Here is a 144179-nt window from a genome sequence, read left to right as displayed (position 1 = left end):
GCTTAGTCTTGAAGCCAGATATGTCTTTTGCCCCCAGTACTCCCCTTGGAAGGCTGTTCCAGAACTTCACTCCTCTTATGGATAGAAACCTTAATCTAATTTCAAGTCTAAACTTCCTGATAGCCAGTTTATTATCCATTTGTTCTTGTGTCCACATTGGTACGGAGCTTAAATAATTCCTCTCCCTCCCTGATATTTATTCCTCAGATATATTTATAGAGAGCAATCATATCTCCCTTCAGCCTTCTTTTGGTTAGGCTAAACAAGCCAAGCTCTTTGAGTCGCCTTTCATATGACAGGTTTTCCATTCCTTGGATCATCCTACTAGCCCTTCTCTGTACCTGTTCCGGTTTGAATTCAACCTTCTTAAGCATGGGAGACCAGAAGTGCACTGGGATAATGAGATGGCATGTGACCCATACATTGACATATCAGAACTATCAAATTCAGATCCCTGATGCTCAGATTCAGTGTAGTAAATCTGAACAGTACTGGGGTGTATTTTCCCCCCCCTCTGAGCCATTCACCCCAACTAGATTAACACGAGTTATATGTAACAAACAGTATCTGATGAATTTCACCTTTTCCTGTCCACCAGAAGGGCATGAAATTCTCATATTTATTTGTATAGCTGGCTGGGAAATTTCAATCAAATTGAAATTTTGATGAAAATTTTTTACCTTCTTGCTATTTGAAATTACACACTCATTTCTTCAGCTAGTAATTCTTGGGCTGTAGATTGTTTGCAAACAGTTCATTGTGAATATTCTAGAATCACAGTTCTTACTGTGTTGGTTAGCTATATAAGACACATGGTTTTCTTTCTATTCCCCAGTTGGATAAATTGTGTAACTATCAGAATCAACAATGGTGCAAAATTGGAAATCCAAGTACAAAAATTCACAACTCACAATTCACTCCAGGTAAATGGACAAGGCTTCAAATCCACTTTCCATGAGCATTCGCGCTAATAATGCTCAGTGTCATTCATGGAAAAACAAACAAAACAGGGGCCATGAACACAGCCTACATGAGTTAACTAAAGATGAGAATAAAGACTGGTGGGAATTTTATGCAGCGGTCACCCAGCTTTTCACCCAACTGTCTCTGCCTTAGCCTCACCTGCCTATTACTTGTTTCTCTCTCCTTTGGCCTCTCAGAGGCCCTAACTACCTACATAGGTAGTGCAATTTATGTTGAGTGACAAAGTTAATAGAGTGACTTTGTAGTATATGTCTCTACCTTACCTCTTTCTGCTACCTTCACTCCTCTTTATCAGTATACAATAGAAACCTTCTCATAAAAGCTATAAAACCCTAGCATGTTGTATATTGTGCTTGAGTTGCTATTATACTGGAGAGAAAGAGGAGGACGGATAGACTACCTTGGCCTTTATTTTTCTGTTGTGTGCAAAGGAAGCCCTTAGTGAGCTTGCTCATGGAAGAGGTGTTGCTGGAGAGAGGCATCTGAGTGCTCTTTTCTTTCCCTTCCAGTAACCGAACTTGTCAGCTCACAAGCCGCTCCTGAAATCCTCCCCTGGGTCCCCAGGGTGTTTTAACATCCTTCACACAACCAGGCCATCCTGTGAGCACATTCAGTCTTCATATTCACAGGACATTTAAAAAAAAAGAGGGTTTGAGGCACTTTGAAGGCTGATTCTATAGGGTGAACACTCTCCTCTTCATTTCAAAAGGGCAGCTTTGCTGGAAGCGGTTCCCTGGTCACCATGTGGGGTGGCCTTCTGTGCCAGGCCGTCTCTTGAAAAGAATACAGGAAATATCATTTCCCAGTTCTTTTCAGTAACAATGTAGAGTCAAACTTCCTTAAGGCTGGATAATAGAATGTGTCCAGGTTCAGGTGACATCCCCTGCACTCTTCCCTCCCACCACTTTGCCTGTGGCCACCCCAAACGGGGGATATTCCCTCACCTCATCCTTGTGTCCAGAGCATCAAGTGGTGTTTCCTAACCCCCATCTTTGTCTCACCCCCCTGATGTAAGGGTGGTCTCCTCCCACCATGAAGATGTTTGCTCATCCCACCCCAGTGATCAAAGTGGTCTCCAGATCCTATTTGACTCTTCACTGGACCTAGACACTCAGAGAGTAGCAATGGGTGGGCGGGAGATATCTTCTGCTACCTTTGGGGAAATGATTATGCCCATTCCATGCCAGTACAGGCACAGTGACAACAATTCACTGCCTCCAGACTGGGCTACTGCATCTCAGCCGGCTTACCCAGTGCAGATAGAAAATGGTACAGCAAGTGCTGCGTGAGGTTCTAAGTATAGCTAAGCCACATGATCACATCCCAGAAGCTCTCTGTTCTGTGTCCCAGTGAAATTCCTTGTCTGGTTCGGGTTCCTCATCTACATGTCAAAGCCCCAAATGGTGACAGCTTCTCTCTCCACTCCCCACTGTACCTGCATTCTGAGCCAGGAAGTACTAGCTGGTGAAGTGCAGCTCTCATCTCAGGACAGTCAAGTGCTGAGTGGTCTCAGGGAAGGGCCCAGAGCTCTGGCTAAAACTGCAGGAGATCGCACTGAGCCCAGATGCTGCAAGATGCACCTGCATACGCTAGTAGTTCCTCAAACAACTGTCATAAAGCATCTTGGGCAGATAGAATAAGCCTCTCTCAATCTAAGAAGCTGGGCTAGAGAGTGAATGGAGGCAAGCTCAGACTTCTAGGGGTCACTCCAATTCTGTAGGACACCAATACTCTAGTGAGGAATGTTACAGAAATGCCTATTCACTCATAAAATAAAGTTCCTCCCCCAATTTCTGGGTTGATTCTCCCCAGATGACATTGCATCACCTGATTTCTGTATCCATTCACCCTAAGTGACAACTGATCCTCGTCCAGTCCCCATATTGACAAGTGCTCTGTACGTCCAGTCTCTCTCGCTGACCATCTCCTGAATTGGGTCCATTCCCTATGCAGCATAGGCACTCCTCATGCAGGCACATGTGGTAGTCAACGTATGTACTCAGCAGAAACTTCCACCTAGCCATAATCCTTAGCCACCTGTTTACCTCTGAGAGAGAACATTGGCTGAGACACCCAGCTTGTATCAAACTCCTTTTGTGAAGCGCCATGTGCACCCTCCACCAGAAGGGAGCAAGGCAGAAAACCCTCAAAAGCATGCATCAACCTTAATTGGGCATTGCAGTGTCACCTCTGGGTTTGGCCTAAAGTGCTGCAGATCTTCTGGCCCACAGCTGAGACAGCTCCCCACTGACATGTGACAATGAAGACAGCAATAACGTGCAATTTAGAGGCAGTTCATTGCTGTTCATCTACTCTCCATATGCTGTGATGTGCAGAAAGCACACCGTGCCAAGGCATGGCACATCCAGCTCTGGCTCCCAGCACACGTCCAGAGACAGGCGCACCTTGTTGTGACCAATGGGACCTTAGACAGAAACCCTGTTGTCACTCTCTCTAGTCTCCTTCAGATCACAGTGCATTCTGACAAAGTGGGTATTCACCCACGAAAGCTCATGCTCCAAAACGTCTGTTAGTCTATAAGGTGCCACAGGATTCTTTGCTGCTAGTGCATTCTGAGTGCCTGCCTCCAGAATTTCTAGTGTGGGAACTGAATGCAACTTTGAATAGTTAAGCCCACTGAGGGATATGTCTCAATTTTCAGTGCTAGGTCTAAGCCCTAAATTAATCTCTCCCAAACCTCCCATCTCTCCTCCACCCCTCTGGTACTATTTGTAGCCAGATAATAGATGAGACTTAAGGACTGTCCTTTACTTCAGAAGTGACGGTCTTCAGACCATTGCAGTGATGAGTTGGTGAATGAATATTCCCAGCGGGGTATGTCCCCATCTCCCCGAGGTCCCTGAATTAAGAGCAGGCCTTTGGGATTCTCAATGCTGAAATTACCTGTGGGACATGTCTACAGCAGTTCCTCTATTTGAGGGATTGGAGAGGGAATGCGACCCTATGGCTGCCATCTCGTTAGCATTTTGTATTTAAATAGTAGGCAATTAATTAATTAAACAATCACTACCTAGCACTTCACATTTTAAAAGAACTGCTCAGGCACCTAATTAAAAAAACTGTAATTAACTAACAAAACTTGATGGTACTCCCATTTTATCCTCATCTTTGCCTGTATTCAGTGTGTATGAATCGTAGCATTTAGGTGCAGGGACCTGGGTACACAGAGTCATCTCACTTAAAGGCACCAAGGTAAACTTGGATTTGGGTCTTTTCTCCCTAACGTGTACTGACACATAGCAGTGGTGCTTTGTGTCTGTAGATCTGAACGTAGATTCCCCTGCACTTAGTGTGTCCTTGGTGCTGGCTACTGCTAATTTGGAAATTGTCTCTTCAGACCCTATTTTGTTTGATCATTTCACTGCAGATAGCTGTATCTTGGCCTTTTTCACGTCATCCCCAAGCATCTGATCACTCCTGCCTATACTGGCTCAGGAGACATACCAGTCCCCTATGACTCCAGTGTCAAAGTCACACAGTCTGGCTGCTTGGTTGCTATGGTGACAGCACATTTTGGGCAGGCATCCTCATTGAGGTCGGTGGTTGTCATTTCACTGAGTGAGCTGGATAGCTGGAGAAGCACGTCCATGCCTCTGCCCTACCTGGGTGGGGCAGGCTGGCTGCCCGTGATGGGAGCATGTTCCCAGGAGGAACACACCTATGGGATCACCGAGATACAGGGCCACTGTTATGGACCGGGATGTAGGTGGTCTTGTCTAGTGGTCAGAGCAGGAGTCAGGTCTAGAGGGCACAGCAGGCATCCAGGTTGGGGAACGAAGCTAAGGATCGGCTGCCAGTTACCAGAGCCAGGGGGCAAGCCAGAGTCAGAACCAGGAAATCAGAGCTGAGGGTCAGAGCCTGAGGTGAGATGCCAAATACCAGACCAAGGGTCGAGCCGGAGTCAGAGTCAGAAGTCAGGGTCAGAGCCAGGACTGGTCACTGGGGCTGGAGGCAAGGTGGAAGGGCAGAAACTGGAGGAGAGGCAAGGATCAAGCATGGAGCATGGTGGGAACAGGAGCAAAGGCAGGGGTAAGGCAGGAGCCAGGAGCAGAGCAGGAATCAGAACAGGGTTAGGTGCAGGAGGCAGACACAAGCAGGTCCAGTGCAGCCGCAACAGGAAACCACCTTGTTGCTCAGACAAACTTCCTGTCCCTCCTTCTGGCTTAAATAGCTTAGCTGGACCAATCAGTGGAGCCAGGTGATCAGGGCTCCCGTGGGTGGTGCCTTGGCTGGGGCTATAGTCCTGGTAGCTTCTCGCCCACCAGTGGTATGTCTACACAGCAAAGACAAACCCATGGCTGGCCCGTTCCAGCTGACTTGGGCTGTGGGGCTGTTTCATTGCTGTGTAGACTTCCAGGACCGTCCCACTCCACCAGATCCTAGAGCCCGGGCCCTAGCCCAAGCCCAGAAGTCTACACAGCAATGAAACAGCCCTGCAGCCTGAGTCCAAGTCGGCTGGCATGGGCCAGCTGCAGGTTTGTCTTTGCTGTGTAGACATAATCTAGGTTTCAATACACATTGGGTAGCGGTCAGGATGCAGTGGCTCTCTGGGGACTCCCAGGCCTGGATTCAAGACCTGGCACGTCACCGCCATGTGCAAAATCCAGCTTTGACCATACCCACAGGCTGGTATGGTTCAGGCTCATCTATGGCTGCCGATTTGTACTTAAGATGGGGGAACTGATCTGCTTCTTCCTTTATCCCAAAGCCCCTCTCAGTCCAAGCCCTACCAATTCCTGCTACTGTTCCTGTGCTGGCCAAGCCCAGGTGAGAGTGACAGTAACCTGCTGACGGGTGACTACAATGCCTGCCCTGACTGCAGGAGGGTTTCTGATGGAAACCAGCTCTTAGGAGGTTCACGTAGCTCCTGGCCATTCCCCAATGCAGGCTATGTGTGCTCCATTACCCTTAGCCTGTGGGATGCCCCAGCTGGTGTGTTTTGCTTCTTTCCATCCAGGAGGCTTTCTGCTTCCATTTCTTTCACATTATTTTCCCCTTCGCTACCTCTCCCTGTTTGTGAAGGAAGCTGTTTGAGCTGCAGAATATTCGCCCCAAATCCAGGGCCAGCCTTTACCTAGCCGGGCTGTTCATGCAGAGACGGCAGGGTAGGTGGACTTGCATTGATGCGGCCCTAACCACGTCAGGATTGACAGCATCCATGTCTCCATTTCTGGGAGCAAGAGGATGATTGTAAAAGGCTACAGGTAGCTCAGGGTGTGTGTGTTGCATTTGAAAGAGCATGAGCAGTGGTGGGATGTGGATACAGATCAAATAGCAGCAGGACAATTCTGGAGCTAAACAACCCCCCTCACCGCACTCCACCACCATGCTGCCAGGATGGTTAAAGCCTGGGCTTGCAGAGTATTCTTCCACTGCAGAAAGCTACCTGTCAAATGAGGGGGAAAGATAAGTGTCATAGCACCCTCCTGGGGCTGGCTCTGACACAACAGGTGCACCTGCCTCAATTTCTCCTTGGTCTAGCTATAAAAGGAGCCCAGTCTCTCTCAATGTCTGATACGAAGTCCCACGTCTGGGCATAATTTGTTGACAGACATGTGCAATAGTCCATAGAGCCTCATGGCAAAATGGTTCTCCCATCTCCCACGGTAAAAAACAGAAAGGGTCACTCAGTTCCCAGTTCCTTTCTGCTCCGGTGCCAGGGTCCCATTCTCCAGGCCATGCACCTGACAGCAGCCAGTCTCATGACTCTTCTACCCAACACAGTCCATGGGCTCAGCCCTTGTTAGCTTCCTGCCACTGGCTCTCTAGCTAAGGGAAGTTGGTGGGCTAGCCCCTCTGCTGGTCTGTTAATTCCTCCCTATCCCCAGGTCGGGCTTGCAGAGCTTTCCTCTCTCTGCAGCTTCCCTGTCTCTCCCAGGCAGCTCTCACCTGCTGATCTCTCCATCTAAGGCCCGGGTGCCCTCTTTTAAGTGCAACTGGGGTCAGCTGACCAGTCACAGATGCACTAGCCTCTTCCCTCTTAAAGGGCCAGTGTCAACGAGACTTTGAATTCAAATTCATCTGGACTCCATGGATGGACTACATGGGGAGTGGGGGGGAAACTACTGTACTCAGCCCTTCCACCTTATTGTATGTATTGCGGTAGTGCATGGAGGCCTCATTCAAGATAAGGCCTCATCATGCTAGGCACTATACAAACACACAAGATGACACAGTTGCTGCTCTGAAGAGCCTATGACCTCACCTGAACCGTAACATCCTTTGACTGTTTTCTACACATTCATTATTCAAGATAGCTTCCAAGTTCTCTCATTCGGGCAACTCCAGCATAGGCTAGTGATGTGTGGAATGAATGGCAAAGGGTGAAAGCAATCTGCATCAATCTACAGTAGCATGTAAAGATCTCACACACAGTATCTGCTGCTCTGCCTTGAGCATCCACTGGACAACCAGCCTCAAATAGACAGTATTGATAACTAGATTACAGAGTTTGGCTTTTATGGAATGACTGCTTACTCTAGCTCTGAGTGGGGTGTCCTAGTGAAGTATCTTAGTATTATTTTTGTATTACCAGGACCCCGTTGTGCCAGGTGCTGTACAAACACAGATCAAGAAGCTGGTACCTGCCCCCAAAAAGCTTACAAATTCTACCCTATGTTATCTACTGTAACTTGGGTTTAGTAATTTTCCCCAGTACAACACAAGCAAGAGCACTTCAGTGGCCTACAGTTTTCTATTCCTGGTTGTAATAATAAAACAAATGTAAGCAGAGTCAAGATGAGCTCTTAATAATAAAATTAATATTAATAATGATATACTCCAAACAGCGTTGTACCCAGCATAGATTGTATACACAGAAGTCTAGTGTCTTAACCAAAATCCTATTTTATCTGCATTAATTTCTTTCTCCCCCGCCCCCCCATCCAGTTTCATCCAGATAAACAAGATGTCAGAGTCCTTTGCATTTCCATCCCAGGCTCCATCTCAAAGCCCTTCACAGGCTGCATGAATGGAGCCTGAGGCCCATACAGTACTGTCCCCACTATACAAATGAGCAAATGGAGGGACAAAAAGATTAGATGACTCAGCCAAGAGGCCAGTGACAGAGCTGGGAACAGATCCTAGACTTTCTGATAGCCAGTCCAAAGCACAAACCTCTAGACCATCCTCAAACCCACTGCTCTTAGGATATGTAGCCATCCAGTGGGGGGGTGGGGGGGAAATGGCTGAGAATCCAGTTGAGGACCCATCTGGCAAGAATATTTCTCTGGTGTTCCCTGTCTTTCACTAGTGCTTTTTGTTTGTTTGTTTCTCCTCTGCCACTTTCTAGTGACTTGAAGCTCTTAAAACACGGGGCTTAAGCCATCATGGGGGTGGGGGGGGTGGCACTAATGGTCCAAGTAAATAGAGTGAGGAGCATAATTGGTTTAAGCCCCATGTGGCCAACATGTGGAACTGTCAAATCCCAGCTGGGAGCTGTCACTGTCTGGACCCTGCCAAACGCAGCTCACTTCAAGGCACTCTTCTCTCTCTGGAGGTTAAAACAGTGGGCGTATCAAACCAGCTGAACTTGCTGGAGAGCTACTCAGACGAAGCTGAAGGTAAAGCGAAGGGCCCAGAGGTTAAGGTCCTGCTGCCTAGAGAAGTGATAAGCCAAAGACGTTATTAAAAAGGCAATTGTGCAGCAGGCTGACTCCTGGAATACCTGTGAAATCAAATCAGAGACAAGAACGGCTGAGTCCGAGGTGCGTGTGATAAGGAAACAGCCTCATCTTTCAATGGAGGACTGGAGAGAGTGTTAATTCTGAAGCTAGTGATTAAGATTCAAAGCTAACCATTTGCATCGAGAAGGCTTATAGCATTCCGAGGAGAAGACCAAACACGGCAAATGCTCTCCTGCTCCCTTGAGTCTGAACATCTCACAAGCAGACAGATCTTTTACTTTCTTTGTTTTGCCCATGCATTCAGGGCCAGTGAATGGTGTCGGACTGAGCACACAGACTCCTTTCCCCACAGAACAGATACATCCTAGGTAGCAGCAATATCCACCAGTCCCAGGAAGCAGCTTCCCCCATGACCCCTCACCAACATGGCCCAACCTTGCCCAGGACATGGAGGTAAGAGGGAGCTCGAGGCCAGTTCCCAGTGAGAACACTGGAGAATCCCTGCCCCAGTGAGAACAATGCTGAGTGCTGTACATCTAGCCACTTCATTGCAGTGCCTTCCTGGGAGCCGAGCTCTCCTGGAAATCTGACCATCAGCATCCATGGCCCCTCCAGCTCTTTGACTCTGCTGAAGCTACCAAGAGGGTGCTGATTATGGCGCTGGATTTTGTCATAGGTTCAATTAAATGGTGATGGTTTTAGTTACAGTGCTCGATTTCTGATTTCTGCCACCATTTTACAGTTGGCTAGTGCTGGCTGTGACCCTCCTGTGCCTGGGTCCTATTATGATAGTTTATGTAGCTCATGGCAGCAGCACACCCCCAGATAGTGTAATTATCAGTTTTCCTCCCTAGCAAAGTGCATTGGCTGGCCTTAATACAATTAATTAGAGCTTAATCAAGTTCTGCTAGCTGGGCACAGAACACAACGATTTCAGCCTATGCAGCAAGATTTATTAAGAGGTTAAAATAAATGAGGAATAGAAAGGAAGAGAAACAGTCCATCAGTAATAACACAGGAGCACGTCTGAAATCGAAGATGAGCTTCAGCCGTGAAATGCAAATTTCTCCCAGGGGGCTGGATCCAGTGTTGTTCTTTTGATGCAGAAGGCCTTGAGCTGCTAAGACTGGATCTGAATCCCAATATCCTAAAGTCTGAGGGCCTTTGGGTCTGGTGTACTGGTTAAGGTTTATCTCTGTTTAAAATACAGCTGTTTCCCTGATTGATTAGCTCTTACTGCTGTTTAGATGGGTCATATCTGTATATGACGCATTACGAGCCATGGGATAGACAACACCCAAACAATCTCCCTACCCCAAGCAGCTTACCGTCTAAAACAGCAGGAAGGGAGGGCATCATGAGCAGGCACTGCTGCTGGCAGGCTGCGTGGAGGGGTAGCCCTGTTTTAAGTGGGAGGGGGATGGCAGGCACTTGGTCTCCGTCAGTGGGGTAGCATGGAAGATGGCCTGGAATCAGAAGTGTGAGAAGGAGCCAAATGGAACAAGTGGGGGAAAGCTCGGGAAGGGGTGCAGGAGAGGAGGGTCAGGGTATAGGGACCAGCCCAGTTAAGAAGGAGTGTGAGCGTGAGAAGTTTGCGGTCAGTGCAGAAGACGTGTGGAGAGATCACAGCGGGGCACATGCTTAACAACCTACATTAAGGACTAGTTCCACTCTGGCAGGGAGACAGAGCAGAGGACCCAAAGGGTCTCCCAATCTCCCTGTCTTATGATCCAGGCATCTGTGCTAGAAGCTGGCAATTCCCCACTCCGAGGCTGACATCTTTTACTCCTTATCTGCACAATAAACAAAAGATAAGTCTCTCTCTTGCCAGATTCTCACTTAAATCTGTCGCTGGCAGAGAGGTTTCACTGCTATTACACATGTAGCTTTAACAAGAATCTAATCTCTTATGGCTATGACCATCAATAATATCCAAACTTTAGCCACTAACACACACATGTCCAAGAGGATTATGGCAACGGGGCTAGACTCCTAAGCTAGTTAGATACAAATATTTAGGACCAAATTTTACCCACCCATGGAGAAACCTGGGCAGGGGAAGATGAGGGAAGGCGGCTAACAAGCAGTCCAGAGGACTTAATGAGAGCCAATCAGATCCTGGGGGCAGAAGAGGGGGGCTAAGCAGGTGGTCTCCCAACCCTATATTCTGTGGGGAAGGGACTGTTCTTCTGTGCTGCTACCCTGTCCCACCACTGCCCCCCTCCAATCACAGGATACCAGTAGGAACCATGCTGTCAGTGCTGATGGGGATCGAGGCCTGGAGCAGTAATGAACATGAGGCTCTTCACTTGGATCCTCACTCAGCAGGGGAGTGGGAATCCACTCCTGCACTTCCCACCCCAGCCCTGCACCCCCAACCTTTGCAAGACTTCCCTGGGGTCTGAGAAAGGAGGGTTGATGCTGTGGAGCTGGCAGTCCACCTAGTAAAGTCCTTGCAGATGCAAAAGGGACACTCGGGGACATAGGCCCTGTCCACATGGAGGACACTCTTCCCAGTGTAACTTCATTGGCACCAGCCCCTAACATAGACTGGCTACCCTGGCACAAAGCAGGGCTTACCCCATTCTGGATCCGGGGTGTGTTGCTGGATTAAGGTGCACTACAGCAAGCCCCAATTTACAGCATGCTGCTGTCTACATTAGCGGATTGCACCAGTGTGAATTTCTTCCAAACAGACATGGCCTGAGTCTTTTCCTTGCCCCTAGTTAACACCTCCCATCCCTGAGCAGGGCCCGTGGTCTCTCCCCACGGTCTGTGCTGCCATCTCTCAGTTGCCCTCCTGTTCATTTGGCTCGCTGCCTTGCGATGGCTCCGACTGGATACTTCAGGTTTCATGGCTGGAACCTTTCCAGCTTCCTTCACCTGAAGTTTTAAAGCACAAATGGTTCAGTAACCTTTTCTGCCCGAGATAGGCACCTCATCTCTGCCTTCTGCGACCGCACAGCAAGGAATGGAACTGAGCCAAGTGGGGTGAGCAGGGCCAGAGGAGAGTGGAATGGATTTAAGAGGGTAAGATCTAAATGATGGAAGCATTAAAGAAAGAGAGAAAACAGACCCACCAGGTCATCCCACACAGTGCTACAAGAATGATTCTGGCTTCCCACACTTCCCAGGGAGATTATTCCACTGTATCTTACCATTGGAAAGTTTTCCTTGCTACTGAGTCTTAATTTCACCCCATTACTCCTAGTAATAACCTTCTGCACCATACTAACATCACCTCCCTCCTTGGCTTTTCTATCCTTCAGATAGTTGTATTCTCCCTCTCACTTGAGTCATCACTTAGTCACGCTTTACCTATTTAGCCCTTTGATTCTTCCCCAGTAAATCAGCCTCTTCAGCTGTCTGATCACCTGCATTGCTCTTCTCTGAACTCTCAAGATCTTTCTGGTAATGCGATGCCTAAAACTGAGTTTCACATTGCAGCTGTGGATGAAACAGAGAGGGTCTGGTACATCCTTCCTCAGTCATATCGTGGATTAGTCCAAAATGGTATTGGTAGTTTGGGCAGCTACCTCACCCTGCAAATTCCTGCCTCAGTCACTGTCCTCTCTCATTCCTAAGTCATTATTGCTTCCCAGGGCTGTCTCTGGAATGGGAGTAGGTGCGTTTCAGATTATTCTTCCACAGCTGTAATGGGAACATAGGGTTTGTCAGGGCCATGGCCCATGTGATTCTAGCAGTGGCCCGTACCTGTTGATTCAGATCAAGAACCCCCTGGTGGACAGTTATAGAATAACCTTCCCATACAGGAAGTTTCTTGCTAACCTCCATCAGTTAGAGATTGGCTTATGCCTCCTGAAGTGCGACCGTTGATAACCCTTCTTTAAAAAAATAAAGAGTTCTCCCTCCTCCTGTACTGGTGGATCCTCTCTTCCATATAAATGGCTAAACTTTATTTGAATCTTGCTACGCTCTTGGCCTCAGTGATTACTTGTAGCAATGTTAGCATGTTTTCCCAAGCTGAAGCTCAGTTGGGTATTTTCTCACTATGTTTCGAATCTCGCCTGGCTCCTGTGTCTTATTTTTCTATCCTCACTGGTGTTTGCAACTCCTCCCAAATTAGCATCATCTGGGAATTTCATTAGCAGGCTGCTTAATCCCTCTTCCAGATCATTAATGAAGATGTTAAATAAGACCAGCCCCTCCTGCCAATCCCTGTGGTCCCCCCACTAGACGCTTCTCCACTAAATAGAAGCTGCCGTTTATCATTAGCCTGTGTTTACGGTCTTCTAACTGGTTTTCAATCCACATGGCAGTGTTCAGATCCAAGCCAATTTGAATTAATTTTTCCAGTTAAGGTTTTGTGAGACATCTTCCGTCAGATCTGCGGTTGATTAGAAGCAGGAGGATGGGGATTAGCAGGAGGTATGCGATACCAGAACAAGAGTTTATGAGTGTTGTTGCAGGAGACCCATTAGCATGTCATAGTAACAGGGCTCATAGTCACGAGCAGCAGCATTGCTCAGGGACCCTGAGTGTCTAATGAGCTTCAGCTCTGCAGCAGACCAAAGCTAGATACAGTCAAGTTCAGATCACTGAATGCATGTTTCTCACAACAAGGTGCCTTCTGGGGGAAGGAGGAGGTGTTAATGGCTTTCTCTGAGTCAAGGCAATTTAACACACACCCCACCAAACTAAAAGGACTTTGTCATATCAAGAACTCTCCACTAGGAACTGGCCTGAAACCAACTCATTTCACACCAGTCATTATCTGGTGATAACTTCCGGTTCCTACTTCACCTCATTTGGATTTGATCCAGTGAGCTTCGGAAGCCCATACTGTTAAAGGCGTCACACACAAGCCATGCAAGTTATGGCTCTCTCCATCTCACGTAAGCCGGCAAGGGGAATGGCCAGTGCTTAATTTGTAATGAAAGAGGTGCCGGGCTCATGCAATTAGGGGCCAGGACTCTAGGAATTTTTTTACATTCATAACTGAAGCAGCAAGCCCAGTGGTGCTGGGGCTATGAACTGCTAAGCCTAGAGATGCTGGGGCTCAGCCCTGGCCAGCCCTGGCACAAATTAACCACTGAGAACAATGCAACGAAGGAGCAGAGGACTTTTATCCTTTCCAGCTCCACGCAGGGGAGGGAGCAGCTGTATCTGAGGGAACTGAATTGGCAGGTTCTCTCTCGGGCTTGATATGAGTGGCTAGTCAATGGAAGGCCTCTGGGTTTGAACACTGACTGCAGATTTCTTGAGGCAGGGACATGTGGCGTGGAAAGTTCTTGGGGAGGGGAAGTCTGGTCCTAAGAACTGAAGGATGAGCTGGGCCATATGGCTTATATGCTTGTGCTTCACACTAGGTTTGGCAGGTTTAGCTACTGCTGCCGGGCTCATCATGTAGAATAGAACATGCTGCAGACTTTGCAGCACAATAGGTGGTTCAGCAGGTGGCAGAAATATATACGCCTACTCCTCAAGCCCCTAGGTAAAAAGCAGGATTATTATATTCTGTCTTTGGCTGCCCTTCCAATGAGTGCCATCTGTGGCTAGGGAAACATTTCTCTCCTCATCTGCTGCAGCTTTTGCTATAGGACACACATCTTGTAATCTTCTGTGCAGTTAATTTACTGACTGAGGGATGTGTGAAGCAGAACAGGCAGCAGAAAGGGCTGAATAGCGATGGTTATTCACCGGAGAAGGAGGAGCATGGTGGAGGGGTAGGAAGGAGAAGGGGACTAGATGTCAGAACTGTTAGATCCATATGAGCTGGTGGAGTCAACCACTTGGCCAAGGAGCAACAGCAAGAAGTCTTCAAACAGGCCTATTTTCTCCCCACACCTCTGAAGTCTAAGGTGCTGAGGTTATGACACAAGCACAGGGGTTTCATGCAAATAGAAGAAGCCCAGGGTTGCCAGCCACTGCTCCTTCACAGATGGCTGAGGAGCTGCTAGGGTCACCTCTAACTCGGGGGACACTGCTTTTAGAGCGGGGCCTGTCTCACTGCTCTGGAGCTGACCGGGCCTCCAGTCTCCCATACGGCTTTATTTTTCCCACTCTATGCACCTGTCAGAGAGCCAAGCAGGGAATTAACCCCCTGGTATCCAGGTGGGGCCTAACCACTCTGCAAAAGGGTTTATTCCTGCTCTCTCAGGACCCTGCTACTGTCAAAGTAACAAGAAAACACTCATTAACTTCAAGGTTGTTGGATTGGGCCCTAGGTGACATTGGCCATGTCACCACTGTGTGCCTCAGTTTCCCTATCTGTAATATGGAAAAACAATACCTACCCCATAGGGGTGTCCTGCAACTACACCAGAGTTTCTCAGATCCTTGGGTAGAAAGGGCTGCAGGAGCTCAAGTGACTGTTATTCTTTAAAGAATGAAAAGGAAATGAAGAAAAAGAAAGCTGACACGAAGGAGCCATGGGAAAAACGTTAATCACAGGCCAGCTCCTCAGCTGGTGCAAATCAGTGGCACTCCACTGAAATTAGTGAAGCGATGCTAATCTACCCCACCGGCAGAGGACCTTGCCGGTACGGTAAGTGTGTTCCATCAGGCTGGGGAAGCGGAGAGAGTCCTGTTGTTCTGGAATATTTAATCTACCCCTGAACAAAGCACTGGAGAACACACTGCTGGCTGGTGAGCTGGGTTAATAAGACTTAGCCATCTAGGATTCTATTTCCATTGTGTCTGAAAGCATCAGCACACCGTTCTGCTCTCTATGGACTGGGGGTGGGAATTGGAGCTTGGCCTCTCAGTTCCAGGCGTGTGGAGCTGGGTTGCCACCAGTATTCTCTCCAGCCATACAAAGGGAAGGTTTTTGAGAACAGGCAAGTGCCCCACAAGGACCCATTAGCCCCAAGCCCAGCTTTCTGGCTGGTAGGACTGAGAAGCAGCAACGGGGGGGGGCGGGGGGGGGTTGAATACATTTGGCATTGGAGTGCCTGTTTGTTGCATGGCTCTGCTGCTGTGGTTGGCACAAAGAAAGGGACTGGGCAAAATGAGCTTTGGTGCTTCTACTTGTATGAAGTGGCTAGTGGTGGTTTGCAGCTACCCTCTGCTGGGTGGAATCTGAATGACTCCTTCCCAGGCACAGAGCCAAAAGCCCCCTTTGCCACCCGAGCTCGAAGAGACTCGCTGGTAGCAGTATTGGCCCTAACACACACTTGAGCAGTTCTGTTTCTGACCAGTAGGGGGCAACCGGGTACAAACCCACCAGCCAGTTGGATGAGAAGAGATGCCTGGAGCAAGCTGGCTTGGAACCAGCTGCTATGCTGCTACACACCATGGTGGCACCACTCTGGAGCTAGTAACTTAGTCAGCTTTTATCTAACAGCTAGAGTAATTTTTTTTTAGGAGCACAGAACATCAGAAGTGTGAACCAAGTTTACCAGGTGCATAGGATGTCTGACTGAGCCTGGACCAATAGCTCAGAGTGGTGTGAACTTCCCCATCAAGCTCAGTGAGGGGTTAGCTCAGGCACCCAGTGATGATCAGTGACACATCAGTCTATTATTTATTACAGAGAGCTCCATGTAAGCTTGGAAGCTTGTCTCTCTCGCCAGCAGATGTTGGTCCGATACAAGATATTACCTCCCACACCTTGTCTCTCGAATATCTTGGGACCGACCCGGCTACACCTCCCCAGCATATTTCATTCATGTCAGAAAGGAGAGGGCGGGTCCCAGATCTGCAGAGTTTCCTGCGAGGGGCAGGGCCGGCTCTAGTCATTTCGCCGCCCCAAGCACGGCGGCACGCTGCGGGGGCCTCTCTGCCGCTCGCCGATCCCGCGGCTCCGGTGGACCTCCCACAGGCGTCCCTGCGGAGGGTCCGCTGGTCCCGCAGCTCCGGTGGAGCATCCGCAGGCATGCCTGCGGGAGGTCCACCGGAGTCGCCTGCCGCCCTCTGGGTAACCGGCAGAGCACCCCCCGCGGCATGCCACCCCAAGCACATGCTTGGCGCGCTGGAGCCGGCCCTTGTGAGAGGTGTCTTCATGTGGTACCAAAAGTGGGCGGAATTTGGGAAATGCGCCAGTACTTCTCCACCCAGGGCACATTCAGAGCCCTCTGAGTGGGACCCAAGAGCCCAAGGAGCCAGGGGAGCTCAGGGAGCTGCATGATTTACTGCGGGCAGTATCACTTTAGCAATGCCACATGGGTGGGGATTATTTTATGGGTGGAACTCAGAAGAGTATCTCCTCCCTTTTTGCCCTGTCTCCAGTCTGACCCAAGGACAGGAGTTATGGGCGAAACAGGATCAAATGACTGTGCATATGTCTACGCTGCAATCAAAGACTCGTGGCACCAATTCTCAGAGCCTGGGTTGATTGACTTGGGCTCAGGCCACGAGGCTATAAATAGCAGCATAGACATTTCCACACAGGCTGGTGCTCGGGCTCAGAGATCCCCCCTGGCTTGATACATTTCAGACCCTGAACCTCTACGATGCTATTTTTAGCTCTGCAGCCCAAATCAATTGATCCAGGCTCTGAGTCTAGGTGTTGCAGGTCTTTTATTGCAATGTAACCACACCCTGTGTCCACACCACTGATGAGCTAGTAATCAGTAAGGGCAAATGAGGCATGGAGGTAGCTCTTGCTGACTGGATGGGCACAGTGGCCACTGGTAGTGTCTACGGTAGCTGGCAATATGGAATCCTGCTTCTTTATTAGACAAGATCATGAGCGGGGCATATATCGTGGACACTGGTGAGCAGCATGTCTGATAAAGAAAGGATCCCTGCAGCCAGCAGCAGCTGCCTTGCTTTACTCTAGGCCCCCAAATACCACATAAATATCAAGGACAGTAGATCTGCTGAGCTGGTTCTTCCCACGCTGGCTGGGTGCAAAGGATCAAGTTGCTGGTTAAAGGCTGCTCCAAGTCCCCCTACAAAGCTGATGCACACAGCCACTCAGAGCAAATCTCTTCAGCATCTCCCCATTCAGTGGGGCCACTGCTTCAAAAGCAGCCAGCCAGTTATCCAGCCAGAGATCCATACTGCCCTGCCCTGTCTCGCCCTACCCTGGAAGGATCTGCATCTAACACACAGCAGCAAGTACATACAATCTTGGCTGCTGTCTTAGTGCCTAGAAAAACTCCTCCCTGCCCAGGGCAGAAAAGGATTAAAACTGGTACAATTAGGGACCTCCGTGCCATAGCCGGCAATGGAAAGATGGGCTTGTGGTTCAAGTAATAGCACAGGCAGGGAGGTCTCTGGGCTTCTATTCTCATTTCAGTTACTGACTCTTTGTACCAGTGTGGGCAAGTCATTTAATCTTTGTTGCCTGCTCTGTGAAGTGGTGATTGTGACATGGACCATCTCCCAGGGGGCATGGGACTTAATTCCAGGGGTCATAGCATGCTTTGACATCCTGGTGTTGAAGGAGACAGGAGAGGACAACATGATGTTATTACATCTCTATACACGATGGTGTCATATTGAAGCCAGTGCCCTAGGACAGGATCACAAAACTCTGCACCATGGGACATTTTCCTTATTTTGGCCTTCTACCTACTGAAAAGACAGCCTGGATTCACCAACAGATCCAAGCAACTTACAAGGAAATCTGGAGACAAGTTTTTGCTGACATGGTTCCATTTGGGGTTTTACATTGAAAAGAGAGGTAGGCGGGGGAGGGCTTGGATTGCACCGTAACTGGGCTAGGCAGAGTTTCTGTTTTTTAAATAAGTGTTTTCCATTGAAAGATGGCCAGTTCTGAAAGTGATTTATGTTGTGCAACATCGATTTTTGCAAGACTAACAATGGTGTCAACATTTTTCATGAAGAATTTTGTACCCCCCCCCAATATTTTTAAATACTTTTTGTTTAATGATAACCAGGTTTTCAGGGTATGAAAAGTTTTGTAACCATTTTCCATCACATTTTGGATTTGAAAATGAATGAAAAAAAATCTTTGAAAAGCAGGTTGGTTTTGAACATTTAGAACTGAAAACGTCTTTGAAATTGCAAGAGAAAATTGGGTTTTCATCAGCTCTATTGACAAGTCAAGTTCTGTAGAACCCAAGCCAGGGCTGGTTCAGATCTTGGATATGTAGTTATCTGATCCACAAAGGTCCAGTACATGTCTCATGGGGGCGCAACAGATAAAAAGCTCTACCGCTGGCCCAATCTACCTCTCTAATGTCCTTATATCACCCGCATTCTAGTATCAGCACTTAAAACAGTGAGGGTCTATATTATCTCCATTTTACAGATGGGGAAACAAAGGCAGCAAGACTTGCCCAAGGACACACATGGAGTCTTTGGCAGACAGGAGACACCTGCGTTTAATTCCCAAGTTCCAGGCTAACACCCTGACCAGTGGGGAGTGACCACCAGATCATTTCCCCCCTCTCTGCGGGTTCTGGTGATGCAGACAGCAAATGGTTTTGCAGCACCACTCCCAAATCTCTCTCTTCTCCCTCCACCTCCACTTCACCATCCTCAGGGCATTTGTACAACTGCAGGCACAGAAGAGCACAGCCTGCAAAGGGATGAGAAGGGAGCAGAGCAAGAAGGGCCCAAGAGAGGAAGCAGGGAGGAGTCTGGAGGGGAGAAGGAGAAGAGAAAGAAGGGGGCATGAAAAGGCACAAGCAGACAGGAGAAGATCTTTCTTTCCCCTTCTCCTTGGCACCCATATTTCCTTTCAAACAGCAAATGTCCAGCCACCGATCCAAGATGCCCTGCTCCAGTTCTTGGCTTGGATCTCTTGGCAAGTAATCATCCCCCTTCCTCATTCTTCCCCATCTCCAATCCCCCCACCTCAGGCTGCATGAGAGGCACGCCTCAGCAGCCCCGCTCTCTGACCAGGTGTTTAAGCAGAGCAATAGCCAAGGGTCAGATCCATCAAGGATTGAGGGCTAGGGATCTTTCCCTTGACTTCAAAGGGCTTTGGATCAGAGCCCTTGATCAATAGGATTGTCCCATCTCCTCCCCCGTGCCCACACTTGAGCTTTCTGCACGGTACTCTGAGCAGAACAGCCACCCGAGGGGAGGGGTATTCAGATCTCTGAGCCCCAGTGCTGACGGCAACCCACACTCTGCCAAAGAAACAAGAAAAAGGCTCCCTGAACTGAGGACCACAGCAGCTCCTGCTCTCCTTTCAGGACAGCACAGCAGGCCTGGGACACGAAGATGATTAACTTTTCCTAATGAGTTTTCTCCATTAGCATTTTCGATTCCGAGAGCCAGTGAGAGAGGTTTGCCAGATTTCATCTCCCCAGCAAAGGGGAGGCGGGCAGATGGTGTGGAGAACAAAGACTCCAATGCCATAGGAGGGAGAAATAGCTCTTCACCACCTGGTTCTTTCTAAGGGTGCATCTAGACTGCAACAAAACACCCGCAGCTGGCCCAGGTCAGCTGCCTGAGCCCCGTAGCTCAAGCCCTATGAGCCCATAAACTGGCAGTGTAGACCTTTGGGCTATGGCTGGAACCCAGGCTCTGAGATCCTGCAAGGGGGGAGGGCCCAGAGCCCAGGCTCTAGCCCGAATGTCTACACTGTCATTTTACAGCCCTGCAGCCGAAGATCCACCAGCCCGAGTCAACTGACCTGGTCCAGCCACACGTGTCTTACTGCAGTATAGACATACCTATGGCACCCATTACTGTGGGATCACAAATCTTAGCAATGACGCACGGAGGTTGCACATGGCTATGTTGCTGGTATTACATTAGCACTTAGAGGTGCCCCGGTGCTCGGTGCTATAAGAGAGGGTAAGAAGCCCCTGTCCCAAAAAGATGACAGTCTAAGCAGACAAGGCAGAATTATCATCCCCATTTTACAGAAGGGGACCAGGGGGGCTGAGAGATTAAATCAGTCTGTGATCAAGCTGGAATTGAAGCCAGAACCCAGGTGCACAAGACCTTCCTTCCTCGCTCTCTATGGCATAGCACCTTTCATCCCACTGCTGGCCCAGTTCTGCCCCCCTCCTCACAAGCATGCCCATTGGCCTCAATGGGATTATTTGCCTCAATAGGGGTAAGAGAACCAGACCCCGTACGATCCTAACACCACTGAAATACAGCTGCTTCTCGGCTAGGAGGTGGCAGCTAGAGACAGGGGGCCCTACCATTGGGAGAGGGGGCCATTTTGTCTCAAGGCACAAAGACAGGCCCCTGCGGTGGCTCTTTAGCAGGACCTTGTCCTAGGAGCCTGCATGGTGCTCAGTAACAAGCGGCTGCATTTGTATGCAGCACGAGAGAGGCAAGGAGCCAGCCAGAGAGAGCAGAGGGGTGCCATGCACTGGTCATGGGGATGCTGCTGGCATGTCTCAGATGCCTTAGCAAAGAACTGAGCACAGGTGTCTCAGATTCAGAGCACTGCTCAGCCAGCCCTGGTTTCATTCAGAGAGGTTCTTTTAGCTAGCGCCCTGGAGCTCTCAGGCAACACTGACACATTCGAAAGACAAATAGTCTTTAATTAAAGGAAGGCATCAGCAGCTTGGTTCTACCTATGGAGCCTCTGTGCTCAGCTCTTGTTCCTTTGTCAGCGGGCTTGGGGGGGCAGGGGGGAGATTGCTGCAGGAAACAAAAGCTCAGATCAGGAAGGGGGCTACAAAAGGCTTTAAGTTTGGGAGAGTGATATTCTGAGACTACCCCAGTTCTGTTCATCCCCTCTGGGGCACCTGGCATTGGCCACTGTCAGAAGCCAGGATACTGGGCTAGATGGACCCAATATGGCCGTTCCTATGTGCCCCTTGGATGTTTCAGCACTGAGCTCTCATTAGTTGTAATCTGATTGGCCAATTCACTTTACCAGGAAAAGAACCAGCTATATTGCACTATTAAATACAGACCCTCCCTCTTGCACCCAAGGAAAAAAAAAATCCTTGTTTTGTATGAAGGCTGCATGGTTAATTTCACACAATACCAGGAAATTGCAAAAGTTAAGGCTCTGACGACAGTGCTAAATTTGGCCACATTGCACATCGGGGATGTTCTGTGGTATCCCTTTAACAGCATAGTCAATAAGATACTAAGCTAGACACGTAACCAGGAAAAACAGAATAGACAATAGCACCCATGTGTATCACTGCAGAGTTAACCGCACTGTTGGAACCTTAATGTTTGCATTTCTTGGGCCAGATTCTCAGCTGGTGTAGGTCAGCATAGTGGGGACTATCTGCAACCTCAGTGGAGTCTCACAAATGTACACCAAGTAAGGATCTGGCCTCTTAGCTTGTTGTGATCTTAACAGTCTCCAAGCAATCTGTTGGCATTTTATTACCTTGTTCCTCAAAAGGAAAAAAATTGGGGCAAGAACTGTATTGTATGGGTGTACTGCACCTAGTGCAACAGAGGGCTTTTCCCCTGGTGGTGACACCTAGATACTACTGCAGTACAAAGAAGGTAAGTGTTATTTGGCTTGCAACACTTAAAACTCTTTGCTCCAGAGCCAGAGCTGTGAGGCTTATAGGCTCTGGCCTAATACATAGTGGATGTGCATGTTACATAGACACACAGTGCATCTGTGTCCCCTAATTAAGCGTGCACAATACATCTAGGCTTCTGGCCTGATTTGCAGAAGTCCTGAGAACTAGCACATCCCATTTAAGTCAATGGCAGCTACTGAGCAACTTTCATGTAATCTATCCGTCCATCCACCCCCATTTACCTGACCAAGGAGGATGGCTCAGTGGTTGGGGCGCTGGCTGCATCTCAGGAGACCCCTAGCTCCATTCCCTGCTGTGGCACACACTTCCTGTGTAACCACAAGCACAGCACATAAGTCCCACAGCTTCAAGAGGTATTTGGGCAACTGACTCCTATCAATTTCAGTGGGAGTTAGTCACTTAAATACCTTTGAGGATCTGGTCCTTATAGTGGGACTATTTGGAGTGAGCCTGCCAGCTCAGGTTAACAGACTCCGGCTAACAGGGTTTATGCTAGTGCTCTAAAAGAATCACTGTCTATACAGCTCTTTGAAGTCATGGCTTGGGCTGGAGCTTGGGCTCTGAAGTCCAGGAAGGGGGGTGGATTTCAGAGCCCAAGCCATGACTTCAGAGCGCTGTCTGTACAGCTGTTCTTTTAGAGCACTGATGTGAGCCCATCTAACCCAAGTCAGTAGCAGGCTGAGAAGCTCTCTCCGAAACGCTATGTAGACGGTGCTTAATTTGTGCCAGGGCTGAGCCCCGGCACCTCTAGGCTTGACAATTCATAGCCCTGGCACCTCTGGGCAGAGCCACCTCCAGGCACCAGTGCAGCAAGCGGGTGCTTGGGGCAGCCAACGGAAAGGGGTGGCACATCCGGCTCTTCGTGCGCAATTCGGCAGCAAGTCCCTCACACCCTCTCAGAGAAAAAGACCTGCTGCTGAATTGCCGCCGAAGAATGAAGCGGTGGCAGTAGAGCTGCCGCCGAAGTGCCGCCTATCGCAGCTTTTTCCCCCCCCCCCGACGCTTGGGGTGGCAAAAATGCTGGAGCCAGCCCTGCCTCTGGGGCTTGCTGCATCAGTTATGAAGGTAAAATATTGCCTAAGCCCCAGCACCTCTTTCACTGCAAATTAAGCTGTGTGTGTAGACATACCCCAAATCTCTCTGCACATCAGTTTCCCAACTGTGAAACAGCACTGCCCTACCTCCAAAAGGACTATGAGGAGAAATATGTTAAGGATTTTGAGGTGCTCTAGTAAAGGAAGTTAAATATGTACCTAAAAAGAGAAATATTTATCATGAAATTGGAAAAAAAAAAACCACCAAAAAACCCTCCGATCCTGAGCATTTTACCTTTACTTTCCATTTTGTAAAAAAACCTCAAAACCAGCCTGCAAACTGTTGTGAAGTTTTAACTCACAATTGGACCCAGGGTCTAACTGAAGATTGGTCTTTTCTTTTTAAAGCAAAATCTGATATTTTTAAATTTGAAACTTCCTTTCAGCGATCGACTTTCAAGTCCAAACATGAGCACATTTTTAAATTTTGCAGGTTTTTCTCAGGAAAACCACTTTTCATGGAATTGTCACAAAATGGTGACATGTTAGGGCTAAGACATGGCAAGTGAGTTTGAAAAACGCGGGTGAAAAAAAGAAATCTGAGTTTCCCTGCAAACCCTAACAACTGTTGTATTTTCATTAGCTAAACATACACTGGTGCCATGACTCAGGAGTTAAGTAACTGCTATAAATACAGCTAGCATGGCCACATGCTAAAGGGAGATAGGGAGTAGAGGAAGATGGGCAAAATGTCCCCAACCTGTCTCCAAAGTGATGCCAAGGCAGCTGCGCCAGTCTGACAGACCCACAATTGTAGCTGGATTATCTGATTTCACACAGAGAAAAGCTCCAGGATTTTGAGGTCATTATCAGACTTGCTTCCCTGACTCCTCATTTACACACACATACAAAGATGAGCAGCATGTAATTTAATTTTAAATTTGATTAATTTAAGGGCTTCTGAGAAAGAGACCATCTAAAGGCAGACGTAGCGTAGGCAGGTGTTACAGAAACTTCCCACACATAGCTATGCTAATGCGCCTTGTTCCTGAGGCTCCAGCACCTCCTGCTGAGCAAAGCAACTGCAAGTCAGGCCAGATTCTGTTGTGGGTTTGTAATGCAGATAATCATCCACTGAGATTCAGTGTGAGACCTCATAACTCATTCTGCTTCTGTCCTAGAACTGATTTCACCTCAAGTCTATAGAGCTAAGTTCCATCCACAGTGCCACCAAACACCTACATGGAATTACTTTTAAACCTATTGCCGTCATGTACGTGTGAGGGGCTCCGGAGGGCAGAGATCGCAATGCTACTTCAAGAAGAGTCATAGACCTCTGACCAGGGGAGTAACCACAATCCATGGTCAGGGTGGGTATTTCCCTAGACATGCCTTTGCTTCACTCTGAGGGCCACACAAATGGTTATGTTTCCCAGCATCAGCGACGGTTCCAGGCACCAGAGCTCCAAGCATGTGCCTGGGGCGGAAAGCCGCGGGGGGTGTCCTGCTGATCCCGTGGACTCGGCAGCAATTCGGTGTCGGGTATGCCAAAATCACAGGGCCAGCGGACCTCCCGCAGGCAAGCTGCCGAATCCATGGGACCAGGGACCTCCCCCAGGCATGCTGCCAAAGGCAGCTTGGGGCAGCAAACAAGCTAGAGCCGCCCCTGCACAGCATCATTCCTAGGGGAGCTGTCTGCAGACAAAGTCTCTCTAAAGGGATGATAACTGACTCACCTTTGGATGCACTTTTGCTCCCAGAGGCACCATCTCCAAAGATGGACATCTGTTGGGACAGAATCCACAGGTCAGCACAAAAGCAAGTCTCTTCTTGACATGCTCCATGAGTATCCATAGCCTGTTATATCCCAGCCATTAAGTGCTGTCGACAGAGGACACATAGTCACAGTGATTTGCACCAGCTCTGGATCTGGCCCATTCAGTTCCTTCCATGCATGCTAGTTAGAAACTTGGAGCTAACCCAGGGAAGGATTAGAACAGCAAGTGTGAAAGCATGCAATCTCCATTGGGAATACAGAAGAAATACAAGCTACTGGGTCCTCTACATTGGTTATAAAATAGGAGCAAGATCCTGTTAGCCAGCTTTCCAGGGCTGAATCCTCCAAGGTTGAGCTCATCAGGTTGGGGTGGAAATCCTTGCTTAGGATTCATGGAGACCTGAGTGAAGATCTCTAGAAAACCTGATGAAAGTCCTGTTGAAGGAAACTGATAGTTGGGTTCTATCTTTCCCACAATGCTGCACACCATGTCATAACATTTCTTCCCAGATATGGACCTTAGCGTCCAAAATATGGGTGTTAGCATGAAAACCTCCAAGCTTAGTTACCAGCTTGGACCTGGTATCGCTGCCACCAGCTAGGAATTATACAGTGCCTGGCTCACTGTGGTCTCCCCAAAACCTTCCCTGGGGGATCCCAAGACTCAGATTCCTTGAGTCTCACAACAAAGGGGAATAAACCATTTCCCTTCCCCCTCCTCCCCTCCAGGTGTTCCCTCCCTGGGTTCCTAGAGAGATATACAGAAACAAGCTCCGTGAATCTAAACAGAGGGATTCCACCCTCCTTGTTTCAAGTCCTTGAAACACAAGCACCAAGAGAGCTAACCTCTCTCCCCCCTCACCCAGAGGGTATGCAAAGTCAGGAGTAGTAAATCTAACACAAAGAGATTTTCCCCCTGACTTCTTCCTCCCACCAATTTCCTGGTGAGCTGCAGACTCAATTCCCTGGAGTCCCCACTAAAGAAAACTCCAACAGGTCTTAAAAAGAAAGCTTTATATAAAAAGAATGAAAAAACGACATAAAAGGATTTTTGTATTAAGGTGACAATATACAGGGTCAATTGCTTAAAAGAAAAATGAATAAACAGCCTTATCCAAAAAGAATACAATTTAACACATTTCAGCAACTACACACATGTAAATACAAAAGAAAACAATATAAACCTATTGTCTTACTATCCTTGTACTTACAACTTGGAAACAGAAGATTAGAAAGCCAGGAGATAGAAAAATCAATCTCAGAGCCGAGAGGGTCAGACCCAAGACAAAGAGCAAAGAAACTCACACCCAAAACTTCCCTCCACCCAGATTTGAAAAAGTTTTGTTTCCTGATTGGTCCTCTGGTCAGGTGTTTTTTGTTATCCCTTTCCAGGTGAAAGAGACATTAACCCTTAGCTATCTGTTTATGACATGGCCAGTCTTGGGGTCTGATAGTACCTTTGAAAAAAGAAAGGGTGTCCTATGAAGCTTTTAGGAACGTTGGAGCACTGCCAGTTTTTCCAAAGGCTCATATCGCCAAAGTGCTGTCTGTTTGTAACCTTCCTGCTAAGAATAAGAAATGTCTCAGACCAACAGAACGGCTGGTCAAACAGGGTAACTGAGATAATCACTGCAGTTCTTGTTATAAACTATTGTTATGCACCTCTACACAAAGCTCTGTTTGCTTGGAAAAGCTGCGACATAGATGAGAATGACTAGGATAATTAAAGAGGATATGAACAAAGAGGTTTAAGGTGGCGGATGGTCTAGTGGTTAGGGCACTAACTCTGGGTCTACCTCAGTCTCCCTGTGTTGACTTGGGCAAGTTACTTAGGGTACATCCATAGCACCAAAGACGGTGTACTCTTGAGTTAGTCAACTTGCATTAGCTAACATGAGTTAAAATAGCAGTGGAGACCCACCAACTCAAATTCAACCACAGGCTCCAACTGGAGCTACAAAGCCAAGTTGCTGTGCCTTCACTGCTATTTTAACCCAAGTTAAGAACCTACCTTTTTTGCCATGTAGACACACCATATTCTCTCTCACCCTGATTCTCACTACCACAGAAGTCTAATACCTCTAACTACCTTTGAGAATCTTGGCTTGTAAGATGGAGAGGATCCCACTTCCCTGCCTCATGGAGGTGTCCTGAGGCTAAATACATTGCAAGTCATGAGGCACTCAGATACCATGGTAGAGGCCATCTAAGTACCTGAGGCATAACAGAATGACATGGAAAAGGTTGGCTCACTCTCAGAGGAAATTCCCCAGTGATTAAATGTATTAGGTCTTGTCTACATGGGGGAAGTCGACCAGTGTAGCTATAGCAGAGTACATTTTCTAGTATAATTCTTCCTTGTGGGCACTTGATTCTGGAGTCTTGTCACTTCAGACTAGAGAGTCCCCATGGGGAGTTGGAACATCTATAGCAGAATAGTTATGTTGCTATAGCTATGCTAGTCATTTTCCCTACCTAGACACGCCCTTAGACTGTGGAGTAATCATTCAGGGAAACAGGCAGATGCTCCCATCACTAGCTGGACAATGCACATCCTGATGGAACCATCCTGTATTGCCCATGGGAATAGGCAACGTGACCTAATAGGTCATCTCTTTGAATTCTCAGATATGTGAGCCGGCAGAGATCACCTGTATTACGCTCCAGTTCTGCAAAGAGATAGGAACAGTCCCATTCGGAGGAACTGGGCCATTTTGCTGGCCAGGGTGGAAAATGTTTTCAGCCCCCCTTCTGAGCACTCCCTCCTCCCACAGCAGCCAGTCATCAGAGCAAAGACAGGCCATCCATTCACCGTGGAGCTAATAAAGCCAAGCAGCTCCGGAGTATGGTGCTCCTCTGGGAGCTGGCACCCAGGGGCACCACCTTGCTTGCTCGCCCCTAGAGCCAGCCTTGCCCATTAGTTTCAAAGTTAAACTCATGCATAAAAGTCTTCACAGGACTAGGGCTAAGGGCAATCAAAAGTAATGGAAGCAGCATAAGAAATATGGGGTTATAGTCCCAACACTCACAATGGGACATGGTGAGATGTTTCTGGAGTTCATTTTCCCCTCCACTTTTCTCTTTTTACAATCCGTTCTTCCAAACTGGACAATAAGTTAAACTGTTTACGACCAATTTTGCATTTTTGAAAAATTGCAATTCCTCCCCCATTTTCTCCCCCCTCTCCCAGTTACACACTCAGATTAACCTGGCTACTGTATTTGGTTTGGCTAGTTATTTGTCTACTTGGGTTCTGCTCCCAATTTTGTCTACGGCCTTGGGCAAATCATAGGATTTCTATACCTCAGTTTTTCCCTCTTCCTAATTATTCTTTATGAAAAGGTAACTGTTTATGGCAGGAGAGAAAGTATGAAGAGTCTGCTGCCAGACAGTCCCAGACCTGCTAATGTGGTGGGTAGTGTTGTCTAGTGGCTAGAGCACTGGGCTGGCACTCAGAAGACCTGGATTCTGGTCCTAGCTCTGCCAGTCGCCTGCTGGGTGAACTTGAACCAGTCACTTCACCTCCCCGTGACTCAGTTTCCCCAGGTATGATGATTCTGACCTCCTTTGAAAAGTGCTTTGAGATCTACAGAGGAAAAGTGCTAGATAAGACCTCGGTATGGTTCCTGCTAGGATTTGGGAGCTCCTTTGCATCCTCATCGCCCTGCAGTGCGCATATTGTGGTGCTTAATGTTTGAGCAGTTCTCAGCTGTAGAAGTATTTCTCCCCACCAATTGGCCTGTGTATCAGGGCTCCTCCCCTTAACACTATGGCAGGTGGGGACTTGTGATAGGCCTTAATGTATATTTAGAAATGTTCTCACTTAGGACACACAGGGCCCTGAACATCTTTGGGCCAGGGCATGAGTGACACACAGGGACCCCCAGAGGGAAGGTGTGGTAGGAGAGCAATGTATTAATGATTGTTTTATTACATGGTCACAGCTGGGAGGGATGAGCCCTGGGCAAGAGCCCTGGTCTTGAAAGCTCACATGCTGTATTAAGAGTTGCCAGGTAGGGCAGAACTTTGGTTTTCTGGGGCACTATCTGGGAAGGTATTCTGGGAGCTCTGCCATCAGAGCAGGGCTGTATCTGGGACCAAAGCCTGGAAGTGGACTGCACCAGACCTTTGTGGGTAAAGAAGCAGAGGCACGAGGGTTGCTGCAAGGTTCTAAGTGGTTGCTTAGCAGGGACCCTTGGAGGAATTAGGCTCCAGCGGGGAGCAGAGCAAATGCAGTGTTGCCAATTCTTGCAATGCTTTGAGTTTCTTAAAGCCCCAGCTCCTGGAGTCATAAGACTACAGGAGATTTTTCTGCTTTCATTTTTTCAAATTAAGGTAAGATTCAAGACCTCATGACTGCAGAGGAAAGCTGGGAAATGTGACCTCCTAATAGCTCAAAAAGAGCCTAATGTTTATCATTAAAAAACACAATCCTCACATGGTTTTTAAGCCATTTTTGATTTTGGGGCCTGCCTGATGGTTTTTGTACAGTTGGGGTTGGTGATGCTGTGGATCTGTCTGGGAAGCTGGGGCAGCAGGCTCAGCCACAGCAGATTGAGCCAGGATTATCTGGTTGCAGCGGGGAATCGCATGAAGCAACTGGGTTTGGGGGCAGGCTCACAGCTGTGATATATGCACAGCCATGGTTGCTGGGAAGGCTGGGCTCCCTTTTGCTGGCTGGCTCTGTGGCAGCAGAACAAAAGCAGTGTAGAGTGTTTGACTGAAGAGTTTGTCTTGGGCTCATTTGTTTTTATGCCAAATCGTTAATTTTAAAGTGCTAATTAGGATTCAATAGACCTTCTTCACCAGATTATGTTCCTTGTAAATTAGTGGATATTTGGGGCCTCCAGAAGAGTCCTGTTAAGAGCTGTCAAGTATCAGAGGGGTAGCGGTGTTAGTCTAGATCTGTAAAAGTAGCAAAGAGTCCTGTGGCACCTTATAGATTAACAGACGTATTGGAGCATGAGCTTTCATGGGTGAATACCCACTTCGTCGGACGCATGGGCCAGCCAAGAGAATGTTCTACCCAAATCAGAGATTTTTCATGGCCTAGTGCCACCCTCTGAGACATTGCTAACTCAGGAAGGAGCAACTCAAGTGGACATCATTTCTAGGAATAACACCATAGATAGAGTATTGCTCTGTCACTTATGCAGCACTGAATCCTGGTTGCCAAGTCTTGTTTTATGCAATTTTCCCTCATCAATGGCATTTCTAAATGCCATTTAAATTAATCGCCTTTCAAAACTGACTAATCCTAGTGATTTCCCAAATCTGAGATCTACAGTAAAATGGAGAGATAATTAGAGCATACCACAGCCAGATGTCTGTGAAATAATAACCCATAAAAACAACAAGGAGATGCATCTGAAGAAGTGGGTTTTGTTTTTTTTTAACCCACAAAAGCTTATGCTTAGGAATTAACCTGCAGTCTCTCTGACAAAGATGCATACTCCTGGGAATAAGTCCACGCTGTTCCCAGAAATTTGTTAGTCTTTAAGGTGCCACCGGACTCCTCGTCGGTTTTGTGGGTACAGCCTTACATGGCTACCCCTCTGATACTAACCCATAAGCCATTCCCCAAATCAGAAACAGCTCTAAATATATTCACTCACATGACACCTGCCATGCTGCCTTTATTTCATTCAAGCCTCAAACTCCAAAATGAACTATTGCCCTTGGAGAAATGCAAACTAGTCCCAGAAACATTACTACTTCTCCTTAGAAATTCTGGCTCAGGTGAGCAAAGACTGATGTTGCATTCACCTCTACATCACCAGGTCAGCACAAGATGGAAGTATATTTCTAGGACACAGTGGGATGCCTTAAGACAAGAGCAGTTACCAAGGAATGATGCTGGCCTGATATACAGTTGTTATTTTATATAACCACAAAGAAATTCCCTATAGCTACCTAAAGAAGGCTGTTCAGTTCCCAAGAGATGACATTTCCATCCTTTTGCTTCATAGAGAGGTTGTGGACTAATTCTCCAGCAGATACAATCCTGCTTCTATCCTTGGAGTCTATGAAACCATTCCCAGAGGCAAGGGAACAGACTAAATCCTATTACTCCCTAAAGAGACTGTTGCAGAGATTCCTAACACTTACAGAATAAATCCTATTATCTCTCTAAAGAGATTGTGAAGTGACTCCCTGGAGACAGTATATCCTATTGTTCTCTGTATTTAGTGTGCATGCATTCCCAGGGAATGCAGTGTATAGCTTATTGCTTTCTGGGAACAGGGTGGACTTATTCCCAAGAGTATGCATCTTTGTCAGAGAGACTGCAGGTTATTTCCTAAACTGTACAGCTGTACTGTTGCCCACCCAGACTGTGAGCTAATTCACAGGCCCGCTGACCGCAATTTTAAGATGTGCAAGATGGTATAATTGTAGCTTCAGGTTCTCACACACACAGACAGTTGGAGAGAAAGGATGGTCTTGTGGTTAAGATTCTGGTCCAAGACTTTGAAAAGTGGGGATAATACTGTGTCTATTTGGCTAAGCTCTTTGAGGCAGGATCGGTCCATTATGAATTTGTCCAGCACCTAGCACAATGAAATTCTGATCTTCGGTACGGCCTCTGGGTACCACCATAACACAAACTGTGACAAAGTTCCTCCTCTACCTTGGTGGATCCTGCGCTTATTGGCGGATTTGCTCACCTCAGTGATCTTCCCCTCTGGTGGAACTCACAGTCTGGGTCAGCTCCTCCTGTGTCTGATCAGGAGTTGCAAGGTTTGGGGGGAACTCAGGCCCGCCCTCTACTCCAGGTTCCAGCCCAGGGCCCTGTGGATCGCAGCTGTCTATAGTGCCTCCTGTAACAGCTGCATGACAGCTACAACTCCCTTGGCTACTTCCCCATGGTCTCCTCCAAACACCTTCTTTATCCTCACCACAGGACCTTCCTCCTGCTGTCTGATAATGCTTTATTGTCTGATAATTCCTCCATCCTCCAGTAGCACACCCTCTCAGTCTCAGCTCCCAGCTCCTCTCACACACTCCTTCTCCTCTGGCTCCTCCCCCACCTGACTGGAGTGAGCTCCTTTTTAAACCCAGGTGCCCTGATTAGCCTGCCTTGATTGGCTGCAGGTGTTCTAATCAAAGTAGCTATCTTAATTGGCTCCAGGTGTCTTGATTAACCTGGAGCAACTGCCATTTGGTTACCAGGGTACTAGGGATTTGTTTAGCCTGGGGCTAACATACCTGTTCCTCAGTACTTTACTGTAGCCATCTGGCCTTGCCCCATCACAAAACACATAAAGGAAAATCCCAGTTCATAATTAGCCAAAAATGGTCATGACACCATAGAAGTGGAAGAGGCCTATTAGGTTATGTGATGCATTTGTTTGCAGCCTGCTAGGTCAGTGCTGCTGAAGTCTGAAGTAATGTGAGCTAAAGAGATCACACATGCTAAAAACACAGCTCTGCAGGCTGCAACTGAGTTCAGGGAAAACACTGAGTCTTCTGCCAAGTCAGTTAGATGGCCAGTGCTGAAAAAAATAGCCTTTTCTGCCCCTCTAACTTCCCTTCCCTTTTAGTGTACAAGTTTACAAGGACAAATTGCGCTAGAAGCTTTGATGAAAACACCAGCTTCAGTTATCAGCAGCCACCAGTTCAGTTGTGCCTCAGACTAGACATTTACATCCCTGTCTTGCTTTTTCCCCCTCCCTGTAACCTGTGGGCCCAGTTCAGAGGTGACCTGCAAGACACTATGAATCAGACTCCCGTACATGCTGGTATTCTCTTCTCCATTCAGTAGGACCTGATCCAAAGCCCACTAGAATTGGGTCTGACAGTTTCAGTGGATTTGGATCAGAGCCCTAGCCTCCCACAGGCCAACTTCCTGATGTGTGGGAGGAGTGCGACAGAGCCTAGGTTGTTGGGATGTACCTGCAAAGGAGCCAGAAGAAAGTGTAAAATGATGTTAGCTAAAGCAAGTGGTGACCTTCTCCTCTCCTGCAGCTTTTCTGGCTACAGATGCCTCTTTCTGGCCCCTTGGCATTTGAGCCTTGGCACCATGCCACTAGGCTAGATTGGCCAACGTCAGGGCCAGATTCTGATCACACCCTAGAATCATCGTCTCAGTGCTGGCCCAATTCTGCATCTCCTACTCACACAGACGTGTGCTTTATGTAAGTCTCATGGGAGTAAATCTTGAGACCTGTACCCCAAGCCACATTTTCAGTAATGGCCACTAACTGAGGGGGGTGGCCTGGATTTTTTTGGGGTGCTCAGCTTAAGGTATCCACCCAAGGCCTGACTTTCAGAGTAGTTGAGCAGCTGTAGCTGCTACTAATTTCAACTGGCATTGCAGGTGCTTGGCACCTCTGAAAAAAACAGCTCCAAGGTGCCTCAGGACCTGGGACACTCAAACCAGGGTCCACTTTTGAGAATTTTGACCTAAACAATAGAGACTCAGGGGAATCCAGAGGAGCTTAAGCCGGTGAAATCTACCCATTGAGGGGATCAGAAGAGATAATGACTCCAAATTTAGACTCCTTGCTGATTTAGGCTCAGTTAAAATCACTTCTGAATTTGGCCCTGCATCTGCATAAGGCTAGAAGTGAACTCCTTAATCACATTGGTGAGCAACAAGTCTGGTTGAAGGGTTTTTGGAAGAATGTTTTTCCACTGGAAAAATCCCATTTTAATGGGAAAAGGACATTTTTTCATTGCAAAATTCCAGCATGAAAGATTTCAGGAGGAATTTTCAATTTCATTTCTAAGTTGTGGGGAAATATCCACCTTCTCATTTCTCTTTTCTCCCACCCGCCAAGAAGAGTTGGTGGGGAGGATGAGTTTTTAAAAAAAAAAAAATCACTCTCTTAAAGATCACTTTCTCACTTAGAGAGTTAAACATGGAAAGAGACTAATTGTTTTCCAATGAGAACAGCTTCAAAGTAAAAGTCGTTCCCCTCACCCCCTAAAAGGAAATTAAAAATTTTCACAAAAAAAAAATGTAGAATGCAAACAAATCTCTGCGTTCCCCCACCCCGGTAAAGAGATTCGTCCAGCTCTAGTGAGCAATTCGTCACACGAGTTGTTCCAGGGCAGTTACAAAATCTGACCCCGAATACTTATACAAGAGCAATAAGCAAAGTGTACATGCAGGTATGCAGCAAATAGGGCATTTCAGTCACATACGGAGACTAAGGCAAGGAAATATACTGTGTGCACAAATCTCCATCCCCTTTGCTGCTTCACATGTCTCCCATCTTCGTCTTCTCACTTATACTTTGCAAGTGGTTCATGAAAGTTCCTCACACCAAGCGTTCAATGGCCTATTCAAACTAAATGAACATTAATAAAGGGCAGAAGGCAATTTTCCATGATGCTCAGGCAGCACCATGACTTACTTTAAAATATTAACTTTTTCTCCTGATTTACATATGCCACAAAGATTAAGCATTTGTTTACCAAGCCAGTAACTCTGAAATAAACACACTTCTGAAAGACTAACCCTTACCCTTTATTCCCCATTTGCAGGCAAAAACAAAATAAAAATTCTTAAAAAGCCATCGCATCTTTGATTTATTTTCAGTGCAAATGAGAAAACATTGGAGATCCTTGGGATTTAGAGAGACAGATTTGGCAGCCTTTCATATTTCCTTGGACTGGGAGGTATAATTTGAATCTCTCTCTCCAAACACACACACTCACAGGATTATTAGTGTAATATAGAGAGACAGGGGCTCAAGCCTACAACTCTGTTTGAAGTCCAAGAAGGTCTTGCTGCTGAGGTCGCCAAGTGCAGAAACAGGTCTGTGGCATGTTTTTATAACTATGTTTAGGGCCTATAGGGGCTCTAGTAGGCAGGGAGGTCCAGTGGCTAAGACCCTGGCCTGGAGCACAGAAAGCATGGAGTTCTATTCCTAGCTCTGAGGCAGCGTGACCTTAGGAAAGTCACTTCATTGCTCAGTTAAATATTCGTACTTTTGGGGGGCAGAACCTGTCCCTTACTATGTGCGTTTGTACACATAGTTCAATCTCAGCTGTAGTCTGTAGGTGCTACCATAATAAAAACAATAAGGCATGCAGGGCTTAAAAACTCCAGCAAGATTGCTAGATTCCGCCGAAGAATGAGATTTTGTGGCAGCTAATTTAGAAGTGTTGGTTTTCAGCTAATGACGTAGAATAACAGAATCAGTATGGCTGCTTCTTGTATATTTAGGTTGACATTAATTCAGTTTATTTTTATTCTCACAACAAAGACCTGACTCTTTGGGGATCTGGGCATTTGAATAAGGGACAGTTGCAGACTTTTAACACCTAGCGAGTTTAACGCAAACATCCAGCTAGTGTGATTTGTTTCAGAGAGATCAGTAGTGAAGTAGTCAACAGTATGGGCAGCTAAGCACAAATATACAGACGGCAGTTAAGCACTCAACTACCATTATAAGTCAGTGAAGGCTGCTGGGTGCCTAACTTCCCTCTGTGACTTTGAAAATCTCCTCCAAAGTTGACAATGAACATGTCATCTTTAGGTTTCAGAATTAACATATGTTGATATAGATGGGGCAGTTCACACCTCTCAGGCCGTTAATTCAAGTTTGCTGCAAGCACAGAAGACATCATTTCATGCATTCATGTCTTCAACTGTTTCTCCAAAGCTACAGCGGCTAAAAGCATACTTTTATTTTAAATGAAAGCTGAAATTCTGGAGCATAATTCTGCTATGAGGGGATTCTAGAGTAAATGGCACAGATTGGGCCCTGACTGTATTAGCTGGCTCTCATTAACATTGCTCTGTATCATCCTATACCACCATTTCTCCCCACCCCATCCCACTCCCTCTACGTTTACACCTTTCTATGCATTTTGTCATTGCTGGGTCCTCTCTTTGCAGCTGTCTTCTAAACTTTGATACAAAAGAATTTCAAGATTCAGTGATTTGATTTGTAGGAAATAAGCCATGACCCAGCCAATGCATTGACCCAACTGGGCACACAACTAGAAATGTTAAGCTAGAGATAGTTTCATGCTTAAAGAAATGCCCAGTTATTTCCATGATTCTATTTAAGGCCTTGATCCTGCAGGCTCCATGGACAGACCCTTGACCCCATGTAGAGTCCCACTGAAGTCAATGGGACTTCATGCAGGTGCAGGGATCCACCCACACAGACCAGTTTGCAGGGATGTGACACCTAAGTGTGCAGGAATGTCTTTTGCAACTACATGCTACTGCATTATAACCAATGAATGAACATGTGCTATCAAGTATTAAGGGGAACTTTTGGAGTCCTGAGTTGGCTACACCATGCCATTTATAACTACACCCGCATGGGCATTCTGACATGCACAGAAGGAACATGTGTGCCGGTCATTTTGGGAGCCGTGCCACCCTCCTGACCCCCTCCCACACCCTAACCCCCTGCCCCAGCCTAGAATCTGCACCTTGCACCCAAACTTCCTCCCAGAGCCCGCACCCCTCACCACCTCCCACATCCCAACCACCTGCCGCAGCCCAGAGCCTGCCCCCAAACTTCCTCCCAGAACCCTCACCCTCTCTTGCACCCCAACACCCTACCCTAATCAAGGTACCTCACTTTATTTTCATTTACTGGCTGGCATAATGGGATACAAGGAGCCAAACTCACTGATGGCATAAATTAGTGTCAGTCTATTGGCCTCAGTGGCACTACACCTGCAATTTGTTCCCATCCCTCTAGCCCTGCAGGGCTGACACAGACACCTTCTTGAGTTTGGTAGGCTAGCATTCCACAAGCAGGGAGCAAAAGAGGTCCCTTATATTGGGGGGATTCAGAAGCCAAGAGAGGTCTTGCACAGCTTGGCAGTTCTGACCGCATTATTTTCTTCCATGCAGACCCTGCGTCTCAGCAGTAGTTCCACGCGACCCCTCAGAATGTGACTATTCATCTCTGTTCACTGGCAGCTCAGCCCGCAGAGAGATACAAACCCACAAGGTATGGATCCTACTGCTTATTTTCCAAGACTAAAGGACAGCTCCAGAATCTGGCCCTAAGATTTTAAATGGCACAAAACCTAGTGCTTTCTCCTCCCTACTGGCTTTGGAGTCGGAAGGCAGAGTTCTAGCATTGTTTAAATTATTTAGCCTTTCCCTTTCAATATTGCTTGGGTTAATTTCAGAGTCATCAAGCCGAGCATCGAATGACAAATACACTGAGAATAACTAGAATTGTGGGATCCCCATGGCTTTCCGGGGGGAGGAGGAGCCTTGATTCCTTCAGCTCCACTTTGCATCACTGACACTAGGAGCACCCCTCTGGGCAGTATCACTCAGGTGAGAGCACAGAAACGTTCACAGAGCATAGTGATGGGCATGGTACGGACGGACAGACATACACAACCACCCTAGTCACCACCACCGAGCTATTCAAGCAAGGATGGTATGTCTCAACACTGAGCTTTGGAAAAGGCAACTTTTAAGGTATAAGTTCAAGTTGCAAAAACATTTAGCTAAGGGAGCTTGGGCCAGATTTTTAAAGGTGTTTAGGTGCCTAACATGGGAGCTAGGCACCTAAGTACCTTTGAGGAGCTGGGCCCTATGTTGAATATTTCCAAACTTGGATGTCACAGCTCACACCGGTGTCAATAGCAGCTGCGGATGCTCAGCAACTCTGACAACCAGGCTACATCTACAGTACGTGTTCTACAGTCGCACAGCTAGAGTGCCACAGCCATGTGGCTGTAGCACAGCCACTTCCTGCATCAGTGAAATAGGTTTTTCCATTGATATTGTTAATCCTTCTCCCCCCCACCCTCCAAGAGGCAGTAGGTAAGTTAACAGAAGAGTTCTTCTGTTAACCTAGCTGCGTCTATCTGAGGGGCATGGGCAGGGGGTATAATAGGCCAGGGGAAGCTAAGCCTCCCCTAACCCAGGCTGTGCCCTGCCCACTCTCTGCCCCGAGGTCCCGCACTTGCACCCCTTTCTCCCCAAAACTGGTGAGGGCTCAGCTCAGGTCAGCAGCTTGGAGTTTGGGGCTTGACTGACCAGTGGATGTGGAGTTAGGTTTGTGCATAGCATAATTATTATTTTTACATTCATTTGTCTTGAGTGAGGTTTGTACATAGCTGATTTTTAAAAAAAAAAAAAAACAAACTCATTTCTCTTGAGTGAAGTTCTCTCGTTAGTCATTTGGAACATCTGTGGAATAGCAATGCACCAAAGTTATCAGATATTCTGTCGCGAAGTCTGATTTTGAAATCTTGGTGACAGTGGAAGCTAAAGAAATAAGAACTACGTGGTTTTAATGAGGGCAGAGGTGATAGCACTTATAAGACTGCAGAAATCTCAATCTTCTTCCCAGCAAGAAAGGCTGCGTAATTAACATGCAACAGCAGAACTGGCACTTTCACATTATTATGCGAAGGAACTAGATCTCAAGTATTTACACAGCCCTGTGGGTAGGCTGGCCCTGATTCTGAGCTAGGTGACAAGGTACAACAGCAGGAACAACTCCACTGATGTAAGTGCAGAGATGCCTGCATAGAAGTGCTCTTCTCAGGCCACCTTGAGTACTTCTCACCCACATGTTCCTAAAAATAACAAGGCAAAAATTGATCTTGGATATTACTGGGGAAATAGGCTAATACAGTAAGGCTCATTGTCCTCCTCTAGTGGCTGGGTCACATATAACATGTTCATGTAGTGCTACTGCTCCTGTATTTGAGGCTGCAGAAGCATGTGCTTTTAGATCCAGAGGTCCTAGGTTCAGCCCCTGCAGGTGACCTAACCTGGGATGTCACTGCAAGTGGCAAAAAATGCCACACTGTGTTAGAATGCGTAACAGGGTGATTTTAAATGCTAGAGCCTTGAGAAAGGTTTAACACGGTGCATTCAAGAAAACAATTCACTTGATCTAAGATGGGGATGGATAAACCACCAGTTTCCTTTTCCCTGGGGCTGGAGCAAATTGCAATCCTACCTACTTCTCCAATTCCACATCCCTTCTCCTCCACACACCCCCCCGCACCACGAGAAATTTAGAACAAAAAAACCTCTTCATTTGAAAATTTTCAATTAAAAAATATCTGTTTCCTCGTGGGAAGTTTAGAACTTACTTGAAACAAAATTTTCGTTTCACATTGACATTTCAGAGAGAAAAACACAAATTTGTCATTTCATCTTCAAGTGTTTCATTTCACTGTTTTAGTAAAATCAACATTGCACCTTAAAATGCCATTTTGCTTACGGAGGTTTTTTTAATGTCGCAAAACTGTGATGTAACAGCATTTCAAAATGGAGAGGAAAATTTCTGCTTTGTTTTGAAATGTCAATTTAAAAATGAAATTTTGTGTTTCAGAATTTCCCATGGGAAAATGTTTGTGTCAGAACTGACATTTTGCTGCAAAACAGTTTAGTTTCAACAAAGTTGTGTTGTACATTCTGCATGAAGAATTCTGACCAGCTCTAAACTATAATTTCGCCCTGCTTTTTCAGGAGGCCTTTAACAAGCTGTTACCCCTTAGAGGCCACTTCTTGACCCAAACCAATCTCTACTAGGCAGTTTCTCTTTCCTTATCTTACTTAAGGAGTTTAACCCTTTCACTGTGCACTCTGGCACTGGGTACAAAACCGTCATCACAACTCTTCCACTGCAGTTCCTGCCCTAGATATGGACTTGGAATCTGCAAAACTCCAAGGACCAAGCAAATAACAGAGTGCTGTACCTACAGTAACACCATTGTCATCATATAACTACCAGCTGTGCACTATCTCCAGTGTAGTAATAATGATCAAACATTTATATAGTGCCATAATGGGCTTTTCAATGTTCCACTGGTTGACTGTTCAAACTATACAGGAAACTTCACCCACCTCTGAAATGCATCCACTACTTGTGGATAAATATGACAGAAATATGAATTAATAGAGTCAGGTTCTGACGTTCTTTTCTCCTCTCTCCATTCTATTTTCCCTTCTGGTTTAAAGCCCCCTTTCCCCCACCATTTGCTTGAGCTGCTTTTAGACATTGGTTTAGCCTCCAGTTATCATCTTTGTATTTTTTAGAACAATTACAAATCATGATTCACACAATTATTGAGAATGATTGTTTCAAAATATAGCCCAAATGGTATTTTTAAGTGATTCATAAATGCACCTTTTCTCACAATGCCTCAAGCAACAATCTCTTAATTGCCTATGCACATATTTGAAGTAATTTTAAAAATAGCCAATTAACATAATGCATCATATACCACATTTACAGCCTCTCTGTATATACCTTCCTCCCTATTTGATTCTTTTTCCCTCCCCTTTTTTGTCTATATGTTGTCACTTGTCAATGGCAATCTTGCCACATCAGTGGAATCAAGATTTCTCCCTTGTAAAGCTCTTTTGGGATAGGGACCTGTCTTACATGTGAGAAGTGCCTAGCACATATCAGGAACTAGCTACCTAATCATTATCATATCACTAAGCAATTGAATCAAAACATAAAAATGTTTAAGAAACTAGCAACAAAATCAGACGTGTTTCTTTTTATTTCATTAGACTAATCAGTAGGTTACACGAAGAAGAGGTGTGGTGTATTGTACTAGCTGAGCTGCAGAAAGTCTGTAGATGCTAACTGGCGTCCAGCCCTTGGAAAATTTTAATTTTTCATTGACAAGTTGAATCCTGAACATTTTTGGTGAAAACCCAAAATATTGCGATTTTGGAAATGCTGCTGTGGTGTCTCCTGGAAGTTGTAGTTCAGGTGCCTAGCACTCCCTTTTATCTCTACAGGCTGTGATCCCTGATAGGACTACATCTACCATGATGCACCATGGTCTCCCTCCTAGGAAAGGGTAGCTATGTATTATGGGAGTCCCTGGCTATGGTGCACCATGGGAGATATAGTCAGGAGGGGAAAAAAATCAGGACATTTTTTGATCAGTCCCAATATCTGTTAACTTCCACCTATAGACAGCACTTGAAATTCTTTGAGCTGCATGCAGCAAAATAGAGGGCAATGTGGTCATACATATGGACAGTCTGAGCCGCTCCTTCTCTGCATCTTTGGTAGCCATTTACACTTGTGCAAAGTGAATGCAAAACCTCCAGTTGAAATCAGCGGGCAAGGACCCCAATCATCCAGAACAGAAATTCTTAATTATGACCTGTTCTCTTCTAATATAGCCAGGAAGTGAGATTTCCAGGAAACGTAGCTACCTGGAAATGGCCAGCAGCCCCACTTTTTTGAGAGAGGGGGCAAATGAAAGACAGTTTAGGTTGAAGTCCAAATTTCAAATCAGAGTCATTTTGAAGTGACCTGTAACTCACACCATTTGAGGGATTTTCCCCTCAAATGCTACAGAAACATTCTTTTCTGCCGGCAGAGTAAATCTGGCAATTTTCAAACCAAACCCAGTTTTCCAAGCCAAAGTTATAGTAGGGCTTTCTGCTCAGAGCTGATTGCAACACTATGGAGTGGCAATTGCACAATAAATACTTCTCTCTTCTATGGTGCTTTTTGTGCATAGGTCTCTAATCGCTTTACAAGTGAGGGCAAGTATTATTATTCTCATTTTACAGATGAGGTATAGAAGGTAGGTCTACTGACCCACCCATCAAGTGTCTTAGCCACTGGGCAAGAAGCTAGCTGGTTTCATCGACCCTTTAACCTCTCAGTTGCATCAGCAGATCCCCATGCACAGTATATAACCTCAGTGTCAGGAGTGAATGATGTCAGGCACCAATTAGCTATAAGTTGTTACACTTCAGTAACCAGTCATTCCTGAGAGCATAAGATGGAAGGCACCGAGAGGCAACTCCCGTGATCAGCTACCAGCCCAAGAAGCTCAGCAAGGCACGGGACAGATGCATGGGAGACTGGGGCAGGTGGCAATGCCCCAAGACAATCCATGCAGTGGCTTCAGAGCCGTTCCTTGGAGACTACTGCAGCCCAAGAGCGGAAATAGTCTAGGCAAGCGCCTCAGCTGGCATAGGACCAGAGACTCCACATAGTGCAGGATCCCTCAGACCCACCTGTCCTCCAGCCTCCACCTATCCCCTGCCATGTAAGATCCACTTCAGCACTAGGCTCCATGCTGAACTGCTCCCCTAAATTCTGCCCCTCCTCCATGCAAACTGCTTCCACTGCAAAGGGGCTTTTGCAGCTGTGGAGGCAGAGGCAGGGTTTGCCCTTGAGTGCAGGGTGATTATTCTTTAGAAGGATTTGGAATAGGGTGACCAGACAGCAAATGTGAAAAATCAGGACAGGGAGTGGTGGAGTAATAGAAGCCTATATAAGAAAAAGACCCAAAAATCAGGACTGTCCCTATAAAATCGGGACATATGGTCACCCTAATTTGGAATGACATTGGAGTCTATTTAAGAACAGGAAATGTAACTAGCTGGAATGGCCCAGTGGTCCATCTAGGCTGGTGTCCTGCCAATGCCAGATGCTACAGAGCACAGCAGAATGCCCCAGTAAAGTAATTCATCTTGTAATGTTGTACCAGGGTGGGAAGGGTTACTCGCTGACCCTAGGGTGACCAGATGTCCCAATTGTATCGGGACAGTCCTGATTTTGGGGTCTCTTTCTTATATAGGCTCCTATTACTCCCCCACCCCCTCCTGATTTTTCACATTTGCTATCTCATAGCCCTAGCTGACCCACTTATGTCCTGGAGCCCTGGGATTGATACCTTGCTCTAACTAGAGTCACTACGGATGCTAGTCTCTGCCTTGTAAGCATCAAATCTTGCCTTTTGAAACATATGTTAGAGCCTCAGCTAGTGTTAACTGGGCACTGGCTTCAATGGAGCTACACCAAAGTACAGCAGCTGAAGATCTGTCCATTAAAATGAGTTTCCATTTGGAAATGTGACTGTTCAAACAGCACCATACAGGTCCACGTTTATTGCCTCTCGCAGATTCATTTCATGATTGCAAAGATGTTTCTCCTACAAACTCAGCCTGGGAGCAGAGCGCCAGGGTAGGCTGCTTTAGGCTCACACATCATCACCAATAATGAGGCGTGAACAGGCCGAGCTCCACCCGTGCAAACCCATTTTGAAGGCAAAATCTGACTGGCAAAAATATTTAGCCTGAGCTAGAAGCAAACCAGAAGAGCAGCAGTGACTGCAGCAGTGTCCAAGCTTAGGAGCAAGCCAGCTCGATTTTCAGATTCAGATGCCTCAAGGGCTGAGTTTGAAAGCTGCAGGATTCCTTATTACCCTTCCCTGGTGCAGAGAGGGTGCATAACCCTCCCATTCCAAGCTACGCAGTGTTTCCTACCCACTTTGCTCTGGGGTAAATGACCACAAAAGATGCAGGGCAGCAGAGGATCAGACTTCCCATTGCTTCCAGACATGCTGTCATGGTACAATTCCCCACTCTGAACCTTAGCATCCAAAAGATGGGGTACCAGCATGAATTCCTCTAAGCTCAATTACCAGCTTAGTACTTATAGCATTGCCACCAACCAGGAATTCCAGTGCCTGGTACACTCTGGTCCCCCCAAAACCTTGCCCAGGGACCCCAAAGACCCAGTCCCTCTAGATCTTAACACAAGGAAAGTAAACCCTTTCCCTCACCGTTGCCTCTCCCAGGCTTCCCCTCCCTGGGTTACCCTGGAAGATCACTGTGATTCAAACTCCTTGAATCTTAAAACAGAGAGGAAAATTCACCTTCCCCCCTCCTTCTCGCTCCCCCTCCCAGACTCTCCCTGAGAGAGAGAGAAAGTAATCCGAACACAGAGAGAAAATAACCCCTCTCTCCCCCTTCCCTCCTTTCTCCCCACCAATTCCCTGGTGGATCCAGACCCCGTCCCCTGGGGTCTCACACCAGCATAAAAAAAAAATCAGGTTCTTAAGAAAAGCTTTTAATTAAAGAAAGAAGAAACAGTAAAAATTATCTTTGTAAATTTAAGATGGAATATGTTACAGGGTCTTTCAGCTATAGACACTGGGAATACCCTCCCAGCCTAAGTATACAAGTACAAATTAAAATCCTTTTAGCAAAATAGAAATTTGAACTTCTTCCAGCCAAATACACATTTGCAAATAAAGAAAACAAACATAACCTAACTCGCTTTATCTACCTAGTACTTACAATTCTGAGCATATAAGAGCCTGTATAAGAGAGATTGGAGAGAAACCTGGTTGCACATCTGGTCCCTCTAAGCCCCCAGAGTGAACAACAACCAAAACTAACAGCACAGCACAAAAACTTCCCTCCCTCAAGATTTGAAAGTATCCTGTTCTCTGATTGGTCCTCTGGTCAGGTGACAGCCTGGCTCACTGATCTTGTTAACCCTTTACAGGCAAAAGAGACATGAAGTACTTCTGTTCTATTAACTCTTAACTATCCGTTTATGACACATGCCCTGCAGGAGCTCCTGAAGTCAAATGCAAAGTCCCCCAGGGCACAGCAGCTGTAACACCTCTGTGCTCCTCCTTGGCTGGGTTCACTGTGCTGCCCAGGAGAAGGGAGGGAGACAGTGACCCGACCTCGGCTCACATAGCCCACACACTCTCTCTGTCCAGGCTAGGATTGTACCTGGCCCCTGGGAAGATGGCTCATGTAGGGAAGCGTCCTATTACTGATCAGTGGAGCCAACTGACTAGGGAGTCACTGAGACCCAATGAGCAGAGCCTCGGGGTGGGGCCCGTGGGTTAGTGCTCTGTGCTGCCGGGTGCCTGGCTAGCTGGAAAACACAAAATAGTGCTAATCACATCATGCTTTCTGCACCAGGCAGCCTTCCAGAGTGAGCCACACAGCAATCCAAATCTGAGAATCATTTATAAGAGTTTTGTAAATGTAACTGACAGACAATACCTGAGGAAGGGTACCCTCTTCCCAGTGAAACCAAGCCCAGAGAATATAGGAATAGGGTCATAGCCCTTTAACTAGCATGAGCTCTCTAGTGGTGATCACCACATTCTACATCTCACAGCCCTGCCAGGGGAGCAGTCTACATGCAGCTAAGCCTGGCATGCTGCGCATATTCAGTAACACAGTTTTCAGAACACCTCCCCCTAGCAAGCTGATGCAGGCTGGCATGGCTCGGGGCTGGAACTTGCAGCTGACTGCCACGTTCTCAGTGGTGCCTTGTTGGGCCCTTCCACCATCCTGCCCATGGGCAGTAGATGATGCCGTGATTACAGAGCTTGGTAAATTCCTGGGATCTTGCCACTCACCCGCTGTGCTCCCCCAGGCTGAATCTGGGACCAGAACTGGCCTGGTGTCCTTGTCACACACAAGGGCCCTGAGGTATGGCAGGATTCCTGGAACCCTGACTCCAGGAAAGGGCATGTCACAAAGAGGGAGGTTGAAGACATGGGTGCGTTGGGAAGGAGAGGAGCTGCCACACAGCTGGCATCAAATCAAAGGGGATATTCCTGAGGTCCTGCCAGCATAAATCTAGCTTCCCCCATATCATGGCCCAGCTACAGCTGTCCCTTCGGGATCAACTCCCAGCCATAGAGCATTAGAGGGGTGTGTCAAATAATGTGATCTGCTGAGAGGTCAGGGCTCCCTTGGGCTCTTCTCCCACAGCCCTGGGCTGATGATACTTTGACATAAAAGCAGGGCTGTTTCCTGGCCTGGGATGGGCCCCAGGTCCCTCCTGCCCCTGTATCCACACTGCAGTTCAGGCACTTCAGCACTGTGTGGCCTTCCTGCAAAAAGGAGAGCCTGAACGTGGCACAACAGTGACTCACCCTGGCTGCTGGTGACTTGTGCAGCCACTGCCCTGGCCTTTGATTCCCACTGCTCACACCAGTTTCAGAAAGGATGGGGTCTGGGCCCACCGGGGCAGGGGAGCACCGAAAGGTGCTGCTCCAGATTCCCCCTTCCAAGGCAGCAGTGAGGGAGGTGGGGAAGAGAGGAGGTTGGCTGCCCCAAATCCTTACCAGGCTGGGTTTCCCACTAGCGAGGCTGGCTGAGAAAGGGCAGTGGCAAAGGGAGGTGGGGGTAGAATGGGCTCCCGCAGAGCCCCCATCCTTAGGTACTGTACTGGGAACCATGCCAGGAAGGGTGGAGTGTGCCAGACAGCACTTAGGAAAGGTGGAGGCAGCAGGTGGGGGCTGGGAGAAGAGGTTCAGACAGTTTCAAAGTATTTCCATCTCTCAGGGACCAGTTCCAGGGCACAGCTCAGTCATTAGCATTCCTGGGCCAGGCACCTCTCCCACATCCAGGCTGTCCTCATTCATAACCCCTGAGAAGAGCTAGGGGATTTCAGATTCACAGCAGAGAACAGCTATTCTATCCTGATTAGCCCCACCCCCACCGCAGGGCATTGTGAGCCCTGAACTGCCATAGGGCAGAGGGGTGGGAATCCAGGCCTCAGTCTCCTCTGCCTCCTGTCCTGCTGCTAGAACAGGCGCCCAGATAGCAAGTCCCCCCTTCCACTCCCGCTGCCAGATCAGCCAGTGACTTGGCTCCAGGTCCAGCCTTGCTGCCAGACCGGGAGACCAAACCTCCCCCTGGGTTGCAGCTCAGCAGGGCCCCAAGGCCAACTAGTCACACAGCCCCCAGCCCAAGCAGATGACTCCCTCTCTCTCATCTGCATGTGGGAGGGCCACGTGCCATGGCTCCAGCGCACAGACATTGGAGCTGGGTGGCCAACTGCTTGTCAGTCCCAGTGCGATTTGCTACGTGCCTGCAGTTTCTGGTAAAACAGTGCCAGGCACTATTCTGTGCTTGTAAAACGCCCGGGCTTCGGATCTGAAGGCTGCACCTGAGCTGCTAACTCTTTGATGCCTCTTTGAAATGGACGCAGCTATGATGGAGGCGCCTCTCCAAAGGGAAGCTAGTGAGGCTGGGCTTTTCCCCTCGCGCTCTTTTAGTAAACCTCTGTTTTTCCTGCTCCATTTCCATAGCAGGCTCCGTAGAGAAGCAGAAAAACCTTTTCTTTGCTAAATAGCAGCTTCTCTCTCTTTCAAGAATAGCCTCAGCCTGAGCTGGGTCATCATCTCCACAGACATCAAAGGCGCAGCCAGTTGGCTTGAAATGAGACTGCTGGCCCACGTCTTCAGACTCTCGCAGCAGGCAGCGGCTTAGAGACAGGCTGCGTTAATTACAGCGAAGTCACCGTGCCGCTGAAGATAGAAAAGGCTGCTGTGTCAAAAATGGTGCCTTCCTCCTCAACAGATCCACGGCCCATATGCATTAGGTCAGAGAAGCTCAGTGCTAGCCGCAGAGGGTACATCACCCAGCCCAGGGAGACAGACTTGCACTAGCAGGGCTCCAGCTAGTGTGCTAAAAATAGCGTGGACGAGTCAGCTGGGATTCTCAAGCCCACCAAGGCATCAGAGCACGAGCTGCAGCCCAAGTCGCAGTGTCAACACCACGATTTTTAACGCACTACCTGGAGCCCAGCAGGCACAGGCTGGGAAGCTTGTTGCCAGCTGCATTCTAGATACACCTACTCCTGTAGTCTTGCAGCGTGGCATAGCTGAGTTCTCTTCTGCCTCATGAATTATCAGCTAAATCCTGGCTTTGTTGCACCTTATGCTTTGGGAGGACTCCACATCCAGATTGACTCCCAGCCTCGTTTAAATCCCTCCTGAAAACCAGCCTGTGCTCTGATTATGTTGCTCAGGCTGGGGACCACCTGTGGCTACCAGAACCACTACAATTGCAACAGGATTCCCAGAGCACCTGTCCCAGCAGTCACCCTGTCTTCTTGCCCACCTGCATCTACCCACTGAATATTATCTAAGGCCTAGATTACTACACCTAAGGGCAGGGACTGGCTCGGCATTATTTGTGCAATGGGGCCCTGATCCCTGGCTGGGTTGGTTAAAGTTCTGCTGTAATAATAATAAAAGACATGCCGGGCTGATTGTTCTAGGAGGCATTGAAATGCTACGGGGATGGGTGCCAGAGCAAAACAGCTTAGACAGATGAGCTAGCTGTCAATTTGTGGTGAAAATGTTTTTCAATGCAAAATGCATTCTCTGCAAAGTCTTTCCTTGGAAAACTTTGATCTTCACCAACATTTTTCAATCTGCAATCAGGAAAATCAAAATGAGCAGTTTTGTGACAGGTCATCTCCCGAGCTGAAACATTTCCCTTTTTCAAACCAAATCAGCCTGTTTCATTTCAGGTCAATTAGCCACTATGATGGGTCCCCCTGAGCTGCCGTAGCGCCTCAGAGAGTTGTAATTCAGGTGCCTATGATGCATCATGATTTCTCCTCTAGTTGAAGCACTGCATCATTAGAGTCCTGTAACACTGGTGCATCATGGGAAATGTAGCTGAACTGGGGAACCTGGCACACAGAGGCTAACAGAGGCATTTGATAACTCCCATGAGGCAACCCAGTAGCTCAGACACAGTTCAGTGTTTAACAGATCTGAAATAAAACATTTTGATTCAGGAATGTCAAAATGGTTTTGATTGAAAATAAAAATGATATTTTGACATTTCATCCCTATATTCAGGATGGAAACCAATGTCAAACTCTCAGAACTAGCCTCTGGGATACAAATTCCGATTTTCTCACAGATTTAATAGACTGATGAATTGTACATATTGGTGGCAACAGACAGATTCTGAAGGTGACAGTGGTGAGGAACAGATGGGAATAGGCATCTGATAGATCCCATGAGATCCTTGGGTCATAGGCCAAACTTCTGTTCATTCTGTTGGGTGAGGGCAAGAAAGGTGGCAGTCTAACCCAAGGAAACTACATACAGAAATCTGGATTGCCACAGCATGAGGCTTGCAGTTAAAAAAAAAAAATCACAGTCAGGAGATACATATGTTAATATTTCAATGGCAGCATTAATTCAGGCACATTGCAGAGAGAACATCCTGTTTCCTAGTCCTGGTTCTCTGTTACCTGTGTAACTTAATTTAGTACTGTTCAGGTCATAACGTGTAGGCAGTAAAAGCACCAAGGATCCAGCTTTTGGTAACCTTCCACTTTCCTGTCTTTTTGTGTTATGAGCCACACAACCCTCAAGTTGCATTGAGCAGAAAACCATGAGGCTTGCTCCCTGATTTGCTTCTGTGTTCTAAATGAAAATACTTTTTTGGGTTTCCTTCCTTAACCATCCAACTCGCTTTGTTACTTCCAAGTGCAGTTCTGTTCTGAAAAGTGACTGAGTAAAAATAGCCATTCCTTGCTCAGTAGATGCATATTCTGTCATATTTGAGCCCTGTAGCAATAATAATTAGGTGTTGCTGCTTCTTTTTGAGTCATAGAATATCAGGGTTGGAAGGAACTTCAGGAGGTCATCTAGTCTAACCCTCTGCTTGAAGCAGGACCAATCCCCAGATAGATTTTTGCCCCAAATGGCCCCCTTAAGGATTAAACTCACAACCCTGAGTTTAGTAGGCCAATGCCCAAACCACTGAGCTATCCCTCCCCTGCTTCACCCTGTAAAGCCAGCCCAGCTATAATGGAAGAGGGAGCTGGAATTTAGTGCTGCTCATGCATCATCCATAGAATTGGTTACAAACTTCTGGGCAGATCCCTGTGCAAACCCGTCAGTGGTAATGGTGACACCTACATGCCCCTAATGGCTGAAATCTGGTTACAGTGGGGTCACTGAGTGCAGAATGTGCATCAATGGTGATTACTAGAGCTGGTGAGGAAATGATTTTTTTTTCCTTGGGGAATGGAGGAAAAAAACAACAAAAAAAAATGGTTTTTCATTATCAAATTTACTCTTTGAAATTGTGTGTATTTTAACCAGAAACCTGAAAAACAAAAATGTTCTGTTTCCAGCCACTGAGAAATATTCTATTTCTGGCAACCCAAAACCAAAAACAATTTCAGTTCCTAATAGCTGAGAAAAAATCCTTGTTTTTTGTTTTTCCACTTTGTTTTTTTATGAAGACCTGAACCTGTTTGATGCAAACAGGAGACAAAACACAATGTTTAGTCACAAAGCTTTTTCCACTGGAAAAAACATTTTGACAGCAAATTTTCAGCCAGCTCTAGGACTGCTGCATAGGAAGGAAAGACCTGACTTAGATCCAGCGTGAGCTTGTGTGACACTAGCAGTTAGGGGAAAAAACAACTTCCAGGTAGGCATGGTTAAAAGGACAGACTGCATGATGGGTGTAGAAAGCCATGCAGGTACATCACTACTTAGCATTGGCTCTTTAATTATGTAGACAATGCAAGCCCATTTATTCAGCCCCTTTAAATCAAACTTCCCTTTTCATCCAAATTTCAGTAAGATCACTCTGGATAATTATCCACTGGGTCATGCTTTTGATATGCCTCCTCCCCACAAAAATATTGGCTAAATGAGGATTCAGTCTTATAAAATGGTCAGCAGATCCAGGACCTATTATTGACTTTCCATGATTCCATCTATCATTCATTGCAACTGAGGTGCTACTTCAAGTTTCATATAGGGCCAGATCATTCTTTCATTGACTAGTAACAAACCTCAGAATTCCCCGGCTCTCCACTGATATATATTTTAGCACATGTTTCTAACCCGGTGGTCCACAAAATATTTGACTGTTCCTTGGTTGGTGAGTGTCTGAAAATCACCCATCTTGTTCCTTAGCTCAAGTACAATTTAAAAGGCAAAAATATCATGTTTTGGAAGAAAGAAAAACATTCTTGTGAAAGCTGTTTGAAGCAGCTCAGAGGTTTGGAATACTAGAAATAGCTCCAGCAGAGGGCAGGTGAGATGGCCACAGCGGAATGATAAATGCAGGTGATCACACTGATAGCAGTCACTCCATATGAGGAGCTACCAGTAGCAAAAAATCCCAAAGTCAGTTAGAAAAGAGATTGTGTTGCAGATCTATGATGTGATCAAAGGACTGCTCTTTGCTGCTGCGCTGTCATAACCAAATAATACAAACCTAGACAAACTGTAGGGAAAAGCCCAAGGCAGATTTTAAGCATTTTATCAAGAGACTAGTATGAATCAAAACTCAGTATCCAAAAAACCCTGAACTTTGTGGGGTTTGAAATCCCAGTCTGAATCTTGCAGCTCATCCCTATATGTGCCCTTAATTAAAGTCAAACAGTTTGATAGCAAATTAGCAGCCACATATGCTGATCAACTAAGTTACCTCTGATGGCCTAATAAAATCTGTGGATTGGCTGAATTAACTCTGATGGCCTAATCTCACCACCTACCTAGTTTCATATGTTCTTGAAATTAAACCTAAAGTATAAAGACACCAAAGCATTTTTTTCTTCTGGTTTTCTACAGCTTCTTTCACAAGGAAAATCTGACAGGAGGAGGACCATGACCATGCCACTGTAATATGGTTTAGTGTCCTGTTAATTTTTAAAGCTTTCTTTGTGCCCATCCCTATGAGGACAAGCAAAGCTCACAGACAGTCCTTTCCTTGGATACACGGGGGGTGCCAATCAATTTACTATCTTTCCATGTCTGTGAGGGCCGTTCCTTAGTCTGCAATCTTGCCACTCAGGGAAAAGCCAGACTAGGCTGTGCTGTCACTGAAGAACTTACAATGCAATGGTGAATGGGAGCTGGAGGAACATTTTTGGAACCACTCAGGTACTCACCAGCCACTTATTTTCCTTAAAGGGGAAGCAAATGCTTTTCCTTAGCCGCTATTTCACATCTTCTGTGTTACCAGCTCAGGTTGTTCCTGGTTCCCCACAGCCACCAGCAGCACCTCTGCAACAGGATCGCAGGCAGAGCTGGTAATCGTGATCATTTGAGTTTGGGATCAGGATGCTGCATAATAAATGGTCACCCAGCCTTATTTTCACTGCCTCCTTGTGCCCCACTGTGTAATACAAGCTGGGACCAATCCAGCATGCTGGAGCCAGCTGATCCTTATCTGAGTAATTGGCTGATCCAAATACTTCTGGCAGAAGCAACAAGGGGATGATTTGAAATACAGCCTAGGCCCATCTCTTTGGTGCTGTGCTCCTAGCGGTTATCCCTGCCTGTCAGGTAGGTAGTGTTATCCCCAAGACAAAGAGCAGTCAAGTGACTAGGCCAAGGCTAGTCAGTTGCAGAGGAGTTCCTGGTTCCCAGCCATGTGCTTACCCCACTAAGTCCCTCTTGGCCCAACTTATTCTCTCTGTCCTGCCTTAGTGACAAAGTGCCATCAAGGCCCCGTACTCATATGTCTGAGGCCAGGGCATCTTTGAATGCCAATTTTACTGCTTCTGCATGGCTCAGGCTGGTAGTGGATGCTCACCCGGCTGGCCTAGCACTGTGCTTTTCCCCCCACACACACCCCAAAGCCTTCTCCACACTGACAAAGCTGAGCTCCCTAATTCACCACCTGTGAGAGCCATACTGTGGGCAGGGCTCGGCTGCAGCACCAATCCATCAAGGAAAAGTGCAGAGTCTCATGATGTTGTTTCATTCGGGCAAGAAGTCTTGCATTTCTTTGTTGCAGTATTTGCATTTTGCATGCATGCCTGTCTTACCCACAGGTAGAGGAACTTCATTAAAATATGATCTGGAGGATGGCACGGACTGCACTCTCAGCAAGTTTGCAGATGACACTAAACTGGGAGGAGCGGTTGATACGCTGGCCGGTAGGGACAGGATACAGAGGGACCTAGACAAAGTAGAGGATTGGGCCAGAAGAAACCTGATGAGGTTCAACAAGGACAAGTGCAGAGTCCTGCACTTAGGATGGAAGAATCCCATGCACTGTTACAGACTAGGGACCAAATAGCTAGGCAACAGTTCTGCAGAAAAGGACCTAGGGGTTACAGTGAACAAGAAGATGGATATGAGTCAACAGTGTGCCCTTGTTGCCAAGAAGGCTAACGGCATTTTGGGCTGTATAAGTAGGGGCATTGCCTGCAGATCGAGGGACGTGATCATTCCCCTCTATTCAACATTGATGAGGCCTCATCTGGGGTACTGTGCCGTTTTGGGCCCCATACTATGGCCCCACTATTGCCACTTATGCTAACGAGAAGCCCAAGCTTGGTGCAGAGAGAAAGAGGCAGGAGTAATGCTTGAGAGGAAGCATTTTTTCCTGCTCCGCTCCTCCCGATAGGCAGCTCTGTAAGTATTCATCAAATGGCCTCTAACAGAGTAATAGATCCCAGATTTCATTCCACCCACGTACACCTTCTTAACAGAATATCTGTGTTTGTTCACTCTGTTGTCTGGCCTCCTGTCAAGATATCCTGCAGCCAGCCTGGAGCTGCTTCTAATGGGCTGCCAGGGGATTTGTTCTCTGACAAGAGTGTGTACCAGGTGCTGACAGCTTGCTGGAACAACTCGCTATGCTTGCAGGATTGGAAATTGGTCTCTCATTCTCACCCTGTCAGAGCGGCTAGGTGGTGGACGATGAACCATGATGCGCTCTTCTGTAGCTTTCCGTTGCCATGTGGGGCCAAAAAATTGTGTCGGGCCTGGCATGTCTGCCTTGCGGAGTTTGCATGGTACCCCAGGCCTTGCAGTGTAGTGTGGGCTGCAGCATTGAAAGATGAGCTGCAATTAACCTTCTGCTCCTCTCGACTTCAAATCGGGGATCTCCAGTAGCCACAGCCAGTATTAGGATTATGCAACCAAGCACCATAGGGACCCACCAGCACAGCATCAGGATCAAGCTGAATGTCTTAAGATGCAAATCTCTTTCTGTGTTTTCCATGATCCTTCCTTTGGGGAGCCATTTATCATGGGGCCAAGCTAACTTGAGCTCTGGTTCCTTTGAGCTTCTTCCACCAGCCGGGGCTTGAAGGAGCCTGAAAAAGCCTAGTCAGTAGGTGTGAAGAAATGTTTGCACAGGTATGTGGGAGCATGTAACAGCTGTGTGGCATGCTTGTGCTCAGGCATAGGAGAGCGGATGCAGGTGTGTAACACTGTACAGAGGGCTAAGTGTGAGCACAGAGGAGAGGCAGCTGTGTGGAACTGTGAGTGTGAGCACAGAGGCAGAGAGAGAGAATCTTTATAAGTTAACACAGCATTCATGCTACAAATATTTCTTTTTCCTTTCCACACAGGGCAAGGAACATGGCCCCTGCTCCATGACTCACAGCCTAAGCTAGCAAGGAGGGAGGCAGCTTTAGTTTAGCTGTGAGTGAGCAACTGCCTTCTGCCCTCATGACATGAGCCTGATCATATGGGAGCGCTCTTCTCTAGAGCAGCGCAAAGTCCTGCCCCTCGGGGGTGGGTAGGACGTGTGCTGGCCATGCACTGGTACCTGAGCCCTAATGCCAACACAGATTAGCATGTGCAGAGCAGGAGGAAGCAGTGCAGAGCGGAGCAGACTTTGCAAAGGGGAAGGATATACCCTTGTTTAGCCAGGGCTGCAACACCTACCCTAGTTGACTGGGCATCTGGCCCCATCCCCCTCATGGCCATGGAACAAGCCAGCCTAGAAGCTTAGGCCCATGCCCCATTGCAACCCATTACTGAGCACTAGGCTGAGATCCTACCCTGCGGTATGTGTGGGGTGGAAGAGGCTCCCTAGGCACTATTCTCCCCCATGCAGGTCAGGATTTGCCCCTTACTGAGACAAAAAATACCTAGTTTTTTTTTAATACATGCACACAATTGCTGGTGAAAACTGCATGCATGCATATGAGTCTGCTTTGAATGCACAGGTATTGTGCTTGCATCCCAATGAGGGGCCTGGTGTGCACCCAAATAGACGCATGTGTCTATAGTGCCTAGTTCAGGAGAACACCCAATCTGCAGTAACTGAGCCCACAATCAGGAGCACAACTGCAGAGGCTCAGCTGAAATCAGGCCCTGATTGTGTGTGTATTCTGTCACCCTGCGTCGGACACAGTGGCCCAGAGCGTCACAGCTCTCAGGCATGAGGGTGAATTCGTGGGCCGAGTGACATCTATGGCAAAACTCCCATTGCGTTGGGGAGGCCAGGATTTTGCCTGGGATTCCAACCATAGGATCTGGTCCTCTGAGGAGCTAGGGGGTTTATGCTGCTGCCAGTCCCTGAGATGGGAGGATGCCCAGCACATGGCAGAATTGAGGCCAGTGTACTCATGCTAGGTTACAGAGGAGAGAAGGAAAGCAGCAGGAGTGAGGGGCAGAGGAGAGCAGGATGGAAGAGAGGAGAGGGGTTGAGAGGAGACATTGCAAGATTGCTCTGGGCATGCTGCAGATCAGGCAGGGCTGGGTGAACTGGCTAGGATGGAATGAGACCTGAATCTCACACCTTTCCCCTGAACCAAACCCCTGGGGACCAGACATTTCAGCTAACTCCCCCCTCCCCACCCTGTTTCTGTGCACTTAGATTCAGCCAGGGTTGGAACAGAGGCTGCAATCCCACCAGACAGGCTTACTGGGGCAGTGTCTGTGAATGACTCACCCCCAACCAGTGCTAGGAACTGGACCGAGAAGGCAGCTCTGCCAGCATTTCCAGCCCCAGTCCTACACCAAAGAGAACCGAGCACATTTAGATTGCTGTCCAACAACCTCCGACCCTTCCAGCCTCGCCATCCCGTGCCCCAGGCTAAGACCTGTCCAGTGTGCAATGGAGTGAATGTAAAAGCTGGGATGGACACACTATGGACAGTTCTCTAGTTGTTCCAAAATCCTGGGCAGGAGCCAGAACCTGATGCCACAAGGGCATGACACTCATCACTACCAAATGATCTAGAGTGGAGATCTGAGCTCAGGGGCATATGGACAAGCACTCTGCCCCGGAGACCACCCCCAGCTTCTGGAACCAGTCCACCTCAGGTCCCTTCTGCTTGAGTCTCTCTCTCTTTTTCTCTTTGTTCCTTTCCTGAAACGTTTTTCTCTTCCCTCAGCATCCTCCACCCGCACAGACCCTACGAAGACCATCAAGACTCCTTTGCACGTCGTGTTCAAGGGGGTGGTTTCCATCTGAGGCTGCCCCATGGTCACTTCTGCTGCCAGATGTGCTGTGAGAAAGTATCAGAGCAGCAACCTCCCCAAGGAAGAGAGAGGGGAGGAGGGGGGAGGACACATCTGATGGCATGCCACTCAGAGGCCTGTCTGCTGCCAGCAGTGTCCCACTGTCTTCTATGGCTTTTTATTCCTATGTGATTATACTGCTAATTTCATATAGGGATTGAAGCCGTGCAATACGCTGGGGCTGGCCACCGGAGAATGTCATCTGCTCCTGCGGACCTCGCCACTGAAGGGTCACCATCACCAAAATGAGCTGATCGTGCACTGGGTCTCTGCCCCCAGAGCTCGGGGGCCTGGAGCAGCACCTATAGGAGAGACCTGGAGTATCAATAACTGCCTGTACTCAGCCAGGAGCTGCTGCCACTATACTAGGTTGGGCATCCTAGGGTACGTCCAGACTGCAACCGAGGTGTCTGCAGCATGTGCAAACGTAGCTGAGCTAACTAGAGCAACGCTAGCTTGAGTACCACTAGCAGCGACACCCCAGCACGGGGGTGTCAGAACAGGCTGACTGCTTTGAGTACACCCCCAGGGGTCCGGTGGGCTTGTACAACCCATGCTGCAGCAGCTTCCCTGTTACTTTAATTGCCATTGATCTAAGGAGCTCTGGTACATCTGCGGGTGCTGCAGTCACACCCCTGATTGCAGTGCAGTCATCCCCATCCAGAAAAAGCAAGGCCTGCTTTTGATGGTATTCCCAAACCTGGCGTCTGCCAGCCCCGCGGAGTCCCTGACACAGGTAAATGTTGCGAGCCAAACCGCCCACTGGGGATGCACCTGAGAAATGAACAGACTAGTGGCCACACCCAAAGGATACCACCACCAGGGGGTCAGAGGAGAGGGGGTGACTGGAGTACACTGACAAACACTGGATCCTGCTCCCAGTGAAGTCAATAGCAGCAGATCAGGGCCTTGGCCAACCTGGTAGGTGTTGGCACACGTGGGAGGGTTGTGAAAAACAGCTGTGTGGACACACCTAGAGTGGCTCTGACCAGCTCAGACAAGACTGTCCCACCATGGGCCACTGGAACTGGCCACTCCCAGCTCTGCCACAAATCACTTCACCCTGCACACCATTTTCCCTTCCACCTGTCTATTCAGATTGGAAGCTCTCTGGGGCAGGGATGGTCTGTTAAGGGACACTAGTTTGGATGATTGACACCTGAGTGCAAGCAACCACACTGCAAAGCCCTACCCATTACCCCAACCCTGGGGCTGCGCTCCTCCATGTGCACCGCTAGGACTTCTGGGGGCACCTCCCATGGTCCTTTGTGCTGAAATAAACCAAGTAGGTGTGGATTTATTTCCCGGTGAATGATGGGAGAACTCCACTGCCCTTCTGGGGGAATTGTGGGAAGGCGTTGGAGGACTGATCTAACCTGCATTCTCACTGAAAAGGGGCAGATTGCCAACTGGAGTAAAAGCAGAACCTGGGCTCTAACCCACATCCCCAGCCAGGCCAATTAGCCTGGGTTGAAAGCATCACTACCCTCAGGGAAGAGGGTGAGCGGGGTGATGGGTAACATCTGGGTTAACTCAGTAATGAAGACGCACTCTATTTGTTACATAAAGATAGTAGTACCTGCATTGTAGACAGGGCTTTAAAAAACAGAGTTTGAGCTAATCCAATGTTTCTAGGGCTCCAGAATAAAGGGAAGGAGAATCAGACTATGATGCCTGGGCAGGATTACCTCTAACCAATGTTTTCCAAAGTTTCTAAAAGGCTTCGGTGGCTCTTGAAAGGTCTGTGTAAAATCTGTCACAGTAGCGAAAATGGGTAAAATTACACAGCTTGTGGAAGAGATTAAAGGCGGACCCCTTCTGCTCACTTCATAAAGGAAGGACCCCATTAACACCTTGTGAAATATTAGCCATTAATCAGCCTCCATGCAGAATAAAACCATCAACATGTGTCATTATCGGCTCCTTAATGAAGTGAGAATGGGAATGCTGGGGAGCTGGGATATTAATGTCTCCTAAGAGGCAAGAGCAATGCCAAGGCCAGGAGCCAAGATTTTTAATTTACTGCCAAAAGCGTCCCCTGTTAATAATGTGGTTACTTATCCTGAACATGATCACTGTTTGGCCACAAGCGTTCCATTTACAGAAGTGAGCTGGGCTCTCAGAAAGCACGTGGCCAGCTGCTGTGTCTGCCAATCCTCTCCCCCTCTGCCTCCTTACAGGCAGGAGGAGCTGTACAGCCACTGAAATTTTCCCAGCAGTTGTACTCATTCCTATACTGCTTGTTTCCTCTCTCACTTGCACTTCTGGACTTTCTTTACAGTTAGGAGTGTTCCTGGCTGCACAGAGCCTGCTCTGCATACATATGCTGTATACACGTTTTCCTGGAGTTCCATAAAGGCACTATCCTCACTCCTCCACCTTCATCTCTCCCCTCAGGACCTACTTCTTCCAGATCCCAGGGAGGACAGGGTGAGGGACTGTTTGGTCTATTGCAGGTGGTTAGTATCCATTACCTTCTCAGTGCATAGAATGTATATATAATAATGTGTATGTGTATATAGATAGAAATATTTGATTGTAAACTTCTCCCCCATTCTCTGTCACTTGTCTTACACTGTAAGCTCCTTGGGGCAGGGACATGTCTGTCTGTCTGTGTGGCAGGGGGTTCGAAACTGCTGGGTGTTACTATAATAAAATAAGTATAAATAATTACAAATACAGATTCTAGCCTTTGCAGTTGTCTGACTAGATTGAAGTGGCTCTAATATCACTCCAGGATTACGTAAGCAAAACCCAGCTATAAAACCCCCTCCCCTCAGAGTCCATGGAGACAAATTCATTATACTGCCAAGATAGCAATGATGCCTCCAAGGCTCTGAAGGTCAATCCATCACACCTCTGAGATACCTCCAACCTCTCTTGAACGTGGTGAAGGTAATAACAGTACTTAACAGTTACATACCACTTTGTGGCTCAAGGCGTGATGCAAACATTAACTAATCAATCTTCAGAAACAAATTTGTGAGGTAGGTCAGTACTATTCCCCTGTTACAAATCAGAAGCTGAGGCAGCAAGAGGTTAAATAACTTACCTCTGATCTTGTTACTGGTAGAGCCAGGATTAGAATTCAGGAGCCCAAGTCTCCTTTCCCATGCTGCTTTTCAACACAGGGACTATTTATCTCCCAGGACAACAGGGGTGGCCCAATAGCTACACATGTTGTAGTTAGAAAGAGAGTCTGCTCTTAGTCACACTTGTGTAAATGTAGAGTAACTCCACTGAATTAAATAGAGCAAGCCAGATTCTTATAGCCACTAAGACCCCTTTATACTGTTCTGACCTTAAAGTGGATGTGGCCCCAGACTTAATGAAAATGAGAATCTGGCCCAATGACTCCACATTCATACTGATGTAAGAGCAGGATCTGTCCTGGAGAGCAAGCTACTGTTGGAGTCTTCTGCTGCTGGTGAATGGCTTTAGAACCAGAGGGAGCTTTTTCCATCTTCTGCTCCCAGCTTTTATAATCTGAGTTATAACACAGATAGCTGCAGTTCTGTGCTAAACAGTTAGGAGGAAGAAATCACATCTCTTTCCAGCTCTATGGCAGCCAGGTGTATGCATTACAGAGCAGCATGGTGAGGACGTGCAAGCCCCTCACTGAGGTTAGCTCAGAGATGAAGCTTAGACTACACAGCTTGAAGAGTAAAAATGCTAATATAACCTCACTGTCCTTGACCAATGCCCCCGGTCCTGCTTTTTCCTCATTAAAACAGAAGGGATGAGTCAAACAACTTGTAGGGGAAAGGAAGCCAAGCGAATGAAGATGTGAAATGTGCTTCAAACAGCTGCATGCTTTCATCAGATCTTTTATCAGCCTTCCCCCTCCACAAGATGAGCTCATTTTAATCATTAGTGAAACGCTCCTGTTTAAAAAAGCAGGGCCGATGTGAGTGGTATGGTGTGTTATTAACAGCTCAGGGACTTCCCTTGAGGAGTGAATGCCAGCCAAAGTTTTCAGAACTTGACTGTGAATGATCTCAGATCAGCACCTCCAAGGGCTCAGGCAATGCTTGGCAGTGAGAAACGGCATTCGTTTTCAAGGCTCGGAGTGCAAGGGAGGGAACAGGGGGTTAGATCCTCAGCTGGTGTCAATGAGAATCATTCCACTGATGTCAGTCTACACCAGATGAGGATCTGGCCTATTACATAATTCCTTCCCCTGCTCTGAAGTTTGCCTCCCTGCTTTTTATTTTGCACAAATCCTCAAACATTTTTCTGTGCCATTGACCACTCGCGTGATGCCGTACATTTCAGAGATCTCTTCTATAATACAGGTTATGCTGTTATGCTGCTATGTACTATGCTAAATGTACTAGCTACGTCTGCGTAGAACATACGTAGGCTGCTGAGCATTCCAAGCCCCTTCAGGTAGAAGGCACTTGGTCAATTGCAGAATGTACCAGGTACCTCCAGGCAGAAAGCATGTCCTGTGCTGCCAAATGGGGCCTGTAGCTCATACACACTGGCTGCAGTGCTGAACATTTCAGGCACATCCAGATGGAGCACACCTACTCTGCTGCTAGATCTGCCAGGCACACCCCACCGTCTACTGATGTCTATTAAATGATAATGGACAAGAACAGCAGAGCAGGTGCAGTACAGTGCCAGCAACTCAATGGTTAAGGGCTAAATTTTGCACTCATCGTAGTTAACCTGACACGACTCCAGATTTCCCCTGGTTTAACAAAGAGCAGGATCAGGTGCTAAGTAACTAACATGGCTGTCCAACCAATTATCTTCACCCATAAACAAGTTCTTTGAACACATTCATTTTCCCTTTGCATTTATTCATGCTATTTTCATGGCAGTCATGCACAGGGACCCCAATCAGATCAGAATCCCACTATGGTAGGTGCCACACACACAGGGAAATTCAAATGGCATTCTCCACTGAGAAACCTTCAAAAAAACACACACACACACACAAACTTCCCTCCACAGTCTGCACCCTGACGTTGTATTCATGCCTCCAGTTTATTATATGTCCTAGGTCTCTAGCACCTTCCAGCAGTGAGTTTCAAAGCACTTTGCAACCACTAGCAAATTTAGCCTCACAAAACCCTGGGATGTAGGTAAAGATGGTCACCCCCATGTTACAGAAGAAATTGAGCCTCAGAATGTTAGTGACTTGTCTAAGCTTATAAATGGGAGTGTTAGCAGAGCTGGGATAGGATCTAGCTCATCTAGTTCCCAAATCTATGCCTTAATCACAAGATCACACATCAGAACACAGGATCTGCCAGACTAGATCAGACTCAAGATCCACATAGTCCAGGATCTTGTCTCCGATAGTTACCAGAGCCCAGATGCCTCAGAGGAAGGCGCAAGAAATCACTCAGTAGACATGTAGATCCAATCCTAATCTCTACTGCATAGGGACTGATTTAAAACCAAAAAGCATAATGTTTTATATGCCCTCCAAAAATATTATTAGCATTAACTATTCTTGGATATTCTTGTTATCATTATAAATGTCCAGTCCCTCTTTGAATCTTGCTCAGCATGACTGTGCAATGATTTCACTGTTTATGGTATTAATAGGATGGTATACTTAAGTTGCAAAGTTAGATCAGCCACACGGCACAGCTACATCCGTCTGCAAACCATTTGAATCAAACGTTTTAAATCGGGGCTGGAATTTCAAGCGAGCTCAGCTCCCACTTAGGCACCACAATAAGCGGCCAGATCTTCATAAGAGATGAAGACGTTGATTGCTGTGCTTCTTGAAAAACCTGGCCCCTGGTGTCACGCTGGGAACTGAGCTGAGTACAGCAAGGCAGGATCTGATTTTAATTTATGGCAAAGCTGAAGTAGCTGGTGCTCCACATTGTCCCAGAGGCTAGAGGGATCTGCTGTTTGACAGAGCAATGGCCCCAGCTGCTTTGCCCTTTGATCAGTGCAGCAATAGGGGTCAGGAGAGTTGAATTTACAGATTTTGTGGCCTTTTGTTCTATGGAGTTAGAGGAGTTAATCAGAACGACAGCGACTAGTGACTTTACACAGTAAAAAGGTCAATGACTCAGGCTGGAGGCTGTATTGCTTTCTGACCAGTTTGGCAGTAATACTCTGAATGCTTGTAGCATACACACATACAGTGCAGCATGCTACCCCATGAAATATCAACCATGGGGCGGAAATGTCACCACACCAGGGCACAGAAGGTTACATAGTTGGGGAGAAGGTCTCACGTTCAGATGGTTTCTGCACCAGTGCGTCTGAATCTTGGTTCACACTGTTCTTCACCTAACATGGTGTTAATACCACAGCTGGGTGTGTTTTTGCCACGTATCCAAGACCAAAGGTTAAACTGACGCCATGTGCTCATCTCCGCTGAACTTGGAGTGCACTGGATTTAGGGCCCTATGGACTAGTCTAATATACCTTGTTAGCTTTGTATGGAATAAGAGTTACAATGGCAACCTAGAGCTTTAGGCTGGGCTTCAGATGTCCAACAATCCCACTTGAACTCAAACTCCCTAAGACGCCTTTATAAATCCCAGCCTTATTTGCCTGCCAGTCATCAGCCCTGCATTCCTGAATTCTTTCTAACCACAGCCAAAATGCAGTATGTTACTGGTTCTTTGGCTGGAAGGTTTTAATGCAGCCCCAATGCTCATAATACTGATGTTTTTTACCTTACTCTGATCTTAATTAACAGATTGAACATGGTCATGGTAACCCACCCATGTGCCTCACTAATGTAGCTTTTACAGCCATGAAATTAGTGCCCTCGCCAGCTGTGCCTAAAATTTAAGCAGTCTGGATTTGTCCAGAACATTGGTACCCTCATTTTTCACCAATGCCTCTAATTAAAAACAACTGAGTAATTTGTAGAGGTGCTCTCCTTATCTGTCTCTAGCCCTAATTAAAATAGCCTGGATGTCCATGACATTGGTGCCTGTTAAACCAGTCAGCAAAAGGTGATGTCCATTTCGGAACTTACTGAAGAATGTGTAGGAGTCATTGTTGCTCAGAAACATCTCCACATCGAGACCTTCCTGAGCTGCCTTATCCACCAGTTCCTGGCTAGAGAAGGCACCAGCTGCCTCTGTTGGCCCATCTTGTCCATCAGTCCCACCACTGAGGAACAGGACTTCACATTTCCCAAGGACGTAGCCAGCCCCAGTGGCCTTAGCTCGGTGTAACTCCAATGCCACCTGTAAGGCCAACTCCTGGTTCCTCCCACCCTTCCCATTTCCTTGAAGCTGGACTGTGGTCTCTCCACCAGCCAGCAGGCAAACCGATCTTTCAGACTCCAATCCTTGCAAAGCCTTCAAAGAGTCCACAAGGTTCAAACCTGGGATCTCTAGCTCTGCTGCCAGCTTTAGAAGATCTCCTCTCACCTGGTCTCTTAGAGGACCTTCTCCAAGTCCAGCTGTGCTCAAGCAAACAAACTGAATCAGCTGGCTGTAGAGTTTGGCCACTCTGCTGACCTCCCCACACACCCCCGCACTCAAAATCAGGGTCCAGTAGCCCAAATCCTCTGCTTGGTGTTTGGCCTCCTCTAAAGCTAAACTGTTTGAGCCAATGACAACATTGTAGACGTGGGAATAGTCTTTCGGACCACTGGGATCTGAGACGGAGCTGGACAGCACTGTTTCCACAGATCTTGGCAAGGTGCTCATCAAGTTGTATTTTTTCATTATCTGAAGGCAGCCTTGAACACAGGGGGAACTGTAGACAGTGGGGCCACTTGCAATAATGTCCACTGGATTGCCAATGACATCAGAGAGGATGAGGCTTAGTACCTAGAAGCAGAAAGGATGACAGATAAATGCAGTGCCTGCTGCAGAGACTCACTGACATGCAAGAGTGATGAGACCAAGTTCTGCATTCAGTTACACTTGTGCAATCCGGCTGATCTCAATGGAGATGCATGGGTGCAAATGATGGTAAATTTGGCCCATTCTGTTTTAAGATAATGCAATAAGAGCTCTCAAGGCTCTAACCCATGGAATCCAAATGACATTTAATGTTGGACTATAATATAGGGAAGTGTAGCATGTTTTTATGTGACTCTTCTCAGGCTCCTAACCTGGTACAGATTGAATTGGAGCTCCATTGATAAATACAATGAGAAAGCCCAGAAGTAAAATACAAGACCAGATCCTCTGCTAGCGTAAATCCACACAGCTCTGTGGATGACTGAATTTGCTGATTTACTTCAGCTGAGGCTCCAACCCACTTACTACAGCTAAGTGGCCCCATCAGATAATGATGGTGGAGTAGTGAGGGAAAGACTGCTGTTGAATGAATAAGGAGTCTGAATTTCCTTCATACCACAATGCTGATCTGGCCATATTGTGGTGGGGAGTCAGTATACTCCATGTGCATATTAACTGGGGGCTACAGTCATTAGCGTGGCCAGTACTCTCATTTGAACCTGTGCAAGCTGGCTGATTGGACAGTTAAAGGGGACAAATTTGGCCCAAAATGTAGGTTTTGAAAAGATGAATGAAACCTAAATTAAATAGAAACATTTCCACTATTGTTCTGCTACAAACTGACAATGTTGTTGGCTTTTTTTAAACAAAGAAAACTGGCCTGTACTGCTTTCAACCCAAATAATCATGGCAGCATTGTGCCAGAAAGCCAGAAAGTGATACTGACTAGAAATTAAAAGGAAACTGACCAGCCAATTTTCATTCCCTAAGCCAAAAGAAATGCAGAGTGACCAGACTGAAAAAACAAAACACAACACAACTGTGTTAACAATCTCAAGTGCTATTGAAAAAGGTAGGTAATGATTTTTTCTAGTTTATTTTTGTAAATATGGACCAAATCTTTGAATCCAATAGTTGATTCCTAACTGCATATTCAGGCAGCTAAATAGAAGCAGTGTGATTACCACAGATGCTGATTCCCACTGACTTCACTGGGAGCTGAAGTCACCTGAACCAGTCGTTCTCAACCTTTCCCGACTACCGTACCCCTTTCCGGAGTCTGACTTTTGTTGCGTACCCCCAAGTTTCACCTCACTTAAAAGCTACTTGCTTACACAATCAGACATAAAAATATAGAAGTGTCACAGCATACTTCTACTGAAAAATTGCTGACTCTCCCATTTTTAATCATATAATTAGAATATAAATATTGTGCTTAGATTTCAGTGTATAGTATATGGAGCAGTACAAAGAAGTCATTGCCTGTATGAAATTTTTGTTTGTACTGATTCCACTAGTGCTTTTTATGTAGCCTGTTGTACAACTAGGCAAATATCTAGATGAGCTGATATAGCCCTTGGAAGACCTCTGCATACCACTGATCTAAACATCAGGTCATTTCTATTGAGGTATGTTTTGGCCATGACTTTTAATCTCATGGTGTTTCTTTAAAACTGCCTTAGAGTAGAAGCTATGGGCAAGTGAGAAGTCTTCCACTCTCACCTGTGCAGGATATGCAGCCCGAGCCAACCCTCCACCTTTCAACAAAGAAAGAGCTTTCCGGATAGTGTTGAGCTCCTGTATGGTAGCTCCTCTGGAAGCCAGAAGCTTGGTGACTTTCTCTTTCTCTTCCAAGAGGATCGGAGGAGTAGGAGCAGGTAGTAGGGCCGATCCACCTCCTATAATGCAGGAGAAACAGCAGCGAGTGAAGGCACGTGTGTAGCAGGGTGGGAGGAACCCTCCAGCACTCAAACGCTGGCCTCTCAGACAAATGGCTAAGCGAGGCCATCCTACAGCTGGAGTTTTCCTCCTCCTCTTCCCTCACCATTTTGTTGTAAGGGGATTTAGTGCTGGTGAAAGATGCCAGACTAATAGCCCTGGAGACTGATGTCTTCTGTTTGTCCACAGAGCAGGCCTGGATCTCCATGGCAGCCAGTTACACCTGTGCTCAGTGATCTCACTCACAACGGTGCCTGCATTTTACACCTACTTTGTCTGGCATAAATGAAAATGTGGGGTGCAAGGCGGGGCAGAAACAGGCCCAGGTGCTATTGTTCTCACTACACTTCTGGGCGAACGTGCCTCAAATCTGACTTCAGTGACCGCTAGTCTGAGAGAGAGGGGACTGCAGACTCCATGGTTCACTCAGTGTTTAGCTGCAGGGAAAGAGAGACACTTCTGGCTTCAGCGTTTCACTGACCTGATTCATAATGAGTGGTGTTTAAAAAAATATAGCAATGTCTAAACCTAAACATAGAACTGCACTACAGCAAAAAGCTTATTGAGAGAGAGGGAGAATCACAGAGGAAACAAAAATGAGGCTGGATACTATGGTGATGGGTGCATTAGTGATCTGATCAATGGGAGTGGCAGAGCACAACTGACAGCATGATTGGGCCCTTAAAATGCAGTGAAAAAGGAGGGAGGAAGAGGGTTAAAGGGGGAAAATAGATAAAATAGAGGGTGAGTATGTATAGAAATGTATTAGAAAACGATCATAAAAGGGCAAAGCCGGCTCTCAGGTTTGAGAAACGGCACCATCAATAAAATATGAAGAACAAGAAAAACAAATGAAAGTGCCTGAGTTTCAGTCACTCAGTAGGGATCTGGCTGTGAGCCAGGAGCAGCCAGAGGGGGCTGTGTGGAGGTACGCATGCTTTGGGAGCTGCCGCTGACAGCAAATCCTGGAATGGCCTAGGAGTCTCTTGAAGATATCAGTAGCCAGAGGACAAGAGGAAACTCAAGGGAATCCCCTCCAGACATGATTCAAATCCAGTTATATCTTTGTCTGGATAATCCTGCAAAATTCTCTCTGAACCAAGGCAGAATAAACTGAAGCCAGCTGAGCTGAGCTAGGCAGCTGAGGATCTCGAGCTAGACCTTGCTCAGCTGAGGAGCACAATCAAGAACCCCTCAAAATCCCTAAAGAGCAGCTCCAAGTGCATTTATTTCTTTAACACTGAGCTGCACGACTGGAGACACCTACTCACAGGAGCATGTCTATAGCCGGATATCCACCCAATGAAATAAACCCCATAAGTGCACTGCTACATTGCTTATGCGCCCAAAGCAGAGTACATTCCCTCAAGGTGTTCCCCCCTATCCGGGAATGTGGGAATAAGGCACTAAAGGGGCAATTGCTCCTGGAGGAGCCTCCGAGTTTCAAATGCATGTGCTTAGGGGCTGATCCTACAAGGTGCAGAGCACCTCTTACTTGGCACTGAGTGACTCCTTTTGATTTCGGGAGAGAGGCGGCTGGGGTGAGAATGCAGAGCACCTCAGCCACGCTATTTCACCCCTTGCAGGATCAGTCCCTCAGTGACTCCGAGTCTCAGATGGGGCCTCATTTTTCCAACTTGAGTACCTAAGTTAGTCCCCCATTACAATCCGTGCATGGATGCCCAAGCACCTGCACCTCCTGTACTGCTGTTCTGAGCTCTGCTGCCCTAGCCCAGTGGCTCAACCTTTCCAGACTACTGTACCCCTTTCCGGAGTCTGATTTGTCTGGTGTACCCCCAAGTTTTATCTCACTTAAATCTACTTGCTTACAAAATCAGACATAAAAATATAGAAGTATCACAGCACACTACTACTTCCTCATTTTTAGCATATAACTATAAAATAAATCAATTGGAATATAAATACTGTACTTACATCTCAGTGTATAGTATATAGAGCAGTATAAACAAGTCATTGTCTGCATGAAATTTTAGTTTGTACTGACTTTGCTAGTGCTTTTAACATAGCCTGTTGTAAAACTAGGCAAATATCTAGATGAGCTGATGTGCCCCTTGGAAGACCTGTGTACCCCCAGGGGTACATGTACCCCTGGTTGAGAACCACTCCCCTAGCCTACGTGCCCAAATTTAAGCATGGGGCACCTCCCATTCTGAGGAAAGAAAGCATCTACATGGCTGTGTGATCAGAAGTCCCAGGAGAGTCGTCTTTACAAATACAAACATGGAAATACAAGACACTGGTTACACTGACTTCATGGTGTCAAACCAACGTAACTCAGAGCAGACTCGGGCCCCAGGATCCAGACCTCCATATAGCTCAGGCAGCCTCTCCTCAGTGCTTTGCCTTGGGATGGGCTTATATTTGCAGAGCCGTGCTTTCTGATTGCCTGGCACCACCACCTGGCAAAACAGTGCCTTGCTGCTTCAAACTGCATGTACTGGGATTGATATTGCAGGCACGACAGCAGTGAACTACAGGGCAAAGCCTGTGGGAGGAGGAAGAGAAACAGCAACACAACAGGCTGGCCCAAATACTTGGTGTGCCAACACCCTAATGAATAATACAGCATCTCCCATACCAGAACGCATCCGACTCTTCACACACAGCCCCGCAGGAATGGAGCCACCTCTTGCCTGGGAGGGCACAAAGCAACAGCTAGAGGAGGGAGATTCTAGACCAAGGAATCAATAGTGGAATCCTTGTGAAAAGTTCCTCTGAGAGGTCTGACTGGGAGAAAAGTGTGTCTGCCCGGGGCCCAAGCTGCTTCCAACTCACAGCTGCTGCCAGAAGACCAGGTACTGAAACGTGAATGCATGCAGTGAGTTGCCACCAGTGTGGGAGTAGCAATGGGAACAGCTCTGACCCACTTTACGCCTCTCCTCATCTTCTTTTGCAACAGGCAACTTGACCTAGTTTGCCAGGCATGATTCTGGATCTGTTTCCTGCATGCACGAGGAAAGGAAGAAGCCAAGCTAGAGAAGAGATAAAGGGAGGAAAGATAGGGCATGAGAAGGGAGGGCAACAACTGATGGCAGCGACAGGGTCCCACAAGAACTTACTCCCCACTCCTGGGATTCCAGACATTACCTGAGATTAGCACAAGGAGGAGGTCGTCAGCTGTCAGTCCTTCAGCTAGCTCCCGAATCATGCTGGCTGCCCTCAGAGCCTCTCTGTCAGGGAGGTTGTGCTTAGCTCCTTCTATGACCTGTATCCTGCTGTGAGGCTTCAGAAACATCTCCCTGCAGGGGTTTAAAAGATGATCAGGCCACTGAAACTTACATGTATCCAGAGCCCACCTGGGAGCCCCACTCTCACAAGAGGGATTTGGGGGACAAGAGAGGACCCTGTGACTGAGATTTATCCAGGTTCCTTTACTGATCCTGGTCTCTCCCCCATGGAGCTGGGTACAGTATGGAGGCAGCACACACAGCCCCAAGGACAGATCTGATGGCCCACGAAGGGGGATGGAGACCAGCCAAGGTTGAGCTATGAGTCTTGCACCCATGGTCAAGGGTTAAAGTTGGGAAAGGTGGAGAGGATCCAAGAGGGATTCAGCAGTGACCCCAACGGGAAAATATATGGCAGGCAGACATTTCTGTAGGAGCCTGGGTCTTTGTGTTTGCCTGTCCCTCACCATTCTCTGCACCCTCCCACTGGAATATCCGGGCACTATCAGTCTTACTCCATTCCCGCCTGCTGCAGGCATGCCTGGATGCCATGGGGGACGCTGACAACCCCCTGAATTAGGTGGTCCCCGAGGATCTCCTCTGCCACAGCCGCCATTTCCAGCACAGCCTTCCCGAAGCCCACCAGATACACGTTCCTCCTCACAGGGAAAGCCCGGTCCTTCACGACCAGCTTGGGGCAGCCGTCTGTTTTGAGCACCAGGGCCCTTCTCAGCATGGGGGCCGGCAGGACGACACCCACAGCGCTGCGGAAGAGGTGCAGCCCATGCTCCCAGAGGGACATACTGCGCGGGTGAGATGCTTGGCCCCGACAGGCTGAGATCACGCAGGCTCTATGGATGTTGGGCAGGGCCTTGAGAGCTGAGGTCATGTCTGGCCCTCGCTGTCTCTTAGCAGTCGCTCAGCCAGCCATATCCAACCTGTAATGAGGGGAAGGAATGGCTAACTACTCAGCCAGCAAGAGGTGGGGCTTTTGATTGGAAAGTGGAGAGCTAGCAAGCTGTGAACCCAAGACAGGACTCAGCCTTACTCACGCAAAACTCCCATGGAGCCAATGAGTGTTTGCCTGGAGTAGGAGCTAACTGAGAAGCTCTGGATTTGGCCCACAGTAAGGAAATCTGGCTTCCAAGCACACGTAAATCCACTATGCTACTCACATCTGCAGAGCACACCCTTCCCCGTAATCTGAGACAGTACCATAGCAATTATATTTCCTTTATTTTCAGATTTCTGCCATTTGGGGGGTTAATAGTCAGACAACCTGATGGCTCCCAGCTCCCCTCATCCCCTTAATGTTCCCTACAGCCCCATCAAATCCCTGTGAGGGCTGAACATCTGCTGGCTAACTTCAGGTTCATTGTAGATTTCAAACACTGCCCATTACTTTGACTCATTCATTTCTTAATGACTTCCCAACATTTGCAGGCTGTTCTCTACCCTTCAGGGGGAAGATTCAGAAAGACCATAACCCCCAGCCCACCTTTTTGCTAAGGCAAAGTCCCTCATCACTGTGGTATCCCAAAGCTCATCTTAGATCATTCACTGTTAGTTACTCATTTCCCTCCCACAATGTCTGATGGAGCCTATGGTAAAATAACAGGCTCAGCATCTTTGTGCCTGGTTGAACTCCTTGATGATGGTTATGTCAGAAGATGCCAGTCATGGGGGTTTTCACACTAAAAAGCAAATGAACTGAAGACAGAAAAACACTCCAATTTCTTGGTTTTATTACTGGCTCATCATTCTTTAAAATCATGTTCAGACACCAGACATGCATGTATTCTTACAGAGCCAAATCCTGCACTCCTACTCCAGGCAAAACTTCTGGCCAGTTCAGTGTAAAGACAGTAGGCTTTGGCCTACTATAAACATTTGGGTCACATTCAATAACCGTCAAGTTTGGAGGGAGACTCCATCTCATTAGCATAGGGGTATTAAGCCCAATAACTTGTATGCTTGACTAGAGCAGATCTTCCAGACAGCCAGTCTTGATTTGAAGACATCAGGAGATGGAGAATCCCACCACTTCCCTTGGCAGATTGTTAAAACACATTACAAATGTGTGCCTAATATTTAATACGAATTTTTCTGGCTTCAGCTTCCTACCGTGAGTTCTTCTTGTTCTTGTGCCTTTCTCTGCTAGATTAAAGAGCTCTTTAATACCTGATATTTTCTCCCTGGGAAAGTACTTCAGCACCTCTGATAAACTAAACAGATTGATCTACTTAAACTGGCTTTTGTAGCCCATACTGGAGCCCGAGGCTGTAAGCCAAAGCAGGCCTGCCCTTGGCCAAATAGTAACACGCTAGGTATTGGCTAACCAAGTAAGCACATTCCTGACCGGAGAGGATGGTACAAGAACACTGAGAATTCTCAAGTACCTACATAAACAAATTCCTAAGAGATTTTGCAGGCACACACCGAAACCCCCGTAAGATAAGGAGGGATGACCGGATAACAGAGGAGGATGTTTTATTCAAATTAGCAGGTATAAGGGTGGTAAAGAACGTTATCTGGAGTGATGTATGTTTGTACTGAGGTATAAAAGGAGACGTTATAGGAGGGGCAGCTTTATGTCGGCCAAGGGGACAGGATCCTGGTGTCCTCACTGAACCTTTACTTTGTCACAGGCATACATGCGTCAGTGTCCCTGTGACCTGATAGACAGGGCACAAGTACCATGCTTTGCTGACAACAAACCTGGCTGAGTGCCTTCACCACCGAACTGAGCTGTGGTCTTTCTTTGCAAACATCAAGGTCTGCTGGATCAACATGCTGCACTGTCTGCTAGTGCAGCTGACATCGGAGCTCCAAGAACAGCACTGAACAACTGTGTGTGTCTGACAAACACCAGAGGGACACTATAACGTCACTACCCCGAGGAAGTTAGAGAGAGCCCTGTTTCACGCATAACCTATCCAGGTATGTTTATGCCCCCCCCCCCATCTTCACAGCAGCTATGCACCTCACCGTTATTAATTAATGTGACCTCATAACATCCCCAGGAGGCAGGGAAGTGCTATTATCTCCACTTGACACATGGGAAACCGAGGCACAGAGTGGCTAAGTGACTTGCCCAAGGTCACAAAGGTAGTCTGTGGCAAAGCTAGGAAATAAGCCCAGCTTTGCTGGGTGCGAGTCCGGCACCACAGCACCCCACTTCCACCACCTCACCATGTGGACATCGCTACAGCACAGTGAAAGTCCTAGAATGCAGCACTCTGGGACTGTCATTGCACCATGGCTGTGGTCACAAGGCAAGCTGCTGCACAGCATGCTGGTGCACTGTAGATCATGCCGTAGCTTGCCATGGAAGTAATGTGGTATGTGAACATGCGCTCAGAAATAACAATTGATCAACTGAACAGGGAACATAACAAGCAGAGTTCAAGAGAGCATCAGCCTGAATACACTCGGGGGCAGATCCCACAGAGGAAGTGGCCACCCTATTTTGTGAGATGGTCTCTGTTTACGAGGGAAAAAAAGGATATTTTATCCCCCAACACAATAAAGAGTTGGGTGTGAGCAGCTGGAGGGAGAATTCACAGCCGGCCCAGACAAACAAAACCAGAAAACCCAGCCATGTCTCTGGCCAAATTCCCTTCATGCAGTTTAGCAATCAGTAAACCCCAAACAATGGACACATGGCAGCTCTTCTGCCTCAAGCAGGCCCTGTTCTGGGTTCCAGCTGGCAAAACTCTTGTCTCTGCCTCTCATGAGAGTAACTCAGCCTTTTGAGGATCTGAGCCCTGGCAGGCTTAGTGACGCTTGACTGCGTCGACACACGGAGCCTCTCCCTGCTGAGAATTTACCCAGGAAAACCACACCACTGTCTGATTCAGAGCTGGGCCATCACTGGGATGAGAGGTAGCAAGGCTGAGGTACCCTGCTGGAGGCACTGAATGACTTGTACACCCTGTCACAGGGGATAGGGGTTGGAATTACCTTCCAGTTGTGTCTTCCTCCAGAGAACGCACAAGTGAATGCTCTTCCAGGAGAGCTCAAGAGTCCAGAGGTCTCTTTATCGAAACACTCCCACAAGGTAGCAAGGGTTTAATAATTAAGAGAGTGAGGCCCTCTTAAAGCACCTCTGAGCTCAGATCAATGCAGTGCCTCTTTCCGCCACTGAGCAGCTCAAACCCAGAGCCCCCATTAAGAGCCTCCAAACCCACAGACTCTGATAGTCAAAGCAGCCTGTGCATGCTGATCGAACCCCATGGTGGAACAAGGGCTTGAGAGAAATAAGGATTTGCTAAGTGCTGAGGGCGGCAGCATTTCAAAGCGAAATAACAGAGGTGGAGGGAAGAGGGGCTAAAGGAGCTCGCTTGGTGGGTCACCCAGGAGGATGAGAATGCAAGGGGAGCTTGCTTCCCCCTTTCCTTCCCTTCCACCCTGTTAATCTGTAAGATCTCACCTATGCCAGATGCTATAACCAGTTAAACAGCAGCATTACCACTAGTGAGACTCCTATTGAACTAACAAGATGGTAAGATCTCCGGAAGCCACCAGAGTCTGGTCTATACCAGAGCTAATAGCAATGCAGCGGAATCAATGACAGTCCTAGTGGGGAATTTAGCCTGTTTTACACAGCAGGGCAAACTAGATTATAACGGTCCCTGCTGGCCTTAAAAATCTACCTACTTCATTGCTCAAATCACCACAGCATCTGAGCACCTCAAATCTCTAGTGCATTTCTCCCCACAATGCTCCTAGGAAGTGCGACTATCCCCACTTTACAGATGGAGAATTGAGGCACAGAAGAAGGGATGCAGGAGGGTACTTAGGTATTGTGATGCTCAACATCGCAACACCAAACTTTTAGGTGCTTAGAAAACTCAGGAGCATCACTGTGATCCACAAAAACAAGTCAGCTGCCCAGGCTCTCTAAGCAATGAATGGGGAGAGAGAGGCGCGAGCCACAAAAGCCAGCATGCCAGCTGGGAAGCTGTCTAAACCAGATACTGACCAGCAAGGTGTGCACTAAGTCCCGCCCTGTCTTGGTCATACAGGTAAGTGCCTAGCGGTGGCAGCCGCTAGTGGTGAAGGAGAAGTGGCTGCTCCTCACCTTACAACTTTTGGCCCATGGGGAGAGCGGTCGTCTGGGGTGGGGAGACCCAGGTTCAATTCCCCCCTCTCTGCCACAGGGAGAGCAAGGATTTGAACAGGGACTTTCCACATCTCAGGGGAGCACACTAATCACCCTCAGGCTCCCCTGTTGACGCTGTCCCGCTGTGGGTAAAAAATGAAAGAGTTGTTCGAAAAGGGGGACTCGACCCAAGGTTGCCCTGACCACTGGGCCACAGGGTCATTCTCACTCTCTCCAGCCCAATGACTGTTCAAGTTCGTGGCAGAGCTGGGAACCCAGCTCTCTCCAGTCTCATTTAGCCTTAGACTCTCCTGTTCCTAGTGGCACCTGTAGCAACCCATTTTCCTCACTACCATCTGAGTCCGTTGTACGTTGTCACCATAAAAGCAGCATCATTTTCGACTGTCCTGTGACAGGTCATTCTTTGTCCTCCATGCTCCTCGTGGAATCCAACCTAAGCTCCAGGCTAACACTCGCACCACTGGACCATCCTTCCTCCTTGTCAATGAGCCATTTTCAGTTACAAGATTATAACATGCACAGAATCACACCTTAACACTTCTTTACAGAAATGTACGATTCTTCACTCAATGTCTGAATTACCTCTGAACACTATTCATTTCATCAGGTTGTTCAGATTTCTAGGCCTGATTCTCCCCTCAGTTACACCAGATTTACCCAAGTATAAAAATTAACACTTGAAATTAACTGTGTAACACTGGCATCAAACTGGTGCAAAGTCGTAGAAAATTAGGCCTCCTTGTGTCCTCTATACCTTAGCCTCACTCAGGTTGGATATTTCAACCACTCTCCTAGAGTCTACAATTTACCCCCAGGCAAAATGAATCAAACCTGGCACTTAAGATAATTCCAGAGGCTGTAACTACTTGGAACACCATTGTACATGTTTAGAAACCTGCTGTAAAACAAATAGCCTCTGATTATCTTTCCCTTCAAGGTTAACATCACCGCACTGACTCTCACCCAGTGGAATCTAGCAAAGACTGAGTCATTTGAGGAGCTAACTCATAATCTCTAACCAACCCAGTATCATTGTGATGATTTCTGCTGTTTGAGCAGTAAAAGCTTTTTTGAAGGCAACAGATCCAGCACAGGGCACCCAAGTCATGACAGCAGAACATTTAGCATCATGTTGATTCAAAGGAAAGACCATAATTAACTAAAGAACCTCGGAGTTATGAACTGGCCAGTCAACCACACACCTTATTTGGAACCAGAAGTATGCAATCAGGCAGCAGCAGAGACTATAGAAATATTTCCTCTAAACAGCACTGAGGCTCTCTACCTCTGATCGCAATGACAGACAATGCAGATGCAGAGCAATCTGCCTATGAGCACCCATAATTACATTGCTTGGTACAGTATTTTACTAGTGATGTAAAGCTGTCTTCTGTATTTTGAACTTGGGTTATGTTTATGCAAGAAAGGACCTGACCCAAGGAGACCATTCATGTCAATGGGAATCTTTCCAGTACTTTCAACGGGTTTGTTTTTTTTAAGCACAATCCATAATGGGCCAGATTCTGACCTCCTTTACATTGGTATAAACCCAGGGTAACTCCACTGAAGTTGAGTGTTACTCCAAATTTACACTACTGTAACCAAGAGCAGAATTCAGCACGGGCACAGTAGCATTGGGGTCTCGCTGTGTAACACCCTTTCCTATCAGCCCAAGTTAGTGATTGCTACTAATGAGCTGATTAATCCACTTATTTTTTTATTTATTGATACCAGCCACCTGCTATTAAATGTCATTGGGCATCAGTTACAAGTCAGAGTTACAAGATTCATCAGATTTTTTTTTAAATCCTCAGGGCTGCCCAGAGGATTCAGGGGGCCTGGGGCAAAGCAATTTCGGGGGCCCCTTCCATAAAAAAAAGTTACAAAACTATAGAATATTCTCATGGGGGCCCCTGTGAGGCCTGGGGCAAATTGCCCCATTTGCCCCCCGCCCCTGGGCACCCTGGAAATCCTATTCATTTCACCAGGGCTTTAGAAACAAAGGCAGCAGAACTCCACTCAACAGCATGCCTATTTCAGAGTTAGCCCCGCAAAAAAAGAGAGTTTAAATGCTGCCATTTAGGGTGCCATCAGGAACTATGGGTCTGGAAGTGACATAGCTGCTTCAGCAAGCCAGTGCCTAGCATAAGGGAAGTTATGCCATCGCACATCTGGTTTTCTTCTCTCCACCTCCTGGTTGGGGAAATAAACCCACTCATCTGGGCTGATGGAGAGGATGTTGGAGAAGATGGTGATTTATACTAAAGATGTTATTCTCACGTCATTTTAAGAGCACTCCAATATTAATTTTTTTGGGTCCTTTTTGGTTCTTTATTCTACATTTAGAGCCATGATAGCCTGACCAAGAAATGACCAAGTCACATTCCCGAGGCCCTGCCATGGCCCAGACCTTGCATGCTCCTCAGTCCCCACTGCCTAGCACAGGGGTGGACAAACTTTTTGGCCCGAGGGCCACATCTGGGTGGGGAAATTGCATGCAGGAGAGGGGAGTGGGGTGCGGGAGGGGGTGCGGAGTGTGGGAGGGGTGTGGTATGCAGGAAGGGGCTCAGGGCAAGGGGTTGAGGTGCAGGAGTGGTGTGGGATGCAGAAGGGAGCTTAGGGCAGGGGGCTGGGATGCAGGAGGGGGACAGCAAGGGGTTAGGGAGCTCAGGGCAGGGGGCTGGGGTGCAGGAGGGTTTCAGGGTGCAGGCTCCGGCTCGGTGCCGCTTACCTTGAGCAGCTCCGAGGTGGCAGAAGCGTGCACCAGGGCTAAGGCAAGCTCCCTGCCCTCTGCCCACTCCCTCCCACAGGGGCTGCAGGGACATGGTGCTGGCCACTTCCGGGAGCGGCGTGGGGCCAGGGCAGGCAGGGACCCTGCCTTAGCTCCACTGCGCCATGGGACTGGCAATCCCGCGGGCCGGCCTGAAAGCCCTGACAGGCCGAATCCGGCCTGCAGGCCATACTTTGCCCTCCCCTGGCCTAGCAGAATGTTTGGTTTGGGGTGCATCCTTTTAGAAAGTTGTCCAAGAGTCTACATTAAACTTTGGAGGAAAACAATCCTCAGAACTGCCTGTTCTGAGTGAGGACTGAAGGAGGATTGTGAAGGGTTTAGATTAATCCCCTTTAAATGAAAACTTCCTGAGCTTCCATTAATGAATGATGTCCCCAATCTGCATATTAATTTGCATAAGTTAACATTATAAGATCTAGCGCTCGCTCTTCATAAAGCTCCTCAATCTGCAGCTGCCCACCAGCTTCAAGTTCCACGATTAACTCTCTCAACACAAGACACCAAAAACCTCAGCTCCCAACTTCCATCTTCTAGGGAGGGGACGTGGTGATGATAAACTACAAGCAAAAGACGGTTTCTCATTAACTTAGGTAACAACTTGGAATTGGAATCAAACCAAACTCTGCAAGCAAAGAGCCAAATTCAGGTGAATGGGTCCATCAGTCAGGTATCAGGATGAGAAGCGTAATTTAAGGGCAGGTCTACACTTAAAATACATTGATGCAACCATATTGCGATAGCATTTTAATGACGCTGTAAGCCAGGGGCTCTCAACACATTGTACATGTACCTCTGGGGGTATGCAGAGGTCTTCCAGGGGGTACATCAACTCATCTAGATATTTGCCAAGTTTTACAACAGGCTACATGAAAAGAACTAGCAAAGTCAGTACAAACTAAAATGTCATACAGACAATGACTTGTTTATTTTGCTCTATATACTATTCACTGAATTGTAAGTACAATATTTATATTCCAATTGATTTATTTTATGATTACATGGTAAAAATGAGAAAGTCGGCAATTGTTCAGTAACAGCATGCTGTGACACTTTTGTATTTTTATGTCTGATTTCAAAAGCAAGTAGTTTAAGTGAGGTAGAACTTGATGGTACACAAAATAAAACAGACTCCTGAAAGGGGTACAGTAGTCTGGAAAGGTTGAGAGCTACTGAGAGAGAGTGTATCCCGTCAATTTAGTTAATCCACCTACGCAAGAGGCAGTACCTACATCGGCAGGAGAAGCTCTCATGCCAATATAGTGCTGTCTACATTGGTGCTTAGATCAGTATAACTACATTGCTCAGAGGTGTGAATAGTCCACACCCCTGACTGATGTAGTTACACTGGAGTAATTTGATAGTGTAGACCAGGGCTAAGTATTAGATAGCTAGGTAGACAGACAGTAATCTGAGTTTAAGGTAGCGTGAACTAGTGTAATTTATGTGCTAGGAGACTGGACAACAGTGTAAGAATGTGTAAATTAAAGTAGAGGGTGGTCTAATTTAATTTAGAGCTTCCTACACACTCTTGCTACTCCCCTTTTTTCTCTGGTGCATAAAATACACTATCACATACCCTCCTCTCACTGAAGTCATGGACCATCAGGGTCCATTTCCTCTTTTTCCAGCACTACCATGGGTGTTCTGCCATAGACTTTAGTGGGACAAGGAACTGTTCCAAGTGTGGTCTTCACTACAGTTAGGTTGACGTCCATGGGTGGAGAGTTATATATCCACGTGGTGCCTGGGCACCAGCAATATTCAGAGTCCAGGGGCCAAGCTCCACCAATGTCTGGGGCCGGGTTTCCCCACTGCATCTTCCACGGTCCCCCTTTGCTGGCCCTGTGCACATCCCCGGGCCTGGAGGGAACAGAGCATCCCTGCCTCTTCTGTGCAGCTCCATGCCTCCTCCCTGCAGCAACTGCTGCCGCAGGGTCCTAGTGCTCCCCACATCAACTGCCAGGGCAGACTGCTTCTGAGCCTGCCCTTCCACCTCAGACCCTTCCCTTTTCCGGTGGGACCCTCCACCAGCATGCCCCCCCCACCTACAGTCACCACTCCTGCCCCATGCTGGGCAAGGAAGCAGCCCCATCCCCCACCCCAGTGAGGCTACAGTCAGGGGCAACAGCAGGGGAGAAGGCGCACACAGCACCTCCCGGCACCCCCCACAGGGGAGGCGAGGGAGATTCCTGGACCTGAGAGGGGCCCTACGAGCACATGCAGTGATAGTAGTGGGGGTGAGTGTGCTGCTGAGGGTAGGGCAGGAAAGGGGGGTTCCTCCCCCAGAGCTCGCTGCTGCCAGCAGGGAAAGGGCTGGGGGGAGTCCTCCTCTCTGGCCCCTGTCCTGGAGCAGTCTGCCTGCAGCCCAAACTCATCCCCAGCCCTGCCCCACCCCAGAGCCCACACCCCCAGTCAGAGCTTTCACCCCCCAACTGCACTCTCTGTCCGAGCCCTGAGCCTCTCCAACACCCTAAACACCTTATCCTCAGTCCCAGCCAGATCCCTCATCCACCCCACACCCCCAACCCTCTGCCCCAGGCCTGAGCCCCCTCCACCACCACAAACCCCTCATCTCCAGCCCCAGCCAGAGCTCTCACCCCCTATACCCCTACCCTAGCCCTGAGCCCCTCCCATGCCCCAAACCCCTCATCCCCAGCCCCAGCCAGAGCCCTCATCCCCCTTCACCCTAACCGTCTGCCCCAAACCTGAGCCCCCTCCTGCATCATGAACTCCTCATCCCCAGCCACACCCCTCACCCCACCCCTCTGCCATAGCCCTGAGCCCCCCCACACCCCAAACCTCTCATCCTCAGACTGACCCCAAACCCGGCCCTATCCCTGCACCCCCCCAAGCCTGCACCCCCTCTCTCCATACCCCCTACCATCCCCAAACTCCCAGTGCCTGCACCCTGCATCTCTCCTGCACCCCAGACCTCCTCCCCCACCCAAACTCCCTTCCAGAGCCTTGGGCAGGTGGGAGGCAGAGTTTTTTTGCGGGGGAGCAGAGTTTGACAGGGGTGGGTTCTGGGCACCACCAACATTTCTACAAACCTGCCACCCATGTATAAGGTAACTTACATTGACCTAATTATGTCAGTGTACGCAATGTAACCAGGAAGAGATAAGCCCTTGTAGTAGAGGCCTGGTATAAGGCAGGACCTGCTCACAGAATTTGGCAAGGACAGGGTTAATATTGCAGAAATACACATTCCTAAGAAATGCTAGTTACAGAGTGCTTACGCAAACACATTCCGATATCAAGCAGTATCAAAACATCTAAATATCAAGGATGGTACAAAAACATTTCCCAATGATAACAGGAACACACTCACCACTTCTGAAAAATAAGGTCAAAATAACAGTACAGGTCGTCCTTGTACTCACAACACAATTGGTTCCTTACAATTGTGTCATAAGTCAGAACTGGGAACCGCAATATACTTCACTGTGGGACCAAGCATTGTAAACTCAAAACCTATAGTTGAATCAGGGTGCCAATGTAGAAGTTGCACACTCGTCGTAACTCAAATGTCGTAAAGTCAAGGACTGCCTGTATGTAATAAAAATGTTTTAATCAAACCAACATGTACAAAATAATGGACAATAACTAGCAACATCAGGGGGCAGTAACTATGTCAATGGGGCAGTACTAACTTTGTTGTATTGAGGTATAAAAATGTATCTCAAAAGGAGTATCTTTAGCCAGCCTAGGGAGCAGTGGAAAGTCCTGTCACTAACTGAGCTGCATCCTCTCTCACAAGCATACATATCTTAGTATCCTCGTGGAGTCTGCTAGGTGCTATTACCATGCTTTGTCAACAATAAACCTGGCTGAGTACCTCCACTGAAAACTGAGTCTATGAATTTATTGGGCAGTTTAAATTAAGGTCTGCGATCTCTGCAGAGCTAAAACAGCACACTAAATAAACACACCTGCAACCAACATCTGACCACATGCACTACAGCCTTGCTCTCCCCGATTTAAGTGCCCTACTACACTAACAATACTTCACCTCCAAGAGACATAGAGCTTATGTCAACGTTGTTAGGGTGACAGACACTGCGGGTTACTTACATTAGCTGTCATTCTTTTCAATTTCACAGCTGGGTGCTTGAGCCCAAAAATTGACAAGAAAGCCCCACAGCTCAGGCTGTCACCCCTGGGCGGTGGGGAGACTCTTGTTGGGAGGGTGCCCACTAAGAATCTGCACCTGGAGCTGAGAGGCCAAGCTCTCAGCCCAGGACCGTCTCTACCAATTATGGTGCCCTGCGCAGTCCGAGCACCTGCTCCCTCCGCACCGCAGAGGGCCTAGGCTGCGCTCAAGGTCTGCAGGGACAGGAAGGCAGGAGCTATGGGGGGCCACTTTGGGGGGCCCCAGAGTGGCCTGGGGGATTAGCAGGGGGCAGCAGGAAGCGGAACGACTCGGCCCCAGCCCGCTCTGCTCCCCCCACCCCAGATGTGTTACTCGGCGAAGGGGTCCGCCCCCCCACCGGCGGCAGGAAGTGAAGTGACGTGACCCAGCCTCAGCCCGCTCTGCTTCCCCCGCCCGCGGCCGCGTCGCTTGAGGGAGGGGAAAGGACCCCGCCCTCTGCACTCGCCAGCAGTGGGAAGCGAAGCAGACTGGGGCCGGGTTGCTCCGCTTTCCGCCGCTGCTGGTGAGTGCGGGGTCTCTGAGGCAAGAGGTAGAATGGGGGCAGAGCAAGGGGGGAGATTAAGACGGGGCAGAGGGAGTTGTCCCGGGCCCCACACACCCGCTAAGGACTGGCCGCCAGAGCTGGTGCTGCGGCGTATGCAGCATGCAGCTGCCCAGGGCACCATGACATTTGTGGCAATTTAGTGCCCCAGCTGCATATGCCTAGGGAGGGCCTGGTCTCAGCCCCCTCTGACGCCAGAGGAAGCTGCGCTGCGCTGACAGGTGGGGCAATGTAGACATGAGCCATCACAGCAATTACTGACGTAGGTCAACTTCAGTGGGTATTTAGTGTAGGCGTGATGAAGATTCGTTCTAAGTGACTTCCCAGTAAGGCTGCGGCACTGGGCCCAGCACAGACACCAGCACTACTGGGACCGGTACCGGGGTCTGGACCGGAACCCGTGTCCCCCGCACTGGGCTCTTGTTACGGGGGCCGGGCAGCCTGAGTCTGTGGCTCCCAACACCCCGCTCGGCTGCAGGGCCGCAGTCTGTAAGGCCGGGCGGGGGAGACCCGCTGCAGGGCCCCAGGCTACTTCCTACCACTGTCCCGGGCTCGGCCGGCCAGGCGGAGCAGGACCCCCCGCGCAAGGAGGCGAAAGCTGGCAGCGGCCCAGCACACCGGGACAGGAGCGATCACGCAGCTCCGCCCCCTCCCCAGCCCGCGGAAGTGAGCGAGGCTCCTCCCTTGTCCCATCCCTCCAGGCTTGCCATTGGCTGCGGGCAAAAGGGGGCGGAGCTATCTGGGCCAGGAGGCTCCTTTACTCCATGTGCTGGCTGGCAGCGGCTCTCCTTCATCGCACCCCTGGTGCCGCCGGTTCCAGGACCGATCCCAGCAAGATCCCACCACTGGTGGCAGTACAGACCCAGTACTGGTCCCACTACACCCCAGTAATGGTCCAAGTACAAACCCCAAAAATGGTTCCAGTAGTGGTCCCAGGAAAACTCCAGCACTGGTCCCAGTAAGTCCCCACTACTGGTTCCAGTATACACCCCAATACTGGCCTCAGTACTGGTCCCAGTAAGACACCAGTACTTGTCCCGCTACTGGAACCAGTATAGACCCTAATACTACTCCCACTAAAACCTGAATGTTGCCGACACAGCAGTGCCAGAGGCAAGCAACAGCGATTCGTTGCCCAGAGTGCTTAACGCCCATAAACACAGCAGGGTGCAGAAGCAAACAACCAAATTTATTTGAGCTCAAATAAGGTGCAAGGGAGAAAATCTCAAATCCTGCACCCCTAAAACAAGCAGTTTCTTCCTTTTATATCCCAGTTGTTTACTACAAAACTTTTTCTTGCTGATTAGCTAATCTTTTACTCCCCCCTCCTTTCCCATCCAGCTGCAGTATCTTTTCTCATTCAATCTTTTGTCTTCCCCCTTCCTCCTCCCTCTCCGCTGCTGAGACATGTATACAGTATCTTAAAACGGCCTTGAGCGTGCTTTAGCCTAGCTTTAATGTATTACAGCAGAGAACTGGCTGTTACAACCAAAAACTAACTGCTAACACTACATTTTTGCAGCTATTAGTACATTAGGTTACACAAAGTGTTTAACATGGAGGAACAATGGTTCACTGAGGCCTACAACAGGAGGGCTTCATTGACACTTGTGGTCTACCACCCTCCCAAGTTACCTAGATTTATGCCTAGTGACACCAACATGAACACTAGCCCTAGGATTGATCCCAATACAGACCCCAGTACTGGTCCAGGTATTGGTGCCAGTACTGGTCCTAGTAAGACTCCATTACTAATCCCCATATAGATCCCAGCAGTGGTCCCAAGTACAGATCCCAGTACTGGTCCCATTATAGACTCAGTACTTTTCCCAATACTAGTCCCATTATAGACCCTAGTACTGGTCCCAGTACAGACACCAGTACTGGTTGTAGTACTGGTCCCAGAAAGATCCCAGCACTGATCCCAGCAATACCCCCAATTACTTGTCACAATATTGGTCCCACTATGACTCCAGTACTGGTCCCACTGTAAAGCCCTGTACTGTTCTGAGTACTGGTCCCAGTAAGACCCCAGTACTGGTTCCAGTACTGGTCCCAGTATACACCCTAGTCGTCGTACCAGTACTAGTCCCAGAACTGGTCCAAGATCCCAATACTAGTCCCAGTTTACACTCCAGTTCTGGTCTCAGTACAGGTCCCAGTATAGACCCAGTACCGATCCCAGTATAGTTGGTAGTACTCGTTGTAGTACTGGTTGCAGTAAGACCTCAGTACTGTTCCCAGTATAGACCCCAATACTGGTGCCAGTATAGACCTCACTATTTGTCCCCATATAGAACTCAGTGCTGGTCACAGGATGAGTTCTGGGGGTCTCATTGGGGCCAGTAAAGTGACCAGTACTAGGGTTTTAGTGGGACAGCTACTGATCTCTATACTAGGACTACAACTGGGGCCAGTTGTAGGGTCTATACTGGGAACCATATTGGATCTTACTGGGACCGGTACGGGGACCAGAGGTGAAAGTAAGCCAGTCTGGTCCAGTATGGTGTACCGGCAAAATCCAGTACGCCGTGCCGGACTGGATTGGCTTCCGCTGCAGTGATTTAAAGGGCCCAGGGCTCCGGCCACTGCAGGGAGCCCCGGGCCCTTTAAACCCCCGCCGGAGCTCCGGCAGTTGGGCTCCTGCGGGGATTTAACGGGCCCAGAGCTCCACGGCCACCAGAGCCCCAGGCCCTTTAATTCACCCCTGAGCCCCAGGGCTCCCAGCTGCCTATGATGATTTAAAGGTCTTGGGGCTCCCAGCCACAGCTGGAGCCCCAGGGCCTTTAAATTCTGAAAGGCCTCACCTCTTTCAGTTGAGGCCATGCCCCCACCAGGGACCATTACTGAGGTCTTACTAAGACCAGTACTGGGGTCAATACTGGGACAATTACTATGACTAGTCCTAGGGTCTATACTTGGACCAGTGCTGTGACCAGTACTAGAGTCTACTGGGACCAGTACTGGGGTCTATACAGCCACCCTCCCGGCACTTTAGTATCTGAGTGTGGCAGGGTCTGTAATTTAATAGAACTAAAGCTGCACCTTTGAAATAAATCATAAAAATGATTAAGAGCCCCAGGTGGGTCTGTATGGGGTCCTCCAGTTGCTGCGAATAAAGGAGGTGGGTACAGAGTGCCTGGTGTGGGGCCAGACATCCCCATGCATTGAGGTTGGGGGTCTCAGATGTAGGACCAGATTCTCTGTTTGGCTAACCCAGCAGAAGAGGCACAGAGTGGGTGTATCTAAAGTGGCATACGTGGAAGGACGGCACAGCAGCGCCTCATTCATCCAGAGATGCCCCAACAGGGTGAGGATTTCCCTGGGGGATTTTGGGGGCTCACACTGGATGACAAACCTGCCTCCACTCCTTTTCTGAGAAGACTATTTAGAGGACTACATGGCAAATCTCCTTGGGGTTTCAGCAGAAGTTGTCTCCTTCCTTGGTCTTTGTGGAGAGGGACTATAGACCTCAAAGGCTGGCACAAATGGAGCAGGTGTGCTTTAGATATAGGCTGGATGGATTCATGCTCCCAGAAAGCCCTGTATTCCCCTCATGTTGAAGCTCCATTGCTGCTTCTTTCTCTCATGCTGAAGTGGGCAAACAGCACCATGCTCGGTTTCTAAATATTTTATTATAAGCATTAAAATAGTGACCAGGAAACTGGAGACAGCCAGATCAGTTTCAGCACCTAATAAACTGCTCCTGGTTTCTTGAGGTCAGGCTGGAGAGCTCATGAAACTAGGCTGTCTCAAAACAAAGTCAGTGCAAAGTATGTAGTCCAGAGCAGCATGGTGCTCACAGCAGAGCTACAACTGCAGGCTATGCTGACAGGGAAGGTGGCTAATGCAAACTTTTGTTCTCTCCTCAGAATCAGCTTATAACAAACCAATGAACCTTGGGGGAAAATGCTCCCCTCCCCAAGGCAAAGCCAAATAAAATATTCCTCAACCACATACTGAATTTTTAAGAACCTAAAGCTGGTTTGAAGAGGCAAGTTTTGGGACTCAAGAGCTACTTACTGTACTGAGCTGGGTCCACAGACAGCACAACTCTAGTCTCCAAATGGACCAAGGCAGACACCAGTATAGTCCAAGTCTAAAGTATAACTTCACAGGATGGTTTGAGGGAGGGATAGCTCACTGGTTTGAGCACTGGCCTACTAAACCCAGGGTTGTGAGTTTGAATCCTTGAGGGGGCCATTTAGGGATCTGGGACAAAAATCAGTCTGGGGATTGGCCCTGCTTTGAGCAGGGAGTTGGACTTAGATGACCTCCTGAGGTCCCTTCCAACCCTGATATTCTATGATTCTACACATTGCTAGCCTGTCCCCACCAGGCCAGGAAGTGCTACCATCACGGTCAGCTCAGGCCCTTCCTTCAAGTATGGTTTATTCTTCAAACAACTCACAAAGCAACACTCAACCCAAGCAATTCCCCAGGCCAGAGCAGGATGTAGGGACCCACAGAACTCAGCCTGCTTCCTACAGCTCCTCCTTCAGGCCTTTATAGGAATCACCTGACCCCTTCCCAGCTGCAGCTGCTAAATCCCCTCTACCTGGTCCAGATACCTGTTCCAAAAGGGGGTCTGTCTCTGAACAGGGCTGGCTGGCCCCCGACCTGCTGTTCCTTACAGGGGCAGAGTACCCTCTGACAGATCCTAACAACTGTTTTGCTCTTCTCTCTTTGATCTTCCTTTCCCCTTGAAAAGGGGCATCACAATACCAGATTTATCCCTCCATGGACTCTGCAGAGCAAGGCCTGGGGTACATTTCCCTCTGCCTTTGGATTTGGCTGAAGGGTACTGAGAGAGCAAAGGAAGGGGGAAGGACAGGAGAGGGGAAGAATTTGAAGCTTCGCTGTTCTTTTATCCTTGAACAGATCCCTTGATCTACCCTTTGAGGAGTCATCCAGGGCCTGATCCAAAGTCCATGGGGCCCTCAAAGTGGAAAACACTAAGTAAAGTTCTCCCTTTGTCCACATGGTGGGGCCCTCCCACCACATTTTGCAAAGGTGAATTTCACATCTTTATGCTATCAAGATAACACCTGCAAGTGTAAACATGACTACAATTCTTCAGAAACCTCCCCTGCTGCAAACAGAGACACCGTGAAAGCTGTGCAGCTAGTTGAATCCCAACACACGCACTAATAGCACAAGTCTTAGCTAATTCAGAGCTCTCAGAGGCTAAATGCCAGAATATTTGCAGTGAAAACCCAGGCCCTCTCCTTAATTTCTCTGAGCTGTCCCCTCAGGTGTTTGTCTCCATGTCCTCTTCCTTCATCGCTCTGCCATCTTGACCCCTCCACTCACACATTTGGCTCCATCACCTCTCTCCTGCCCCACACTTCTAGCTCCATCCATCTCCTCAGTCCCCATGACTGTCCTGCTCTGAACCCATGGGAATAGGTTTCATCTCTGGCACCAGATTCTGCAACTCTGCACTGAACCCTGGCAAAGCGTTTATCCTCTGGAGCTTCCCCAGAGAGGATTTCCCCCCTACAACATCAGAAAACTAGAGGCAAAGGCCAAAAGAGCTCCTCCCACCCCACCACTGGAATTAGCCCAGGTCAAAAGAAGAGGGTACGAATGGGACTTTGGTGGAGTTAAAGAGAGGGAAGGACAAGGGAAGCTGATGGTAAAGAAGAGATAGGCTAGACAGGGCGCCAGCCCTGACACCCCTTTCCACCAGCCTCCCCTGATAGTTGAGTTCCACATGGAATGCTACTGCCATGCCAACCTGGGGAACAACTGCTCCTCAAATCACTCCTTTCATTTCCCATTGTAGCCTGTCCTCATCGCAACAAAGACCTTGTGCTGCAAAAGCTGAAACTGTGCAGGTGGGTCTCCTGGACAGGTCTCTATTAGAACAATGGTAGCTGCAAAGAAGGGGATGAGGGAGCTGGACATAAAGCATGGGAGCACTGCGGGGCAAGGAGGACACATGGCCCATCAGCAGACTTACTGCTTTTGCTGGATGGAATCTCCCAGTTTTGTCTACCCGTTCTGGGGCGTCGGGCTGGCTGCTAACTGCGAGTGCTAAAGGACTCCAGAAGGTTACAGACCTCAAAGGGATGGTGATGCACACGTATGCAGCTCCTCAAAGGCTGATTGATTTAAACGGGAATGAGGTGCCTAAATATCTGTGAGGAAGGATGTTGGTCACAGAGAATAGTGAGGACACCCATCTGAGTGGCTACATTCCTTCCACAGTCAAACCTCTGTGGAAATTCAGAGACTGGGACAGATTTATCCTTAGTGTGACTCCATCAGCTACTAAAAAAACACTTTAGGAAAGGACTTGGGCCCATGCTTCAAGGAACAGCCTGGAAGGGGAATCCACGCCTCAGGGGAGTAACTCTCTAGGGCATAAGACAAATGATGGTAGAGAGACAGCCAGCAAAAACAAGAGGCATTTCCCATGTACTGAACTGAACCGTGCAGGCACCATAGACACCGACAAAGCCCCTGAATGGCTGCTGGGATCCAGCTCTGCGCTAAAGGGATGAGCTATTTATTCCACTGGTTTATATTGGAGTGGATGGATCTCAAATTCACTCTTGACCTAGCCTAGCAAGGTTCTGCCAATATCTTCTGCATGTGGGACCTCTCTCCCTAGCCAGTGGAATGAGTGGCTCAGATGGATGGGCCTTTTCTTTGCATTGAAGAAACCTTTTCTTTGCACTGGGTTGAGAGGGGCTGGGCAGGAGTGGAGTTTATGCTATGAGGCCTTCACTCTGGAAGGACAGCAATAGCACTGTTGTTGAATGAATGGCTGGATGATTGATGAGGCCTTTCCCCGCAGGAGCTGAGAATGGCTGGTGTGGCTTTTGCAAGAGTGATCAAGCCCATGGTTATTATCACACCTCTTAGGTGCCAAGCCAATGCTGCAGCAAGCGCAGTTAAAAATAGAACCACAGGAAAAAGTTACAATTAAATAAAATTACCTTTAAACAGCTATTTCAAGGCAACACCGAAATAAAATGAGAGGTTGCATTAATGATTGTACAGAGATGCAGAGAAGAGGTGCTACAGAAGGGAAGAGACATTATCTAGATGGTCTGAGGTTTGTTCATTCACCATGGACTTCAGGTCTTCTGTGGGACATGCCCCTGAAATATAGGGAGAACCCAGGTGCCGGTGAACTTTAAAAGCTGTGGAGTCACAAAATATGCCAGTGTAGCAATTATGTTCAGGATGAGTGGCCTGAGCACAAAGTATTGGCATACAGAAAAGGCATCTTGCTTTAGCTATGAAAACTTCCAGCTTCAAAGCAGTACAGGAGCTGGGGAAATTATAGTACTGTTAACTTTTTTCCAAAAGACTAAGAAAAGCTTGATACCTAATTTACAAATTTCTTTCAATCAACAGGTTTCAGTAGCACAGTGGCTGGCTAATTGATGTACTGTCTATGGCTAAATTTCTGATCAGGAGGTTGTGGGTTCAATCCCCGACAGGGGCTAATATGGGCCAGGCCTCTGAAAGGTTTCTTTCCAATTCTACATTAATTTAATACATCTTCCCCAAAAGCAGGCACAACGATCATGACAGAGGGGCCTGAGCAGGGCCTGGGATTGCACAGCTCGGTCTCTGCAGGGGTTGCATTGTCAGTAATGGTTATTCCATCCCGGGGGGGATTTTGTCAAATAAAAAATGTTCATAAATGAAATATTAAAAAAGATTTCTTTAGAAAACAGAAAATGAAAATAAATGTGACAATCGTTTCTGCAGAAAAATCCAAAGAATTAAAAATGGCTCTGTTTGGAAAAGTTGTGAACAAAATGCACTCCGTTTTTAAGCCAACTCTACTGCTAACAGGCTCCTTCCTCTCCGGTGGTGGTGAGGGAGCCAATAATTTCTGAGACAAGTTCCGTCTCTGCTGTCATCGGAAGCTGAGTCTCCAAAGTGTGTAGCACAGTGACAACCATGAAGGCCTTAAGTGCCTGCAGATTTGTTACAATAAAAGATTGAAATTGATCGATCATCTGACTGGAATGCCTAGTGCTGGCAACAAGGCCGAGTCAAGCAAGATATTTTCCTGCTAACTCCCTTGATTAAAGGTGGAATAAATGGAGAAGTATGTCAGCCAATGTGATCCTCCACTGCAGTTACCCTGAGTGCCAGGAGAACCACCTTTAGATCCATTAGAGATCCAGTCGTCTCTGGTTCTCTGGCAGAAAGTCTGCCCTGCCTGGTACAGTATTTGCTTTTCTTATAGCAGTAGTTTTGAAAGAGAGAAGCCAGAAGTCTGAGATTCTACGGGAAATCTCTCTCACAGTCACCAGGAAATGAGGTCTTCTTGTGTAATACAGCCAGGAAGGTGACACAAAGAGGACAGTGCTACAGAGAGGCAGCAGGAGGCCAGGTCCATTTCAAATTCAGAGCCCCACTTCAGAGGGAATCGGGGTTAGGGTGCATCTGCTGGGAGCACGGTGGCTTTTGTCTCTCAGTTCCACACCCCTTTGCTGCTTTATAGCAATCCTCTCATCTGTCCTTCATTCCAGATCCAAATTCTCCTCCACCCAACACAAACCTGCAGCTATCTCATGTTCTGTTGTCTCCCTTACCAGTATCCACCTGAGACCCAAATTCCCCCCACTGCACACAGCCCTCTGTCATAAACAGATAGCTAAGGGTTAATGTCTCTTTCACCTGAAGCACCTGACCAGAGGACCAATCAGGAAACCGGATTTTTTCAACTTTGGGTAGAGGGAATTGTGTGTCTGAGGTCTTTGTTTTCTGGCTGCCTGCTTTCTCTGAGCTTTGGAGAAGTAGCTCTGTTTTCTAATCTTCTGTTTCTAAGTGTAAGGACAAAGAGATCAGATAGTAAGTTATATGGTTTCTTTTCTTTGGTATTTGCATGAATATAAGTGCTGGAGTGCTTTCATTTGTATTCTTTTTGAATAAGGCTGTTTATTCAATATTCTTTTAAGCAATCGACCCTGTGTTGTGTCACCTTAATACAGAGAGAACATTTGTATGTATTTTTTCTTTCTTTTTATATAAAGCTTTCTTTTAAGACCTGTTGGAGTTTTTCTTTACTTCAGGGAATTTAAGTCTGTACTCACCAGGGAATTGGTGGGAGGAAGAAATCAGGGGAAATCTGTGTGCGTTGGATTTGCTAGCCTGATTTTGCATTCCCTCTGGGGAATAGGAAAGTCCTTTTTGTTTCCAGGACTGGAAACGGAGAGGGGGAGTCACTCTGTTTGGATTCACAGAGCTTGTGACTGTGTATCTCTCCAGGAGCACCTGGAGGGGGGGAAGGGAAAAAGGATTATTTCCCTTTGTTGTGAGACTCAAGGGATTTGGGTCTTGGGGTCCCCAGGGAAGGATTTTCAGGGGGACCAGAGTGCCCCAAAACACTCTAATTTTTTGGGTGGTGGCAGCAAGTACCAGGTCCAAGCTGGTAACTAAGCTTGGAGGTTTTCATGCTAACCCCCATATTTTGGACGCTAAGGTCCAGATCTGGGACTAAGGTTATGATATGAGTGGCAGTGGGTGGGATATAGACAGAATCCAGAAGCCAGTAGGAATATTATATTTTTCTTTTCTCTGCTAAGGGCTTTTTAGCAGAGAGAAACAGTTTGGTTTTAAAAGGGAACCAGAGAGAATTTTTTTTTCTGCTCTCTCTGGCAGTTTGTGGCTTGCATGTTAAGCAAGAAGTCGTTAAGGTGCTATCACGAGTCTTTTGTCACACAATAGCATTCCCATTGAGAGTCATTACCAGCACTATATAAATGCAAATAAAGTGGTTTTTCAGGTTTACTTAACATTGAAGATTAGCTAAAGGCACTGTTGCTAGGCAGACTTCAGGAGGCAACAGAGCCTGCAGTTCAGAAGAGAAACACCGGAGGGCACCCCAAAACAAGAAAACAGGAACCATGTCTACCAAGACAAAAATGGAGGCTGAAGAGCACTTCAAAGAAGCTGAACACAGGCGAGAGATGGAAAAACACAAACAGGAACTAGAAATAAAACAAAAAGAGATGGAGCTGAAAGAAAAGGAAGAAAGCATCAAACTGGCAGCCTTCCAAAGAGAACAGGCAGCCAAAGAGGCAGCACACAAAAGAAAACTAGAAGAAGAAGAGGTGGCCTACCGAAGGAAACAAGCAGAAGAAGAGTTGGCCCACCGCCGAGACATGGAAAAACAACAAAAAGAAATGGAAAAACAACAAAAAGAGTATGAAGAGAAGGAAAAACAGAGAAAACATGAACTGGACTTGGCAAAAGCTGGGCTGCATGTGCCAGCCAATCCTAACAACCCATCGCCCATTATTGCTCCACAGCACAGGAAATTTCCCACCTACAAGGCAGGTGATGACACCGAGGCCTTCTTGGAAAATTTTGAAAGAGCCTGTCTTGGGTACAGCATCCCCAAAGACCAGTACATTGTAGAATTAAGGCCACAACTCAGTGGACCTTTAGCAGAGGTGGCAGCTGAAATGCCTAAGCAACAAATGAATGACTATAAACTTTTTCAAACCAAGGCCAGATACAGAATGGGGATAACCCCAGATCATGCCCGTCGGCGCTTCAGAACCCAAAAGTGGAAACCAGAGGTGTCATTTCCCAAACACGCCTACTACATTGCAAAAAACTATGAGGCCTGGATAACAGGAAACAACATTCAAACCTTGGAAGAACTGAACCTCCTCATACAAATGGAGCAGTTCTTGGACGGTGTTCCTGAAGACATCACACGGTACATACAAGATGGAAAACCCAAAAATCTCGCTGAGGCGGGGGAGATTGGAGCCAAATGGATGGAACTGGCAGAAAGCAAGAAAGCTACTGTCAAGGGGAACGATTACCCCAGGGGGCACACAGACCATAAACCCTACAACCGAGGACAGCCAAAGACCCCACATACCACCCAAGTAAAGCCACAGACACCCTACCCTTCCACCTCACCAGTCTCCAGTAACTCACCTCGGCCCAGTGACCCATCAGATGGAAGATGCTTTAAGTGTAATGAACTGGGACATATCAAGGCCAACTGTCCAAAGAACACCATGCGAGTGCAATTCATTACACCACCATCACACCAAAGATCCCCAGGCCCGGATGCCTCTCAAATACCCTTGGAGCGAAGGGAAAATTTGAGAGTGGGCGGAAAGAAGGTTACTGCGTGGAGAGACACGGGGGCACAAGTGTCAGCTATCCACCAATCCTTCGTTGACCCCAAATTCATCAACCCAGAGGCCAAAGTTACAATTTACCCCTTCATGTCACAAGCTGTAGACTTGCCTACAGCTCAACTGCCTGTCCAGTACAAAGGCTGGTCAGGAATGTGGACTTTTGCAGTCTATGACAATTATCCTATCCCCATGCTACTGGGGGAAGACTTGGCCAACCAGGTGAGGCGGGTCAAGAGAGTGGGAATGGTTACACGTTGCCAAACCAGGCAAGCTTCCAGACCCATTCCTGTTCCTGAGCCGTCCACAGAGGCCCCGTCTGTGTTACCAGAGACCCAGACAGAGGTAGTGGACCCGGATTCCATGCCTACCACTGAAACAGCCACAGCATCTCCAGTCCCAGGCCCGGAACTGGAACAGCAACCAGCACCAGCAATTGCAACCACAGCTTCAAACTCAACGCCAGAGGGCGCCAGCGAGCCAGAACTGGCAGAAGCACAAGACAGCCATACCCAAAAGGCTCAGCCAGAGCCTGAAATACCCTCAGGTGCACCAGCGGGGAGCGGTTCACCAGCAACAGAAACAACCCCATCACCTACATCGCTTCCAGAGGGACCAAGCCCAAGTCCACAGTCTGAGGAAGAACTGGTGACCCCAGCCTCAAGGGAACAGTTCCAGACTGAGCAGGAAGCAGATGACAGCCTTCATAAAGCGTGGGCGGCGGCACGGAGCACCCCACCGCCTCTCAGCTCTTCTAATCGATCCCGGTTTGTTATAGACCAAGGACTTTTATACAAGGAAATTCTTTCTGGTGGACACCGGGAAGAATGGCAGCCGCAAAAACAGTTGGTGGTTCCAACTAAGTACCGGGGGAAGCTCTTAAGCTTAGCCCATGATCATCCCAGTGGCCATGCTGGGGTGAACAGAACCAAGGACTGGTTGGGGAAGTCCTTCCACTGGGAGGGGATGGGCAAGGACGTTGCCAAGTATGTCCGGTCTTGTGAGGTATGCCAAAGAGTGGGTAAGCCTCAAGACCAGGTCAAGGCCCCTCTCCAGCCACTCCCCATAATTGAGGTCCCATTTCAGCGAGTGGCTGTGGATATTCTGGGCTCTTTCCCAAAAAAGACGCCCAGAGGAAAGCAGTACGTACTGACTTTAGTGGACTTTGCTACCCGATGGCCAGAAGCAGTCGCTCTAGGCAACACCAGGGCTAACACTGTGTGCCTGGCCTTAACAGACATCTTTGCCAGGGTAGGTTGGCCCTCCGACATCCTTACAGATTCAGGGTCTAATTTCCTGGCAGGGACCATGAAAAAACTGTGGGAAACTCATGGGGTGAATCACTTGGTTGCCACCCCATACCACCATCAAACCAATGGCCTGGTGGAAAGGTTCAATGGAACTTTGGGGGCCATGATACGAAAATTCATCAACGAATTCTCCAATAATTGGGACCTAGTGTTGCAGCAGTTGCTGTTTGCCTACAGGGCTGTACCACATCCCAGTTTAGGGTTTTCACCATTTGAACTTGTGTATGGTCACGAGGTTAAGGGGCCATTACAGTTGGTGAAGCAGCAATGGGAGGGGTTTACGCCTTCTCCAGGAACTAACATTCTGGACTTTGTAAGCAACCTACAAAGCACCCTCCGACACTCTTTAGCCCTTGCTAGAGAAAACCTAAAGAATGCTCAGGAAGAGCAAAAGGCCTGGTATGACAGACATGCCAGAGAACGTTCCTTCAAGGTAGGAGACCAGGTTATGGTCTTGAAGGCGCAACAGGCCCATAAGATGGAAGCATCATGGGAAGGGCCATTCACGGTCCAAGAGCGCCTGGGAACTGTAAACTACCTCATAGCATTTCCCAATTCCTCACTAAAGCCTAAAGTGTACCATGTTAATTCTCTCAAGCCTTTCTATTCCAGAGACTTACAGGTTTGTCAGTTTACAGTCCAGGGAGATGATGCTGAGTGGCCTGATGGTGTCTACTACGACGGGAAAAAAGACGGTGGCGTGGAAGAGGTGAACCTCTCAACCACCCTGGAATGTCTGCAGCGGCAACAAATTAAGGAGCTGTGCACTAGCTTCGCCCCATTGTTCTCAGCCACCCCAGGACGGACTGAACGGGCATACCACTCCATTGATACAGGTAATGCTCACCCAATCAGAACCCCACCCTACCGGGTGTCTCCTCATGCCCAAGCTGCTATAGAACGGGAGATCCAGAACATGCTACAGATGGGTATAATCCGCCCATCTACCAGTGCATGGGCATCTCCAGTGGTTCTGGTACCCAAACCAAATGGGGAAATACGCTTTTGCGTGGACTACCGTAAGCTAAATGCAGTAACTCGTCCGGACAACTATCCAATGCCACGCACCGATGAGCTATTGGAGAAGTTGGGACGTGCCCAGTTCATCTCTACAATAGACTTAACCAAGGGGTACTGGCAAGTACCGCTAGATGAACCTGCCAAGGAGAGGTCAGCATTCATCACCCATGCGGGGGTATATGAATTCAATGTCCTTCCTTTCGGCCTTCGAAATGCACCCGCCACCTTCCAGAGGCTGGTAGATGGTCTACTAGCTGGACTGGGAGAATTTGCAGTTGCCTACCTCGATGATGTGGCCATTTTTTCAGACTCCTGGCCCGAACACCTACTCCACCTGGAAAAGGTCTTTGGGCGCATCAGGCAGGCAGGACTAACTGTTAAGGCCAAAAAGTGTCAAATAGGCCAAAACAGAGTGACTTACCTGGGGCACCAGGTGGGTCGAGGAACCATAAACCCCCTACAGGCCAAAGTGGATGCTATCCAAAAGTGGCCTGTCCCAAGGTCAAAGAAACAGGTCCAATCCTTCTTAGGCTTGGCCGGATACTACAGGCGATTTGTACCACACTACAGCCAAATCGCTGCCCCATTGACTGACCTGACCAAAAAGACCCAGCCAAATGCAGTTAAGTGGACTGATGAGTGTCAAAAGGCCTTTACCCAACTTAAGGCAACGCTCATGTCTGACCCTGTGCTCAGGGCCCCGGACTTTGACAAGCCATTCCTAGTAACCACGGATGCATCTGAGCGTGGTATAGGAGCAGTGCTCATGCAGGAAGCAACAGATCACAACTTCCATCCTGTCGTGTTTCTCAGCAAGAAACTGTCTGAGAGGGAAAGTCACTGGTCAGTCAGTGAAAAGGAATGCTATGCCACTGTGTACGCCCTGGAAAAGCTATGCCCATATGTTTGGGGACGGCGGTTCCAACTACAAACTGACCATGCTGCACTAAGGTGGCTTCATACTGCCAAGGGGAACAACAAGAAACTTCTTCGTTGGAGTTTAGCTCTCCAAGATTTTGATTTTGAGATTCAGCACATCACAGGAGCTTCTAACAAAGTAGCTGATGCACTCTCCCGTGAGAGTTTCCCAGAATTCAGTAGTTAAACAGTGTTCTTAAAATGTAAAAGTCTGTTAGTTATATACTTAGGGGTATATGTAAAGGTGCATGTGTTGTATTAATCTGTTTATTTTCAAGTTCTAGAAGGAAATCGCCGCCAGTGAGCTTCCCCACTGTCTGCAATTTGGGGGGCGTGTCATAAACAGATAGCTAAGGGTTAATGTCTCTTTCACCTGAAGCACCTGACCAGAGGACCAATCAGGAAACCGGATTTTTTCAACTTTGGGTAGAGGGAATTGTGTGTCTGAGGTCTTTGTTTTCTGGCTGCCTGCTTTCTCTGAGCTTTGGAGAAGTAGCTCTGTTTTCTAATCTTCTGTTTCTAAGTGTAAGGACAAAGAGATCAGATAGTAAGTTATATGGTTTCTTTTCTTTGGTATTTGCATGAATATAAGTGCTGGAGTGCTTTGATTTGTATTCTTTTTGAATAAGGCTGTTTATTCAATATTCTTTTAAGCAATCGACCCTGTGTTGTGTCACCTTAATACAGAGAGAACATTTGTATGTATTTTTTCTTTCTTTTTATATAAAGCTTTCTTTTAAGACCTGTTGGAGTTTTTCTTTACTTCAGGGAATTTAAGTCTGTACTCACCAGGGAATTGGTGGGAGGAAGAAATCAGGGGAAGTCTGTGTGCGTTGGATTTGCTAGCCTGATTTTGCATTCCCTCTGGGGAATAGGAAAGTCCTTTTTGTTTCCAGGACTGGAAACGGAGAGGGGGAGTCACTCTGTTTGGATTCACAGAGCTTGTGACTGTGTATCTCTCCAGGAGCACCTGGAGGGGGGGAAGGGAAAAAGGATTATTTCCCTTTGTTGTGAGACTCAAGGGATTTGGGTCTTGGGGTCCCCAGGGAAGGGTTTTCAGGGGGACCAGAGTGCCCCAAAACACTCTAATTTTTTGGGTGGTGGCAGCAAGTACCAGGTCCAAGCTGGTAACTAAGCTTGGAGGTTTTCATGCTAACCCCCATATTTTGGACGCTAAGGTCCAGATCTGGGACTAAGGTTATGATACCCTCTTATCCCTCATTACAGCTCTGAAGTTTCAATTGCCCTCTGCAGCCCCCACTGCTATTATACTCTCAGTGCCAGGGAAAGTGAAGTCAATCTTCACTTTGCTGATTTTCTATAGTCTGTTTATTAGACAGCCCCTCTGTGAAACCAGCGATTCACTCGGGCCTGTGGTGCCAAGTGTAAAATTAATATCGACTAAAAAATCTGGGCCCTTCTTTGTGGGCTTAGAGAAGCCGTCTCGAGTTAATGGGAATGCTACAGTGCTTCACGCCCACCCTCACCTCTCTGAAACTGTCAAATACACTTGGCTCATTTGTAACAGCCGGCATTAACTCTTCGTGGGCCTTGGCTTTTCCGAGCTGGCAGGTGTCTCCTGCAGGTAGCTCCCTGCTCTGGGTTGTTCTTGTGGTTGCTCTCAGGCAAGTGTCATTGGTGAAATCAGCCAGCAGGAGGTGCTAGTATTTCAAGTAGTTGAATTTCTCTCCCCCGGCTCCCCAGTCTCAGCCCATCACAATGTTCCTCACTCTGTAAAGATGTTTTCCCAATGCAGGTGCGGCTGACAGCTCTCCTCTCTTGACATCGGAAATGGCTATGTGGGCTCCCTTCATTGTCTGCCAATGAGCTTCCCCCCAGACTTGGAAGAACTAGATCCAGGGGTGAGAGAGTAACTGGGTGTCTCTGGCTCAGTTCCAGCCTTCGTTTGTCTACTGAGATTTCCAGCAATGGGTAGGGGAGCAATTAGCACCAGTTGCAGTCACAGTTGTGATGGGGGCAGTGTCTGCAGGGTGATGGACTGAGACCACACACTTCTTTCCTAAGGATCAGCAAACAGCCACCAGATGGTCACCTTAACCTCAGCTACATTCAAAACCAGGACCTACCAGGAGCGGTGAAATCCTTTGTATTTCATTTCCAGTCTCAAGCCAATCAGTCCCTCCTGCTTCCGCCATCCCAGCACAGACCCCACGCGCCAGCGGGAACATTCACATCGAAACGCCAGCTCTCCCCAAAAAGGCTCTGGCTTGTGGGCCCATTTTAAGATGCTGTCTTTTCACTGGGATGGGTTGTGGTTTTGCTAGTGCAATTCTCACTGCAGAGCTCTGTCTACACGGTGAAGATGAGGGGCCTGATTCTCTGTTGCCCTGCACCTTGTGTAGTCATTCACACCAGGGCTGATTGGATGTAAAATGCTATCATGGTGATTCGAGCTAAGTGGCTACATGTGGTGCAGTGTAGAGGAGAATCAGGTCCCTAAATGTTCAGCCCTCTAACACACACGTGTTAAGTCTGATTTCTCTTGGAGATGCTGAGCTACACACTTTAGGATTGACATCTTACCAACTGTCTTAGGGCAGCAGTCTCCAAATTGTCTGTGGCCTACTTGATGATGCCCAGAGAGTGGGATGCGCAGAGCAAGATACTCAAATAGCACAGCTCCTCCTCAGCACAATCCTCCAAGCCGCCAACTGCAGGCCAATCTGCCCCGAAGTTGTGGATGTTCACATGTGGCTGGGGGAGGGTGTGCACCTGATCTGATCCAATAGAGAGAGAGAGACGGACTTTTTCCAAGGGTCAGAGATGTTTAGATCCATGTTCACAGGAAGTCATGACTCAGTAATGAGCTAGTTCAGTGTTTCTCAGCTGGTGGGTCAGGGGGTGTCAAACCTTAGTCCCAGATTTGGACCTTAGCGTCCAAAATATGGGGGTTAGCATGAAAACCTCCAAGCTTAGTTACCAGCTTGGACCTGGTACTTGCTGCCACCACCCAAAAAATTAGAGTGTTTTGGGGCACTCTGGTCCCCCCGAAACCCTTCCCTGGGGACCCCAAGACCCAAACCCTTGAGTTTCACAACAACGGGAAATAAATCTTTTCCCTTCCCCCCTCCAGGTGCTCCTGGAGAGATACACAGACACAAGCTCTGTGAATCTAAACAGAGGGAGTCCACCCTCTGTAATTCCAATCCTGGAAACAAAAGCACTTTCCTCTTCACCCAGAGGGAATGCAAAATCAGGCTAGCAAATCCAACACACACAGATCTCCCCCTGATTTCTTCCTCCCACCAATTCCCTGGTGAGTACAGACTCAATTTCCCTGAAGTTTCCCAGTAAAGAAAACTCCAACAGGTCTCAAAAAGAAAGCTTTATATAAAAAAAGAAAGAAAAATACATACAAATGGTCTCTCTGTATTAAGGTGACAAATACAGGGTCAATTGCTTAAAAGAATATTGAATAAACAGCCTTATTTAAAAAGAATACAAATCAAAGCACTCCAGCAACTATAGACATGTAAATACATGATCTCTGTACTCACAACTTGGAAACAGAAGATTAGAGAGCAGGAAATAGAAATCCCCTCATAGCTGAGAGAGAGCATACAGGCAGAAGAAACACAACCCTCCCTCCACCCAGAGTTGAAAAAATCTTGTTTCCTGATTGGTCCTCTGGTCAGGTGATTCAGGTGAAAGAGACATTAACCCTTAGTTATCTGTTTATGACGGGGTTACAAAAGGTGCTTGGGGGTTGTAAGGCACTGAAAATGTTGTTACAATCTAAAGCAGAGATTCTCAAATTGGGAGGTGGGGAGGAGAATACATTGGGGGGCAGTTTGAGAAGCTTTAGGAAAAAAACATACTGTGCACATTTTACCCACAGCAATGAATAACTACCAAAGCTGATTCCTCCAGATAGATCAGGTCCTCATGTGGCACTGCGCATTCGACTCTAGATGGCGCTGTGCATTTTCACGGATTTGTTAAGCTTGCACAGCATTATACAAAGTCATGGCCATCCGTATGTGAATCTGCTACGACACGGTGTGCCCATTTAATTGTAAGCATGGACAGCAATCACAGTTTTGCTTTTGCTCTTATTACAATGGATCGCTGGCTCATTCGTGCAACAAGAGAAAAAAAACCCAACTCAAGTGAAAAACGAAGCCGAAACTGATTCAAGCAAAGTGTTTTATATTGGTATATGTACTTTGCAGGGAGGAGGGACGTAAACTACTGCAGACACAAAGAGGGGGGGTGCAATCAAAGAAGTCTGAGAGCCCTTAAAGCCCTTAAAGATCAGGTTCTCGGAACACACACCCCAGTCTATTACATAAATTTATCATTGTTATCCAGAATTTTTAAGCTTACTTTTATAGGATAAGTAAGGGAGCCGCAAAATGTTGTGACTTAGAATAACAGGTCACCAGCCTGACACGGCAGAGGCCGACTTGGCTAGTGTCAGCAACATGCAGGGCACAGAAGCCTTGGAAGTAGCAGACCCTTCAGTTAAGGTTATCTGTCGAATTCCAGGATAACCCTGTACTCAGTTGCCCATAACTCCTTGGAAAATTCTCCTCTGGGGTTTGGTCTCCAGCTCAGACGTGAGGCAGGAGCCCATTATATTAATATCAGGGGCTCCCATGAGTCTGTCACAAAGTTTGTTGGAAACCTCATTGGGAAATCTCACAACTGGATGTTTTTCTACCAGATCTGCTCTAGGAATTATTTTCTGGGGCCTTTCTGTGACCTGTGCCATATAGGAGGTCAGCCTAGATGAACATAATGGTCCATTCAGGCCTTGGAATCCCTGGCTTTATGAATTCCCAGTAGTAGTGAAAATGGTGAATTTCCAGTGAACTTTTCATGCCCCTCTAGCCACTCTTCACCATTTCATGCAGCATCACTTGCCTCAGAGCCCACTACTCATGCTGCAGAAGGATTTGGTGTGGTGGTTTATCCTTTCCAGATACCTTTTGCACTCAGGAGAGGCTATGGAAATGATGGGCGTTACAGAGTTTATTCCAATGACTGGGCTGAGGCCAGGTGTGCCTGCCCCTCCTCCTCACTGAGGGCACAGCACAGATCTCAAAGCACTTCACAAAGGCAGGCGAGCACCAGTGCTATTTTACAGCTGGGGTAACCAAGGCAAAGAGCAATGATGTGCCTGACAAAGTAACAGAAGTAGTCAGGGGCAAAGCCAGGAGTGGCACACACAGCTCCTGAGAGATAAAACGACGACTGTTTGGTGGTGATTTTTTTGGTTTTAAAATAAAAGGACACATGGTATATGATGCTTCACCTGGAGATACTTGAAATAATTGGATCTGGGCAGACTGACGGCCAATTGCAGTGGCATGAATGAACACTGAGGATATATGAGACTATAGAAAATTGACAAAAGGACTCAATTTCCAGATTATACCAGCTATAAAAAAATGTGGTTTCCAGAACGCTGTCAAGAGGAAAGGTGAATGCTTTCCAAATGAGTGTCGCTGGATTAGAGCAAAACAGACACTAACAAAACAAAGCTCCTGTAGCGTGATCAAAGCCAGGTGTGCAGTACAGCTGTGCACTGCAGGTGTACAGATGTGTCTCATCTGCAAAGGGCCAAGCCTTATGAGCGACCTGGGAAGAATGTTTGTAGCTGTACAGCCACCTACTAGAACATAGCATTTCTGTCCTTCCTCCAAAGCACTCTGCACTGGTCTAACTTTCCTCCCGTGGAAGTCCATGGTAGAACTCTCAGAGCATGGTTAGGAGGCCCCTATAAAATAGAGTGACTTAGTGGACAGGGCACTAGATTAGGAGCCAGGAGACCTGCCTGACTCTCCCACAGCCCGTGCCCCCTCATCTGCCTGTTCTGGATCACTGATGCCTTCTCTGAAAACTCTGGAATTGGGCAGATGCGAAGTTCAAAAGTTACTGCATTGGAGACAAAGAAACACCTTTGAGTTGAGCATAGGACCTTGCTTTGCTCAGACAATTAATTAAAAACAGGTTGTTTAAGAAATATGGGGGTGGGGCAGAACAGTTGTGGGGGAAGAATTGATGGCAGGATGGAAGGCAGAACTGATTGGAGGTTGAGGTAAAATTAATTGCTAGGCAGGGGTGGACAGATGTGGGGGTGATAACAGACCTCCTCTCTCTCTCCCCCACTTACTTTCAGACCAAGTTCATGTCTGGCTGGGCACATTCTAAATTTTAAAAAAAAGTGTCCTAATTTATCTTTGTCAGTTGTTTCCCCATAACAGTGTTTGCGTCCTACAGATGAAGGAATTGGAAATTTTGAGGAGACTCTGGTCCTGCAAACACTTATACATGGTGCTTAATTTTAAGCAAGTGGGTTAGGCTCAGATTCCTAAAGGCAAGCCTAACCCATTTCATTTTCTTAATGAAAAATGGTCACTGATTGTCATCATTATTAAGCTATTGGTCTAATCAGAAATGTGAGAGAGGTGCATTATTCAGTGAGTTGTTTAGGATTGCAAAGCAGGTTAGAGTTTCTGAAACAACCACACAGTTAGGACTAAGACATTCTCAGAAGCAAAGTAGGGAAATGTGGTTTAGATGAAATTTCTATGAAGTGGGTGCACAATTGGTTGAATGAGCATACTCAAAAATAGTTATCAATGGTTCGCTGTCAAACTGGGAAGGTGTGTCTAGTGGTCAGTCCTGCAGGGGTCAATCCTGGGTCTGGTACTCTTTAGCAGTTTCATAAATGATTTGGATAATGGAGTGGAAAGTATGCTTTTAAAATCTGCAGATGACACCAAGCTGGGAGGTGTTGCAAGCCCTTTGGAGGACAGGAATAGAATTCAAAACAATCTTTACAAATTGGATGCAAACTACATGCATCCGACGAAGTGGGTATTCACCCACGAAAGCTCATGCTCCAAAACGTCTGTTAGTCTATAAGGTGCCACAGGATTCTTTGCTGCTTGACAAATTGAGAATTGGTCTGAATTGAACAAGATGAACTTCAGTAAAGACAAGTGTAAAGTACTTCGCTTAGGAAGGAAAAATCAGATGCGCAACTACAAAATGGGGACTAACTGGCTAGATGGCCGTGCTGTTGAAAAAGGATCTAGGGGTTAGAGTGCATCAAACTGAATATGGGTCAACAATGTGACACAGTTGCAAAAAAGGCTACTATCATTCTGGGGCGTATTAACAGGAGTGTCACATGTAAGACATGGGAGGTCACTCTCCTGCTCTGCTCGGCATTGGTGAGGCCTCATCTGGAGTACTGTGTCCAGTTTTGGGCACCACACTTTAGAAAGATGTGGACAAATTGGAGAGAGTCCAGAGAAAAGCAACAAAAATGATCAAAGGTTTAGAAAACCTGATCTATGAGGACATGTAAAAAACCTGGACATGTTTAGTCCTGAGAAAAGAAGACTGAGGGGGCGTTGCCGACACAGAGGGTGCCCGAGGCAAGCAACAGTGGTTCGTTGCCCACAGTGCGTAGTGCCAATGAACACACCAGGGTGGAGAAGCAAAACACAAGTTTATTTGAGCTCAAATAAGGTGCAAGGGAGAAATAATCTCAAATCCTGCACACCTAAAACAAGCAGTTTCTTCCTTTTATATCCCAGTTGTTTACTACAAAACTTTTTCTTGCTGACTAGCTGATCTCTCACTCCCCGCTCCCTTCCCATCCAGCTGCAGTATCTTTTCTCACTCAATCTTTTGTCTTCCCCCTTCCTCCCCCATCTCCGCTGCTGAGACATGTATACAGTATCTTGAAACGGCCTTGAGCGTGCTTTAGCCGAGCTTCAATGTATTACAGCAGAGAACTGGCTGTTACAACCAAAAACTAACTGCTAACACTACATTTTTGCAGCTATTAGTACATTAGGTTACACTAGGTTACACAAAGTGTTTAACATGGGGGAACAATGGTTCATTGAGGCCTGAGCAGGAGGGCTTCATCGGCACTCGTGATCTTCCACCCTCCTGAGCTACCTAGATTTATGCCTAGTGACGCTAACAGGGGGACCTGATAACAGTCTTCAAATATATTAAGGGCTGTTATAAAGAGGATGGTGATCCATTGTTCTCGGTGTCCACTGAATGTAGGACAAGAAGTAATGGGCTTCATCTTCAGCAAGGGAGGGTTAGGTTAGATATTAGGAAAAACTGTCTAACTATAAAGATAGTTCAGCTCTGGAACAGGTTTCCAGGGGAGGTTTGTGGAATCCCCATCACAGGAGGGTTTTAAGAACAGTTCAGACAAACACCTGTCAGGGCTGGTCTAGGTTAACTCAGTTCTGCCACAGCCCAAGGGGCTGGACTTGACGACTTCTCAAGGTCCCTTTGAGCCCTGCATTTTTGTGATTCTGTGATGCTAGTGTTTTAAACACCAGATTAGATTATGATGATTTCTAAAGATAGATTAAGTTTTTAAACAATTTTTTCATAATTGCACCACTGCAGGGCAGAGGGAGGGTTGGCTGGATGCTTTGACACAACATTTCCATACACCAACATAGTCAGATTTCTTTTAATCCTTCCTTTGAATCCTAAATCTTCTGGTATTCTAAGGCTTTGTTCTTCAAACAATTAAATGTTCCTGTGATACTTTTTAACTCTTAAATTCCTGGCATGTGCTCTGAACCGTCTATCCAGAATAACATTGTTGGTTTCCGGAATAAAGGTGACACGGCATTTAGGGTCCAGTCCTGCAAACACTTCTGCATGCGCTCACTTGACTGGACTACTCCCATCTGTAATATGAAGTGTAAACATCAAGTGAAGGTTGCTGTGCATGACCTGTGGTGTAGACTTGCTCTGGTTGTACCTGCACCGGTGGGTAGAGGAGCAGAGGCTACATGCTCTTCGGTTATGTCTACACTGCAACAGAGAGCGAGCCACCCAACCTGCGTAAACAGACTTGTGCTAGGGGTGCTCAAGCTAGCGCACTGAAAAGAGTGGAGTGACTGTGGCTGCTCACACCCACGCTAGGCTGAGCTAGGTGCTCAGACCTGGGGCCAAACACTCAGGCTATCTGCACAGTGAAGAGACACCTAAAATTGCCTTAACTTTACATTTCCTTGCATTTGGGTTGTGTGTGTAGCAATGCTAAGTCCTTCAAAACAAAGATTTATTTTTTATCAGTTACAAAGGGCAGAAGCCAAGCAGATTCGGTTTGCCTTCTGCGGAGGTAGGTAGCATTTCTTTTTGCTCCCAGAACTAATGCAGCTGGTTGCAAGCACAGGACCCCTGTAATAATAAACTTGCTTTCAAAGCTGTAGCTTTAATAAAATTCACTGGAATGCAACATTTCTTCTCAATTTGTAGCAAGTAGTTTGAAAAAACATTCTTCACCTCCCGGACTCGCTCGTGATGTAGCTGGGAATGCTACAGGTTTTGTTAGCTGGTGCAGCCTTTGCAATTTGCATCATTCCCTGAAAGATTCAAGCCTAAGGAAAGAGGAAGCTAATACAGGAGCCAGTGTTCAGATTGGTGAAGCAAATAATCCAAGATTAATTTCAGCTGACAAAATAAATTATTATTAAAGTGTCAAACTCTGGTGCAGCACCAGCAGCTTCGAGCGGGGCGGGAGCCTTGTGTTTTCATACACACATGCTCTTCAGCACTGCCTCTGTCTGTAATGCTTCTGTGAACGGGGTGGAAATCAGTGTGAAAGCAGGACCCCTCTAATCACTTGACTCTTGGGTAGGAGGGATCAATGAGCCTCTATGTGAACCTGTGTCAGCATCAACTCTTAAACCCCACGTTGGACTGATTAATAGGAGGGTTATTATATAGGTACACAGAGGCGGAACATCTGTTTGCAGCCTTGGCTTGGTGATCTTTATGTAGATATGCAGGAGAGTCTGGAAGGAAACCCCTGGAGAGATTAAACATGCTGATCCCAATTCCCTATTGCCCTGCCTTCCCTTGTGTAGCCATTTAGACCAGCGCATAGTGAATGTGAAACACTAGTGCAGGGGATTGGTGAATTGGATGCCCTAGGCCTGGTTCAGATCTGGTGTGCATGCCCTTTGGCAATTTCTGAGCCAAATTCAGGAATGGCAAAGAGCATCCAACTCTGATACTTTGGTTGGGGCCAGGCCATATCGTCTGATCTCAATAGCATCCCAGCAACATTACCTCTTCTGTGCTGGAGAGGACTCAGGTTACCTTCAACAGCAAGGTTCCTTTCTGTGTTTTAAACCCTGATAGAAAACTCACCGGGAAGCCACCATTCTGATGGGGGGGAGGGGAGGAGGAATCAGCTGTCCTTATCACACTCACGAAGAGCTACTAACATAACCTTATTCTCTTAAAGCTCTGAGCTTACTAACCACAGCTGCCAAGTGCCTGTGATTTCCAGGGAATTTCTCAGCTTGATCTCTGTACCTTTTGCTCGGTGTGCCAGAGAACAGGACAGAGGGAGGTAAATACGAGCCCTGTGTCTAAACTTGGGGCAAAACACAGAGCGCTTGTGTGATTGTTATCACAAAACAGTGTTGTGGAGCAGCTGGTACAGGATAATAGCCAGACTAGAGCTACATAAAACAGACACACAGCACAATGGCCGAGAGAAGGGAAGCCACCTGGTCACGCTCTTGTCTTTTCCCCCCAGCACTGAGTCCAAACTGACTGCTATTGGAGCCAAATATTTCCCATCTCTGTCCCTTCCTCACTTCCGTACTGACATAAAATCACAGGACTGGACAGGTGCTCAGCCTGGCCCCTGACAAGTCAAGAAGGGAGGGGAGGGAGAGAAAACAAAGTATTTGGCCTTCCCTGAGGCATGGATGTCAGGTCTCAGGCTTAGCACGAGATAGAGCTCGATCTTTTGCTGTAAATGACTATGACTTCACTCAGCTGAACAGAGCTGGGCCGATTTACCCCGGGCGCATTTACCCCGCTGATGTGTTTTCTGCTGTTAAACTGCATCCAAGTTGTAGTTGTATCGGCTCTTTCCGTCACTGAAAGCTCCTAACAGTTTACACTGGACTAATGACTCATTCCATGCAGTGGTCTATTCATTTCTATGGTTCCTTTGTCATGGGAACTTGAGCCTGGAATAGTGAATCAAGGAGGTTTCCAGAAACCTGGTTAAGTCATGAAAGGGCTAAAGGTCACACAATTATTTTTATATGTTGGAAACCTACTTCCTCCTGCAGTTGCCTGCCAGGACCCAAAATTACAGTGTTTCTTCAGCGGCAACTCCTTGACATTGCTGCCCAAGCAATACCACTGGGTATAGACACATGCTGCAGTCAATGGGAGGTTTGCTACTGATGTCCGTAAAAGCAGAATGGGAGCTAGGTGTTAGGAAGGTCAGATGGCTTCCTAAATTCTTTTATTAATGATATTAGTACTTACCACGTACAGCTTCGAAGTGTTTCACAAACACTAATGGCTTTTGTGGTCAGATGTTTGGCTGCATGTGTATGTTCTTTCTATGTGCTGTACTGACTCTGGCCAGATAGCCCGTACAGCAGGCTCCAATCAAACTGCCCAATAAATCCACAGACTTGGTAAGGTTTATTCTCAATGAAGCATGGTCCTAATGCCCTGGCTCAATGGTTACAGGTACACTAACACATGTATGCCCATTGCAATGGACTAGCTTAGTTAATGGCAGGACTTTCCATTATCCCCTAAGCCACCCAAAGACACTTCCTCTGAGATAACTTTTTATATACTGATACAAACAAGTCACATATTGCCCCTCTGACATATCCAGGGGCCGCCTGTTACCGTGTACATATTGGTTCAATCAAAACATCTCTATCCATCATGCTGTCATCCTGACCTTATATTTAAGATAGGTCAACATGTCTTTGGGGAATATGTTTGGTATCAAGGTGTTCTGGTACCTTTCTGGAATGTGTTTGCATATATATTCTTGTGCCTAGCACTACTTAGAAATATGTGTTTCTGCAATATCAGCCCTATTCTTGCCAGATTCTGTGAGCAGGGCCTGCGCGTCTTGCTCATAACTTAACTTTGCTTTGTATCAGCAAAGTTTTGACTACTATTTTAGCCCAGGCCTCAGGCGTCACACCAGGTCCCTGATACGTGCACTTATGTTTCAGGCCCTCTTTCTATTACAGCTTTTAGTAAATGCATTGCTGAGCCGGCAGCCTTAGTGTAGGTGCAGCACATGGGGACACTCCCTCATATTTTCCCAGCCCCCCGTCAATACAATATGTCTCAACCTCATTCAGAAAGGTCTGAGGCCTCCATACCACATATAGCCTTTCTGCCTTTTTGCTGAGATGGCTCAGGGGCTCCAGTTACCCACGCAGTGATTGTTCATTATGTGGACATCTGGCCACTGGGAACTGGACTTTCACCCCTCATCAAGCAGCAACAGGGGGCAGTGAGTGACTTTCAGTTACTACAGCCCTGAGGCTGAGCTAAACTGAATCTCAACTAGTGTCGGGGGAGAAACAGCTTTCTGAACTCAAGCCTTAGTAGGCAAACAGGTTTTCAGCTCACCTTCAACAGCCCCAAGTGAATCTTACATGACTGACAGAAGAATGTTTAGGTGCTTCTTGCTTAAATACTAGCACTTTTACCTGCTATGGATTTTCTGCTGCATGCACTACAGCAGCTGTGATCCTCCGCTGTCCAAAACAGGCAATGCCCACATACATAAATGAGGACAGAACTCAAATGTGGGGTGAAATCCTGGCCCCTTGATATCAATGGCAAAACTCCCATTGACTTCAATGGGTTCACGATTCTATTCATGGGACCAGCCCTCTACACAGGAATTTAGGGTCTGTCATGCTCATCAGGGCCTTGGTCCATTAAGCATCCTGACTCTTGTAGCAGTCAATACCTAATGCTTCAGAGGAAGGAAACCCCATAATGCATGTGTTTATGGGGGTGGAGGGGGAATCCTTCCTGACCCCAGCAAGGTGGTCAGTTTATACACTGAAGCATGAGATTTAGTTAGCTCCAAAATAATCCAGCTCTTTTAATACTCTGGTGATGATAGTTGTCTTGATGACCTCCTGGGGCAGTGATTGCAACATGAAGACTCTAGCAAAATAAAGCCATAACTGATCCATGCTCCTGAGGAAGACTAATTCCTCCCTTGCGGAGAGAAGATGAAGGGTGATTAATGATTCAAGAGAATTACGCAGGGCTCCTAATTCTTTGTATATGCTATGAGGCACAAAAGAACCATGTCATGACACCGTCTTCACACCATCAAATTGCATCAATCTGTTATGAAGCAACATCTCCTGCCGACACCTCACCCCCACAGAAAGATGCAATGTCACCAACATTGCGATGCTCTGTTGTAAGGTGGAAAATAAATCCAGGCTTCTTTAAAATGTCCTGGTAGCAAAACAGACCAACAGGGAAAAAAAAATCAGGAGTGTCTTGTAAACTTGGGAGCAGGTGACAACTCTCAGAGAATAGGCACTGGGAAAAACCCAAACATGCACCTTTTAAAGTGACCTACCAATGAAAAATTAACCACCACAGCCCGATACAGATGCCCCATCCTTCCTGTGTTGTCCTGCAGAGTCACATTAGCTCAGCTCCCTGTCAAAACATGTTCTATTTTGCTGCTGTCAGCATAGTGGGCTTAACGTAGCTTAAGAAAACCATCTCACACTATTCTTTAAACTTCATATATCATCTCCAACAAGCCAGATAGCAGAAAACAAGCTGCTATTGTGCAGATGATTATTGGTGATCATGTACGCAGGCAGGCCAGACGACGGAAGAATAATGCTTGATTTTTTAAAGATCCATTTTTAGCTGCATGGAAAGGAGATGAATAATGACACTGGGGCAGGAGGGTTTGGGGCCTGAAATTTACAGGACTCGTGAATTATGTAAACATGACACAGAATTTCACTGTCAAGGAGAGAATAATTGTGCCAGAAAAAGCACCATTCCAAGAAGCAACTTTTAAATATTATTCACATTACTAAAGACCTACAAAATCATTGACAAGTTATTTTCTTATGCAAGTATTGAAAGAGGGTCACAGACATAAAAGAGAAGACAACAGAGGCGAGATGGAATAGGTTAGGAGGAACAGCATTGTTATTAAAGTTAGATCAATTATTTCTCTCTTTTATCAGTTCATCCCATCTGGGATCTTTCCTCAAAAAGCTCATCTGATAATCTAAAGGAGGCAATAAGTCACTCCCCACTTCTTTTCATTTTATTCTGGCCAACCTGTTTCTGTGGATTGTATTTGTTTCCTGCAACCATAGTAATTTAATACAGTCAGTGGCTGCACACACAGAATTCTAACCAGGTATCTTTGGTTAATTGCAGCAAACCAAGACATTCTCCAAACACTCATAGTAACTAGAACTTGGGGGATACATCTCTGAAATAATGTGTGTCTGGAAGCATCATGCTGTAGAACCAAATAGGACTTAGCTGCAGCCATTTAAAAATTGGAGATGAAGGAGAGGGCCAGTCTCACCAGCGTGGCATACCTGCCTGACAGCCCAGGACTAATTCATGACCCAAGTGGCAGGGGACATCTCAGATACACCCATGCCCTTATGTGAGATGTTCCTCAGGTAACCATGTTGCTGGCATCTGAAATTCTATCTAGGGTCACTGCTTGGCACCAGGATTGACACACAAACAAAGATCAGGTGCAGCTTTCTGTCCTTCCAAAAAAGGAGACCACAGCAGAGGGACAACAGAGTGAGCCTACTGGTGCCCTGTTGCTCCCCCACCCACTGATTTATCCAGGTTACCTCTGGAGAGGGGGGATCGGCTGCCTCCTGATCACTAAGATCCCAGGGCTCCTAAAAATTCAATCACAGCAGATATCTTCCCGCTTAGAGTCTACTCAGCCAGAAAGCAAACCTCCTTCCACCCCCGAGGACCTTGCCTGGCTTGAAGATCTGAACAGAGAGTGCAGGGGCTGCCCAAGGAAATGCGAGGCCAGAGGATGCCAGGCCAGTGAATGGAACTTAGGTTGGAAGTCAGTGGGCAGCCAAGGTCACCATCACAGAAGCAGCCCAGCTGAGCTGAAGGAAACTACAAGACATAGATCATAGGGAAGGCCAAATACCAGCAATCAGTAGCAGGCGGCTGTGGGGAGGAACCTGCTGGGATCTTTAAAGAGGGAGAGGGCCTGTAAGTGAGGCCTCATGGAGTCACCCAGTTGGAAAGGAAGCAGCTTAAACTGCTGCTGCAAAACTATCCCAGATTGGAGAGCCAGCAGTCTTGGAGGAGGATCATCATGGCAGGCCCTGGAGGAAGGTCTGTCTCTGTGTGTAATGGGATAGCAGCCTGAAAAGGATTTTCTGTCCTTCGAGGGATTGTTACCTATATATCAGAGTATCTCTCTTGTGAATCTGTGGGACTACCAGCGTGGCCAGCAGGGCAAGACAACTATGGAGAGGCCCCAGTGAGCGGTGAGCACAGAATGCAGCGGGCTGTTAGGAGAATGCTTTCTGTCAGACTCCCTCACCACCCCTCCATGCTTAGGAATTCTTGTTTTCACAACCTCTATGCCTATATTCCTTTGTCCTGTCCAACCTTTTGTTATTTCACATCCTTCCTCCTCTTTCCCCATCAGGTTAATCACTGCTGGACATTTGTCAGTGTCAGTACCATGCCATTGATCACAGGCCCTCGTCACCCCGCCCCCATCCACCTATGACACCCCATATGTCACCTCCCTGTGAAAAGCTGGCATTGAAACTGTTAAACACCACATTACCCATTGTCAACCTGCAGATTCCCATTGGGAGGCTGCTGCACACACTTATCTCTCTGCAACCAGGCTCTGCCCTTGCCCTGGCTCTAAAGAAATGCTAATTTCCCCAGCAGAATTGCCATGGAGTACGTACCCTCTCTTTCGTCTTTCCTCTCTCTCACTCCATGCCTACATCTCTCCAAGCAAAAAATGCCCACCTCTGCCAATGAACCCAGCACTCCAAGAACATTTCTCCCCACTTTGTCCTCTGAGCTACCTTTCCTCTTCCCTAACAGGCCCGGTTACAATCGCTACGAGCCACTGATGTCAATAGCAGGACTCACATTGACTTCAGCTGGAGCCGGACTGACTCCTCCCCCCACGCTGAAGAGTCTGTCTCTAACTGCTAGTAAAGGATTTTCCTCCTCCCAATAGCACAGGTAACCTGACCCTCCCAAGTTGCTCCAGACAGAGCAGTCTGCCTAATCTAACCTTGGCATTTACATGGTACCCAATCACTACAGAGTCTAGGCACAAGATGGAAAAGGCAACCAGTCTGTAAAGAAGAATTGTATACTTCATTACGTGCATGCTGTTCACTGTATACTTCATTATATATGGACCAGCCCAGACATGAATTAGTAACCCTAGCCCAAGGACCAGCCCTGAATGGTCTCCTAGACAAGGACAGATTGAATTTGGTTCCTAGTAGCCCATTCCATACCCATGGCCTCCCACAGAGCTTTGATGTACATATACTCACATGGCAGGGACTGCACAGCCAGCAGGAAGCAGGAGCTCGGTATCTCAGCTCTCCATAATTCAGCCGTGTCACCATTAGGGGTGACAGTCCGTGTCGCAGAGCCAGTTTCTGAAAAGTTGTCCTGCCGAGCAACGCATATCATGTAGGGATGAAGGGAGAGCCAGACGCTGCAGGAAGAGAAAAAAATGTCACTTTCCTACACCTACTGATTCCTACTTTTTATGGTAATTCCTGTCTCCACTGAAAGGGGAGGGGAGGTTGAGTCAGTCTGCGTACATCTGCAGAGAGAGACCTGTCACCACTGCCGCTGGTGCTACTTCCACAGAGCAACCAGCAGAGGATGCTCTAAGGCTATGTCTACACTGGTGACTCACCATGTGTCCTGGCCATTGGTTGTGCCAAACAGAATCCTGTGGTCCACCCTGAAAGCCACACAGTGCATGTCACAGGGAAAGCAAATACAGAACCCACTAGCTTTCCTAAGGGATGTAGGTAAGGGCTGAGGCTTGGCTCTGTACCAAGTCCGCTTTGCAGCATGGATGTGAGTAAGCAGCAGGTACCATGTCTCAAGTTTCAATACCTCTCCTCTCCCATTCTCACAATGCATCGTACTCTTGCTTCCTGGTCTGAATGAATAAAGTTCCCATTCCCCTAGCATGCAGTCATTGTCGTGTGCTGCACATCTCGCTAGATTTCTGCTGCAGGCTGCAAAGTTTGCTACTACAGGGGACAATGGCAATAGTTCAGTGAGCAGCTAGCCAACCCTAAGCACATACCCAGATTTTAATAAATATGTGGGTGGAGTACAGCGGCTGGCACAACTTCATGAGGAGCAGCAGGAACACGCACCTGTACCTGCACATTTCCAGCAGGCTGGAGGAGTTGGACACTCAGAGTACTGACATTCAATGCAGGGAGCAAATGCAGCACCCAAAGTACCTTTACAGGAAGGCCTGAGCTTCCAACACCCAGTCCGAGAGTGCACCTGCCACATGCCTTTTCTAGGAGGAATATGACTGTACAAGCCCTCCAGTATGGAGCCTACCATTGCTCATGATGTGCTGCCGAACACTGCTGGGCTCATTGCCCGAAGGAACAGTGAGTGACAAGACTGCTGATGCAGCTGAGATTATCAAGGACACCCTTGAAGACCAGGAGGAAGTGATTCTGCAATTGTAGTCAGTCAGACTCAGGAACCCTTGAGGAGGACCCTGAAGATGGACTGGGACCAGAATCCTGGCTGGTAAGTTAAAATGCCCCCTTCCCCAATACCTCCCTTTGTGTAGAGAAAAACTTCCACTTTCCAAATCACTGGCATTTGAAGTTATGTCTGAGAGAGAGAGAGAGAGAGAGAGAGAGAGAGAGAGAGAGAGAGAGAGAGGTTTCTGGTGCATTTTTGGGTCCAAGGACTCTCAGTACAGTTGCAGTACTTCTCTCTCTGTTGGCCAACAGGCAGTCACACAGACAAGGCTCTGGGGAGTGGGCAGGATTGGTGATGGTTCTGCTCACTTTTTGGGTCACAGCTTTCTATCCTAGCGCAGAATTTGTCTATTTCCATCGTTATTTGTTCCCAATCCTGGAAGCTTATTTTAGAAAATTCCTCATGCAGCATGAACTCCAGATGATCTGTCAGGTTTTCCCGGGAGTGCATCTGCTAGGGCCACACACCTTGACAGGGTGTGTGGTGACCATTCGCATAGAACTCTCCCTGGTCTAAATTGAGGGATTCCCACCACTGACCTGGAAAGCTGCATCTTTTTCCCTACTCAGCTACTTGCACAACAGGTATATCCTCAATAGGTTGTCCAGGCTTAAAGGAAAGTAACACTACTAACAAAGGCTGAGGACAAATTCCCCACCCCACCACCACCTAGCTACATGCTCAAGAGCTGAATTTCTGAAAAATACTATTATAAGCATCTCACTTTCTGTGTGTCTCGCCCTTCCTCCTGGGCAGCAATGGTTTTCTGAAAACCAAGGTGCACAGTTACATTCCTCAAATGTTTGAAAGTATCAGAAAAGTGGCCTTCTACTGCAAAGCAATATTTTGTGGCGGGGAAGTGCTCAGGTTTTGCCAAGACAGTATAATGTTCTCTTCTTCATGAGATTGGCAGGACCTTCCACAGCAGACATGGAAATCCTCCCACCAAAGAGGCAGACAAGACCCCAGAGAAAGGAGAGGACAGACAAGATCCATGGAGGACCTGCTTGCTCAGATGGAGTGGAGAAATCAGGAACAGTTTGAGTTCCTGAGGGACAACGAGCAGCCACTCTGCAGTGGGAGGAAAGGCTGACGGATTGCTGCCTAGATGAAGAGAGACGGCACAAGGAGCGTGAGCTCATGGAGTGGTTAATAGGACCGATATCGGACAGAGAAGAGTATCCACCTGCTGCTGAGACCCCATCCCATCAGTCGGCTCCTCCTCATCTGCAGTACAGTGTACTACCACACTGGCAGCTCTATGCACAACCCCCGCCCTGCAATTGGCCAGGACAACACTGTGCCTGCAGGTGTGATGGGCAATCTGGAGGTACCGGTCCCAGCAACCCCTGCTGAGAACAACTCGCCACTGGCCACCCTTGTGGCAGGCAAACTAAGATCACATGAGTGCCAGCGCTGTTCCCAGGGAAGTTTGGGAACCCTATACTCTGAAAACCAGCTATTATTGCAGGAATGTTTCTTATGCCAACCATCTGTGGGTAAACCACACTGTTCATCGCCTCATAGAACCTCCACAACCGTTACCTCAATAGCCTCCTTTCCACCTCCACAGTGTTTTGCCATGGACCTGTAATTGTCAGGGGCAGCCAGCTTCCAAAGGGAAACACTGACCCGCTTTTGTAACCGTATGGCTTCCCTCCATCAAGCATTCTGGCACTGGAGGGTTGGCGCAGGCTTCTCCCATGGCTCCATGTAGGTCTGTTCCTCATGCAGAAGATCTGGAGCCACTGCTGGTCATCCCAAGTCTGCAAGGCAATGGGATCCCACCACACCATGCTAGTTCTCCTATACCAGAACCACCAATACACCAGTGGCAATAGCTGCATTCAATGTATCTGTCTACAGTGCCAAAAATGGACGGTAATCCTCCCTCAAGGCTTGCTATCTGTGACTTCTCTGAAAATGCTGCAAAAGGGTCAGCTCAATCTTGCCAAGCACCTACTCCACTGCATAGACACTTGTACCACAATATGGAGCAGGAACAGGATCAGCTCATCCACAACTTTGATCTAGTTTTGCAGGGATAGAAGTGACGGAGGACATGATCCTTAAGTACTGATCACTCTCTTTACAGTGTGTATGGTAACACCCATTGTTTCATGTTCTCTCTGTGTGTATATATATCCTCCTACTGTATTTTCCACCGCATGCATCTGATGAAGTGGATTTTAGCCCACAAAAGCTTATGCTGAAATAAATTTGTTAGTCTTTAAGGCGCCACAAGTACTCCTGTACTTGGCAGGGCACAAATACATTCAGCACAGTCCACCTATGGAACTCCTTGCCAGGAGAAGAGTTATTGCAGCTGAAGGACAACAATGGCACTAGAACAAACGCATGTAGACTGGCTATGGATAAATTTAGGCTGGAAATTGGAAGGTTCTAACCATCAGAGGAGTAAAGTTCTGGAACAGCCTTCCCACAGGAGGTGTGGGGGCAAGATACCTAATTACTTTTAAGATGAATTGTGACACAATTTATGGACATTATCTGATGCGATTGCCTGTGCTAGCAGGGGTCTGGACTCAGCAACCCAGGAGGTCCTTTCAGCCCTGTGTTCAAGTCACATGGCTGTCACACAGCATCATAAGGAATCAGAAGATGTGGCAATGCCAGCCAGTAAAGCCTGTTCTCTGGGGATAGAGGATGGGGAAACAGCCAACCCTCCACTGCCTGCTGAATGTCAACAACAACATTTACGGGACACACTGGCTGACTCCAGATAGTCTCCTCTGATTCATCCTCCCAGCCCTCACATCACAGAGTGTCTGGGCAGCTGCCCACATTTCTAGTGCCTGTCGAGCGAGTGGGCTCAGGAACTGAACTCAACAGGAGACCCTGGGAGGATAGAATCGGTGATTGTTGGTGGTTAACAGATGGGTGCAGAAAGCTTCCTGCCTCCAGCATAACAACAGATGAAGTACAACCCTTGGGCTAGTGAGTCAAGGTAGCCTCTCCAATGGGGAGCAAGGACCTGATCCAAAGCACATTGAGTCTTTCCATTGACACAAAAGGGCTTTGGATCAGGCCTCAGGTGAAGTACCTGCTCAGACAGAGTTGTGTCCAAACACTAAGCTCGCTGGCAAACCTGATAAATAGCCCACCTCTGCAGAAAGTGAGGCATTTCTTTTGCTCTCATAACATTTTTTCCACAAGAAGGAAAGGCCACATGATGGAAGATGGGTGGTCTTATGACAAAAACAGGCTAGGAGGCAGGACTCCTGTGATCTGTTCCTGACTCTGCTACTCATCCTCTGTATGACGTCTGCCAACCACAGCACTTCTGTGACTCAGTTTCCCCATATATGCAAAAGGCAGATACTACTTCCCTACCTCTCAGGGCCATTGAGGCTTAATTCATTCATGTATGTGAAGCACTTTGGGATCCTCCAGTGCTAGAGAAGGGCTTTATTAAAGGTAGAAAGGAAAGCCTTCCACATAAAAAAGGCAAGCTTCCACCAGGGGAAAACTGCTGAACATTCACGATATTGGAAGAGGTGGAAGAACAGAAGATTATAGTTACATACAGAGAGGGGAGAGATACAGATTTGTCCCACATGCATTTTCATACATGGAGCAAAAAGACACAGCTTCAGTTCTGCATGGCCGTGGGCCACTGCTGATGTGCCAGCATCCAGAATTCTACATCCTCATTCTCTCCCTGCAACAGCAACTTCCGCTCTCGCTGCATTTTCCACCCAGTAGCATCCCCTTCAGAGAAATGTTCGGTTGCCAACATTTTATTTTCTGCCTCGATCTTAGCCAAGCTTAGCCTGGATCCCAACCTGGTCAGCACCAAAAAACAACAGCACAGGCAGTTTGCAAAAGATAGCCCCCCAAAATACCAGTGCCACCAAACAAACAGACCTACTTAGTTTTCTTGCTAGCTAGTGATGGTCAGGGTACGCTGGTTCCTTTAATTACTTCTTTAATACAGCAAGGGGGAGAGGGAGGTGGGTGAACGTGCATTCAGCAAACAAACCACATTGCACTGAGTGTTTCCATTCCCTTTGCTAGAAACTCAATTTGAAATTTGGGGGCGGGGGTTTGGTTGGTTGGGGGGTGGGAAATACTGGATGAACTGCTGCCCTTTGCAAAGAGAATATTTTGTGTGATTAGAGGTGGTGAGGCGAGCATGTTGCTGCAAGGCAGAGGGAAGAGAAGAGAAATGCTATTTTTAAAAGCATTTATACACGGAGATGTGAGATTCATTATTGATAGCTCCATGCATATCCAGCCCAGGGGAGCAGCCATGCTCCCGCTGCATCTCAGGCACCTTGAAATATTCATGATGGTGGTGGGGCTTTTTCCTGTCCTTACTTCTTTTGTATCATTTTTTTTATTGCACAGGATTCAAGCCAGTGCTCCTGCCCAATAGGTTGAAAACAGCTGTCTGCCTTCCCCCACTGTTGACAGCAGGCTGAGGAGATGTCTTCTCCCGGCAAATGAAGAAGTCAGAGAGCTTTCAACGTGGAGAATTAAGGCAGCCCCTTGTGGCCCGAGGAAAAACAAAAAGCAAATGTAAGCCTGGCACATTTCCTGGATATGTGTTTATTTGACAGTCCCACATGGACTCCTTCATTAGCAAAGGGCTTTTTATACAAAGGAAAAGGAGAGGGAGGGGGAGCAACAAGAACCCAGACTCTTACTTTTTATTACGATATTAAGATACAGCTGTCCAAAGTGGGGCAGCCACTTGCGGTTAGCCTCAGCTAACGGCTCCTTCCTCAACTAAAAGGGCAATGGTTCTCAGACCCGTTTTAATGGGGTCACCAGGGCTGGCGTTAGACTTACCGGAGCCCAGGGCCAAAGCCCGAGCCCCGCTGCCCAGGGCCGAAGCCAAAGCCCGAAGGCTTCAGCCCTGGTAGCAGGACTCAGGTTACAGGCCTCCCACCAGGGCAGCAAGACTCAGGCCTGGTCTGCACTATGCGTTTATACCAAATTTAGCAGCGTTAAATCGAATTAACCCTGCACCCGTCCACACAACGAAGCCCTTTATTTCGATATAAAGGGCTCTTAATACTGATATCTATACCCCTCCTTGACGAGAGGAGGGTTAGTGTGGCCGCAAATCAATGGCATTGGCCTCCGCGCGCTATCCCATAGTGAACCATTGTGACCGCACTGGACAGCAATCTGAACTCGGATGCACTGGCCAGGTAGACAGGAAAAGCCCCGCAAACTTTTGAATTTCATTTCCTGTTTGCCGAGCGTGGAGCACTGATCAGCATGGACTGCACGGGAGATACTGGATCTGATCGCTGTATGGGGAGACAAATCTGGTCTATTAGAGCTCCATTCCAGAAGACAAAATGCCAAAGCATTTGAAAAAATCTGCAGACAGAGGCCACAGCAGGGACTCAACACAGTGCTGCGTGACAAGCATAACAGAAAGCCAAAGAATCAAATGGACACTCATGGAAGGAGGGAGGGGGGACTGAGGACTCCAGCTATCCCACAGTCCCCGCAGTCTCCGAAAAGCATTTGCATTCTTGGCTGAGCTCCCAGTGCCTGAAGGGTCAAAAACATTGTCCCAGGTGGTTCAGGGTATATGTCGTCAATTTACCCCCCTCCTCCCCCCTGTGAAAGAAAAGGGAAAAAAATCGTTCCTTGCCTTTTTTCAATGTCACCGTATGTCTACTGCATGCTGCTGGTAGACGCGGTGCTGCGGCACTGAACAGCAGCATCCCCTCCCCTTCCTTTCCTGATGGCAGCGGTACAAAATGGTTGAAAACCGTCCTCCTCATCCCGTGAGTGCTCCTGGCTGGCCTCGGTGAGGTCGGCCGGGGGCACCTGGGCAAAAATGGGAATGACTCCTGGTCATTCCCTTCTTTAAGCTTCTCCTGGAGAGGCAGACGGTGCAATAGACTTGGTAACCATCCTCATAGCAGCTGGAGGCGAGCTCCTCCCACCCCGCCTTTCATGTCTAATGAAGATTCTGTACTGCCTGGACTATCATAGCAGCTGGAGACTGCCTCCCCCTCATTTTATCTCACTAAAAAGTCAGTGTTTCTTATTCCTGCATTCTTTATTACTTCATCACACAAATGGGGGGACACTGCCATGGTAGCCCAGGAGGGGTGTGGGATGAGGGAAGCAACGGGTGGTGTTGCTGCAGGGGCACCTCCTAGAATGGCATGCAGCTCATCATTTCTGCGGGATATCTGGGGCTCTGACCCGGAGCGGCTGTGCTCTCTGGTTGTCTAGTAGACTTGCCCCATATTCTAGGCAGGACTGACTCTATTTTTAGACAATACATAAAGAAGGGAATGACCTGGGGAGTCATTCCCAGTTTTGTCCATGCGCCCCTGGCCGACCTCAGTGAGGCCAGCCAGGAGCACCCATGACAGCAGCAGACGGTACAAAAAGACTGGTAACCGTCATCGCCAATTTCTAGCAGCAGACGGTACAAAAGGACTGGTAACTGTCATAACCAATTTCTAAAGCAGCAGATGGTGCAAAAGGGCTGATAACCATCATCGCCAATTTCCAAAGCAGCAGACTGTGTAATAGGGCTTGTAACCGTCTCTGCTACCTTACAAAGGCAAATGAATGCTTCTGTGTAGCACTGAAGTACTGCGTCTGTCAGCAGCATCCAGTACATAGACGGTGACAGTGACAAAAGGCTAAACAAGCTCCATGGTTGCCATGCTATGGCATCTGCCAGGGCAATCCAGGGAAAAAGGGCGCGAAATGATTGTCTGCCGTTGCTTTTACGGAGGAAGGATTCAGTGATGACATTTACCCAGAATCATCCACGACACTGTTTTTGCCCCATCATGCATTGGGATCTCAACCCAGAATTCCAATGGGCGGGGAGACTGCAGGAACTATGGGATAGCTATGGGATAGCCACCCACAGTGCAACGCTCCGGAAATTGATGCTAGCCTCGGTACATGGACGCACACTGCCGAATTAATGTGCTTAGTGTGGCCATGTGCACTCGACTTTATACAATCTGTTTTTAAAAACTGGTTTCTGTAAAATTGGAATAATCCCATAGTGTAGACATACCCTCAGGTGGGCTCCGGCTTTAGTCCCCCATCGTCGGGTTGTGTCGTAATTTTTGTTGTCAGAAGGGGGTTGCGGTGCAATGAAGTTTGCCCCCTGAACTGGGGTTCCTCTTTAGGTCCTGTCTACAATTCCGGTCATGCTGGGGCATAGCATGATGCCACAATAGTGTAACAACAGGGCTCAGCAGGAGGCAGCAGGTTCTAGTGGGAATAGCACTAGACCCAGATCCAGGACAACTGGGTTCTCTTCCCAACTCTGCCAATAACCTCCTGTCATAAACAGATAGCTAAGGGTTAATGTCTCTTTCACCTGAAACACCTGACCAGAGAACCAATCAGGAAACCGGATTTTTTCAACCTTGGGTGGAGGGAAGTGTGTGTCTGAGTCTTTTGTCTGTCTGCCTGTTTCCTCTGAGCTTTGGAGAAGTACTTTCTACTTTCTAGTCTTCTGTTTCTAAGAGTAAGGACAAAGAGATCAGATAGTAAGTTATATGGTTTCTTTTCTTTGGTATTTGCATGAATATAAGTGCTGGGTGCTTTGATTTGTATTCTTTTTGAATAAGGCTGTTTATTCAATATTCTTTTAAGCAATTGACCCTGTGTTGTATCATCTTAATACAGAGAGAACATTTGTATTTTTTCTTTCTTTTTTATATAAAGTTTTCTTTTAAGACCTGTTGGAGTTTTTCTTTACTTCAGGGAAATTAAGTCTGTACTCACCAGGGAATTGGTGGGAGGAAGAAATCAAGGGGAGAGCTGTGGGTTGGATTGCTAGCCTGATTTTGCATTTCCTCTGGGTGAAGAGGAAAGTGCTTTTGTTCCAGGATTGGGAACGGAGAGGGGGACTCACTCTGCGTAGTTTCACAGAGCTTGTGTCTGTGTATCTCTCCAGGAGCACCTGGAGGGGGGAAGGGAATCAGGATTATTTCCCTTTGTTGTGAGACTCAAGGGATTTGGGTCTTGTGGTCCCCAGGGAAGGTTTTTCAGGGGGACCAGAGTGCCCCAAAACACTCTAATTTTTTGGGTGGTGGCAGCAGTACCAGGTCCAAGCTGGTAACTAAGCTTGGAGATTTTCATGCTAACCCCCAAATTTTGGACGCTAAGGTCCAGAATCTGGGAATAAGGTTATAACACCTCCCCTGTAAAATAGGCAAGTTGCTTCCCCTTTCTGTCCTTTTGTTTCCCATCCAACTCTTTATCTTGTCTATATAGAGTGTAAGTTCTTTGGAGCAAGAGCTGTCTCCTCCTGTATCATGTTTGTACAGCCCTTAGCACAACGGAGCCTCCTTTGTGGTTGGGGCCATGGTGCACTACCATGTCACTAACTGTAACAGGCTTTGCCTGTGTGGATTGTTGTAAAGTGGTTTGATGCTACGTTAAAGAAATGCTGTGCAACTGGGAAAAGTCACCACTGTACAGCTTTATACAGGCTCACAGCACCTTCCCTTCCCGTCGATGGAGCAGTGTTTGGTGCACTGACAAACCAAAATCTTGTTTTAATGTAGCTGGGTAGCACAATACACAATTCCCCTCCCTTCCTGCAGTGATATGGAACCTCCAAAGATCTGGATGGCCAATTAGCAAGAACAGAATGTCTCATGAGATTTCCAGCACTCCCACTACCAGGCTCAATTGGGATACTGTGAGAACAGGGTCCCGCAATATTTTACTATTCTCACTTCTGGTGTGGAATGGAAATCAGAAGTGATAACAAGCATTGATCCAACCTTGTTTACAGTTCAGACTGAGTTAGAGTCTAGACACAGACACAACTTCTGAATGGCTCATTCCACTCAGGCAGTGCCAGCTTTAGGAAACGTGGGGCCCAATTCGAACAGTTTTGACGGGGCCCTGGCAGGGATGACTTTAAAAAAACATGTGGGGCTTGTACTCACCAGGCGGTGCTCAGAGTCTTCGGTGGCAGGTCCTTCACTCACTCCAGGTCTTCAGTGGCACTGAAGGACCTGCTGCTGAAGTGCCGCCGAAGACCCAGAGTGAGCGAAGTGCCTGCCATCGAAGTGCCGCCGAAGACCCGGGGCACGACCGAGTGAGTAAAAATTAAAAAGGAGCCTCTAGCCAGGGAAGGGATTCTCACTGGGCGTGGGGCCCTCTTAGGCGCGGGGCCCGATTCAGGGGAATTGGTGGAACAGGCCTAAAACCGGCCCTGCACTCAGGACCCTGGGTGGCTGCATGAATTCTCAGGGGGGCCTCCCATCCCTGAGCATAAGGTGATCCACAGTATTTGTGCACCTTACCCTCCAGTGAGGTGAAAGCTGAACTATACCCTGGTTCTGAGGGCTGGTACAAGGCCTATTGCACCACTTAAGGTTGCATTGTTAGGTCAACCAGTTGAGCAACCATGCAGCAGTGCCTATGCGTAGAGCTGGTCTCCACAGCAGACTGTATGGGCTTGGTGTGCAAGGAAAATTTGGAGGTGAAAAAAATCAAGCCTAAGTGAAAAATCAAACAACAGAAGAATGACACCTGTTCTATATAGAATTATAGAATATTCGGGTTGGAAGAGACCTCAGGAGGTCAGCTAGTCCAATCCCCTGCTCAAAGCAGGACCAACACCAACTAAATCATCCCAGCCAGGGCTTTATCCAGCCGGACCTTAAAAACCTCTAAGGAAGGAGATTCCACCACCTCCCTAGGTAACCCATTCCAGTGCTTCACCACCCTCCTAGTGAAATAGTGTTTCCTAATATCCAACCTAGACCTCCCCCACTTGAGACCATTGCTTCTTGTTCTGTCATCTGCCACCACTGAGAACAGCCGAGCTCCATCCTCTTTGGAACCCCCCTTCAGGTAGTTGAAGGCTGCTATCAAATCCCCCCTCACTCTTCTTTTCTGCAGACTAAATAACCCCAGTTCCCTCAGCCTCTTCTCATACATCATGTGACCCAGCCCCCTAATGATTTTGGTTGCCCTCTGCTGGACTGTCTCCAATTTCTCCACATCCCTTCTGTACTGGAGGGACCAAAACTGGATGCAATACTCCAGGTGTGGCCTCACCAGTGCCAAATAGAGGGGAATAATCACTTCCTTCAATCTGCCGGCAATGCTCCTACTAATACAGTCCAGTAAGCTGTTGGCCTTCTTGGCAACAAGGGCATACTGCTGACTCATATCCAGCTTCTTGTCCACTGTAACCCCCAGAGCCTTTTCTGCAAAACTGCTGCTTAGCCTGTCAGTCCCCAGCCTGTAGCAGTGTATGGGATTCTTCCTTCCTAAGTGCAGGACTCTGCACTTGTCCTTGTTGAACCTCATCAAATTTCTTTTGGCCCAATCCTCCAATTTGTCTAGGTCACTCTCCTAGGCCCCTCCCTCCTAGGTCCCTACAGCATATTTACCTCTCTCCCCAGTTTAGTTTCATAAGCAAACTTGCTGAGGGTGCAATCCATCCCATCATCCAGATCATTAATAAATATGTTGAACAAAACCAGCCCCAGGACAGACCCCTGGGACACTCCGCTTGATACTGGCTGATCACTACCCATTTAGCCTGACAATCTAGCCAGCTTTCTATCCACCTTATAGTCCATTCCAGGGCCGCCCGGGGGGGGGGAAGAGGGGCAATTTGCCCCAGGTCCCGCAGGGGCCCCCACGAGAGTTTTTCGGGGCTCCTGGAGCAGGGTCCTTCACTCGCTCCAGGGGGGCCAGAAAACTCTTGCAGGGCCGGGCCCCAGAGCTTCTTCCGCTCCCAGTCTTCACCGGCGGGGGGTTTCTTCCGCTCCGGGGCGGAAGGACTCCCCACCAACGAATTACTGCCAAAGCTGGAACCCCCGCCGAAGTGCAGCCCGGTCTTCAGAGGTATTTCAGTGGTAGGGGGCTCTTCCGTTCCAAGACCCGCTGCCGAAGTGCCCCAAAGACTGGCGGCAGGGGCCCCCCGCCACCGAATTACCACCGAAGACCGGGCTGTACTTCAGCGGCAGGTCCTGCTTCGGTGGTAATTCGGCAGCAGGGGGTCCCCGCCGAGGGGTCTTCGGGGCACTTCGAAGACAGGTCCTGGAACAGAAGGGCACCCCTCCGCCGAAGACCCCAGGCCCCTGGAATCCTCTGGGTGGCCCTGGACCATTCATCCAATCCATACTTCTTAAACTTGCTGGCAAGAATACTGTGGGAGACCATATCAAAAGCTTTGCTAAAGTCAAGATATATCACATCCACTGCTTTCCCCATATCCACAGAGCCAGTTATCTCATCATAGAAGGCAAAAAGGTTGGTCAGGCATGACTTGCCTTTGATGAATCCATGTTGACTGTTCCTGATCATCTTCGTCTCCTCCGAGTGCTTCAAAATAGATCCCTTGAGGACCTGCTCCATGATTTTGCCAGGGACTGAAGTGAGGCTGACCAGTTTGTAGTTCCACAGGTTCTCTTTCTTCCTTTTTTTAAATATTGGCACTATATTTGCCTTTTTCCAATCATCCAGAACCTCCCCCGATCGCCACGAATTTTCAAAGATAATGGCCAATGGCTCTGCAATTACATCAGCTAACTCCCTCAGCATCCTTGAATGCATTAGATCTGGACCCATGGACTTGTGTATGTCCAGCTTTTCTAAACAGCTGTTAACCTGTTCTTTCACCACTGAGGGCTACTCACCTCCTCCCCATACTGTGTTGCCCAGTGCAGCAATCTGGGAGCTGATCTTGTCTGAAGACTGAGACAAAAAAAGCATTGAGTACTTCAGCTTTTTCCACATCATGCGTCACTAGGTTGCCTCCCCCATTCAGTAAGGGTCCCACACTTTCCCTGACTTTCTTCTTGTTGCTAACATACCTGTAGAAACCCTTTTTGTTACCCTTTGCATCCCTTGCTAGCTGCAATTGCAACTGTGCCTTGGCCTTCCTGATTACAGCCCTGCATGCTCGAGCAATATTTTTATACTCCTCCCTAGTCATCTGTCCAAATTTCCATTCCTTGTAAGTTTCCTTTTTGCGTTTAAGATCACTGGAAATTTCACTGTTAAGCCAAGCTGGTCGCCTGCCATATTTGCTATCCTTTCTGCACATTGAGATGGTTTGCTCCTGCGCCCTCAATAAGGCTTCTTTAAAATACAGCCAGCTCTCCTGGAGTCCTTTCCCCCTCATATTAGTCTCCCAGGGAAGCCTGCCCATCAGTTCCCTGAGGGAGTCAAAGTCTGATTTTCTGAAGTCCAGGGTCTGTATTTTGCTACTCCCCTTTCTTCCTTTTGTGAGGATCCTGAACTCAACGATCTCATGGTCACTGCTACCTATGTTGCCACCCACGTCTACTTCCCCTACCAATTCTTCCCTTTTTGTAAGCAGCAAGTCAAGAGGAGCATGGCCTCTAGTTGGTTCCTCCAGCACTTGTACCAGGAAGTTGTCCCCAACACTCTCCAAAAACTTCCCGGATTGTCTATGCATTGCTGTATTACTCTCCTAACAGATGTCAGAGTGATTGAAGTCCCCCACTAGAACCAGGGCCTGTGATCTGGAAACTTCAGTTAGTTGTCCAAAGAAAGCTTTGTCTACCTCATCCTCCTGTTCTGGCTGTCTATAGCAGACGCTCACCACAACATCACCCTTGTTGCTCTCACTTCTAAACTTAACCCAAAAACTCTCAACAGGCTTTTCTCCAGTTTCATACTGGAGCTCTGAGCAATCATACCACTCTCTTACATACAGTGCAACTCTTCCACCTTTCCTCCCGTACCTGTCCTTCCTGAATATCCATCCATGACAGTGCTCCAGTCATGTGAACTGTCCCACCTATCACCGCCACAAAGTTTCTGTGTCCCCAGCCGGCAGAACTAGAGTGAGAGACAGGGATCCCAAACTCTAATTCCAGCTCTGCTAACAAGGCCCAAATTGTAAAGAGTGTATGCATAAGAATGGCCATGCTGGGTCAGACCAAAGGTCCACCTAGCCCCAGTATCCTGTCTTCTGACAGTGATCAATGCCATGTGTGTCAGAGGGAATGACAGCACAGGCAATCACTGAGTGATCCATTTCCAGTTGTCCACTTACAGCTTCTGGCAATTAGAGACTAGGGACACCCAGAACATGGGGTTGCATCCCTGACCATCTTGGCTAACAGCCACTGATGGATCTGTCCTCTATTAACTTATCTAATTTTTTCTAAACCCAGTTATAGTTTTGGCCCTTATAACATCCCCTGGCAACGAGTTCCACAGGTTGACTGTGCACTGTGTGAGGAAATACTTCCTTTTGTTTGTTTTAAACCTGTTGCCTATTAATTTCATTGGGTGATCTCTGGTTCTTGTGTTATGTGAAGGGGTAAAAACACTTTCTCCACGCCAGTCATGATTTTATAGACCTCTATCGTAACCCCTCTTAGTCATCTCTCTTTCAAGCTGAACAGTCCCAGTCATTTCAATCTTTCCTCATACAGAAGCTGTTTCATATCCTTAACCATTTTTGTTGCCCTGCTCTGTACCTTTTACAATTCTAGTATATATCCTTTCTGAGATGGGGTGATCAGAACTGCACACAGTACTCCAGGTGTAGGTGTACCACAGAGTCATATAGTGACATTATGATATTTCTGTCTTATCTATATACAAGACACTTGACGTATGTATGTGCAAACTGGTGTGGTGGATCTGCAAAACAGGGCACTACAGCTCCCATCAGCCCCTTCCCCACTCTACATCCGGTTCCTACTGGATAAGCAGGGACTGTTTCCCTTCAGCCCCCACCCAATTCGCAGTCCTTATGGTCAAGTATGGGGAAAGATCCTGAATAAGGAAGTGCCCAGGGCTCTGTCTGGGAGTGGGGGCTACATGGCAGCACGGAGCTGCAGAGACGCCCCAGAACTATGGCCAAAGCTGCTGGTGGAACAGGCTGTGACTGCCGGACGTCACAGCTGGGCGCAGCTCTGGGTGGGATTTATGGGGAAGCAGCAGCGGCTGGGCAGGGAGTCAGTGGAAAGGGGCCCCAGTGAGAGACACTAACTGAGCCTGGCTTGGAAACCCACAAATGCTTATTTGCTTGAACAGAAACTGGACTGGAAAGAGCACCCCACGCATCAGGCCTGCAGAACCCTGACTCTCCCTGGGTCTGTCTCAAGAACCCACATAGGAATGGCTATTGCTCACCTTGAACTGCAACGATTTAAGCTGCTGTACCTAGCATGTTTGTGACCTTTCCCTTTCCTGCCAGCCTCAATAAAACCTTGTCCTGAGCCATGTGTTTGAGTGGTTACTGGGACCCACCAGGGCTAGCGCCTACAAAGCCTAGCTGCTAAAGAACCTGCAGTCCACTGGGCATGCTACTGGCATCATTGGGTCTGAGGTACAGAGTAACCCCAATAATTACACTGGGATTTGTACACACATGCACGTATCCACCAGCTGCTTTGTGTGCGTAATTCTGATGCATACAAATGTGCATGCATGCTTAGAGAATTTTTTTTTAAGCATGCACAATTTTTTCCTGTGACTGTGGACACATTTCACTTAAGCTTGTTGCTATAAATTTTCCCCATCTGTAAAAGAGGGGAACCATACCTCCCTCCCTGGGAGAGACTTCAATAATGTTTCTAAACTAATGAATAGCGATGCCTAAACACTAGATATAACCATCCCTGAATGCAGGTTTCCTGCGGCTCAGCCCTCAAACACCTGGACTTGAATTTGCTTCACCACTTAGAACTGCCAGGCCTCATGAAGTCATTAGCACAATGACTCCGTGTCCGTATCTAATCAGGAGAACAGTAGAGAGATGTTGACCAGAGGCCTGCTACAGACACAGTCTGATGAAGTGATTTGGTGTTTTCAAGTGCTAACGCAAATGCCACTGCCACAGAGTCTGAAAATACCCCTGACCCAGAGCTAGAGTAAAGCCAGGCCCTGGTTTGCTCCAGCCAGTTAAAACACTAAGGTCACCTATGGGAATAGCCATGCTCATTTGGAAGTGAAGATATGTAAGGCATGTCTTCACTGGCAATGTTAAAGCACTGCCATGGCAGCGCTGCCACACCAGCACTTCAATGTTGTTTGTGTAGTCGCAGCTCAACGCTGGGAGATAGTTCTCCCAGCGCTCTAAAAAAACCACCTCCATGAGAGGCATAGTTCCCAACACTGGGGCACTGTCTACACTGGCATGTTACAGTGCTGAAACTTGCACCACTCAGGGGGGTGTTTTTTCACACCCTTGAGTGATAAAGTTGCAGCGCTGTTAATGCCAGTGAAGACAAGCCCTAAGTATGTTTCAGCAGTCAATGTGAGTGCTTGGGAGTAAAGCCAAAGTAGTTATCACTCTGCTTAAGGGGTTTATAATTCAGCCCTGTGAGTTCCCTTCAGGGTGAATCTGAGCAGATACTGCAAGCCCGGAGGCATTTCCCCTCCCACCCACACCTACATTTCATTTGAATCAGTTATCAGCCATATTTGAGCTACTTCTGTAATCAATTAACTTCTGTTCTAACCAGATCTCCTCCTGAATCTCTGGCAGGCTCACCTTCGAGTGGGTTAAGGAAAAGCTACTGCTACTTCTGCAAGCTAGCAGGCAAGCATACATTATTCGTTTATTGAAACGGAAACCATACCGTTAGAGCCAAAGCTTGTCACTTCTATCCCTGTCCCTACAGGTATAGTAACTCCTCGCTTAACGTTGTAGTTATGTTCCTGAAAAATGCAACTTTAAGTGAAACAATGTTAAGCGAATCCAATTTCCCCATATGAATTAATGTAAAGGGGGGGTTAGGTTCCAGGGAAAAATTTTTCACCAGACAAAAAATATATATTATATAGATATACACACAGTATATGTTCTAAACAAACAATTTAATACTGTTCACAGCTATGATGATTGTGAAGCTTGGTTGAGGTGGTGAAATTAGAGGGTGGAAGAGGGAGGGATATTTCCTGGGGAATGCCTTGCTGCTAAATGATGAACTAACACTCGGCTGAGCCCTCAAGGGTTAACACATTGGTGTTAATGTAGCCTCTCACACAAGGCAGCACGAACACAAGGGAGGAGAGACAGCATAGCAGACAGAGACAGACACATACCTTGTGTGTGGGAGAGAGAGATGCACACTGCCCCTTTAAGTAAGCTGACCCACTCTTAAGTGCATTTCCTTTTTAAGTGGATCAGGAAGTTGAGACAGCAGCTTCTGCCCCAGCTCTCTCTGTCTCTCTCTGTGGGTGTCCCCTCCCCATTCTATATGGAGAAGGGGTAAGCAGGGTGCAGGAGCAAGGGGGACACCTTGACATTAGCCCCCCATCTCCCCCCTGCACAGCAGGCAGGAGTCTCTGGGAGCAGCTCCAAGGCAGAGGGCAGGACATGGCAGTGGGGGGAGGGACAGCTGAACTGCCCAGCAATTGATAGCCTGCTGGGTGACTGCAGCACAGGGAATTTAGGGGAGCTGATAGGGGGCTGCCGGTCCACCCTGGTTACAAGCCCCCACCAGTTAGCTGCAATGGGGTGCTTTTCCTGAAAGCAGTGGACAAAGCAGGCAGCTGCCAAACGACGTTAGAAGGGAGCATTACACAACTTTAAATGAGCATGTTCCCTAACTGATCAGCAACGTAACGACACAACATTAATCGGGATGACTTTAAGTGAGGAGATACTGTACTCTGTGGTGGTGGGTCCATGATCAGTAGAGGACAAAACTAAACTGTAATGATACAAACCTCCAGGCCTCACCAAGAAGAATAAATGCAGAGGATGCCTGTTCTTATGTCAGCCTTGGCCGTGCTAGTGTAATACTGACATACCCTGGCTGTCAGCAGGCAGGACTGAACGTGGGACCTCTGGACCTTAGTGCATAAGCCTGTACCGCTTGAGCTAAAAGCCAACTAGCTGTTAGCTAAGGCTGTAGAGCACTCATTACTCTCTCTTTGGGTGGTCTTGGTGCCACTAGATGGGACAGAACACCACACCCAGGAGGTGTGGGTTACATACTTCCCTTAGCTGAGGAAGCACATCCAAGCTTCAGAGATTTCCCAGTTGAAATCCCAGATGAGCCCCCACTTGTAACATTGACAGGCCCCAGTCATCGGCAGGCAGGATTGAACCTGAGACCCCTGGACCTTAATGCATGAGCCTCTACTGCAGGAGCTAAAAGCCAATTGGCTGTTAGCTAAGGCTGTAGAGCAAGCTCATTAATATCTATATCTCTGTCTCTCGGTCTCGGTGCCACTAGATGGTGTGTGGGCTACACTAGTTTCAACTATGGCATCACAGATTAGAAAGTCCACTACCCAGACTGTGCAAAGGAAGGAAAATAAGGCAGTTTTGCTTCTCCTCCTCTCTCTCTCACCCACTTCCTCCTTCACCAAGCAAGGGCAAAACTAGCACAGAGCAACTTTGAGGCCTTGTCCACACACACACACAAGTTGTACCACTTTAATGGCACTGGTATAGTTAAAGCTGCAACAACACCATAGAGTTGATGCAGTTTTACTGATTGAAAGGTGCTTATGCCAGGATAGCCAATTCCCAGAGAGTGTAACTACGAGGTTAAGAAAAGCACAACCCTAAACAAAGTAGTTACACTGGGACAAAAGCTGTGTGACCAGGCCTGAGACACAGGGCTTTGCAGAAATAAACCCAATGCACAAAATCTCTGTACACTGTGGAGCAATATAAGTAACAAAGAATATTGGAATGCAGTGCAATCCCTGAATATGGATCTCATAGGAGATGTACGGAGTTGTCCAGCCATCTCCTGGCTGTGTAGATGGAGCTGTGTATACCACAATTCACTTTTCCTGAGCAGTGTCTCTACACAACACATGCTGAGGGGTCAGGAAGGAATTTCTCTGTGTACAGCACAATAGGATTTGCTACATTCAGGAACTGGATTAAGCTGCTGCTCAGAGATATAGCGTCTTAGCACTTCTCTGGCCACCCCATCAGTTTGTGCAGATATTATGTTTTCATTTAGACTACATCTACCCTATGAATTAGGAGTGTGATTCCCAGCTCACGCAGACATGCTCATGCTAGCGCTCATCAAGCTACTGTGAGAATGTGTACACGAAATCACACCTTTAGCCCGCACCATAGACATAGCCTTAGAAAGAACCAGTGAAGTGCTGGGTGAGCCCATCTGTGCTTACTGAAGCAACAGCAATAACCATGAAATTAATTTCACAGGGGTGTGAATTCTGAAGAATAAGTGTAAGTGTCGACATTGCTAGCTATTTCACTGCCGGATACACAGGGATTTTAGGTGGCATTTGGAATTGAGGGTAGATCTAGAGGCTCGAGCACTGGAGTGGGAAGCAGGAGCACTAGATTCTATTCCCAGCTCTGCCCCAGGCAAGTCACTTCCCTGCATTTTGCCTCAGTTTCCTCATCTGTCAAATGGGAGTAATGATACTGCCCTCCTTGGTAAAGCACTTTGACATCTGCTGATGCAAAGCACCAGATGAGAGTCAATTTTTTTCCTCCCCAATCTAACCCTGGCTAGATGCATAATCAGCTTCTTACTCCTTCTTCTGAAGCATCAATCTTTAGCTAGTGCCAGAGACAGGATGTTAGACTAGATGAAGCAGCATTGTACAGGGCAGATTTGCCATCCCATCTCATGAGTCTAACCATTCTTTTACTGTTTACTTTGATCCATTGACAAAATGCTAAAAATCTTATGCCTATTCAAGCAAAACAGCCTGGAGCCTTCACCGTGGCCGCATACATAGACACCATGGATGTCAGCAAGGATCGAATGAGGGATTTTCAGCCCCAAAAGCACAAGCCCCTGCCACTCAAGATGAAGGAGAACTACATTACGTAGAAGAAAGCAGCAGGTTGTTACACTATCTGAGGCCAGTCCCTGGGGGAGATAGACCCGCACTCACTAAGCTAGCATCCCATGACACAAATCCTATGCAGAGTGACCTCTGAAAAAGACTACTCCATTTATACTGCACAAAGGCATAGTGGGCGTGGGAGGATAAGCGTAAAGATCACTAAAGTGGCAGGTACACAAGGTGGTGGCTGCGATAGGGTTGGAGAGGGTTCTACTCCATGCTCCATCATGCAGAAGAGAGAACCCTAGAAGCATACAAGCCTTACACCATTAGTGCACTGTTTAAAACTGTACACCTCTCTGCAGTTGCCACATAATGTTTTCTTGGCCTCAGAACTGTGTCTCTGGGGAAGCAAGTGCATTTCAAAATATCCAGGTTCTAAGACATTAACCCATGCCCGAGCCATTCTTTTTAGGTGACAAATCTGAGGAACTGTCCCAGATTGAGGGGTCAGTGGAGGGATATTGGAATAGATTGATAAATTATACAGTAATACGTCACCAGGACCAGATGGGATTCACCCAAGAGTTTTGAAGGAACTCAGATACGAAATTGCAGAATTACTAACTCTGGTACGTAACCTATTGCTAAAAATCAGCTTCTGGACAAGATGACTGGTGGATAGCTAAAGTAACACCAATATTTTAAAAAGGCTCCAGAGGCAATCCTGACAGTAACCAGACCAGTAACTGTAACTTCTGTATTAGGAAAATGGGTTGAAACTATAGTAAAGAACAGAATTATCAGACACACAGCTGACTCTTTCCCAACATATTGTGTTCAACATGGCTTTTGTAAAGGGAAATCATACCCCTATTAGAATTCTTTGAGAAGGTCAACAAACATGTGGACAAGGGTTATCCAGTGGACATAGTGTTCTTGGACTTTCAGAAAGTCTTTGACAAGGTCTCTCACCAAAAGCTCTTAAGCAAAGTAAGGAGTGATTGGATAAGAGGGAAAATCCTCTCATCAGTAATTGGTTAAAAGATTGGAAACAAAGGGTAGGAATAAATGGTCACTTTTCTCAGTGGGGAGAGGTTAATAGCAGGATCCCTCCAAAGATCTGTACTGGGACCAGTGCTCTTCCATATATTCATAAATGGTCTGGAAAAAGGGGTAAAGTTTGCAGACAATACAAAATTACTCAAGATTGTAACGCTTCGCAGTCTGCTTTGAGTACTAAGGATCTCACAAAACTGGGAGACAGGGCAACAAAATGGCAAATGAAATTCAATGTTGATAAATGCAAAGTAATGTACAATGGAAAACATAATCACAGCTATACATACTAAATGATGGGGTCTAAATTAGCTGTTACCACTCAGGAAAGAGATCTTGGAGTCACTGTGGATAGTTCTCAGAAAACATCCACTCACTGTGCAGCAGCAGTCAAAAAAGCAAACAGAATGTTAGGAACCATTAGGAAAGGGAAAGATGATAAGATGGAAAATAGCATAATACCACTATAAAAATACATGATGCACCGACACCTTGAATACCGTGTGCAGTTCTGGTTGTCCCACCTCAAAAGAGATATATTAGAACTGGAAAAAGTACAGAGAAGAGCAACAAAAATGATCATGGGTATGGAAGAGCTTCCGTATGATGAAAGATTAAAAAGACCAGGAACGTTCAGCCTGGAAAAGAGATGACGGGGGCGGAATATGACAGAGGTCTCCACAATCATGAATGGTGTGGAGAAAGTGAATAAGGAAATGTTATTAACCCCTTCATATAACACAAGAACTAGGGTCACCCAATGAAATTAATAAGCAGCAGCTTTAAAATAGACATAAGAAAGTACTTCTTCACACAACGCACAGTCAACCTGTGGAACTCATTGCCAGGGGAGGTTGTGAAGGCCAAAAGTATAACTGGGTTCAGAAAAGAATTAGATAAGTTCATGGAGGACAGGTTCAACAATGGCTATTAGCCAAGATGGTCAGGGATGCAACCCCGTGCCCTGGATGTTCCTAAAGCTCCAACTGCCAGAAGCTGGGACTGGACAATAACAGATGGATCACTCAACAATTGCCCTGTTCTGTTCACTTTCTCTGAAGCATCTGGTACCAGCCACTGTTGGAAGACAGGATACTGTTCTAGATGGACAATTGGCCTGACCCAGTATGGCCATTCTTATGTTCTTACGCCAGTTCACTTCACCCCACATCACAAAGCCTACCATAGTCAAAGGCACAATTCAGCATGGCAGGTGCGCATGCACCTCCCCAGGTAGGCCTTATGCAGGGGTTATGTGAGTCAGGATGGAGCAGCACTGGCAGAGCTGAATGGAGAGAACATTGCAGTTCAGTAAATAGAACAAGCATTGCCTTCTATTCTTGACTCTGTCACCGACCTTCTCGGTACCCAAAGTAAGTCATTTCATTTCCTCGTGTCTCCACTTCTCCCGCTGCCCTTTGACTATTTGGACTCTAAGGCTGTGTGTACACAGGGATTAAACAAACTCATGGCTGGCCTGGATGAGCTGACTCGGGCTCACAAGGCTGAAAAATCACTGTGCAGATGCTTGGGCTGGACCCTGTGAGAGTGGAGGGTCCCAGAGGCCGACCCTGAACATCCACACAGTGATTTTTAGCTCTGCAGCCCAAGCCCCACAAGCCCAAGTCAGCTGACTCAGACCAGCCACAACCTGCCACAGGTCTTTTATCCCTGTGTGGACGTACCCTTAGTTCTTCAGTAGAAAGACCTGCTCTGACTATGTGTGGGTACAGTGCCTAGCATGAGGGCAAAGATCTCACTTGGGCTTTAGGCAGCAAAGAAATGCTAATACTAACAACACATTATCCCTGTCTCCAGCCTGTGGTGTTGATTTCCAAGATCAGCTCAAAATTAAAAATATATCCCTCTGATTTCTTTCTTCATCCCAATCCCACAGTAATCAGAGTGGAACAGTGACACATGGGCCCAGCACTGGGAGGAGGAACATTCAGCTGCTTGCTCAGGAATGTCTCTAGCTCAGCCAGACAATGGATGCAGTTCGAAAGCAAGAGCCTATCCATGATATCAGTCTCACTCAATAACCCAGCGCCGTCCCCATAGGAACCAATTGCTGTAGCAGTGAGACTGGAGGCAGCAGATAAGCCTCAGGTGGCTGATAGACATCAGCTACCCGGTTATCAAGGGAGTACAGAAATCAAATGATTTTGATTTGCCAGTTGCAGCTTTTCATATATCCCAGGAAAAGAAAAGAGAGGTACAGGGGAGGGGAAAGGGGACAGAAGAGCCTTTTCCAGGGCTTTATGACATCCGATCCTTTTGGTGATGATTCTGAGTTTAGACAATTATTCTGGACTTGCAGCTCCAGAGAACTATAGCTAATGGAAGCTTTTGTGGGTGAAACTGAAAGCAGTAGCAGTAGAAAGAGAAGGCAGATCACAGTCCTGCACTGCAAACTCTTCCTGGAGAAGGCAAGCGACAGCACAGCAGTGACTATAATTCCTGATACAGTGGGTAGGTGCAGAAAGAAATTCTCAAACATCGGTAACATCACGCCACTGCTCGCACAACCGGGCACAGACCCCTGAGTTCAGAGCGAGAGAATCAGTCCTCCACTTTGTCATTCTGCAGTTATAATAAAGACCGACAGTGATCTTTGCGTGCTAAATCAGCTCTTCTCAGACTCAGCACCCACCTCGAACCAGACTGCTGAGTAGGACATTAGCTGGTCGCCAGCTGCCTCGCTGTATAACACTTTGGCATTTTCGCAAAAGGCGATCACCTATGACTGGCTCTACAAATCTTACTCTGTTCATAAGCAGACTCCAGACCCAACCACAGAATGAACTTGCCTACCTGAAATGGATGGTGGAATTATGCAGAAATTCTGTCAGGTGCTTTGGACAGTACAAAGGACTGTTCAAGTGGCACAACACACTCTCTTTGGGTAGATGGTAGCTGTGTCCAGCCGCTCCCCAAATGCATGAGAAGAAATCAAGAAAGCTCCCTGTACCCTGTGCTCCTCTGTATAGCCTCTGGCACACGGCAGCCCCCAAAAGGAAGGCCTGGCACACAGCAGTGCTGTCAAGAGACTGGCTTTTATTTCCTCTTGTGGCAGGGTCAGGGTTAGGAAAGTTGGCACCCCCATCACAAGGCAGGGGTCAGTATCCATTGACTCCCCTAGATATTGAAGAATTGCTCCCTTCCAGAGTGTCAGACACCCCAAAGGGGGCATGGCAATGGCTCTATGCACCTTCTGCACTGGCCGGTCACACAGGGATAGAATGCTGCATCTTTGGGGAGCGTAACCGTGGGGATGCAAAAAGCCGCAAGTGCAATTCTGTTTCCATGAGGCAGAACATTTCCGGAATTCCCCTTGGCCAGTGCAGCACCATCCTCAATCAGGGCACAGAAGACACAGTGGAGCCCCATGGCAAGGTCAGCCTCTGCAGCACCAGCTTGTGGCCCACCATGGCATTACTCTGCCTGCCTCAGTTTCCTTCCAGGTCTTCCCACAATATCCCAGTTCCAAAACAAATAGTCAAAATTCTCTGCTGCTGGCAACTCTCCCTGTGATCTTCAATCACCCTTGTATCAGGGCTTTGTGCCAAAGCTTCTCTACACTTGGCAGCTCCCCACCACTGCTGCTTTGGTTTGAGACCGGGTCAATTCTGGTCCCAATAGAGGACCATCTGTGGTAACAAACTTCAAGGTCTCTAGGGTACCCTTCCATCCCACTCACATGTAGAGCCATGTCCCTTTGGACTTTCTCCCTGGAGGCCCAGGTCCTACCTGGGTTGCTGACACTCAAGGCTTCTTGCCCAGAATCCTTCCCTCACTTTGGTTCTCCATAGGCTGAATCCTTATTCCCAGACCACCTGCCTCAGAACTGGCCTTTGCCCCAACCTACCACACTCTTGCTTCAGGGCCCGTCACAAGGAACAATCATCCCTCTGCCACTCTCCCAAGTGAGTTCAGACAGCCCTTAGCAGGCATCCCGTGACCTTTCCCAGCTTGGTCTAACGAACAGGGCCATCTGATCCCCAGCCCATTAGAACCAGCTGGGAGGGTGGCTGCTCATCAAAGGTGAGGCTGGGCCCACCTTCCCTTAGAGCACCAACCAGCCTATGACAAGCCCTAAATACAAATTTGGCTCAAGCAAACCCCCACCCTAGACACCCTGGCTGGGTAACACAGTGCTCCAGGGCAAAAAAATTAGTCCCCAGCCTCTGTGCTCTACAGGAAAACGAAAGTCTCAGGGAAGGAGAACATCAAGGTGGAGCAGAGAGAAACGATCCCATAGTTGGGACCCTCCTTCCAGATGTCATGGTATCCTCTCACACTGATGATACCCTACCTGGGAAGGAGACCCCACTTATTAGGAAGAGACAGATAATAGTAATGGGGGATTCAATTATTAGAAATGTAGATAGTTGGGTTTCTAATGACTGGGAGAACCACATCGTGAATTGTGTGCTGGTTGCAAAGGTTGCAGATCTCTCGAGACATCTAGATAGACTTGTGTGCAGTGCTGGGGAGGAGCTGGCTGTTGCAGTACATGTAGGTGTGACGAACTGGGAAAGTTCTTAATGTTTTCTCTGAGTACTGTATTGGTGCCTCAGTGTCCCCATGGCAGTTCTTAAGTATCTGGCAGAGCAAAGGGCCAGTGCACCTAAATGCCTGACACTCTGTCTCCTAGCAACTGATGGCCTGGGCCCCTCCCCTGCAAAGGTGCCAGCTGAAGGGGTTGGAGACAAAGGGATCAGGTGACCTCCTGGCCCGGGAAAGGGGCTGAGGAGAGAGGAGGGGCTGGGAGGGGTTGTTAGTCTGGAGCTGGCTGGGGTCAAGGGTGGAGGGCAGACCTGGGGGTCTCACTCACTGCCCCCCAGAATGGACCCAGCCGAGGGGTCCGGTTTGCTGTATCTACAAGCTCTGTTTTAGACCCTGTTCCTGTCATCGAATAAACCTCTGTGTTACTGGCTGGCTGAGAGTCACGTTGGACTGCAAAGTGGGGGTGCAGAACCCGGTGGCTTCCCCAGGACCCCGCTGGGGTGGACTCGCTGTGGGAAGCGCACGGAGGGGCAGAGGATGCTGAATGCTCCAAGGAGAGACCCAGGAGGTGAAGCTGTGTGAGCTTCTTGCCCTGAACAAGTCTGCTCCAAGGGAGAGGAGGCTCCCCAAAGTCGTGACTGGCTTGGTGGGGAGCAGTTCCAGAGCATTGCCCGGGGACTCCGTGACAACTGGTGGCAGCGGCGGGACGTACTGCACCCCGTGAATGGTGCTGCTTGCAGTAAGTGACTGGAGAGCAGTAAAACAAAGAAGGGATAATGAGGACCAGGCGTGCTGAAGGCTCAGAGTGGGACGGTTTCAGGGGGCGATTAACCTCTGGGAGTGTGTGACCAGCGAGAAGGACTGTTGGAGTAACAGGGTCCCCCTGAGGACTGCAGCGAGCAGTCTCAGGGGCGGAGGAGCTTGCCGCTCGACCCTGGGAGAGAGAAGGATTTTGCAGTAGCAGGGTTCCCCTGGGGATTGCAGGAGCAGTCCCAGGGGCGGAGGAGTCTGCAGCTCGACCCTGGCAAAGAGGTGGTGATCACGAGAAGGGCTGGCACACCCGGGGTTCTTCCTGGAAACCATGGGGGAGCCAAGAGCACACAGGCCTGTGAGTCCAGAGCCACTTGGGAATGATGAAGTGATGGCCTATCCCCATCTCCTTGAGAAGGACATTGTGATCCTGTGCACAAAGAGAGGGTTACGCATGGGGAAATTCACCAAGGCACAGTTAATCGTGCAGTTGAAGGAGAAGCACCGCTCTGAGGAGCAGATTCCTGGCCCAGATGGGGCTACAAGAGGATCTGAGAGCAGCTGGAGCATCAGCCAGGCATCCCCGGGAGTCTGGTCCCCAATCAGACGAGGGTCTTCACGATTGGGTTCCCCATCAGGAGATTGGAGATGGATGGGATGGGAGCAGAGCCCGAGAGAGCGAGAGGACCATGAGAGAAAGGAAGAGCCCGAGGAAAAGCTGCAGGAGAAGCAGCAGCAGCGTGGACTGGTGATGGTGGAGCAGAGAGACATAGGGTGCTGCCCAGGAGTCAGTGGGGAAACAGGCCTGCAGGGGCGAGACCCTGGGACAGAGAGAACTGTGGTGGTGCAGCCCCAGATGCTGAGGGACTGTGGAACCTGGGTGAAGTTCCTTGGGGTGAAGCCCCTCGCCCTGCCTATGGCCCAGATCCCTGTGCAGACCCAGAAGGGGTCAGGCTGGCTGGTAGTTGGGGTTCTCCAGGATATCGGCTGGGAGGCCCTGTTGGGGGTGACTGTCTCCCCATGGGACAGGATCCAGGCCCTGCTCCTGTAATGGCCGAGGGTTTGAATTCAAATCCAGGGAACCAATTGGCTAGGATGGAAATGGTCAGTGAAAATGCAAATAACCTGGCTGGCAGGGGGGAGGGGCTGCTGGGCTCAGGATACCTGCCTACCTATAACCAGCCCCCTGGGGCTGAGTGGGAGGGAGAGATGCTCCCCGCCCCCCTGCACACCGGAGAGGGGGCTCACACTGGCTCTGATACTGTGACCAGAGCAGAGAGCTCGCTGCCTGTCCCCACTGGGACAGCAAGGGCAGCGCTGAGCACGGGGGGAGCTGAGATCCCAGCTGAGTGGGGGGACACCCGGGCAGGACAGGTCAGCTGCCAAACAGGTTTGCCTGGTCCAGACGTGCTGCTGGGAAGTGATTACACAGCAGGGAGGGAGCTACCAGGGACAGGGCTCAGGGGGGCTGTGACCCCAGGCCCAGCCAGCGAGAGGGAGCAGGTCCCACTCCCTGCCCCAGCTGCTGAATCCCAGACAGAGCTGCAGAGGGATCCCTCCTTGGAGAAGCTGAGAGAACTTGATGGCCACAGAGCTGCAAACCCCCTTGGGGAAGGCTGCAGGGAGAGAGTCTTGCAGGAGGAGGGATTCCTGTACCGGAAATGGGCTCCCCAAGGGGAAGTAGAACTGGGGGGAATCGGGAGACAGCTGGTGGTGCCCCAGGAATCCACAGGGTTCTTCCCTTTCGAGCTGCTGGATGGGAGGAGAGTGAGGGGACCCCTGAACCTGAAGAGGAAGGATTGGATGAAGAAGGGGGAAGACCCCCGGGGGGATCTCTTCCCTGAGGTGGGAGACAATCTCTCCATCAGGTGTTCCCCGTTCAGAGTCACTGGGAAAGCAGCCCAGAACATGGAGAGAGAGGTCAGGGACATGCTGGCTTTAGATGGGATCCAGCCATTTTACAGCCAATGGGGCTCACCCGTGGGGCAGATCCCCAAGCGAGACAGGATGATCTGGTTTTATGGGGGCTATCAGAAGCTTAAAGCCATCACAGTGTCCGATGCTGACCCCATGCCTAGGCCTGGGGAGATTCTAGACAAGCTGAGAGGGATGCAGAACTTGGCCCTGGCAGACACTGATAACATGTGCATCTTTAGCCAGACCTGGGAGGAACAGGTGTCCCAGGTGAAGAGGGGGCTGGGCTGCCTCAAGGAGGTGGGACTGCCGGTAAAAGCTGGAAAGTGCAAGGGGGGACGGCAGAGGTGTTGTGTCTGGGCCACAAAGTGGGAAGCGGCTGCCCACGCCCAGAGCTGGCAAAGGCCAAGATGGGGGCTCTTAACCAAGGGAGCCCGAATCACAGACCAGAGTGCTGGGAAAAGACCCAATCCCAGCTTGAAGCCCAGGGATACTGGGGTGGCAAAGGGTGTGGGCTGCATAAACCTTCCCACATGCGACCTGCAAGTGCCATCAAGCACACCCGACCTAAGGGAGGGCGTGAGACTGGACTGTCCTTGTGTAACTCACACCAAGGGATGGGAGAGATGCTGGGGTATCCATGGGAACCTTGGTGGGTTCGAACTTCCCCAGGTCACTGGCTGGAGTGACCTCGCTCAGTTCGGTCTCGAAGGGGGGAGAGATGTGACGAACTGGGAAAGTTCTTAATGTTTTCTCTGAGTACTGTATTGGTGCCTCAGTGTCCCCATGGCAGTTCTTAAGTATCTGGCAGAGCAAAGGGCCAGTGCACCTAAATGCCTGACACTCTGTCTCCTAGCAACTGATGGCCTGGGCCCCTCCCCTGCAAAGGTGCCAGCTGAAGGGGTTGGAGACAAAGGGATCAGGTGACCTCCTGGCCCGGGAAAGGGGCTGAGGAGAGAGGAGGGGCTGGGAGGGGTTGTTAGTCTGGAGCTGGCTGGGGTCAAGGGTGGAGGGCAGACCTGGGGGTCTGGCTCACTGCCCCCCAGAATGGACCCAGCCGAGGGGTCCGGTTCGCTGTATCTACAAGCTCTGTTTTAGACCCTGTTCCTGTCATCGAATAAACCTCTGTTTTACTGGCTGGCTGAGAGTCACGTCTGACTGCAAAGTGGGGGTGCAGAACCCGGTGGCTTCCCCAGGACCCCGCTGGGGTGGACTCGCTGTGGGAAGCGCACGGAGGGGCAGAGGATGCTGAATGCTCCAAGGAGAGACCCAGGAGGTGAAGCTGTGTGAGCTTCTTGCCCTGAACAAGTCTGCTCCAAGGGAGAGGAGGCTCTCCAAAGTCCTGACTGGCTTGGTGGGGAGCAGTTCCAGAGCATCGCCCGGGGACTCCGTGACAGTAGGTACCAATGACATAGGGAAAAATAGGAGAAAGGTCCTGGAGGTCAAATTTAGTCTGCTTGGTGAGAGATTTAAGTATTGGATGTCCATGGTAACATTCTGTGAAATGCTTCCAGTTCCAGGTGCAGGGCCAATTAGACAGGCAGAGTCTCAATGCGTGGATAAGATGATGGTATAGGGAGTAGGGGTTTAGGTTCATTAGGAACTGGGGAACCTTTGGGAAAGGAGGAGCCTGTACAGGAAGGATGGACTCCACTAAATCAGAATGGAACCAGATTGCTGGCATGTAAAATTGAATGGGTCATAGAGGAGTTTTTTAACTAAGGGGTGAGGGAAAGCTGACAGGTGCGGAGGAGCATGCAGTGCAGACAGACACATCCCTGAGGGGAGGATTTATTGAAGAGGATACTCTATATCCTAGTAAAGAGGAGAGGATAGAAATTGATAAAGTACAGGTTGGAACTGAAGAGAAACTGTCAAACGAAAAAGAGTCCCATTCAATTATATCACATGAAAGCAGACAACTAAATATTGGCAAATTTTATAAATGCTTGTATATAAATGCTAGAAGTCTAAATACTAAAATGGATAAACGAGTGCCTGGTATTAAATGAGGATATTGATATAATAGGCATCACAGAAACTTGGTGGAATAATGATAATCAATGGGACACAGTAATACCAGGGTACAAAATATATAGAAATGATAGCAGTTTGCGTGGATGGAGGAGTGGCACTAAATGTGAAAGAAAACAGAGAGTCAAATATAGTAAAAATCTTAAATGAACTGAACAGTACATAGATTCGCTATGGATAGAAATTCCATGCTTGAATAATAGAGCATAGCAGTAGGAATATACTACCGACCACCTGACCAGGATGGTGATGGTGATTGTGAAATGCTCAGGGACATTAGAGAGGCTACAAAAACAGAAAACCCGATAATAATGGAAGATTTCAACTACCCCCATATTGATTGGGAATATGTCACGTCAGGATGGGATGCTGAGCTAAAATCTCTAGACACTTTTAATGACTGCCTCTTGGAGCAGCTCGTCCTAGGAACCCCAAGGGGAGAGGCAATTCTTTATTTAGTCCTAAGCAGCGCACAGGATCTGGTCCCAAGAGGTGACTATAGCTGAACCACTCAGTAATAGCAACCATAATGTAATTAAACTTAACATTGTTACAAGGGGGGAAATACAAAAGACACCCATCACAGTATTATTTAACTTCAAAATGGGGAACTAAAAAAAAAATGAAGAAGCTACTTAAATGGAAATTAAAAGGAACATCACAAGAGTGAAATGCCTGCAAGCTGCATGGAAACTTTTTAAAAAACACCATAATAGAGGCTCAAACTATACGTATACCCCCAAAAACAGTAAGAGGACCAAAGAAACACCACCCTGGCTAAACAAAAGAATAAAAGAGGAGGTTAGAGATAAAAAGGTATCCTTTAAAAATTGGAAGTCAAATCCTACTGAGGAAAATAAAGAGGAGCATAAACTGGCAAGTCAAGTGTAAAAATATAATTAGGCAGGCCAAAAAAGAATTTGAAGAGCAAGTAGCAAAAGATAGAAAATCTAACAGCAAAAAAAATTCTAAGTACACCAGAAGCAGGAAGCCTGACAAACAAACAGTGGGGCCCCTGGATAATCAAGGTACTAAGGGAGCCCTCAAGGAAGACAAGGTCATTATAGAGAAGCTAAATGAATTCTTTGCATTGGTCTTCAATGCAGAGGATATGTGGGAGATTCACACACCCGAGACACTGTATTTAGGTGACAAATCTGAGGAGGTATTCCCAGATTGAGTTATCAGTAGAAGAGGTTTTGGAACAGATTGATAAATTATAGAGTAATAAGGCACCAGGATCAGATGGGATTCATCCAAGAGTTCAGAAGGAACTCAAATATGAAATTGCAGAACTACTAACTTTGGTATGTAACCTATCACTTAAAACAGCCCCGATACCAGATGACTTGAGGGTAGCTAAGATGACACCAATTTTTTAAAAAGGCTCAAGAGGTGAACCTGTCAATTACAGGCCTGTAAGCCTAATTTCAGTACTAGGCAAACTGGTTGAAACTTAGGGTGACCAGACAGCAAGAAAAATCGGGACAGGGAGTGGAGGGTAATAGGAGCCTATATAAGAAAAAGACCCAAAAATTGGGACTGTCCCTATAAAATTGGGACATCTGGTCACCCTACTGAAACTATATATAATTATGAACAGAATTATCAGACACATAGTGTTCATCTATTTGTTGGGGAAGAGTCAACATGGCTCTTTTAAAGGGAAAATCGTGCCTCACCAATCTAATAGAATTCCTTGAGGGGGTCAACAAGCATGTGGACAAGGGTAATCTAATTTATATACTGTAGTTCTACTTTGAGAAAGCTTTTGACAAGGTCCCTCACTAAAAGCTCTTAAGCAAAGTAAGGAGTGACTGGATAAGAGGGAAGGTCCTCTCATGGATTAGTAACTGGTTAAAAGATTGGAAACAAAGGGTAGAAATAAATGGTTAGTTTTCAAGTGGAGAGGTAATTAGCAGGGTCCCCCAAGGATCTATCCTGGGACCACTGCTGTACAACATATTCATAAATGATCTGGAAAAAAGGGGGAAACAGTCAGGTGGCAAAGTTTGCAGTTGATACAAAATTATCCAAGGTAGTACTCAAAGCAGACTGCAAAGAGTTACAAAGGATCTCAGAATACTCCGTAGGAGGAGAGATTATAAACGTTTGGATTGTTCAGCTTGAAAAAGAGATGACTAAGGGGGGATATAGAGGACTACAAAATCATGACTGGCGTGGAGAAAGTAAATAAGGAAGTATTATTTACCCCTTCACATAACAC

At 47.8% G+C, this 144179-nt stretch overlaps 1 protein-coding gene and 1 long non-coding RNA gene across 6 annotated transcripts; one reads left to right on the top strand and one right to left on the bottom strand.

The window, feature by feature from the left end:
• Positions 1-60339: 60339 nt before the first annotated feature.
• GLYCTK (glycerate kinase) lies at positions 60340-82038 on the bottom strand. Of its 4 annotated transcripts, XM_030568896.1 has the most exons (6): positions 80354-81456; positions 79611-79828; positions 68879-69301; positions 68284-68435; positions 64960-65135; positions 60340-63321 (listed from the first exon to the last, which is right to left on the bottom strand). In XM_030568896.1, exons 3-6 carry the CDS (start codon positions 69250-69252, stop codon positions 62419-62421), a joined length of 1605 nt encoding a protein of 534 aa, XP_030424756.1. In that variant the 5' UTR covers positions 69253-69301; positions 79611-79828; positions 80354-81456; the 3' UTR covers positions 60340-62418. The 4 variants fall into 4 exon arrangements, with proteins under 4 accessions (XP_030424756.1, XP_030424758.1, XP_030424757.1 ...); XM_030568898.1 differs by lacking the exons at positions 79611-79828; positions 80354-81456 and adding an exon at positions 81513-82038; XM_030568897.1 differs by lacking the exon at positions 79611-79828.
• LOC115654529 lies at positions 80904-97643 on the top strand. 2 transcript variants are annotated; one of them, XR_004001203.1, is made up of 3 exons: positions 80904-80934; positions 86762-87061; positions 97113-97643. It is a non-coding gene; the product is annotated as an uncharacterized LOC115654529 (long non-coding RNA). The 2 variants fall into 2 exon arrangements; XR_004001204.1 differs by lacking the exon at positions 97113-97643 and adding an exon at positions 88345-88598.
• Positions 97644-144179: the final 46536 nt, after the last annotated feature.

The sequence above is a fragment of the Gopherus evgoodei genome, chromosome 7 (assembly GCF_007399415.2).
Source record: "Gopherus evgoodei ecotype Sinaloan lineage chromosome 7, rGopEvg1_v1.p, whole genome shotgun sequence".
NCBI classification, from domain to species: domain Eukaryota; kingdom Metazoa; phylum Chordata; order Testudines; family Testudinidae; genus Gopherus; species Gopherus evgoodei.
Note: the sequence above shows the minus strand (reverse complement) of the source record. Positions and strands in the feature narration are given on the sequence as shown.

Excerpts from the sequence above, each read along its gene's own strand:
- GLYCTK (XM_030568898.1), bottom strand. The coding sequence starts at position 69,252 with ATGACCTCAGCTCTCAAGGCCCTGCCCAACATCCATAGAGCCTGCGTG. Across the intron at positions 68,436-68,878 it reads CTGCAGCAGGCGGGAATGGA|GGAGATGTTTCTGAAGCCTC; the intron begins GTAAGACTGATA and ends AAACCCCTGCAG. Across the intron at positions 63,322-64,959 it reads GGGCTGCATATCCTGCACAG|GTACTAAGCCTCATCCTCTC; the intron begins GTGAGAGTGGAA and ends TTCTGCTTCTAG.